Here is a 144,179-nt window from a genome sequence, read left to right as displayed (position 1 = left end):
ACAGTAGAATGACAATTTGAGATCCTAAATTTTAAGATCTTTTCTTTCACTTCCTCTTGATCCTACTGCGTGCAGCAGTTAGAGGTCCTGATTAAGGAGGGAAGACACCAATAGCTTAGGGGGCATTGAAATTCACTTTTATGTCCCAAAGAGATCTGGTTTGCCATTCTGAAGCAATACCAGATTGGTGTTCTCATTATGTTCTCGGTTACTGAATATCTCCGAAGCATTTGAACCCTGTTGCTGGTCACACTCACAATTGTTTCAGATTAAAAGGGAGCCACTTTTTTTTTTTTAAAGTTAATGAAATGGCATGGATCTACGCTATCCCTCTCTCCATGAGCTATGAGAATCAGTCATCAGTGCCTTTTACATCCTTATTTAAATTTATGAGGTGGCTTTATGGGGTGGTGGAGGTTGTTTATTCTGGGTCTTTTAGTGAAATAAAACAAATAAAAATTGGGAGTGTGTGTGTGTGTGTGTGAGAGAGAGAGAGAGAGAGAGAGAGTCACACTGTCTCAGCCTCAGAGGATGGCTATGGCAAATCCCTTCTGAAGAAATGTTGCCAAAATAGGGTGATAGGGTGGCTGAAGTGTCACCATAAGTCAGAAATGAAGGTGAACAATACACAGAGAGAGAGAGAGCAGTGGCAAAGCCCCCAACATAAAGTGGGGGTCAGTTTTGAATTCCTCCTGGCTGAAATGGAAGACATGTCCTGGAAAAGGAGCACTTCTGTTCACCCTGTTTCTGATTTGTGGAAATGGAGGACAGATTCTGGAAAAGGAGGACCTCACCTGGTCAGGGAAGTGGTGACAAGAAGCTGCCAGGAGGGAGCTAATAGGCAAAGGACCCCCCCCCCCCAAGCTTATGAAACCCCTCCCTTTTTGGGACGAATCATTTAGCGCTCCAAATTGATTTGATATCACATTCACATTGGTGGTGATGCCATCTTTTGGGAAAACCCAGAAAAAAACAACAACCCTGTTATTCAATATCCTGGGTTAAGTGGGTTTTTGGAAAGCCCCGCCTCAAATGCACCAAGTGCATTTGATGTCAGTGTGAATGTCAAGGAAATAACCCAGTTTCACACTGGCTTATTTTTGTAGTGTGACTGCCCCCTTAGTGTGCATCTACCGTGTATAAATAATGTACTTTTACACCACTGTAAGTGTTCTTGCTCCATCCTATGAAATCATGGGATATGTAATCTTACAATTTCTTTAGCCTTCTCTGCCAAAGAGTACCTCACAAAACTACAAATCCTAGGAGTCTGTAGGATGGGACCATGGCAGTTAAAGTGGTGTCAAACTGCATTATTTCTACAGTGTAGAGGTACCTTATAGGGACTCCATTCTAACGAGAGGAAAGTTACTCAGGATGCTAATCTAGCTGCATTCTAAGAAAGAGATAAGAGGACCCTGGGAAGAAGAAGAAGAGATGGAAACATCCCAAAGACTGTCATCCCATAGACGGAACAGGATAGGTAGAGAAGCTGGGAGGACATGTTAGATCACTCTTACTTTCTAACCCTATTGCTACTGTTTTCCCTGAGGCATTCTTGATTCTTCAGTGCTAAGTGTTGTTGCACTTCCGACAAGTCCTATCTCTGTTACAGGCATATGTGTTGAGGATATGGGAGAGTTTCACTTCCAACAAGTCCCACCTTCCAACAAGTCTCAACTTATACTCATGTTTGTTGAGGATATGGGAGAGGTCCCACCTCTGTAACAGGCATGTTTGTTAACAATATGGAAGAGGGACTTCTTGATGGCTGCTGTCCTGCTGTGGAACACTCTCCTATGGGAGGTTTGGTTGCCCCCATCTCAGCTCTCCTTCCTCCAGCAGGCAAAGACCTTTTCATATAGCCAGGCCTTTGGCTCTTAACTCATGTGACAGAGGGGTCACAGAAGGGTGTGCTGTGCTTTTAAAAAAGTAAAGATTCTCAGTCCAATTTAGTGCATCTTAAAAAGAAATACTAATGGAAAAAAAAAAGAAAACAAAAAATGCTAACGGAACCATTTAAGACCTATGCAACTGAGAGCCATCAATAATAAACCAAAATCTAACACTAGATTTTACTTCGTGTGCTCTGCATCACCATGTCAACAAAAAAGGGAATCCCATAAAATGAATTAAAGATCTAGTTTATTGGGTCAGTCAGCAGGTAAAATATGCTTGGCTCGGCTAAACCTCTCTCTGAGTTAATAAATGCGACTCCATTGAGAATCAGCTAGACAACAGCATAACATCTAAGGAACAGAGCAGACATCAGTTCTAAATAGCAACACAACAATAATTTTAGAAGTATTGATCCCTAGCCTAATGCAGAGCAGGGGGTGGGGGTGGAAAGAAAAGCACTGCACAACTCATTCTTGGTTCCAAGAAAAAGTTATGTCAAAATGAGAAGTTTAGAGCATCATGTTTTGTAATCTCAAACTGCATTTGGGTCAATCTCAAACTCACCTGCTATGGAATGTGTAGCTTGCCTACACTGGTCTCATCCTGCTTTCATATGAGTTTTCTAAGTTCTGATTTCCAGCTAGTTTTAAGGATGGCATGATCTCATTTTATCTTCACCACAAGTTTGCAACATAAGTTAGGCTGACAGCATAGATCTGATCCTGGGTTTCTGCATCCATACTCACCAAAATGCACCCCATACTAATCTAGCTCAGTTTATGACATGCAGTGCTTTCTCCCTTCTACCACTGTTTATGTTAGTATTTGGTGGGGGGGGGGGGTAGCTAGAACCTGCTCCTGGCTTTCTGACCTCCCACCAAGTGCAAGCTTTTAGCTCCATGATTCATCCACAGACAGCTGTTTGGACAGGAAGCCATTTTAGCTTCCAAGAAAAGCTGGACTGAACCTAGTACAATGCAATTGTACAGGATGAGGAATGGGCAGCTGTGCCATCACCTACACTGCCCTTCACTCTATCATTCTCAAAAGAGTATTCCACCCATGTTGATTCCCAGATATTTTAGAAAGATAACTGGCTCAGTTTCTAATTTCTCTATGGGTGATATTTGGTACTCATTTCAGAAAGATGGAGGACTTCTGTTATTAACTCATCTTTCACTCTTGAGCCAGGTCCAGTTCTTTCAGTAAGTCTTCTTTCAGTGACATGGAAAGTATTTTTCAGTAGAAAATCCCTTTTCTAATCACTCAGAGTGGTTCACTTCCAAACAGGTTCCTCTACAGCAGAAGTGGGAATTGTTCAGCCCTCCCGATGTTGGCTGAACTGTAGCTCCCATGGTCCCTTGACATTGCCTATACTGGCTAAGGTTTCTAAGAGTTGAATTTCGGCAACATCCTGAGGGCTGCACAATTCTCACTCCTGCTCTGCAGGAAATAGTCTGCTCTCTTCCTACTGCTTTTATCCATGTTGCTCTTGCACCTCTGCATCTCCCGAGTGAAGCATGATGAACGACCCATGCTTCAGTACACCATAGCTCCACTTTTCCAGAGTTCCCTTTCATTATGAAAATCTTGACCATTATACTTTGGCTACCTTACCTGTAACATCTGCTTCACATTCCAAGCTGGAAATAGTTACCTGACACCTTATTTGTGTGTCGTAAGACTTGAGTTTTCCATTCCAGTTCTCCCTGATGGTTTTCTGTTGTATTCATGTCTTCAAACAAGGAAACAGGGAAAATAATAGCCCTGATTATTTTGTAAAAAGTCCTGCCTAGAACTCTAAATGCCTTTTTTTAAGTAACAGCCGAGGTTCTGCAAGAATAAGATTTATGTCTCCAAATGCAAGGCAAGGGAGAACTTTTCCCATGTGTTCATGGCTGCTAACACAGATTTATGAATTGTTTCATGCTCTCGCTAAAGTTACATAAATGTGGCCTGTGGCTGACCCTCCTGTGACAGGAGATCAGTTCATTACAAAAGCATGCTGTGAACCAAACCATTTGGCCAATTCAGGACACTCATTCTCAATAATCTGGAAACACAGACTCTCTGAAGTTTACTTCTTGAGAATGTTGCGCCTTGAGATTTGCATTCTTTCATTGGCAGATGCATAGAAGAGCAGCACCTTCAACACATGTACACATTTACCATATGTACATTCTTTCCAACCAACATGAATTCCCAAGAGACCATAGGACTTTGTTTCCTTTGTTTCCTAGGATAAGCCCATGGCCTGTTTTTGAGGGCGACAAAACTTTTTTCAAAGTTTTTTTTAATGGCCAAGCATATTCTTCATGCATAGGGGAACAGTTTTGCCCTTTCCCATATTATTTTAAGCCTCAGAGAGGCCATTTATTTTTTAAAAATATGCTGTAAGGTCACCAAAACATGTCAAAATTGCCCATCAAGGCCATTAGGGGTGTGAGGGAGCATTTTCCATTTTCTTAACCAAAGTTTAAATACATTGGGGGAGGGCATGGTAGGGCATAGTAGTTGCCCATCCACTTTTAATCTCTGGGTTTGGTGGTTTCTAGGTTTATGTGGCCCTTTCATGGTAATGTGCATCATCTCATTTATTTCAAGATGTAGTAAGTAAAACCTGCTGCATTTGAAGGCCCAGCTCATTCTGCTGAGCAAAACCCCAGCCATCTGCTCCAAAGTCCTGCCCTGGTGGCACCATTCAAGTGTTAAGTGGAAAGTGTTATGAGAAAGTAGATGTTACCTGTAGAATAATGGACATATTTTTACCAACAACAGAGAACCTCACTTCAGTGGTGCCCCTCTCCACTTACCATTTTAAAGAGAAGTTAAGAGATGATGGCAGCTACTTCATGGCCACACAATTTGGCAGACATGTTGATTCTGCATTTGTGAACATTAGTACAAAAAGTAAAGTGAGAAGCAGTCCTTACAGATGGTAATGCTGTACCATATTACTGAGTGAGATCCTACTCACATACTTCTCACTTACAAACCAATGATTACTTGCATGGGTGGATGGATATAGTATGATCACAGACAACTTTGACATCTCTGCGCGTCACTTCAACATGCAGTGCCTTTAAATGCAGCCAGCTCATATATTCAGCTGCCCAGTTTTCAGTTACTAATTTGCAGAAAAATGCCCATCATTTAATTGCTAGATACTCGGTTATGCACTTCTGATAAATGTGTCAATTAACTCAACTGAAATGCAGTCTGCTTCAGATGATATGAAGTGATGTAAATAATTAAATACATTTTGTGACACAGTGATGGATGGAATGGTTGCTTTCTCTCACATTCAAATTATTTTGAATCTCCTTTCCATCAAATTTATGAAGAAATTTCAACATTTTGCAGTTCTTATATCAAACGGACTGAATGAAATTGCCACCTACATGCACTGATTAATTTTAGCACATACAGTTATTCCCAGTTTGGAAAACATTATTTCATCCCTGTTTGCCATGCAGTTAAGATAAGGAGAGTAAAAGAGGTAGTGATCTTAATTGAGCATAACAAATACAATTGAATAGCCAGGGATCCAAAGTCAATTTCAAAGCTCTCTGCTCAGGCAAATTTGCAAGTTTAACTTTCTCCCTTATTTAATTCGTTAAAGGGAGAGAGAAAAAAAAAGGGGGGGGGAGCTCTAGTTTTTTCCATCAACTTTAAGCAGAAGTTTGGAAACTTCTTATCAAAGAATGAACTAAGTTCACAACCAACCCAAGTGATATCTGTCATGGCTTATTTATATGTTGATGAAATCAGTCAATAAACATGTACTTGTGAATAAACTAATAAATTCATTGATAATGTGTACAGTAGGCCCTCTGTAGCCATGGATTATTTACCCACGGATTCAATCATTCATGGCTTGAAAATATTCTCACACACACACACACACACACACACACCCAAATCCAAAAAACAAACCTAGATTTTGCCGTTTTATATAAGGGGCACCATTTTATTATTCCACTGTATTTTGTAGGACATGAGCATCCACAGATTTTGGTATTCCTGTGGATACCAAAAGCCCGCAGTATTCTAGAGTTCTGAAAACTGTTTCAGCCAAATCCCAAACAAAATTGAGCCAGTTCAGACTGGTCCAGATTGGATCAATTTGGCAATCTGCACATCAAGCCACAGTAAAAGCCAAATAGTGTGTCTTCAGTGTGTTGCAAAACAGTACCCTAATGGCATAGGAAGAGGTTGAAGGAAACTTGATTTACTCATTCACAAATTTAGCTTCCAATCTGGAACAAGAATCTTATCAATACCTTTCAATCATGGGGTTATGGGAGGAGTGAAGTGTGTTAGCTTTCTCTTAACAGCAGCAACATTGTTGAAAGAGCCTTGTAAGCATTTGGTACCAGTTTTGTGTTTACAGTACTGTTACTGGTTTTTCCCCTTCCTCATCCCACCAGTTTTCAATCTACAATTCTTTCCCAAACCAGATCTTGTTTAATTTGAGGGAGTCTCTTGTTGGTTTCCCTGTTGTTTTATTAAGAGTGTTATTTGACAATGGCATTTCCCTTGTCCCCCTCCACATTCTCCACAATCAGGAGCCCTGGTGGCACTGAAGCCACTCACTCACACACCACAAGGTTGTGAGTTTGATACCAGCCAAGAGCTCAGGGTCAACTCAGCCTGGCATTCTTCCAAAGTCACTAAAATGAATACCCAGCTTGTTGGGGGCAATAAACTTACACATTGTAAACTGCTTAGGGGGTGCTGAAATGCACTGATAAGCAGTATAGAAATGTACTTGCTATTATTATTCTGGCTCTCAATTCAAGGAAGGCCAATAGCTTTCCTTAGGAAAGGTGCAGTACAGTAAATTAATTTTGGATCTTATTCTAGACTTTAAAGGAGCTATTCGAGGTGCTGAGTGCTCTTTTAAAGTCTGGAATAAAACCCACGGGTGAGTAACTGCATCCCTTTGTTTATCTGATTGTTATCTGACCTTTGATCAGGTTTCATTTTTATCAATTTTATTGTTTGTATGTACAGCGCTATGTAAATCTACAGCGCTATATAAATAAAGTATAATAATACAAATAATGAACAATCCCTGACATGGAATCCATCAGCTGCCACTGAGGCTAATTTTGTTGTTTAATGTGTTTGTTCTCTCTTTACCTCCCCCCTTCTGTCTATATGTAGTGTGTGTGTATCAGTTATAAACATTTTGCATGTTTTAATTCACAAACACTATACCTATGTCAGAGGTGTTATCACAGAACGGAAAATCTGCACTCCTATTCAAAAACATTAAACCTAGTAAAGCACAAAGAGCCCTTGACTGATCTGTCTTCAGTCGGAAAGGGAAACACGGCTCCTGTATGTCTAATAACTGTGTGGAATAGGTATATTCCCTCCTAAACAACACTTATGATGTCATAGACGATCTTCACTTTAATTTTCAGAGTTATATATTTGCACTTTAGGATCTTGTCCATTTTTTTCATAGCTGCCCTTCTCAACCCTAGCCTTCTTCTAACTTCTTGACTGCAGTCTTTGCTCTGATTAATAGTTGATCAAAGGTATGGGAACTCCTTGACTATTTCAGTTTTCTCGTTGTCTAGGATGAATTCATGTAGATCTTCTGTGGTCATTATTTTTGTTTTCTTAATGTTCAACATCAAGCCTACCTTGGCACTTTCCTCCTGGCCCCCATTACTTGAGGTAGACTTGAGGGCAGTTAATGTTAATAACAACAACAACTGTTCAAAGTAGAAGAGTCCTGTCTTGTATTTTGCTTGGCAACCCTAGTGAAAAACTAGAAAGGTTATGAATGCCAACTAGAGGCTTGAAATTGCAGATTTTCAAATTTCAGTTTGGATATATATTTGATGGGATCAGGTCTGAAATGGTTCAAAATGAGATAAGTCCCAGTGTATAGAATGGAATGGAACAGGATAGGGGCCTCTTGCACAGCACTAGTATATCCATCCAGTATAGAAGGATAATGGATAAAGAAGTGCACCAAATAATTTAAAAAGAAAGTTATCTTATGCTTCAGACTATAGCAGTTAACAACAACAGATCGAAGTTATAAGTGGTATGTAGTTGTGTGGCTGAACTGGATCTCAGTTGTACTCGGATTCCCAGATAATTATTTGTTTTGAAAATCAACTTTTTAAGATGTGAGTTTCACAGCAGTTTTCAAAAAATCTTTTATAATCCCTCTCCCCAAGAAGACTGGTTCCAATTTTGGTTAACAGAAAATAAATTAAGAACTGCTCCCTGACACGAGATCCACAGCAGCACCTCAGGGTGGGGTGACCTCATCCTGAGACACCAATGATTTCCAAGAAAAGAAAAGGCAATAATTTATCTTTTCCTTCTCTTTAAAAGAAACATTCCACCCAGCATATCCATTATTGTTTTCTTTCATGTTTCCAAAAGATTTAAATAAAGATTTCCATTTTAAAGAACACAAGAGTTCAAAAGATCACCTTCACAAGTAGATGTCTGAGGATCCTTGTGTGGCCTTCCAGACCACACACACTTTTCTTTATTGCACTCAAGAGACAGGTCTCCCAAGGCAACAGAAGGCTGAACATCAGTCAAAACATTAACAATACAATTGTAAAACTCTTGTCCATAGTATGCTATTTAAATGTCCACAACCTACCACACAAATATGCAACATTTCAAGGTTGCAAGGTGAAATAGACTCTGTGAAGTTGAAGGCTTTCATGGCCAGCATCCATAGTTTGTTGTGGGTCTCCATTCCAGGTCAAGATGCCAGCCACAGATGCTTGCGAAACGTCAGGAATAAATTCTTCTAGAACATGGCCCATAGCCCGAAAAACCCACAAAAAACTATAAAACAGACTCTTCTGGAGGCCAGAAGAGTTCTTCCCTGAGTGAAGAATATTTGGTTTCAGAATAGAAAATAAAATGTTTGGGTATCAGGTACACAACAACAACAAAACAGGTGGAAGATGGGAACTTGGTGTTAAGCTGTAGATTGTTAACAGATTTCATAATTCATCTATAAGGCCCGTTACACACGAGCATAAAGTACATGCTCTGCGCGTACTAGGGTTAGAAAGGGGTGTCACTTCCTGATGGTCCTAATCCTAATACGCGCGGAGCACACACAAAATGGCGGCGCCCGTTCCACACGGGGGGCGCCATCTTTATGTAGTGGACATGCTGCATCCTCACGTCACGTGGCACATATGATGCTGTGAGTGCGTTATTGGCGCCTCACAGCATCATATGCACGCCGCGGAAAGAAGTGCCATTTTGAGGCTTCTTTTTGCTCCGCGCGGGAGCCGCGTGGTTTGGCTGCTGCGGCTCCCTCGCGGAGCAACCAGCAACGGTGCAAGACGGCCCGTTTTGGGCAGTCTGTAACGCACCTTAGTCTCAGTACAAACTAGAAGTGTCTAATAGCAAAAGTCAATAATATGTACTCAGAGGCAATAAGTCCCATGCCACCTAAGTTGCCATTTTCACATGACACTGGGCCAGAATCGAATTACTATTTTCTTCTGCTTTGGTCAGACCTCAACTGGAATTCTGTGTCCAGTTCTGAGCACCACAGTTCAAGGAGGATATTGATAAACTTGAATGTGTGCAGAGACGGGCAACCAAGATGATAAAAGTCTGGAAACTAAGCCCAATGAAGAATGGTTTAGGAAGCTGGGTAGTTTTAGCTTGGAGAAGAGGAGACTGAAAAATGAAAATAATCATAGCCATATTTAAATTCCCAAAGACACTGTGTGTAGAACATGGAGTAAGATTGTTTTCTGCTGCTCTAGAGACTCTCCTTCACTTGAGACTCTCCTTCACTTTAAATAGAGGCTGAACAGAGATCTGTCAGGAACGTGTTGTTTTCAGTATACTTACATGATGGAGGGTTACACTAGATAGCCCCTGCACAATCTTTCTGCTCTAAAAGCCTTATCACATAACAAAAGGAAAGCCAAGAGGCAGTGGGAGAAGTGGCTTTCTTCTTGCCTCTCCACATGCCATCGAAGCACTTCTGTTCTCTTTCTGAGGTATAGAATTATACAGGTGTGTCTTTTGTCATGATGGAAATATCTGTTTGGCAAAAGGCACACTTTTATGATTGCCTCCCTCTGGAAGGAGCCTGGAAGTGCTACGATCGCATACAGAGAGGCAAGGAAAAAGCCGCTTCTCTCTCATTGCCTCTCGGCTTTCTTTTGTCATGAAATAAGGCTGTAAGATTTTATAGCATAGTTTTTTGTGGGTTTTTCAGGCTATGTTTTTCTAGAACATGGCCACATAGCCCGAAAAACCCATAAAAAACTATGGATGCCAGCCATGAAAGCCTTTGACTTCACACTCTATGACATGTTATACTGACCAGGCATTAGCTTATTCTTATGTCCTTCATTTGTGCTTTTTTAGCTATGTGTCTGTCTTTCTATTTAAAACATTACCCTGATTTATTAATTGTATTATTTTAGAATCAAAGTAAACATTACATCAAATGCATGGCATGCATTCTTTGTTTTATTTTACCATAAAGACTAATCCTCACCTCTCCTCTGAAAATTGCTCCTCCAAAGCAGTTCAAAGGTGGGCAAAAAAGAAAAGAAAAAGAAGGCCCCCATCATCAACTCTACTGGAGACTTTTAAACTAATAACAGCCATGTGGAGAAATCACAGCTGGAGGGGAGGATTTAGACCTATGCTGCAGTCTCAGTCCATTTGATCAGGGGTACTGAGTTTATAATTCCAAGTAAAATAAAACATGTACAGTATAGTTTGGCCCTGAGTTGTAGGATTCAAATATACTCACTTACAATATTTACATCTAAATGTGAATTAATCACATCCTTGTCAGCTGAACAGGTCATATAAGGTAGGACTCGGCAATCAAATTCCAAGGGAAAATTTTGTTCTCTTGATAAAGTTGTTCTCTGGAGAAATTGGTTTTGTTTGCTGCATTGTATGGTCTCTTTCAGATAAGAAGGGATTCAAGATGATGTGTAATCTGAAGCAGATCCTGAAAAATTAGGGTTGCGTTTTTTTTTTTAAAAAGAAATACGTATGGTAATTGTTCAAAGTCTCCCCCACTAGTTAGTTATCTTTATAGTTTCAGTTTCTTAAAGTAACATCCCAATATTTCTAAAGCAACTACATAATTAGAGTCAGCATGGTTTAGTAGTTTGAATGATATACTCAACAGTCGGGCTTCAAATATCTGCTCTTGGAAAGCCACTAACCAGTCTCAGAGGAAGACCATGGCAAATATACGGATCTTACATGGCCCGGGTCCAGAATACTTAAGGAAATGCCTTCTTCCGTACTATCTGTCCTGTATGGGGGGTTGGGAAGGGACTCATTTTTAACTTTATTGTATTTTCTATGTATTTTTATTGTTGTAACCTGCCCGGATTCCTTGAGATTGGGTGGGCTATAAATAAATCATTTATTTATTATAAATCCCCTCTGAACAAATCTTGCTGAGAAAACCCCTTAGAGTTGCCATGAGTTAGACATGACTTAGGGACATTATAAAAACAACAGCAACCACACTAAATGGTTCTTTTAAAATACAAGTCCCCTTCAGTATGTGAATGCTAAAGCTATTGGCATCCACCTGATCAACACCGACCACAAAGTATGAAGGAGCAGGACACACCATAGCATGAAACATAGCTTGAACCCTGTGCTATTTCTCTTCCACCAGTTAGAAATTACAGTTACAGTTACACTGCAAAATGAGTAATGCTATCCCTCATTAAATTACAGCTGCACTATATCTTTGTTATACTTTCCACCTTTGTTATGAATTAAATGCACATAGATGATCTTTAGTTACTTGCAACAAATTACTTACAAACTGATCTCTAATATGACAACAAAACAAAAAGAACCACCGTTAAATCATCAGAGCTGCCTCAGGCCACCTGTAGTGTCTTCAGGAGTTGGATTAAGAGTTCTTTGGCTGCATAAACTTGACTGTTTCTGCTTTTGCCTCAGGGCACAAGTATCTTAAGAAGGCCCAGGGAAGACAGAAGATATCCCAGTTTGCTCTTTCATGAAGCGCAGACCCAACAGGAGAGGGGAAACTGGTACAATTTAACAGGAGGAATGTATTACAAGACAAAACAATGGGTAAAACCATGGTGACTTGAAGATACATATGCATAACATTCTGGAAGGGGACCCAGGAGGACCCAACTAGATTCCTCTTCCTCCTCCTTGGCAGTGCTATCATTTGTTTTTGACATTCAGTGTAAAAAGTAGTACATTTCTAAGAAAATAATAATGATATTCAACATTATGTATTACAAAATCCTAGAATCATAGAGTTGGAAGAGACCACAAGAGCCATCCAGTCCAATCCCCTGCCATGCAGGAACTCTCAGTCAAAGCATCCCCGACAGATGGCCACCCAGCCTCTGCTTAAAGACCTCCAAGGAAGGAGACTCCACTACACTCCGAGGAAGGAGTGTGTTCCACTGTCGAGCAGCCCTTACTGTCAGGAAGTTCTTCCTAGCTTACATCCATTGTTCTGGGTCCTGTTCTCTAGAGCAGCAGAAAACAAGCTTGCTCCCTTCTCAATATGACCTCCTTTCAAGTATTTAAACAGAGCTATCATATCACCTCTTCACCTTCTCTTCTCCAGGCTAAACATCCCCAGCTCCCTAAGTCGCTCCTCACAGGGAATGGTTTCCAAACCTTTCACAATTTTAGTCGCCCTCCTTTGGACATTCTTCAGTTTCTCAACATCCTTTTTGAGTTGTGGTGCGCAGAACTGGACACAACATTCCAGGTGGGGTCTGACCAAAGCAGAATTTTCTGCTGGTCTGCCATGATTACAAGAGGCTGCTGCCACATTGCAGAACTAATACAGTTTGACACTGCTTTAACTGTCATGGCTCCTGGGAATCCTGGGATTTGTAGCTTGTTGTGGCACCAGAGCTCTCAGGGAAAGGCTAAATATCTCACAAAACTTCAAACTGCAGAATTCCATAGCATAAAGCCATGACAGTTAAAGCGACGTGAAACTGTATTAATTCTGCAGTGTAGAAGCAGCCAGAGAAAACAGGACTAGAGCCCAAGTGCGGAAATGAAAGCCACGGGTGACCAAAGGGACACAGAAATACCAAGACTGGGAAGAAGGGAATAAAACGTGAGAATGAGCAGCATTGGAAGAAGGTGCCAGTGAAATGGAAGCCCTACAAATGGCCAAGGGGCATCTCACAAGGGAGGGGTCATCTTTTGGGTACAGGTGGCTAAAGGGGGAAGGCTGTTGGCTGTTGAGGAGAGTGTCTGTGCCCCCCCCCCCAAAAAAAAAAAAGATGTGAGGGACCTTGAGGGAATAAGTGAATTTCCAAGGCCATAAAAAAGATCCTGTTGCCTGACCCACTCTTAACTGCCCTGTTTACAGCATGTTTGCCTTTGAGCTCTGGATTATTCTTTTCATTTGCATATTACAAACAAAATCCCAAGAGATGCTGAGGATGTAGGGAGTGGTGGCAAGGTGCCAGAGGTCAGAGCTAAAGATGCCACATGTCCACCTGGTGTCTCCAGATAGAATGGAAAGGGGGTACCATCTTGTTCTTCATTTCAAGAAATGAAGGCTCGGCCCTGTACTAGGCAAAACATTAAACTCTGAAAGCTGATTTCTGTGAAAGTGGAAAATATTTTCGCTAGTGCCACCAAGTGCCACATAAAATTGCTTCAGATTTAGTTGAGCAGCCACTCTTGGCAGAGTTGCAAATCCAGGAGTAAGAAAAATGTTTAAGGGGGCTAATTTTGAGACAATCTGATTTATTGGCACTCTGTTTTGAAGGAAAGTTGGTAGTGGCAGCTTGGCCTAGCACCCCCTCTCATAAAACTAGCTGCTGCTGCTGACCAGAATCAACAAACAGTACTATATCTTTTAATATCACCTTGTAACACTGATATGTTCTGCCACATTCTTGGCATTGCTAACTGATCATAAATATGCCCTCTAGACTTATTCTCAGAACCTGTCCGTGCAAAAGGCACAAATTTGGCATGGTTTCTGGAATATGTTTGTTGGCATTTTAAAATGAAAAAGCAGCATATATCTGGCTTAGTGCATACACTTAAACTGTAGAGTCCATGCATCCACAGCAGAGAGCCAGATTATTATTACAAGAGAGCCTTGATTTTGCTACTCAGAAATTATGCTGCAACAGACGCTGTGGAGAGTATCAATGTAAAATATTACTATGAAATGCAGCAGACACATTTCTTCATATCTGCTTAGACTAAATCCTTGGGTGATTTAAAATAACACACATTCTCAGGAAACCTTCCTCAAGTTTTATGTTCTTAGGAATTTTGTAAAAACAACAACAACCAAAACAGTGGATCGTAACAGCTTTGATCCACGTTTAGAAAACTAATCTTAAGTATAACACAATTGCATAAAATAGGAAAGCATAGGACAAAGAAATTAAATGTCTAATTAACAAACTGTAAGCCGCTCTGATAGCCTTGGCTGAAGAGCGGGGTATAAATAAATATTATTATTATTAACAATGAAATGTTCAAAGGAATTTTAACAATATCTGCGTTAAAAGCAATGAAAGAAAGGGCAACCCAAGCCATTTAAAATGATGGTAACACATGTAGAAGCTCCAGAAAAAGAGAAGCCATATTTGAAAATGTGGGTTGAACTACTCTCAGAATTCCTCAGCAAGCTGTGGTCATGGTGGTTTGTAATGCAAAAAACATAATGTTTCCAATCTCTCTCCCACCACAAAGTTATTAGAACTATTTACCCATCCTGTTTTAGGCCTGCTTAATGAATGCAGCCATTCTACAAGTGATTGCTTGAAACACAGTTCTATGAGGCAGTCAGTTGACTTTTCATTTGATTTGGTTAAATAATGTTATGTGGGACTATGCAGCCAAAGAAAACCCATGCTGAAAACAATGTGCTGTTAAATCATGTGGGCAAAACAGTGAAATAGAGAGCATACAGCATATTACCTAGCACTATGGTAATGACATGGTCCCATTTCTGTTGCCATTCTGAAGAATGTGTGAAGGCCTGTCCTAATAAATTATCATTTTAATCAACGTGAAAGATGTGCATGTGTGTATAAAACATCTGAAAGAACAAAGAAAGGATCCAGTGGTATTCATTCTTGAGTGCGGGATGTGTGCAGTCAACTAGTTTTATATCTAGACATTTGAGAAGCCATTTGTTGAAGGTCCTGCTGTACTTGGCCTTTCTATTTTGATCTCGACTGGCAGATTGTTTATTTCTTCAGAGGTCATGCTGGGTGAAAGATCAAAGAGCATCTTTGGAATCTGCACTTCTGCTACTGAGAAGGCACTCCATCAAATTAAGAGCCAGGCCAGGGGTGGCCCTTCTCCCTTGATGGCCATGATGGATCAACAACATTATCTCAGTCTTGAAGCATAGGACTGCCTTTGCAACTGGACCCACAAAAATTCCAAAGTCATTCACATTTATTGATGATGGTGCCTTATTTCTCTTAATACAGTTAAACAAGGAATGTGACTAGTCATTTTGATGTTCTTTGAGTAAAGATATTTTGCACGCAAGGAAGTGAGCAAATGTACCTACTAGCAGCTGTCCAAACTCTGATGAAAATCTTACAGCTCATACGACAGTACAAGGAAAAGCAGGTGCCAAGTGACATGCATAATGTGCCCAAAGAGCAAGACAGCTGTCTTGTGGTAAAGAAGATCTAATGCTAAGGGACCATCAGTGAAAACTGTAAAGAATGTGTAAGTAAGAAGGCAAAGAAAGAGAACGCAGTATAGCATTTCTTTCAGTCTACCTTCTAACAGAATGGGACAGTTTAGTCTCCCAGAGCCATATTTACAGAACTACTTATTTAGTTATAGAATCCACACAGAACTACACCTACAATGGAGACATTCTATGACATTGTCACCCATACAGTTGTAACCAGTGTTGCAAAACTGGAGCTTCCTCACATATACAATTTCTATTAAAAACAAAAAACAAAAATTGTGACAAATGTCTCAACAGATTTACCAGTTTTTATCATGGGAGTATTTTTCTGTCCCAGCCATTTGAATGAACTGGAATGAAAAGTGTCTTGTGTTTATTTTGTTAGTGAATCATGATAAAGCAAAACCAAAGCAGTGTGTTCTGGATGGGCCAAGGCAAATTTCTTCCATTGATGGGACATCAGAATTCTCATTGGAATCAGGAAATACAAGAAATATAGCTTATATTCTGAAGGGAACCTTAACCACAACTCTAATCATGAACTTAATCCTTTGGAATTCTCATTATGATTAATAATATTCCACAACCCACTTAATGCAATTTTTTTATCCTAGCGCATGAAGGTTAAAGAAGCAAACATTTTGACTTAAACAGATGTTGAGATGGAGCCCTACGGGGACCAAAGTTTGTATTTTCTGTAATAGCGCAGCATGTGGCGGAATACGGATTGTCACATAGCATTTTATACATTGCTAGACGTCTTAATCACATGTGTGTGCATGTGTGTAACCAATATTTTTGTATGTTTTTGATCTATGTTGGTTTTAATATTTTGTAAGCTGCATTGAGTCCCAAGTCTGACAAAAAGATATAAGATACTAATGAATAAAATAATAAGCAATTGTGGTCAAACAACATCTGAGTGGGGTCAAGATGACAACACCAATTATTAATGAGGAAGGACAGACAAGCTGGGAGACAATGCAAAAGTTTGCTTTTGCCTAAGTCTACTGAGAAGGGCAAAATTATGCTTTTACCCTCTTCTCACTCCTGCTGAGGTGAGTACAAACTACTTTTTCACTTGGAACTCAGTTTGCAGCAATTGAAGCAAGTTGAGGACAAAGGAGTTAAGTGGGAGAAGGTGAGAGAAATTGGGACATTTTAAAAGCAGCTGAAAATGTGGGATGACAGTGGCTTAATCGGAGTTGTCCCTGTCATATCAGGACAGTTAGAGGATATGAAACACACACCCCAGTAGGTGGTGCAGACTGCACTGGGTGACACCCCAGAAGGGGGGGTGATACCTGATTGGTCCCCAACCCTTCCCAGGTCCCAGGGGCTCCTCCCGAGCCTTTCTGGGGGACGTGGGACATTTCCTGCCCTCCCTGCATCCTGGAGGCTCCTCCCTGGCCTTTCCTAGGGACACACAAGGCATTTCTTGCCCTCTCTGGGTCTTGGGGGCCTTTCTTGGGGGGTGCATGGGGCATTTCCCACCCTACCTGGGTCCTGGGGATTCTTCCCCAGCCCTTCCCGGGGGATGCACAGCTGTCCCTGGGGGCATATGTGCATGCGCTCCTGTGTGTGCCAGAAGTACCACACCCATAAGTTCTGCCCCCCACCATGACTGACTGCATTGGGCGATACCAACCCTAGAAACACCACTGACACACAACAGTTTCACATCCAGGATCCATAGCACCAGGGTCCAGAACAGGGCCAGCTCCAAACATTTTGCTCCAAACAAGAACAAGGTAGGTCCACTAGTGCACTGAAGAAATGTATCAGAGTTAGAATGGTGGATGAATCTGTCTTCAAGCCTGATGGTGGGCCAATGTCTTTAAAAATCTCATAGGAAGTAGCTTTGTCAGGACCAAACAAAATGTCACAAATGTGCATAAGCGCATACATTGCCGAACTGTGAGCTCCCTTGTTTGGAGAGATCAGTAGAAGAGAGCAACCTATTTATTAGATCTCCCAGTCCCTCCACTCCAGCTGATCTCAGTTCCTCCTCCTTCTCACACTTTATTTTATTTTTTCCTCCAGTATATCACCCGAAAAGACTTGAATACTGTTTGATGAACTCAATTAATAGGGACTGAGGAGAGAAAACTCTCTGGATGAGATGCAGAAGGGAGAAAGTGTGGAAAAGGGAATGCATGTGGCCAGTAATTTGTGTCTTGGAAAGGCCCAAAGCAAGCAATGTGAGAGCTCGAAGAACTTTTGTATGCCATTCCATGTCCCATTTTATTCTGAGGATTGAATCCTAGGGAAAGAACTAGGGTAAAGGAAAGGTTTTAATTAAGCTTGAAACCTAAGCTCTTTATGAAAGACACCTAAAACAACACACATTGCTCCATTGTATATATAAAACCAAAAAATGAAAAAAGTAAAAAAAAGTAAAAAAAAGTGGGGGGACCTTGTTTGAGCAAAGAATGTATTTTTACTTTAAGAGCAGCTGTTGTGCATGAGAAGCATTACAGAAATATTCTTAAAATAATTGTTTTCAGAAGCCCAAGAAGCTGGCTACTAAAGGTTGAAAAGGAAGCCAATATTTTCATCCAGGTATGGTAAAAGATGCTATTTCATCACTCTGAAATCAGGATGGGGAACTGTTTCTTTAGAGAAAGAGCCCTTATCCTTTAACACCAGCAGTCTCCTGTGCTTCCAAGGGTTTCATGAAACCCAGATTTGCTCAGTTGAAGGCTTTGCTATAACTGCTTTTTCGTATCCTGGAATTGTTACAACAGTTGGCATTTCTGGCTTTCACAAAACTTTTAGAAGACTTGAAAGGCAGACTATAAAACATGGCATCCTTACACAAAACAAGGCGACCCTGGGTACAGATCAGTATTTTGAATGTCAAGGCTAACCTATCCCTTAATCTAGCCTGCATCTGTACTGCAGAAATAATCCAGTTTGACACCCCTTTAACTGCTATGGCCCCATGCTATGGAATTCTGGAAATTATAGTTTGTTGTAGCACCAGAGCTCTCTTACAGCGAAGGCGAAAAGTCTCACAAAACTACAGTTCCCAGATCTCCACAGCATTGAGCCATGGCAGGTAAAAGGGTGTCAAACTGGATTATTTCTACATTGTAGGTGCAGCCCTAGTCCTGTTTATTTTCATGAAGCATGAAATCTTTGTGCTGAAATAGGAATTTCAGCAGGTGAGGCTGTTCTGCAATAGTGTGAACATTTTGTACTTGTCATCCTCTTTTACAAAATACAGAGCCAATGTAAGGAAAGTAAGGTTAAAATAATTGAAGCTGCTGTTAAAAGACACTGGCGAAAAGGTGGGGGGAAAAGGTGGAAGTGTCACTGGGTAACAGTAAAAATGTTTTTACTGTCTTCTCTCAGTTCCCCCATTTTCCTTGGCACTTTGGTTGGGAACATGGGAGAGGACTTTTTTTAGTGATTATGCCAGGCTTTGAAACTCCGTCCCTAGGGAGACTAGGGCTGGGTCTGCAATGCAGAAATAATGCAGTGTGATACCACTTTAACTGTCATGGCTCAATGCTATGGAATTCCGGGAATGGCTCAATTGTAGAGCTACCTGAAAAAGAAGGGTAAACATCTCCCAAAACTTCCAATTCTCAGAATTCTGTAGCACTGAGCCATGGCAGTTAAAGTGGTTTATTTCTACGATGTGGATGCAGCCTTCAATGGCTCCCTCTGTTACTGGCTAGACAACGTTCAGTTGGCAACTCTTCAATCTGATTACATAACATCCAAAAGGGGCATATAACCTGGTAAAACATACAGACTGTAGGATACAGCACATAAGCTCAGTGACAGTGGCTGATTGTTTTCTGAATTAAAATTAAAAAGGGGGAAAAACATTTAGATTTCTAGTCTGGAGAGACTGCCAGATGCTCCCTTAAAATATGTAAATATAAATCACAGAGGCTGGCTGGAGGTAACCATGTGAGTTGGTGCATTAGATGACACCTGATGAACAGGTAATGTGGAAAATTCTAAAAGCGTGGTATGCACTAGACAAAGATTTCTAGTGTTAGGCCAAGCTTGGACCCCTAAAATCACCCCTCTTATATTTGATATCAACTTAATATTAAAAAGGGACACAGAAAGAATGACCTGTAGGTTACCTGGGAATGCCCCCCTAGCAGGACATCTGGCCTCAGACCAGTTGCCTCCAGCTTGAGTGCAGAGGAAGGCATCCACCACAAGAGATCACCCAGAGACATCGGCATAATCCCATCATTCAATGGAGGGAGATGATGAGATTCCAGCAAAGGAAGATGCTAAGTGTGAGTTTGTTCTTTGTCTTAGAAAGTAATACCTATTTCTTGCATCTACAGCAGTTCTTGGAAAATGGTTGGGCATGTAGGTGGAGTACAGACAGCAAAAAAGGGATGGTGTGCAGCCGCCCCTTTTCTTGCCGGGTTGGAGGCAGGGCAGCCTCACTGGCAGCTCCCGCGGCTCCAACCCAGCACTTTTCCAGGCCATGGGGAAGCGGCAAAACGCGTGCGTCCCTGTGGCCTGGAAAGGAGTGTCCATGGGGCTTCATGCCCCATGGACACTCCAACAGGCACAGCCAGAGGAGAAAGGGCCACTCAGCCCTAATCCCTGGCTTCGTTCCTGCAGCAATCTACTTGTCGTGGGAATGAGGCGCCCTACCAGAAGGAGCTCCGTTTCAGAGCTCCTTCTCACACCACAAATAGGGCACCCTAAGTGCCCTCCAGCGGCATGATGTGACATCAGGCCCGTGCCGGTCCACTTGGATGCAGTACGCACATGACGGTATCGTCACACGCTGCGTATGGACAGCACCATGCCAAGATGGCGCCCTCCATATGTAGTAGGGTTGGGGAGCGTGTGGTTGCTGTGCGCTCCCCAGCCTACTTTTGGACCCAGCACAGCACATTCGTGCCGTCTGTACTGGGTCACAGTTAACCCTTTCAAATCCCTGATGTCTGCCCTCAAGGCACATTTCACAGTATAAATATTGGATTTATTTCATTTCATTTATATGCTGCCTTTCTTTATGGAGAAACACAAGGCAGTTCACAGATAAAACATTCAAAATGTCAATAAAATTCAAAACAATTGAAACATATCCAATATAAGATCATATAAAATATACAAAAGTTAAAAACATAATCTAAAACAACCCTCCACGAAATAAAACCAGGCTTGTATGACTTCAAAAAGCCTGCCTACATTGGTGAATGTACTTTACCGGTGAAAAGCCAGCAGGGAGAGGGCCAGTTTAGCCTCCTGTGGAAGGAAGTTCCAAAAGATGGGAGCAGCCACCGAGAAGGCTCTCTCTCATGTCCTCACCAGGCAAGCCTGTGATCTTGATGGGACCAAGGGAAAGCCTTCTCTTGAAGATCTTAGGGCTCTCGCAGGTTAGTATGGGGAGATACGGTCTCTCAAACAGTCTGGACCCAAGCCATGTAGGCTTTATAGGTCATGAGCAGCACACTGAATTGTGCCCTCAAGCAGACCAGTAGCCAGTGAAGCTGTTTTAACAAGGGAGTTATATGCCCCCTGTAACTGGTCCCGGGCAGCATTCTGGCTGTGGCGTTTTGAATCTGCTGTTATTTCCAGACAGTTTCCAAAGGCAGCCCCACATAGAGTGCATTGCAGTAGTGCAAACGGGATCTAATCAAGGCATATGTCACTGTAGCCACATTTGACGTCTCAAGGAACAGGCGCAGCTGGTGCACAAGTTTAAGCTGTGCAAATGCAAATCTTGGCCACTAGATCCCAGTTCTTTGGTCTAGTTTGGTCATGCTGACAGTTTTCACCTAGATTCCTCAATAGCCATCAGAACCCCATGATTCTAGGTTGCTATTGAGTCCATTTCTGTTCCTTCAACTGGAAGCAAGCTTCATCGTTGGTAAGTATTGCCATTAGCAAAGCCCCAGTCTATTCACTTCTCCCACCTTTGTGTCTTAGCTCTTGTGTGTGAGTGCATGTGCTTTTGTATGTGCGTTGTTTATTCCCCTAAAATTACACCATTAACTTGGAATTGCTTCTGAAGTTCTATGTGATTGGGCACTGTGAAACATTGAATAAGAGGTTACGTGTTAAGATGAAATGTCCTGATGAACATCTTGATGGTTATAGAATACAGTGTTATAGAATGTAGTGAGGCTGAAGTGCCAGGACATTGCTATGTCTGTGTTTCTCCCTGAAGGGAATATGTATGTGTATACTTATCTCTATGAATATTTATAAGTAGACTAAAATAGTAGAAAAAGAATCTGTTCATCCTCATGTAAATATCCTAGAGCTCTAAGACATGAAAATGTTGAAGTGGAATGTTGATGTTAACCTGGCCTGTCTAGTTTAACCACTGTCATAAGTTGGGTGACCAGAAGTTGATAGAAGTGACCCCAGAAAAAACCTGGAATTGGCTGAAGCAAGGGCCCTCAATCCCTCAGTAAGAGACGGGGTGGGGAACCGTGCCTGTTTTACCTCCTTGATATCCTTCTGTTCACAAACCAAAACTTTTCTTTTCTGTCAGGCTTTTAAGAATTGACTGTTGGGGCTTTAAACTGGGTGCTGCTCTATTCTTTTTTATCAATTGCATTGTAATGGATTTATTTTAAATGGTTTTAACAATGTAGTTTAATTCTTTCATAACAATATTTTTTCACATATGCCCTTGTGTTTTTATTCATTTTAACACTGTAAGTTGCCTTGTTGAATCCCAGTTTGAGAGAGAAGGTAGGATGTAAGTGAATAAATATTAATAATTAAAAAATAGTACTTTAAAAAACACACTCTCTAAAACACCTTGCCCCATTCCAAGTTAAGGCATAGGGCAGTGGTTCTCAGACTGTGGGGTGTGAGTATTGCCCAAGGGGGCCAGAAACTTAAAGGCCTTAATCACTCCTCCTCCTCCTCTTCTTTATCCTTCCCCCCCCCCCCAAACCTTTTCTGTATTGGAGGGAAAGATTGGTTTCATCACAGGGCGGTATATAAATAAAATGTATTATTATTTATAATTTATTATTATTATAAAGAGAAAGGCAAGGAAGGTGCTTGAAGCATTTTCCCGAGGGAGGAGTGCCTTTCCTTATAAGATGTTAAAATATGGAATATTTATGAAAGTGTAAATGAAAATAAGCACACCAAACAAACAAAATAGTTTCATTCATATATTACATCAAGTGAGGGGGAGCACAACATCTGGATGTAGATGTAAAGAGGATCACAAGGGTTGAAAATTTGAGAACCACTGCATAGGGGTTTTAAACTCTCTCTCTCTCTCTCTCTCTCTCTCTCTCTCACACACACACAATTCCAAACATCCTGGATTTAATGTGGCAGAGTCCAGATCCTGAAATTTTAAACTTACCTGAAAGGAAAAATGTCAATAGATATAGTTCCCTTGATTACTACATCATAAGGAAAAAGGTACACTAGACAAACTATTTGGTTCCATGCTGCTCACAGGGTTTAGCTATGTAACACTGAGAGGCCTTCCCCAGCTGGATGTCCTCCATGTGTGTTGCACACTACTGCTTTCCTAATTTCACAGCCAGCATTTTGGGACGTGTGGTCTTAGACATCTGGAGGGCACCTGTTTGGGGAAGGCTGCTACTGAGAATGAGCTCCAGTTTGGGCTCTTTCAGACCAAGGGTTTGGCAGTCTGTGAGTAACTGTTCTAAAATCTCACCATGAGCCCATTTCTTTCTAGGAACTGTGCAAAAGATGGGGTTGTAGAGCAGAGGGTGATGCAATCTTTGGGGTGGAACAGACTGGCTGAAAAGGGCGGATTGGGGCCTGCAGCAACCACATGCCATGGCATCAATCTGCCCTGGGGCCAGCCCAAATAGGAGTGGAAAAGATCCGCTCCTATTCGGCCCAGTAAAAAGCCACCTTAAGTGGTCCAGCTGCAACCCCAGAGCAGCTTCTGGGTGCTTCGGTGGCATGCAGTATGTAAATGCCACATCCCTGGAGTGTGGTTGGCTGGACAGCTTCTGGGTGGCTTGGAAGTGTGCAGCATGTAAATGCCATGCTCCCAAGCTGCTTTCACATAGCAACAACACTGCTATGTGAAATACTTTGAATGTGTGAAACTTCTGAGCATAATTAACCTTCTGTTCTGTTCCGGCCCTTATTTATGTTCACTCAGAAGTGAAATCCACTTTGTTCAGCGGGGATCTGCTTTGAACTGAACACAATGAAGTTTATAACCCCAGCGATTAAGTTAAGAATCAGGAAATCCTTCATGCAAATTGTGCCTTTGCCACAAACTCACAAATAGGTGAAATATGGAGATCATAATGGCATGCTTACCTTAAAACAGAGGTGGAGAACTTGTGGCTCTCCAGACGGTGTTATGCTGTGCCTCCTATCATCTCTGTTCTGACTAGGGCTGATGGGAGCAGCAGTACTGTAACGCCTGGAAGGCCATAAATTGTCTGCTTCTGCAAGAAAGGATTATTGTAAGGATATCAACAACACTGCTATGTGAAATACTTTGAATGTGTGAAACTTCTGAGCATAATTACAATGAGAAGGGTGTCCCAGCGACACGCTATGTGAGGACCTCACAGAGGGCATTTTCTGTCATGGCCCCAAAATTCTGGAATAGTCTCCCAGACGAGCTCTGCTCCACCACATCTTTAGGTCTTTTTAAAAAGAACTTGAAGACATATTTCTTTTCCCAAGCCTTCCCACCATGAAAAATCATTCTTTCCCTTACCCCTTTTCATTGATGACCCTGGATTGTATATATTGACTTCCCCCTTTTCTGTTAGTGTTGTTGTATTGTTTTTAATACTGTTTTTAACTGATTTTATTGGAATGTTTTTATATGCTGTTGTTCGCCGCTTTGATCAGGTTTTGGAAAAGCGGGATACAAATAAACTATATTATATATTATTATTATATACAGATCATACTCATCTGGCAGCAGTGATCCCAACTATACAGTGGGAAAGAACCATTCTCCAAAGGATGTTGTTCCCTTGGCTTATGTTGTACTGCAGATTTGCTCAAAATGTACTAGCAAATATTTTTCTTTGAAGGCTTTCAGCCTCTGCTTCATAACCAGATGTTATCTTGATGGTACAGATTAGCCAAATGTCTGTTCCGTAGTTTAGGATCTAATCTTAAAACAGATGGAACTTACTTAGAATGCACATCAGCTTTCAGGAACTGCTTGCTCCCAAAATTATTATCTCCTTGCACAGTCCAGCGTTCACCCGAGCATATGCCCTGCAGCACTGAAAGCATTGCTTGATCAGTGTTAAATACAGTACAGTGCAATATAAATAACTGATCTTCAGCAGCAAAGGTCTGTTCTACTTTTAAGAAAACCCCAGGAGTTTCAGTAACAGTTACAAAACATTTTTCACGAAGTGTGATTTAATCAGTAATTGTGTATTTTGGCTTGCCACTTTTTATGTCAAGGTAAATTAGCTTCCTAGTGGCATTTTAAAAATAATACATTTGGCATGTTTTGGCTTATGAATAAAGCTTTAATTGCTGACCAAACAACTATGTGTCCTTTCTTTATTCCATTCTTTTTTTTAAAGGAAGTGTCCACAGTTTTAAAAAATGAAGTAATTCTGTTTTCTCCTGCCTTTATGAGGCACATTTTGAAGAAAAGCAGTCCCTTAGCTGATTTCCACAACTTGGTCAATGCTAACACATTTCAAAGTCTTCATTGTTTGTGCTCGTTAAAAGGAACAACCTGTTAAACTCATTGGGAAGTATTTGCACATGACTTCAAATTAAATCATAGTACACAATGCTTTAGTACACTATGAGTATATGTTTGTGTACCATGAGAACACTTTACTCCAGTGGGACCATTTCAAATCTTCCTCACATTTTTAATAGCAGCAAATAAAGATTTACTATAACAAGTGATAGTTGTTTCCAGCTGCCTAGCCTGAATAGCTATATGATATATGCAATGTTAAACATTTTGCGGTTATGTGTACTTACTTCAATTTTCCTACGTACATATTTTAAAATTTAGTCTGCTAAACAATGCAGTCTACTAAAACCCACGTGATGACAAATTTGCTAGCTTTTAAGGGGTCAAAAAAGATTGTACTTTGGAACCTCATTCACAAGCTACCATTTTTCTCTATCTGGAATTCTAAAATCTGAAATACTCCAAAAACCCAAACTTTTTTTTATGGGTCACTGAGATAGTGGCACCTTTGCTTTCCAATGGTTCATTGTACACAAACTTTGTTCACACACAGTTATTTAAACTGTTGTATACAAGTACTTTAAGGCTATGTGTATGAGTTGTATGTGAAACATAAATGAATTTTGTGTATAGACTTGGGTCTCATTTCCAAGATACCTGATTATGTACTTATGCAAATACAGGTATTCCAAAGTAATTTTTTTTAAAATTCCAAAATCCAAAACACTTTTAATCCCCAGCATTTTGGATAAGGGACACTCAATGTGTTGTTAATAATAATTTATTCACAACTAAAACACTTTTCTCTGCTACAAATACAGCACAGCTTCTCCTGCATAAGCATATTAGCTTCATCTGGAATAGTTTGGGCCACATAGGTTATGGAAGGGAATGTTCAAAGAAGTCCATACAAATCTACACAAAAGAGAATAAAAGGAAACAAGACTTTTGATTTTTACATTACTGTTTTGATTGTGGTATTTTTGTTTTGCTTTGTTTTTGTGCTGTTTTCAACTTTGGCATGCTATTCTTCTGCAGTATTTCTTACATTTAATTGGCTGGAATACTTTTTGCTTTCTTATTTCTTTAAAAAAGTTCTGAATATTTCAATTTGGGAAAGGAAAAGGCATATTGTAAAACTGAAAATATGAGAAATATTTTCTTTTCCCAGTACCCCCTGCCACTGAATAATTTGCTTTGGGTAAACTTGGATTTTCCTGTATTTGGTGGTATTGACTGGAGATACTGAAATGATGGAGAGGAGGCATGAAGTTATGAGGAGCCATAGGGACTGGTGAAGCACTCTGGAGTCAATGAGGGCCTTCTCATGTGAAACATAAGCTTTTTCTCTGCACTTAAAAGGATTATATGTCCTAACTGTAAACAAAACAAAAAAGTGCTATGTTTGATAAATGTACAGCAATAAATAAGGCTGCTGCTGCTGGATTTGTCTGCATGGGCTGAAAACCCATGTCCTCTCCCACCCCCATCATCAAGGATCAATCTGGATGATGCAGGGCCCATTCCTTGGTTCTCATGTGAACTGTCTGGATGATGTATGGCCAGTTCAGCAGTGAACACGTGGTACACCATTCTTACAATGGATTTTAAAAACTCACTTTTTGCTCCAGATCTTCTCAGAAGATCTGAAGCCCTCCAGAGCAATACCAGGCAGCTATTTACAGTGCATCCTGCTGTACCACCCGCCTCCAGTGTGTGTTGCTCCCTCTGAGGTCAGAATGAGATGCCCAGCCTTGTAGCTGATGTTGGGTGCCTTGTTTTCAGCTTCAGAGGACAAATCTGTGTCAGTTGTAGTATGTGGCACAGAGGGATGAAAGTGTGAACTGCTGATCCATGCAAATACCACCATTGTCTTGGGGGGGGGGATGAAATTGAACTAGTGTATGTAGTAGCAGAAGTGAGATCCTTTTTTTTCACTCAACAAGAGCAGAAAATTGCAGAATATATAGCCAAGGTAGAATCTGAGGCACCGTACAGACCGGTGCTTTGTGCCGGCCTGCATGCCTACTAGGGTTGCCTCGGGGTGTCCTTTCCAGACATCCTGCAACCCGAATACATTGTAATGGCGGTGCCCATTCTACATGGGCGCTGCCATTACGTCATGACTGCGCCGCCTCCAAATGGACTCTTGGCGCTGCTGAAGGAGCTCCGAAATGGAGCTCCTTCCTTTGTTTTGTGTCACTGGTGCAACCTTTACACAGCTGCGCCAGTGAAACAAAGGAGAAAGGTGCCGAATGGCCCCTTTCTCCCTTTCCCTGCCACTGTCAGGATGTCCTTAGGGCATGAATCCCCAAGGACACCCCTTTCCAGGCTGTGGCAGCTGAGGCCCTGATTTGTTGGGGAAAGGGGCGGGTGAATACCACCCCAAAGGGGCTGTCTGTACACCACCTGAAGAAGCTTTCTTTAAAAAAAGGGAAAGAAACCCAACAATAATAACATTTCCTTAATGTTGACTGGCACACATACACCAAAGATTAAGTATTCATTGAGAAAACTTTATTAGTGGCTTAGCATTTAGGGTATTAAAAAATCCTGACAGCCTGACTTGACTTTTATTACATGAGTAAAGCATAATGGGTTCATTGAGTTTAATATCAGTAAGGAACTCATGAAATACTCACTGTTATGTGAATTTTAGGTCAACTGGCAGGTGGACTCTGGAAACCTGTGGGATTAGCCACATTTCCCTCTTACTTTCAACTTAGCATTTCATATATCACTAAATTATCTATCTTTATACATACTCTTTACCTCTTTGTTTCTGCTATACGTTGGTCTTATAAATCTACATACTCTACCCACACAAAATCAGTATTGTCTCAGTTTCTGTTCTCTGTCATTCCAGAGTACTGGAATGATGAATCAATTCCAAGCAAGGATACTTTCCACAACAGGTAGATTCTAAGCACAGAAGAGGACTGCTGCAAAGATTTTGTGGAAGCAGCACACTCTACATTTATTACAACAGTCTCACTTTCTTTCTAAATAAACATCCTCAGCCATCAGTATACACACCTTTAAAAATATAAAGAGTTTACAGTTATGGAGAAAAATGCTTTATTCTAAAGCCACTTTTCTCAATACCAGATTGTTTTGCAGGAATGGAAGACTAGTATATTTCAACTGCAATGATTTATGTGGTTGCCTGTAAATAAACAAATGAAGAAAAATATTAAATCACAACAACCTAGAAATGTGTACTTTGAGGACACACTTGGATGTTAACAAAAAAAAATCAAGGCTGATATGGAAATGGCACTTCAAATCTGCCATTGCATTTTTAAGTAGAAAATTTTGGGATGCCATTCTGATTATTTCAAAGTGGGGCAAAATAGGTTTAGTGGGTTTCAGACAGGGCTTTTCTTTTCTATATTTTGTTGTTGTTTTTTAAGTTGTTGCCCATGAGGGTAAGGACAGAATCAAGGTTCCCCAAACTCCTCCTGAAACATTCGAAACTAAAGATACAGTGAATGGAGCAAGTATCCTGACAGAAATGGCCTTTTTTTCATAAACCTGTGGGGCAGAGAAAGAAAGTTTGTTGTTGTCATCTCCAAAGGTTGTGCCCTTTAAAAATACTCAAAAAAAAAAAAAAAAAAAGGGGGGGGGGGAGAACCTCACCTTTGCACATTTCAAATTGTAAACACATCTCTCCCCAACCATGTTCCAGTTTTTGGTGGAGTCTTGCACTCCTTCCCCAAACTGGGCCAAACCTTGACACTGGACATACATATGCTAGCTTACACTGAAATGAACAGATATGGGGGGGGGGGGGGGGAATCTCCCACATGGTGCAAGACAATTAAAAGAAACACACATTTCCCCCTCCAAACAAAAATCCTTTTAGTCAAAAGGCTCAACACTACAAATATGTTTTAAAACACAAAAGAATTTTCCCCTTAGCAAATTCAAAGGTGGTTCTTTAATATTTTTACATCCCAAATTAAAGGTTTGGCCACGAGAAAATTGGAACTTCCAGTTGGTATGACATAGTTTGCTCTGCTCTTTACTCAGAAATGTTAAACATCAACACTTTTAAGTCCCATTGATTTCCATGAGAGAATCAGGCCCGACTGCATATATGTACCATGCTTGTTCTTGAACACTAGTAATGGTGCTAGTAAAAAAAAAAGTTTTTCATTGTTATTGTCAGTGTAAATAAAAATGAAAGCTATAACAGGTTCTTTCCTTGCCCAGAAAATGTCCATCACAAAGCATGCTAATGGGGATAATTATTAAATGAAATTCATTACAAAACTTGACATTGAAGAACGATCCTCAATGTCTAAATGAAAAGGCAGTGAAGCAGTTATTAAGCTTAATTAATTAGAGATGATTTCAGTTATGACCATCACAAAGTATCAGCTGATGTAAGCTAGTAAAAGTAGCTTAAAATGGTTTCCCCAAAGGTTGGTCAGCTTCCTGGTATGAGCAGCTCATTTTCTACTCTTACAAAACAGATGACAAAAACCAAAACCCAAGAGTGAGGTGTTTTAGCCTGGATAGTTTCATGGACTTGATATGGTTGAATAAGTATCATCCATTAGTGATTAAGAAGTTTTCAGTTTGTTATTTTCTCTGCTTCAAAGACCTCCAACTATGTCAACAGTTTCATCGCAAGTTTTCCACCCAGCACTAAATTCACAAATTGTTTTCTTCTTAGAATTTTTCAGTTCCCTTTTCAAACTACAGAATGATCATTACTGTGTACTCCAGTCAAGATGGTATGATTGAGCGATGAGGCTGACCGGTCAGAACCTTCTGTTGGGCCATTGGCATTCTCGGTACGCTGGCAACAAAGAATTTGTTTGAAGGTAGCACTCATTTCCTTGTCCCGATAAGAGTAGATGATAGGATTCATGGCAGAATTGAATTCAGCAAGCAACAAGAAGAACTTTTCATATGCCAGGACATTGCACTGTGGGCAGCAAACATCAAGGAGCAGCAAGACTAATCCTGGAGTCCAGCAAATTATAAAAGCACCTGAAAAAGATAAAGGGGAAAATATTTTTAATATACTAATCACCTTTGTATCTTGCACTTCCTCTAAGGAACTCAGTGGAGCACATGAAGGTTTGCTCCCATTTTATTTTTGTAAAAACTATGTGAAACCATCTGAATTGTCAAACTATCTGAATTGTCAAAGAGTAAAATATCCAAATAGCAGCTGTGTCCAAAGCTGAGCTCAGATAATATTAGTAGAACAACTACTTAAGTCTGCATATTCAATGAGCAATAAAAAGTCCCCACACCTTACAGTTTCCAGTTCCACTTCTGTATTTTCTATCCATATAGCAACAAGATACAACTTGATTATCAGTATGAATGGTATGACAGAAAGTCTTACAATCGAAAGTGCAATTTACAGGTATACCTCAGTTAATCAAAGTAAATGTGTTCCTAGGCCTCCCTTATTTAACAGAAAATTTGGTACCCGAGACAGAAATATTGTGGGAAGAATAAGGATCGGTTCCTGCCCCGCAAAAAAAAGAAAAAAAAGAAGAGCAGTTCTACATGTTTCAGCAAACTTTTTATCCAAAATGAACAATATGTACATGTGAAATGAACCAACCTTGTAAGGCAAGCTTTGCATAAGTAAACAAAACATTTTTTACCATCTAGAGGCCACTTAAACGCTTCTTCCAAATTGCATCTATGGACAACTTTTCTTTCATCAGCCTCCAACTTTCGTATAATTTCTATGTTGGTGGTCAAATGTACAGATCACTATAAAAATATCTATAACTATATCTCTGTTGCCAAGAACAGACTATAGGAAGGGGAAATTGGAATGAAAAAAAAAAAAAGATCAGCACTGAGGAGGTGAGAAGTGAAAAGTGTTTAAATGATTTTTGGAAGATTACAATGAAATTAGAAAATGTAGGGCACAAATAATGTAATATGAGTCTAGGTTGTATACCATTAATATATTCATAATGTATTATGAATTTTGAGAAAAATATATGTGTGTGTCATACGTCATCTTTGCTTCTGTTGTTTTTAATAAAAATATAATTAAAATGTCTAGATCTCTGCTTTCTCAACTTGCTGGGGATAGCTAGTGAGGAGGGCTTATCTCCTCCCTCTTTTTCAGTCTGTTTTGCTGTTCACAAACAAATGTTCAGTGAGAAATTCTGAAGGCAACTGCTATTTATCTTGCCTGCTGCAGTCAGGTATGCATGGCTCTAACTGGATCAGCTACAGCAGAATCCTGTTCTTTCCCAGCTCAGGCTTACTGCAGACAAGCTCCTGCAAACTAACAGTAGAACTGCAACACTCCTTCACCGTGCTCCCAATGCCAATCCTACTAGGCTAAAGGTAGAATCATAGAATCATAGAGTTAAAAGAGACCTCAAACATTATCAACCTCCTGCCATGCAGGAACCCACAATCAAAGCACCCCCAAGAGATGACCATCCAGCTTCTGTTTAAGAATCTCCAAAGGAGGAGACTCCGCCACACTCTGAGAGAGTTCCACTGTAGTAAAAGCAGGCATAAAAAAGTCTTTGTAAAAAGGAGCATTGTTGTCAGATGGTTTTCAGTATTCCTGTACTCCTAAACTACTCATATTTATATTAAGCATTGCAAAACTTTGATTAAAGTAACAAATATTCTGCTATAAGGATATACCTTGGTCAGAAACAGAGTTATTTCCACTTTGAGAACAAGAAATGCAGATGTGAAGAAAACACATTATTTAATATAGGAGTGAAAGTCACACAGCCCTCTAAAAGTTGTTGGATTTCAGCTCCCAGCATTCTTCACCACTGTCTGCACCAGTTAGGGGCAGCTGAAACTTGCAGTCCAACAACATCTGGAGAGTGACATGATTCTTACTCATGATTTAATATGACAAGGATATAAGTAGCATTTAACAAGACCCCCTAGATATGAAAAAGTGTATTTTAACTGAAATGTTCATTATAACTTAAGGTCTTTTCCCAAATTCCATTAGAAATATGATTCACTCTGCTTATTACCTCATGAGAGGGGAACATGCCTTTCCCTTCCTCTCAGACTTATACAATTAAAAGTGGGAAAGAATAACCCTAGAGGAAAATAGTTTGGGATGTGCGAATCAATTTTAGATCTGTGTTTAACTGAAAAATACTTGGACACACATGGACTTTGCATTTTAAAATGCCATTTCAATAGCTTCATTTCCGTCTTCTCTGAACTTTATTCAGCAGTAAGCAATTGTGCTCTCAAAAGTAATACAGCAGAGACAAAAAAGTATCATTTTGATTTTCCAAGAAAATTCCTTTCTCTTCTTTCTGTACACTGAGTACTGCTCAAAATATAGCATGTAAAAGGTTTAATTAATTAATTAAATGCATACCCCCTTTCTTCCAGCATAGAAGTCAGGATAGTTTACATCAAATTGTTGCCAGGTATAGTTAAATGTTGATATGAAACTGTGTTTGTTCTACTAATAATAGATTATGAGTTTACACAAATAAAATAAAAGAACTTACATATAAATATAGGGTTGGATCCACACTTAACTCATTCTTATCAGTAGCACAAAGCTTTTGAAATCAATGGGATGTAAGTTAGGCATGACTTAAACTGAGTTCCATTGATTCCAGTGAGTTTATACTAAGTTATTTGGAACCAGTCCATAGTTGATGAACTAGAGCATGATTTTTCATAATGATAGAACTGATGGCAAATTTTAGATGCAGAACTAAGCTTTCTCCTCTTTTGTGTGGTTACAGCCATGTCCTTGATGGACAAACCCAAAATATAATGATACAATTTACTACTATAGATCCTCCGTGCTCCATACAGCATTCTGGGGCCCTTTCATACTACACAATTAAAGCACTAAAATCCCACGTTTAACTGGGATGGCTGCATCCTATGGAATCCTGGAGTTTGTAGTTTTGGGAAGCACTAGATCTTTCTGGTTGAGAACAATGAATACCGCTCTCTAAACTGCAAAACCCAGGATTCCACAAACTGAAACCACAGCAGTTAAAGTGGGATCATAATATTATATGTATTATTATTATTATTAACCTTTATTTGTGAAGCTCTGTAAATTTACACAGCACTGTACATACAATCTTTTTAATTAGACTTTTCCCTGCCCTTGGGCTTACAATCTAAAAAGACATGACACAGAAGGAGAAGGGAGTGGTGGAGGGAAAGGGTAAGAGGTCCAGCAGTTCCTCTCTACCTCCGAGGCCTGGACCAAGGCAGATGGACTGGAGGGAGGGCTTGGCTTATAACGGATGGTTAGTCTTTTTCCAGGGAAAATACATACTCTCAAGTAGGATAATACATATACAGTACATAACAATACAGGAAATGGTTTGATAAACAGTGTGAAAGGGCTGGGATAGGAGGATTGTATCTGACACAATGTGTTAATAGTTAGGCTTGCATGCATAGGAAATGTCCCAGATTGCTACATGTTATGTTTCCATCACACATCAAGTCTTGAAGCAGGAAAGAGGCTTCATCAGTCATTCAATGAAAGAATTCATATTTAATGAACTCTAGGAAAGGAAAGGAAAATATGCTCTGGTGGGATACAGACCGCCGCTTTGTGACGGTCTCCCGCCGGCGCCATTTGCTCCGCGCGGGAGCTGCAGCAGCCAAACCGTGCGGCTCCCGCGCGGAGCAAAAAAGAAGCTCCATTTCGGAGCTTCTTTCCGCGGCGCACTGATGACGTCGCGAAGCGCCAAGGGCGCATTCGTGACGTCATTAGCGCCGCGACACGTCTGGATGCTATGCGTCCAGTACGTAAAGATGGCGGCACCCATGTGGAAAGGGCGCCACCATCTTGTACGTATTCTATACGTACTAGGGTTAGGGGGTGCGGAAGCACCGCCCCTTCCTAACCCTAGTACGTATAGAATATGTACTATATGGCGGTTTGTATCCCGCCTCTGTCATGTTTCCTGGGAATTCTGAGAAAAACTACCAGAGTACATTTCTTCTTCCTCTCTAGTTTTAATCAGATTTTTTCTTTAGATGCTAGTGCAGATGTGGTCATATGAAATCAATAACTCCATCAAGGACAAAAACCGTTCCACAATTCCACTTTGGAAAAATGACTTCCCAACACATTGCTATGTTGTTGTTACTGTTGTGTGCCTTCAAGTTGTTTCTGACTTATGACAACCCTAAGGCAAACCTATCATCGGGTTTTCTTGGCAAGATTTGTTCAGAGGAGGTTTGTCATTGCCTTCCTCTGAGGCTGAGAGATTGTGACTTATTATCCAAGGTCACCCAGTGGGTTTCATGGCTGAGCTGGGAATCAAACCCTGGCCTCCAGAGACCTAGTCCAATGCTCAAACTTCTACTATACCACAATGGCTCCCAAGATCAAATTAATCTTCTGGATGATTTTTGATTGCTTATTTTAAATGTATGTTAAACATTGCTAACCATTCAGAAGATTAATTTGATCTTGGGAATTTCAGTCCCCTCCCTACCAAATAATTAAGTAGATTTTTACAACACAGCCTCTTCATATGCTGCAGGTTTTCTTACTAACCCATTAAGACACTTGCAATTAAGATGGATACTTAGACACATTTATTTATTTCTGTTATTTTTATATTTCTGTTCAACCCTATATCTGAGGACCTCAGTGGTGGGTACAGTCAATAAAGATAGTTTTCCTACTATTTTAACAAGTCAAATTGATTCAGCATAGTCAAAAGAACAAAGAAACAAGCAAACTAAAGGGAAACACTACAGTTCAATAGGCCAAAATCAAGCCATGATCATTGGGTCTTTCATGTTTGGTGAACAACCATGCCTTAACTTGGAGACAGAAGCAGGGCTAATACTGACATTGGTCAGGTCTTCAAAGGGAAGGCCTTTGACAAAAGGAGGGCATGGCAGTTGAAGAAAAAAACCCATGACTCTATATAGTATGGAGGTCAGCCACATGTAGCACTCACCTGTTTTTACAGCTACCCACCCCTTGCCCTTCCTGCCAAAGTGAACAGTGGAAGGATTTTAAATTGCTCTTTGCTGCTTAAAATGATAAAAAAAAATCATAAACCGTAAGACCAGTGTTGTCAGTTTCCAGGGAATTCCACGGAATCCATGGAATTTAATTAATTTCTTTCCGGGGATTTTGACTGAATAATAATAACAAATATTGGGGAATTCCAGGGATTTTGGATTTTGGTAAAACATTCCGGGGAATATCTTCGAGGCTTGTTGGCAACACTGCATAAGACAGGGAGGGATGAGGGAACTGTGGCAATTTAAAAAGCAATTTAAATGTAGTTTGACCACAAAATAATTGGTGGGGCACCGCAACAGCACTGAAAGAGGCTTCATGGCTGGTTCACAGTGCAAGGGCAAAGTGACCATTTGTTTTGCCAAAGTTGACCACCAGTGACAGCTTACCCCATGATTATTCTGCCAATGAAGAGGAATTGCCCTGTAACTTCAGTATTAACGGATTATCCTATTATTAAGAAATGGAGGTAAATGACATTGATGGGATAATCACAGGATAACCATGACCCTATCTGATAATCTTCATGAGAGGATGGGAGCATCGCCCTTCACTCCCATCCTTCTCCTGTCATTACCCCCACCCATCTAATAATCTCTATAATTTATAGCCCAATGGTGAGATAGAGAAGGAGCCCCCCCCCCCTTTGGCACATCTTAATGCTCAAGCAGGATAGGCTAAAGCAATCCAACAATTACTGGAAAACCACATTTTCCTCATCCCTGCTCTATACTATGGTTTATGTTTTCAATGGATGCCTTAAACCACTGATTTTCAGAGTGTAACTTGTCACAGCATCCTTCAGCAACTGCTGTGGCCCCAGTGTAGCACAGTTCACCAGGGACACCAACAATTGATCCTCATTAAAAAAAAGAAATGTCCTCCAGAATTTCAAGTACTGATGGGTGGCTGGGTCAGAGCATTGTGGGAAACTGAGACCAGACACCACTTTGAAATAAACTTGCACCACTTTGAAATAAACCTGCTGAAGTTAATTGATGGGTGAATGGGCCCAAAAGAGAGACCCTACTTTAGTTCCTAGAGTGAAACAGTTTCACAAAGAGAAATTCAGTAATGGCAAAGGGAGTTCCATGAAAGACAGTCATTCCAGATATTCCTCTGGATTGTGAAATCACATGGGGAATGTAGCAGACTTTCTAGAATGTACTAGCCAGAGCTTGGAAAGGCCACTGGGAGATTTGCAGTCAAAAAATGTCTCAATGGTCATGCTGGCTGGAAGATTCTGCATGCTGTAATCCAAAAAACCAAAATAAAACCCCATTCCAAGCTCTGCTTAGAACATACATGGAACAGGTGAACAGAGGTTTCTTTGCAGACAAACTGATGTAGAAAGGGTTCTTCAAGGATAAGAAATTCACACTCCAAATGCTCAAAACCTCTGTGAATAACTGTGCTGTTTTAACTCATCTGCACATGTATATGAGACACAGCGTCATTTCACACACACACACACACACACACACACACACACACACACACACACACGAAACTGTATTGGTAAAGTGAACCCCACTTCTTGGAAGATGAAATGAAGCACCTGGACCGGGCTCTACAGGGCAATGGTTATTCCAGCTCAGACATCAGAAGGGCTGCCAGGCCCAGGAAAACCCAGAGAAGTGAAGACAAACAGCCACCAAAAGGGAAGGTATTTTTACCATACATCAAAGGAATCACAGACAGGATAGGCAAAGTGGTGAGGAAGCACAACCTTCAAATGGTTTACAAGCCAACAAAGAAAATTTAGCAAATGCTTCGCTCAGCCAAGGACCAGAGGGACCCTCTCACAGCCGCAGGAGTTTACCGCATACCATGCAGCTGCGGACAAGTCTACATAGGGACCACCAAACGCAGTGTGCAAACAAGAATCAAGGAACACGAGAGACACTGCAGACTGGGTCAGCCAGAAAAATCAGCAGTAGCAGAACATGCCATAAACCATCCTGGGCATGAAATATTGTTTGAAAACACTGAAATTCTGGACCATGCCAACCACTACCATGTCAGGATGCACAGGGAAGCCATTGAAATCCACAAACATCTGGATAATTTCAACCGGAAAGAAGAAACCCTTAAAGTGAACAAAATTTGGCTACCAGTCCTGAGGAATAGCAAAATAAGGACTCAGCAAATGCAAACGGGAAACCACTCAGAGTCAGGGGCTTTCCCAGCAGATAATGATCACCAATTAGCAGACACTAATCCTCTTTTGCATTAGCCTCCCAGCCTGAGGCCTGCCATCAGCAACAGAACAATACACATGCAAATCACTCCTGCATTCCCAGGATCACACAGTATATATATCTACACAACTTTTTCCAGGCAAGCATTCTCTGAAGATGCCAGCCACAGATGCTGGTGAAACGTCAGGAAGAAATTCTTCTAGAACATAGCCCGAAAAACCCACAAAAAAACCTATGTATTGGTAAAGTTCTCCGACAAAGAAATGAAGCCTCTCCAAAGCATTACATGTCTAATTATGCTTATGGGATAAAAGATTGTCTGGTGACAAAGGAATGTGTCTACCTCTTCCAACTCACCCACCACTGGGAGTCTACTATTCTAAACTACTTTGTGTTCCAAAACATTTCTTCCCATTCTTTGGAACACGCAAAGAGGATCAGCACTTTTCATGACTTGAAAGAAAGAAAGAAAGAAAGAAAGAAAGAAAGCGACAGCGAGAGAGGGAGAGAGAATATTTGTTTCTCTTGGACAAGAAATCAGTAAGTCAAAGCTGAAAAGAAAGAATGGAGGGTGCCAAAACAACAACAACAATTTAAAGGTGAACACAACAAAAGGAAGGGAGGGGACTTCAATAAAAAGATGAAATACTCAAAAAGATCTAGTTCTTGTTGCATGTTCTATACCATCCAGTTTCGAAGCTGGTATTATTTTTATAAACCAGAGGAAAAGTTTCTTGCTCTCTCCATCAGTCCAGGTCCTTTGAACAAGGGGTAATAAGGGTCAGGATATGTGAATATTTTCATATCTCAGTTTATTACTGACATTTATACCTCACCTTTTCTCAAATGTGCTCTAGCTGCCATACATGGATCTTCTCCCAACTTTATCCTTGCAATAACTTTGTGATATAGGACAGGCTAATTGCAAACTGCTGGCCCAATGTCATCTGGCATGTTTCATGACTGAATGAGGACTTCAGTCATCTGCCATAGTGGGGGTAAAACTTAATTCACATCATATTTCAGGACTTATTTTCTCTATGACTCAAGAAAATTAAGTGTACTTTCTTTAGTGAACAAACTGAACTGCTTAGATAAACAAGAAGCTTTAAAGATGACAGGCCATCTTTAAATGAGACAGTCAGGATTTTCAATGGTATTTAAAACCAGAAAGATAAGTGAAACTAATGTTATGAATGAGTCCCAGCTGTTGTCAAGACAATTTGAAATATTTATCCCCTACAAAAGATATAAAACAGTCCCTATGGAATCTAAGCATTGCCAGAGGTTTGACACAAACAGGAAGTTTTTGTGCTTTTTATCATCTTGCACCAATTATATAATACCTCTGCGATGCTGGTTCAGTGCAAAGACTATTTAAAAATAAGACCTACAGTGCTGAATATTTGGACCTCATTGGTGCTTAAAACTAAGCTGGAACAACATATAGAGCATTTAATTTTATGCTTTAGGAGTTGCCTGCTGGGGTCAAAAGAGGCTTATTATATTATTGTTTTCTGCTTCTTTGGGGAATAGTTAATTGAAACTATTGGGATAAAAACCAGACCATGCTGATTTAAGAGCGGAATTAAGGTTACTCCCCAAAGCCAAGCCAATGGAAGTTAAAGCTAATATGGTTGGTGAATGTTTTTCAAAGTGAATTCAGTAGTGAATGTTGTACAGTATCACAAACCATGCTTGCTTACGCCTTACGTGGCTTGTATTCACACTGCTTCTTGGTCTTTCAGGCCCAAATCCAGATAGAAAGGATAGGTTTGATCTTCAAATGTGTGGATCCATCAAGGGTATTTCATAAGCAAACACAACTAAGAAAAATGTCCTAGCGTATCCTGTTCCTGTATGGTTTTAGGAAGAATTTGAGTCTTGTTGCATGGCTTGAGAAATCCTCCTGTGAGCTGACCCATCCATGTTTGTTGTTTACATCAGTACTTCTGCATGGAGATTCACAGCATCTTTTTCTACCTGTGTATTTTTGTATTAGCAGAAGCACAATTTTGTTACTCAATATCAAATCCCACTGACTTCCATAAGACTAGTGGGTCCTATGTCAGTGGTAGTGAAGAGAGTACCGAAAAGCACACTAAAAGAAGAAAATAAGAGACAAGCTTCATGTGCTCTGACATGGTCAACTGTTTATTTGTTTAAAAAGCCAAATACAATTTTTATACTCAATGGTCCTGTGCTTTCAAGAGTGTTCTCAAGTCCAGTGAATTCTGCTGAAGGTCCCATAAAGAAGGCCTTTTCTCATTGAGGCTGAAACATATCAAGCTTTTTAAAACAAATAAACAGTTTACCATCCCAGAGCACATGGAGCTTGCTTTTTTATCATTTTCTCCTATGTCAGTGGGGGCAAGAAGTCCATTCCAAGGTTTCATCCAGACTGTGAACAGACCATCCAAGGTGCTGGAACTATCTGGGGGTGGGGAAATAAGACTCAGCAGGTTAGATTGCTCCTTTACAGTTTGGAATAAAACCTAGAAACGCCTTTAAAGTTTGGATTAAAACCTAGGAGTTTATCAAACGGGACAGGAGGCTCTCAATTTCAAAAGAGAAAATAGCGAGGTCAATTCGAAAATTCATGCAATTACGCGATTACTTATCACACCTTAAATTCGCTGTAATTGTCCCCCTGAACGCGACCCAGATTCTGTGCAAAGTAAGCCATCACATTGGTGGGTTCTTAATTGAGAATTGGCACCCTTGCGCATGCTCAGTGAGACTTCAGATGACTGGAGCATAGCATATTTAGGCGAGTGAGAGAGAGGAACCAAGGAACCCCACAACTTACAGAAGAGGTTGAAGCGGGGGCGGGAAGAATGGTTGAAAGAACATGCTCTATTCACATTAAAATGAGTATATATTTACTCTTGTCACGTTAAAACGTGAATATAATGATTATCCAATAGCTCCTGGTCCATGCCTCTTAATTAGCAGGCAGCAGCCCCTAAATTTAGGGGATTATTATTTTGAGAGAATGCCACAAAGTAATCCTTTGGAAACTTTTCCCCACATGGAACATAAAACATACACAAGTCAATCTTTCATGATCTTAACCAAATACATTTTTTTTAAAAAACTATCATATTTACTGTAAAAGTGTGTGTGTGGGGGGAGATAGGCCCTAAGAATGAGTATCTGGAAATGCCTAGAGCTATTTTGAAAGTAGGACCACAATTGAAATAAATACGTTGCCATTTTTTCTTGCAAGGCATGAATGTGCAATGCAACCATGTTACTGCAATTTCTTTGTTGCACCACAAGAGGTCTCCTGAGGCATGAAATGAACAGCAGACCTGCAGAGAAAACTAGTAACAACAGTCCCATAAAAAAAGGCCTAAATACCCTAAAGGCACCGGATCCTGTCTGATCATGGAAGCAAAGCTGAGTTAGCTCTGGACAGCACTTGGATAGGTTCTGTATGCTATTTTTCAGAGGAAGGAACTGGCAAAACCATTTTGAGTACTCCTTGCCTAAAAAAAACACCCTATGAAGTCATGGGGTCAACAGGTGACCTGGAGGCAGATAAACACAATAGCACATTTACCACAATGCCTGATATTTAAGAAATCCAAGGGCTTTGTCATTTCTCTCATTTGATCTTCACAGGCAGAAAAAGCCTTAAAATGTTTGTTGCTAACTATTTAAAATGCAGCTTATGACTAGAAGTTCAATGATGCAGCTACCCCTGAATATGATACTCTTGTTTTTGTTAATTTTGACCAGAAATAGATGGTCCAAAAGAACTGCACATGCCCAGCCCCAATCCAGGTCTCTACTGTGGTTTTGAACTGGGCTGGCAAACACCTTTTTAGCTTGGTTCTTTGAGGAAGATTTGGGTCCAGTGCAGTTATCCTCTGCATTCAGAGTCCACATCATCTAAATGCTACGCCCCAAATGAGGCTGGAACTGGGTTTGAGAACTGGGCTATGACTCTGGGGCCCAGGATTTGATTCCCCGCTTGTCCATGAAACCTGGGTGACCTTGGGGAATTCACATGCTCTCAGCCTCAGGGGAGGCAATGGCAAACCTATTCTGAATAAATCTTGCCAAGAAAACCCTGTGATAGGTTCGCCATAAGTTGGAAATGACTTGAAGGCACACAATAACAACAACAAGCAACAATAAAACAGATGCAGGACTATTTTAGTACGTCTCTAATTCATGTCAAAAAAATTTAAACAAGTGAAATTGCATAAATTACAACATAATTTAAGGAAACAATTTTAATTTGGGTGTTTTCAGTACCAGCACCAGTACCAATAGTTTCTCTGCATTTCAGTTTGATCTCTGACTATATGTTAGTATTACTTTTTCTGCATAAGTGTACTGCCTTATCCTGGAACTCAATATTAATTATGCCCTCTCATTCATTCATACATATATACATATATATATATATATATATATGCGCTGGATTTCTAGATTTTTGCTTATTCCTTTGTAAGTGTTAGGTTTGTGTGAGGCCAAATCTAACTGGCTAGTCTCAGCAACAGTAAACACAACAAACAAGATTTACATAAACACTGACTTCCCACTCAGCAATTGATTTCATGGATCTTCTAGTTGGAACTAGCAATGAGATCCAGACCTGTGAGTATGGCACACATTTTCAGAAGGAATTATGAAGGTGAAGGAAAGTATCCCAAAAAAACAATCAGCACAGGAAGTGAATCAATTTATATTGTGATTATATGTTTTTTGTTGATAATGGGATGGTGAACTTGAGAAATAGAAAGGAAAAGGGAGAATATTGTGGGTATTTGTCTAGATAAATGCAACAAGGTTTGTTCTTTTGTAATGATGTGGGGACCCTCAATAGTGACAGAGCACAAGCTGAGGTGTCAACTGCACCAATTCTTTGCACCATTTTCAATGACAGGTGATATAAAAATAAGCTGGTGTGGACATCCAAATTTTGCAGGATTATTTTGTTGACCTTTCGGTTTTATTTTGTTTCAGGGCTTTACACCACATCTTATTTTAAAACTCTTTTTTAAAAAGAAAAATGGCAGTCAACTCTGCCCAGCCTTCATCACTACAGCAAGATACAGGTTGAGGATCCTTTATCTGAAATGCTAGAGACCAGAAGTGTTTTGCATTTTGGATTTTTTTCAGATCTTGGAATATTTGCATATGCATATCTTGCAAATGGGACAAAAAGCTAAACATGGTATTCATTTGTTTCACATACACCTTATACACATAGCCTGAAGATACTGTAATTTTATACACAATATTTTGTTTTGTGCACAGTGAACCATCCGAAAGCAAAGTTGTGACTATCTCAGCCACCCATGTGGACAATTCTGGATTTTGGAGTATTTTGGATTTCCATATAAAGAATACTCAGCTTGCCTTTCTGTGCTGAGATTAGCACTTAGTATTAACACTGTTTTTCAAAGCTGACAATGTATCAGATAATGTCAGATATCAGGTATCACATGTGCACTAGCTGTCAGTCAAACATGCACTGTAACACAATCTTTCTAGGATATCTGAAGTATGTATGTGTTTAAAAGAAAGAAACAGTTATTAGGACCAACTGTTCAGTGCGGAATAGAGGTAAGAGAGACCTCAACTTGTTTCAATTCAGAGAGAGACTTCCTCTGTTGGTGCCCCTTCAATAAGACAATACTTTTTAAAAATGTCAGGAGTTCAGGATTAGTTAATAAATGTTGAATGGATCGGCTGCAGCAGAGGAAGGTGAGAGAAATCCTGGGTGCATGGCTATTTGGGACAGTGATTATTCTGGGGCTTATTTAGAGTTAAACCTAATATGGGCAGGGCACAATAGGAAAGCATGTAACCATCAACTGAGAGGAGGGGAGAACCTGTAAATCTAAAAAAAAAAAAAATCACTTTTTTACTTGCAAAAACAAGCTGTTTTGGGAGTTCCAGTAATACATTCCAAGAAAGGCAACATCCCAAGTTATTTAACTGAAAATACACTGGGTGGTATCAGGTAGTGTCTCACCACTGATGCAACGCATCCATCTGCAAACCAGAGAGGATATCCTGGGAGCACCCCCCACCCACCCAGAACAGAATAAGGAAGAGAACTGCAGAGGGAGAATAGAAAGCTGAAAATCACCCTTCCTGGTGGATGATGATGATCACCAAATGGATAACACTCAAATGATAAGGATTACAACTAGGTTTGTACATATACCTGTACAAATGGAGGGTGGGATAAATCAAATATTTGCTAACAAATTTATTATTGGGAAGATTGGGATAAGAATCATGCAACTCTACTGCAACTGTTCCCATTCTTCATCTCTGGCTACGACTGCTGGGAGCTGATGTCCAACAATTTTGGGGGAACTGCAGGATTCCCCTCCAGTGTGGATATAATCAAATCCAGTCTGGATGGTTTACAAATTTGACATTACAGTAGGGATTACAGAGACTGCCAGTTCTTTTCTACATGCAAAGGTCTCCTGGAATAGTATCATAAAACCTACCTCAGCTTCAAAAGAAGTAGCATTTTAGTATGTTATGGCAAACACAGATGTAGCTCTTACAGCAGTACTGCTCTTAGATTAAAGGGGGAAACAATCATTTTTTCACCCAAGAAAGTCCATTCCCACGCTGTGTTCAAAGGAGTCTATAATTAAGGGTGGAAGTACACATTGTGTTCAGTCCTTGGTTCTTTTTAGATACCCCTTGTCACTGTATACAATGAAGCCATTGAGGCGACAGTTTGAAAAAGAATATTCATTCTCATATCATTTGCATAATATGGGCGGAGGCACTTGGGAAAGGGAATTTTAAGCAAGAACGCAGAATGAGAGAAAGTGTTAGGAAGACCTAATCCTCCATGTCAGTCTTCTACTTCATACTGAGGCCTCAGCAGCTGTATTGTATAAATGATGGAGTCTACAAAAATTAAATTAAATTAAAAAATCATGGAACCACATGCAGCTCTAGTTCTTCTATAAAAAGCAGAACATTTCTCTTAGTAACAAGGTGTCATATTCTTGTCTTTGTATGTTAAGTAAATTAAGATAAAAATGTTGTCTGCTCTCTATTTCAAAATGCACTGATCTGATTTTTTCTTTCTGGAGTAATGCACAGAACTGAAATGTTGTCAGTCTTTGGTTTCTGCACATCTTCTAGTTTGAGATACATTGTTCCAGATTGTAAATAAAATCCACATTTTAGCTCAAAATGCACACACAAAAATGTACTTTGGGATTAAATGTACAAAAATGTATGACAAATGTTTTTATATATACTCAGCTATATTAAAAATTAATTAACCACTTATATATTGCAAATAAAATATCAACTCTGATGATATCATCAGTTTTATGTCTACATCTACTTGCCTGTTCCTTGACAATAATATGCAACTTCTATTACCCCAAGAAGGTTCCTATGGCTATAACTTGGAGAAGCTGAGGTAGGGAGAGACACATGTTTCCTCACAGTGGATGGATGAGCTTGGTGCAAGAGGGAATGGCAACATTTTGGCAATTGCTGAGAAATTTTGTCAACAGGCTTTTAGAACTGAAAATTTTTAAAGAAAGCGCTTTAAAGGGTGCTGTATTGCTTTGATTTAATTGTTTTAAATTTTTGTTTTATCATTTTATCCTTTAAGTTGTTTTAATATTGTTCAGGTTTTGTACTTGTTTGATATCATACACTGCCTTGAGTCTCAATTTTGGGGAAATGGTATGGTAAAAATAAAGGTAATTATTATTATCATCTGCATTTCAATCTTTCATTGGTTCCAAAGTAGAAATTTTGAAAAGGAGGTGTGTCTCCCACCCTAGAGAATAATATTAATAACAATATAATAATAATATTTATTTTTAGCCCGCCTCTCCCTGCAGATTGAGGTGGGTTACAGTAACAGATAGTAAAATACATAGTATAGTATATCATAAAATATCATAATCCTCCCAACCCACCACCAACATAAAATATAACATTTAGTTACAATTCAAAAACAATAAAGTTACAAGTTCATTAAAATTAGTTAAAACAGTTAAAGGATAGGCAGACAACAAAAATAGGTATGGGCAGACAGGGTGGTCTTATTATTTTTGGAGGTCAGTCAGTCAGGGATGGCTTGCCAGAAGAGTATATTACTCATACATTCACGATGAGGATGATTGCAAAAACCATATTCGTGTTGAGTCCCAGAGGTATAAACTGGGGAGTAGAAAAAACTTACTGAATCTAAAAATCTGCATTAAACCACAACACCTCCAATATCCACAGACACCCATAAGTCTAACTTTTTAATACTAGGCAATTTAATATCCTAGGGAAGAACAAAGCATTGGTAAAATCTGTGAAATTTATTCTAGCATTCATCACTGTTTCTACATGGTCTGTACTACATCATACAAGAACTGTGTTTAAGAGCAGATTAGAGCAGTGTTGACCAACCACTTAGGCAAGTGTATCATAAATCAAGGCCAAAGTACCACAGCACTTGTCTGGTATGTATAACACAGCTCCCTGTGCCAATGCATAAATCTGCCTACAGCAACAATGGCACAAAAGGCAGAATGTTGAGGTATGTAAAGGCAAACTCTTCATAAACTTGAGGAAGCAAACAAACAACAATTCCAAAACTCACTGATCTTGAGAATTGGCTCAGTGTTTTTCCTAGGCTATCACAGTCATCTTCTTTTTCTTCTTACTTACGTTGCAACAGCAGCAACAGAAAAGTCTCTATGGTACAAAACAGATGGGGCTCAATGGAGTGGTGTGAGGTCGCGCCAGTGCCGTTTGCACCAGGACCACAGCAACCATATATGCCCAGTCCCAATCTGGGCCACTGCCATGGACATGAACTAAGCTACCGGAAGGAGCAGATTCTATCTGAAGCCACGTCATTTTGCCCGTGTGTTTCAGGCACAAGTGACCTTCATACTCAACCCTTAAACACTAAAATAAAATGCCTTGGAGACTGAAATGCTTATGTCTCTTCTGCCAGGAAACCTCTGAAGCTTATTTTATTTTATTTTAATACCACCTTTCTTCCAAAAAAGGGACCCAAGGCCGCTCACAATATAAAAGCACATCAAAACAATTTTTTAAAAAACAATTAAAATAACCTAATTAAAAACATCAAAGTTAAAATTTAAGACACACAAAAGTTAAAAACATAAAAATCTAAAACAATCCCACTCCTTAAATAAAACCAGGCTTGCATGAATTTAAAAAGTTAATGACTTAGTTCATGACTGTTTCTGTTACTATGGTTGCTCAGATGCCTGGAAACTACTTGTCCCAGACTTCAATGAGCTCACCCAGAATGCTATCATCAATAGTGGAACCCTGGAGAACTATATTTCCTACGTTCACTGGACCCTCAGAATTCTACTGTTCAAGGAATCAGGAAGCAAGGGAGGAACAGAGTCCTTATAGAGAGGCCTCTCCAATACCACAGATGCCTTACTCCATCAAAGCCCCCTAATCCTTATATTTTAACTTGCAGCATCAATTTAGAAGCCATATAGTCTAATGCTCATACTGGAATGTTTGCATGGAGATCACTAGAAGTGTGTCTGCAATTCTATACACACATACTTCATATATTCTAGGAATATATAATATTAAAAAATTAATCCTGAATATGCAATGACTCTGCATATTGTCACTCTGAAATGACAATGTTCTATGGCATGCGTTTTGTTTTGGACTGAGAAATACTCCCCAAAATAGACTACTTTCCTAAACAGACATTGAGCAAAGAATTTGGTACAATGAGAATTAATCCATGGTTATCATTCAATCCACAGTCAGCGTCTGAGGAAATAGACCAAGTATACAAAAGCTTATACAGTCTGCACTTCTTATACATGGGTTTTTTTATACACGGATTCAAGCATTCGCGGTTTGAAAATGTTCAAAAAAAGTATCAATTTCAAATATCAAACCTTAATTTTTCATTTTTTATAAGGGACACCATTTTTTGCTATGTCATTATATTTAATGGTACTTGAGCATACAGTACAATAAAGGTGGTCGTCCTAGAGGTGGCCTATCTATTCTGATTTCCACTAGAATCAAATATGCCTCTTTTCTGTTCCCCCTCTGACAGATTTGGCCAACTCTGTATTTGTTAAATTTAAAGATATCTGGCTATTAATTTAAAGATACTGTACATGGATTTTGTTATCCATGGGGGATCTTGGAACCAAACCCCAGCGTATAACAAGGGTCACTGTACTGCAACATCTTTCACTCAGTTAGTCTCAAAGGTGCTACAAGATCCCTTTGTATACTGATATTCTAGACTAATTAGTCCCTAAATTCTAGTGTCATTCAACCCATTATCCAACTCATTATCTAATATGTTGATCTTTCTCCCAGGGAAAGGCATAGTCTGAACTCAATTGGGTGCATACTTCTTTGCCTGCCAATACGGGTCACTGTGGGTTGATCCAATGTTGGGAGAGCCTGATTCCCCTCTAGTCCACAAATGGCACATGTACTTGCCTTGGCTGCAACATGGATTTTCTTTCTTCCTTTCCTTCCTCACCATTTATTCAGATGTTTTTCACTTAAAAACAACAACAACTATGTCCCTTGCAAATTTGTCTAATTAAATATTTATGTGACTTTTTAACTTAAAAATTAAACCTTGAAAAACCAATCTGGGAAAGAGTAGCAGCTTTATGATTCTCACAACAGGCCAGCCAATCAGGACTGCAACCTATCAGGACTTAAAATAAGTTAATCCATTACATATCAGTATATGTGCACATGAAATATGTATGTATGTATATATACACACACACAAAGCAAGAGTGAGATATATGATATGATACATTTTGCATTAGATGATGTGTGTATGCTTACTTCTGGTTATTGGAGTTATATCACCTCACCGCTAACAAAAAAAATAGCCTCAGAACTATTCGCTGTTTATTCCCACTCTATATTGAATAAAACTGCTATATAATTACTAATAATCATGATAAAATATGACCAATTTAAAGAGGATAATATCAGTGATAGCAGAAATGCTTACTTAAGTACTGACTGAAATCCCCAGTCTATGCATTTTAAAAATACACTCGCGGAAAAAAAGAAGACTTTCAAGGACTAAAATACTACTGCTCTTGTGTCAGGACAGAGCGTCTTTGATGGACAGGCACACATTGGTAAAGCCAACTCCTGAGTTTACAGTCTTGTTTTTCCTCACTGTTAGCAATGAATCAATATACAAGCATCATCACTGTTAGTCAGGGGTCAGATAGGGTTGGCAAAATAGGAAAAGCTTGCAAACGTAAATGCTACTTTAGCACTTTCCACTGACTGTTGCTGCAGTGCTAGTCCTTGAACTTCTTCACTCATTTAATCAGAGCAATTTGCAAAACAGGTTTCCATGACCTCAACTAGCTACCTTATTGCATGCATAAGTTTAAAAAATGCCAGCTGTCTACCCCTCGTGTCATCAATCCCTATGAAGCTATTGTGTCCATTCAAGTAACATCTGACTTATGGTGACCCTAAGGCGAATCTACCATGGCATGTTCTTGTTTGTTTAGAAGGGATCTGCTTTTGCCTTCCTCTGGGACTGATAGACTGTAACTTGCCCAAGGTTGCCCAGTGGGATTCCATGGCCAAAGAGGGATACGAACCCTGGTCTCCAGGATCTTCAAAAATAAAGTTTTGTTTTTACAGAGGAATCAGTTTGTGACTTTATGATCTATGCCAGTCACATTATAGTGTAGCTGTCAGGAAAAAAAAGGCCTTGGTGGTACAGGGATACTACCAAGATAATTATTAATACTAGAAATTATGATAACTAAGGGAAGAGAGAATACAAAACTGTGAGCAGGCCAGCATACAGATTTTGATCAGAAGCTTTGGGTATAATATGAAAAACCATTACACATGGGCAAAACTACCTCTTTTTCTCTCTCTGTTTCTGTCCAGTCCCCACCCCAACACACTGTAAAGTACTTGGATATAACCACTGTAGGAGGAATTTTAGCTACAGCTGTGCAAACAATGATCTGCTTTATCGGTAACTCAAAACCACTCAGAACCCATCTATCTTTCAAAATCTCTAGGTGCATTACAGCATACTGAGGAGTCAAATTCAGTAGAGTTCAAAGGAACTACACCTTCTCACCAGTGTCCTTAGTACTTAGTACTCTCTCCATGGACCGGACAATACCAAGTATATTTATTTATTATTTTATACCCAACAGTGCTCCACTGGATCTGTGTGGGTTAAAACTGAAGCAGTACTCAAATCTGTCCTCAAAAAGCTTAACATAATTAATTTATGTGAATGATGTGAAATCATTTCTAATTCTGTATAAGAAGAGATAAGTCTCGTTCAGCCATCTCTCATCTGGATAAGACAAGACATGACTTAAGTTTTCACTGTCCCACTCCATCTTATGCTCCTCCCTTTGCAACAGAAATAAACTTAGCAGCTCAATAAGAATTGAATATTGCTATTCAGTTATCTATGGTTTCCCATTTAATCTGAGCCAGGATATTTTGGTTAACAGCTTTTCAGAACAAGCCATGGCTTAATATCCTGGTTTGTTCTGAAGCTAGTAGTCACCATTTCCCATTTCGGGTGAAATGAGTAACGTAATGGAAGACTTCCTGGTTTGATCACTCACTTGTGCAAAAGGACTGTACAGAATCAAGCTATGCAGCCATAACATATGCAGCCTTTTAAATGCAGCCATTACTTTTGCCATAGCAATGCCACAGAAAATACCTTCTCCATGGCCTTCAATTCTTTCTCCCTCCTGCCTCATTACATTGCCATTTTCCTGTATCCTTAGTGGGTTCTTCTCAACCAATGGAGCATGTGGCAAAGCCATGTGTTAGCTGCTCCTAAGCAGCATAGATAATACACATCATTTTTTTTTTGGTCTGGGAATTTCCATACAAGAGACTAGCAACATCTGATTTTCAGTGTCTCAGCCCTGAACAAATTTACTTAGTGGGATTTTAGAGGGGCTTGGCTCCGGAAAACTATGCTTAGGATTTCAGTCTGCTTGAAGCACAAGTATGTGGCACCCACGTTCCAGCAAGTTCTCTTTTCTAAAGAGTATTTCAAGTATAAAACTTTCTTATTATAATTTGAATCACTGCCTGACCAAGGTCCATTTTCATGCCTATGTATGCTATATAAATCAATTCTATGCAAATGCCAGAGCAAAGAGGCACAGGGTGGAAAAAGAATTTTATGTTCTCTGTTACTTTAGAAATTTCAAAAGCAGCCTTGTTAAAAAGAGAAAAGGGCTCAAACTATGAAATCATTTCCTTCTGTTTAAAATATTGTACTCAAGGGAGGGGGGAAAGAGCATAATGGGGGAGGGGAAATCTCTTCTGTTTCAGTTTTGCCCTAAGATTCAACAATCTTGTGGGATGATGCACTGTGCCAGCTCCCAACTGTTCCAGCCAGAGGTTCAAGTCATCTTAGTCATGAATCAAAACAATGAAACCTCTTGTGAAAAGTGGCCAAATTCCACATCATCCATGCCACCAGGAGGAGATCTGTCCCCTGCCCCCTTTGGAGAAAGGAAAGCCATCCTATTCACACAATGAAAGACTGTAAGGAGATGGGAGACACAATGTCATTCATTTACTGCTGCAGATAAACAAGATTCATTTGTTTGGCCCTTGTACAAGTGCTGAGGGGAGGAAAATACATTCCGCTCATTCAAAAGACCCCGTCTCTCTCTCTCTCACACACACCAACTAAATTAGAAAGAGATGGAGAAAAAGAGAAGTTGCTTGAATTACGATGTGGGTTTAAATGGCTTCAGAGGTACTTGAAAAATGATGGCATTCGACCTGTTCTATATCTTTGGCCCGATGCAGAAGGGCAAAATGGGGCATGGTGGTGGCAATACCAGAGTTAGAGAGTGCGCACCATCCACATGCTCCCTAACCCTAGTTCATGGCGGCGGCAGCATCATGGTGGCCTCCTGTCCACATGGGAGCTGCCATGATGCTGGTGCCACTACCAAGCGCCCAAACGTGGCACACAGGAAGTGGCGTCATAACAGCCGCTTTTCAGGACCCCTTTTTAGGACCACGGAAAAGCAGCATTTTGTCATTATGGCACTGTGATGTGCGGACGCTAGGCGTCCGTCGCGTCAAAATGGCGGCGCCCATCTATACAGGTCACCACCATTTTGACGTATGGAAGATGTGCTTGGGTTGCAGGGTGTCTATAAGTGACGCCCTGAGGCAACCCTAGCACATCATCAAGACGTGCCACGAGGCCCATCTGTACCAGGCCATATTCATGTTTTAAAAGCCTGTCTGAATAAAAAGCCTGCTACCGGAAGGCCAACAAGGAGGGGGTCATTCTGGCCTCCCTGGCAAGGGAGTTCTGAGTCTAGTGGCAGCAACCGAGAAGGCTCTGTTGTGTCACCACCAACCATATGTGTCATGGTGTCAGAAATGAGAGATAATCTCTCCTGATGATCACAGAGCCCAAACTGGCTGAAACAGAAATATACAGTCTGACAAATAGCCTGGACCTGAGCTATCACTATCAATCAACTACCAACCAAGAGACACTTTTATTTTTCTACCATCCATCATTCAATTAGTTAGCAAATGAGGCATCTTCAGCATTAAACTCAGTACTCTTCTGTGTCACTGTATGACCTGTGCTACTAATATCTAATTCTCCATAGGGATGATTTAGAGCACTTCAAGCCTTGATGTTGACCTCACCATAGACTGCAAAAAGAATGCAAATATTTTCTTACTGCTTTCCATCCAGTTCAAAGTGAGAGACTTCATTGTCTTATGCACAAATGCAATAACCTGGTACTAGACCACTACAACAGTCTCTGTGCTTTTTTCCTCTACAGAGAATTGTATGCAAGGTTTACCGATGCATAAAGCCCCAAGTTGATTTGGAAAAATGCATGCAACATGTGGATAAACATTCAGTAATCTTTTCCACACGAATGTCTGCGAGCATATATTAGGCCTATTTAGCTTTTCCAAGACCAGGAAATACAGTTCTGGCAGAGACAGACTGCTAATGTTGCCATTTGTGCTATATAGAAAGAAATGCCAGCTGTGGGATACTGGATTTTCCATTCATTTGCTCTTTTAATCATGGCAACCCTCTGAGTATGAAGGATAATTGGCAGGTTAACCTACTGTTTGGAAAACCCTATTAAAAGTTTCATTTGGGAGGAACCCAAGTGACTGATAAACTATAGCAGAATAACACGTTTGGAGGTGTTAGTTTTAAGGAAGTGCAGCATGTCTTGCGTTCTTTTGCTAATCTAGTGATGAATTCCGTACCACCTTGCTCTGATACAAAAAGAAACAATTTGCCTGAGGTCATAAGTCAAGTATGTCCAAATAAAAGCTACAGTACAGACTTCAGAAAAACATGATATTGCTGTATTTGGGTATTCTTATTTAAAAGCAGTTAACACATGTGAAAAACCAGACTACCTTTTGCAAGATTGCAATTAGCATTCTAAACATATTTATTCAAAAGAATTTCCCATCAAGCTCAACAGGGCTGACCTCTAATAACTATCCAAAATAATTTTTGAAAAAAATTATATCCTGCCTTTTTATTCCATATTCAATGTTTCTTCTTCAGATTTGTCATCTCTCACAGTCAAATGTCAAATGGTGAAACTCTTAGCTATTTCCTCAGGTTTTACATTAGTCATTTTAATACAACTAGCAATAGTAGCTGCTTAAGCATTAATTGAATTCTGACTTCCAATAGTCCTTGCCATATTGTTTGCAGAAATATAAATCAAGGCCGCCTTTCCAAATTGTGTTGGACTACAATCAGCCCAACTATCAAGACATATATGGTGAGGGATGATAGTAAATGCAGTCCACAACACTGTGTGTTTGCAAGATTGGGAAAAGCCAGAATAATGAAACAAAAATACTCTTATTTCTTAGTATTTTTCTTTGTTTTACAAAGATGCTGTGAACAGCAATTATATATATTTCAGTGTCATAGCCAATAAACAGTAAAGCAGGGGCAGGCAATTGTGCAAGGGACAATTTCCCTCCAAAGTTCTTGTGGACCCCCACCAATATGCCCAAATGCCACCATTTTCCTCTGGAACCCTTCTCAAAATGATTACCAGGAGTTATGTTGGCTAACTTCTTGGCACCTTTTTCAGAGGGATTTCAGATGAAAACATGTATTTTTAGGTAGTGCAAGGTTGTGGGTGCTGTGTGGGTAGGGTGTTTTGGTGTTTATTTGTGTGTGTGTGTGTGTGTGTGTGTGTGCATGTTTTCATATGTTTTGGGTCTTTTCTGTCAACTCTGGCTGAAAATCATACTATTTTTTTAAATGGGTGTGCTTGGATGACTACTGGAGGGCTTCAAGAGCTACAGAAGTGGGTCCAAGGGATGCATGTGGTCTGACCATTCATGTAGTAAAGGATGGTGAACAATGATTGCATCCTCCCCCTTTTTAGGCCTGCCGAAACTACTGCAAAAAAGGGAGATCTCTTGCAACAGAAAGCCTGAAAAAGCACTTTCATCCCACAGAGACCTCTCCAGCCAGCAGGGAGGGAAAGGAGGATGAAGGGTGCTCAGTAGGCAATTCAGCCAATAAACATCACACTATAGATAAGTCACCAACCACAGATCTTTTATGCTCAGTATTGGCTCTGGAGATTTGGAGAGGCATGCCTTCTTTAAAGGTACAATGCTACAAAATATTACTGTTCTAGCATAAACAGTATGCCCTCCCATCCAGCAAAGAGAAAGAAGTATGCTCTTTAACTGAAGCTGGACAAACACACGTTTTTAAAAAACATTTTTGCTGAAATGTTTCTTGAAATTAAAAACAACAAGAAGAAATGAATGAAATGTTTCTGTTTGTCCTGGGAATTGTGTATAGATGTTCCATGAAAAGGGAAATGTCATGGGAATGGTTTTGGCTGGAAAATCAATGTAGGGTTTGTTTCTGAAGATATTTCTTCTCCCCTTCTCCCCATTCCCCTTGCAAACAAGTTTCTTCTGGAACATATGCTAAAGAAGGGACCTAAGGAAGTTTTCACATCCCTCTTGTGCCAAAGAAACTATTTCAACAGTTTTGGTGCATTTAAATTTGACAGGTTGCTATGTTGCTTGCAATGGGTGCTGCCGACAAAAGGCTCATTTAACTAAGTCAAGCGGAACAAGTCCAAAAATTGCATGCCAGTTTTCCACTTGAATATAAGAGAACTTAGAGACCATGTGTGTAAAGTAAGTGGCATCACTCATATCTAGGCAGCAGAAAATGCATCAAAATGCAGTGAATTTGATGACATAATAATGTATAATATTCTATAGAAATGATGTTTTAGGTTTATATTCTGTATGCAGCAGACTGCTGAATATTCTAATCAAATTATATTTTGGATAAAATATGTTAGCCAGGGTGCTCACCTGCTACTTCACATCCAACTTACCAAGCCAACTTGTCATAGGGAGCTTTATGTACTAGAGAACAAAATCAATTCCTTTTATTCTGCAGAAACCCAATAATGTTATTAAAAAGGGGGAATATTTTAATGTATTGAAATCGAAAGCAGTGTGCATAGGAATATTATAATATACATTTTAATTCATCAAGAAAAGACTGTGTAATGAGTCATGATGTTTAATTATTTAGGAAGTATTACCACATGCCAATTACAAGCTTAACAACTACTATCAAAACAAAGTAAAAGCTACCACTATTGACCAGTGAGGCTCACAATGGTATTAGATATGACTAACACTAAGCAACCAAGAATGTTTCATCCTATTTTGAGAAAAGCTCTGGAAAACAGTCAGGGTACAAACTGTGGCTGCTTTTTTAAAAAACCAAATCAACAGAATTATTATTATTATTATTATTATTATTATTATTATTATTATTGAATAACTGCCAACCTGCCAAGACACTCTTAGTTACACACGCCAGGCATTAAGTACCAAGCAAAATTTGTTTCTTCTGTCTTGTTGTACCCAAACAACAGAAGTCCTAATAAATATTTTCACATAAGATTTTTATATATTTATTAGGACTTTTGTTGTTTGGGTACAACAAGACAGAAGAAACAATATACACACACAGATCTTATGTCTAAAAGTATGACACCATCAGGAATGAAGTTTGTACATTGCACCCCCCTTTCCATACTCTCTAGCACTAACAGAAATTTGGGCTTATATGACTTAGGGGGTGTACAGACTGGCCATTAAGGCTGGCCTAGGGGTGGAGTCAGAGTGGGGCATCTGCACAATGCATGCCCCGACTCTGTCCCCAGGCCAGCATGAATCAGCGCGCTGCACCATGCAGCACATAGGGTCACGACACTCTTCTGGCACTGTGTATATGTGATGCAGCGCCAAAGGAGCACTGAAAAGCCACGGCACCAGCGGCTATGGCACTCTTTCCAGAGTGCAAAAAGGAGCCACTCCTTTTTGTGCCATGGAAAGGTGAGATTGGGGCCGTGGCATGTAGTTGCCGCAGCCCTGATCTGGTGCTAAAAGGGGTGGTCTGTACCCAGCCCACAGATGCATCACTACAACAGCTTCCTCCTCTATGGGATATTGCAGGAATAACCAAAAAGTGGTTCCAAAATAGCATCAATCTAGTGGTATAAGTATATAAAATAGGGTGTAACTGGTATGGCTGATAATATAGCAAGAGGAAAAAAAGAAGAGATATCTCTAAAGCATGCAAAAGTTAAATTTTGACTAAGTGGTAACATAAACAGGATGGGCAATGTCTTATAGTCCAGGTTTCTCTTGTTGGCCCAGAGATCTACTGTGCAACACCAGATCCCCTCACAAGAGGTTTAATGTTATTCTTTCTGTCATCACTATGGCAGTGGTGTGGTGCTGTCCCTAGTAGGTTGCAGTAAGAAGCATAGCCCACCCTCTACTCTGAATCTTGCTTGACACTGATATAAAAACAGCATATCAATTCAGTTATTCATCTCAAAGAACAGAGTATGATTTGAAATATTTCATACTAAGATGTGACAGATGAAATTACTACTGAAATGGGAAATATTTCTGTGGACAGGGCAATGTATACCTCTGGATGGATGTTTTATAGTATAAAATCCTTTCAGCATGTAGTATTTTCATAAAATACAATAGTGCATGAGTAAAGAGGTCTTAATGGTATTTCATTAGGACAGCTGTGTGAAACATTGTCATAGCTACTCACCAAGTACAATGACCACAGTCTTCAGAAGACTCATCATGGTGTCCCGATTCCTACGGGGTCCAGAACTATGCCGAGACATTCTCATAGTCCTCTGGCGCACGTATCCAAAGATATGAGCATACAAGACCACCATGACTACAAAGGTGACCAGGTTGAAAATAGCCCAGAAAACCAAGTAAGAGTCACTGTAGAGTGGTGCCATGTTGGAACAGTGAGTGAGGTCACAGATGCAATTCCAGCCAACACTCGGTATAGCACCCATAACAATAGCCATAGTCCAAATGACAACAATTACCACTACTACTCGGCGATTACTCATCCGTGTATGTAGCTGCATACGGAACACTGTGATATGCCTCTCAATGGCAATGGCCAACAGGTTGGCAACAGAGGCTGTCAGGCTGGTATCAATGAGACCCTGACGAAGGAGCCAGGTGCTTACAGTCAATCTTCTAGTGTTGGGTCCTGTGTTGAACATTAGATAAAAATATGCCAGCCCTGCAAAGAAGTCAGCAGCAGCTAAATTAGCCATTAGATAATAAATAGGAAAATGAAAACGCCGGTTGACGTAGATAGCCACCATAACTAAGAGGTTGGCTAGCATGATGAAGACACATACTGTAATCCCAAGGCCCATCACAAGCTTGCTCACAGTGTTCCATTCAGTGGCTAGGTATTTCCCGCTTTTGTTATAAAAAAAGGCAATGGTCTCATTGTAGTAACACTGGGGTTCACTCATGGCTGTGGACTGAAAAGAAGAAGAGAAAAAAATATTAATATTGAGAATGTGAATGTCCTGCAATAGCAGACAAAAAAAAAAAAAAAACAAAAAAAAAACAAAAAAAAAAAACAACCCTCTTTGGAAAAGCCAGCTCAAAGTAGAAAAACAGTAACTATATATATATATATATATATATATATATATATATATATATATATATATATAAATGAATTACAACATAAGAAAATGTAACATTCAGCTAATGGAGTGTCACATCAATACTGTCTCGCTTGCTAAATCACTTGAGTTGCCTGCTCAGATCACATTTATTCCAGTTTAAATGCTACCCTTTTCCAGAAAAAAATGCAGAGGGTTATTGTCTGATAACATTGCTAAGCATGATCCATTAATGATCCCTAGCCCCATTTTGGGGAATTACAGTTCTCTAGGGAGCAGGAACAACTGCTAAAGCAGTTTATGTTGTGTGTGTGTGTGGAATTGTTTAAAGTTTAAAGCTTGTGTTCTCTCCAATGGAAGAGGGGGATCATAATTCCAAGTGGGGGGAGGAAAGGATGGCGTATATCTAACTCAATACATTTGTAAATTTTACACATATAAATGTTTGAGAAGAGGAAGAGGAGGAGGGATCAATTCCTCCAAGTCTCACACCTGCCCTTGAGCAACTCTAGCCTGCCTCGCTCTGCTCCTGCCCCACCATTTGATACCCACAGCACAATACAGTGTTGGATAACTAACCATTAAAGCTGCAGATACCACTGACTGTATTTGGTATCCTTGCTTCCTGTGCAAAACCTGTGCTCTACCTCTGATCTTTGCTAACTACACTTCTTGACTGAGAGTGGAAAGACAGAAAGGATGCATTGATTCAGTTATGCATATGGTCAGATTCTTAGACATTTCAGACTGAGAATTTTTCACACTTGATCCACTGAGCAATCTTTGTAGCTCTCCCCATACTGGTATACTTGTAATGGATCAGTGCCCTCTAACTGAAATAAATGCATTAACCTTGCATTTGAAGACTGAAAGAAGTGAGGAGTGAGAAAAGAAAAGAGAGAAGCAGATAAGTGATCAAGTGACCAAGAGGTTGTAAGATAAACTATCCTTTGAAACAGCCTTTCCTACTCTGATTTCAAAGCAATAATGCTTTTAAGCCTTGCTGTTCATGTTGGGAAAAATTCAACACAACTTTAAAATGACAGAAAAGAGCCCTTTAAAAGGAGACAGTAACAGCTTCCCAGTGCTGGCCTCCATGCTGTTCTCTGTAAATCATATGGCTTAGCCCTACATTAATGCTTGATCAACAAGTTAATTCACGATAATGTAAAGAATCAGACTATTTCAACTATTAGTGTTTATGCTACTGAATTAATTTTCCAATTTGTAATTGTCATAATGGTTTCAAACTAATATTCCAAAGTTTGGATCTTTTTTTTTTTGGGGGGGGGGGGGGGGCTAATACAGCAACAACCGTTTGAAGTTGCCTATCCTGATGTAGACATTTTACTGAATTTCAGTCCATCATCCTATCCATGTTTTCTGTTTACAAAAAAATAAAAAATAAAAAATAGCAGACCAGAACTTTTTTGTTCCAACCAATGTAATATATTGGGGGAAATGTCCAGCAGTGTGTGTGTGTGTGTGTGAGAGAGAGAGAGAGAGAGAGAGAAACATGATGCAGTGCTATGCTTGGCATGTCAATAGGCTTGGGCACATTTGTGGGAGCCAACTGGAATTCTCAATGGAATCCAGAAACACAACAAGTGTACTCTAAGCCCTAACATTAACCCTTAACATAGTTCAGAGACTCACAGGGCACTAAATAAACATTTGAGTATTCTCTCCACCTTTTTTTTGTCCTTGTGCACAAAGGATATGTAGTTCTATATCCACATAATTTTAAAGTGTATTTAAATCAGGTTTTTCATGGGATATACAATACTTAGGGGATTCATTTATTTTTTTAGATTTGATGTATACCTCACCATTCTCCCAGGACAGGACTCAAAATGGCTATAATTACAAAATGTTATTCTTCTACCTGTTCTAGAAATACTCCGTAATTTCTACACCCAGAGAAACTAAAGTATCTTAATCAGTATAATGTATCTGCTTACTGCCCTTGGTGTTTAATATTTTACACACTGGAGAACCAACCTGAACATCAACTGCAAATATGTAGAATTATAGGCTTTTGTCGTTGTTGTTGCATTAAATAAATATTTCCCAACAACTAATGGTGAAGATGTGTTGTTGTTGTTGTTGTTGTTGTTGTTGTTGTTATTATTATTATTATTATTATTATTATTTATTAACCTTTATTTATAAAGCGCTGTAAATTTACACAGCGCTGTACATGCAATCTTTTTAATTGGCCGGTTCCCTGCCCTCAGGCTTACAATCTAGAAAGTGGCACTTAAGCTGCATCTGCACTGCAGAAATGCAGGTTGGCACCACTTTAACTGACATGGTTCATTGCTATAGAATTCTGGGAACAAGAGTCTGTTGTAGAACTAGAGCTCACTGAAAGAGAAGACTAAATATCTCACAAAACTACAGTTTCAAGAATTCCATAGCATTGAACCATGGCAGTTGAAATGGTATCAACCTGGATTATTTCTGCAGTGCAGATGCAGCCTAAATTTTCTATCCTTCCCATTCTCACCTTTTTTATCCAGTCCAAATCATACTCCCTGAGGTTGCTACTTCATGTGGTTCAAAGTACACATTTTGTCAGCTGAAACCTACAAAGGCAAAGTTGCTGAGTGGGACAGGTAAGTGGGACCGGAGAAATGTCAAGCAGAGAAAGATATGAAGCACCTTCATCACTTCTATACCTTTAAGCAATACTTCCTGTAACTACTTTTTAAACAAAACAAAAAAATTGTAAACTATACACACTAGAGCTTAACTTATGATCTGGGCCTGCAAATGGATATGAAAATCTAAAGACATTCATGTTGGAGGAGTATGATTGTTGAAGAATATATAGTGGATATAGTGTATTTTGCTTTGGGCAATTAAGGATACAACAACCTAGCTTCTACCATCCTTCAGTCAGAAGGACCAGCTAATTGGTATACACCCAGCTTGCCGTGAATTAGAAGCAAACAATTATTTCAGTTAAAATCCAATTTAAGGCATGGGCAAAGGGTTGAACTCTATGAAGAAAATAATTTTAGATATCATATTCCAAATGTTATGTTTGCTTGCTTATTAAAAAACCAAAGAAAACAAGTCTTCAAATAAAATTCTAGTTTGAATATCATCACCTTTAAACCTATGCAGAAACTTCTTACAAATTATTTTAATTTCAGCAAGTAAAACATTATTATTTACATCTTCAAGGAGTAAAATAAAGAGCCAAGAAAATCCTACCATTTTCTCCAATTTGCAGTTCAATGGGAGTCATGCACCAACTGTCCTCGAGAGAGGTAATGTGGGCTGAATAGTATGTATGGCAAGGGAAATTCTGAAAACCATGTGTTAAAAAGAAACTTTAGCAACTGAAAGGCTATGGAAAGAACTGTGTGTCAGGAAGGTCAGAGACTTAGTTGGAAGCTATGATTACAAACATTCAGAGCCCCTGTTGGAAGCTATGATTACAAACATTCAGAGCCCCTGTTGGAAGCTATGATTACAAGCCTCCACAAACTGCGGGTAGAAAACCAAAGAGGGTGTCAACCTTCCTTACTATTTATTCATTGTGAAATTACTACAAGGGCAAGCGGGGAGCCTTCAAGAAGGGGAAAAATAGAATATACACATGGCAGTCATACTATTCTTAACTTCTGATTTGTTTAAGAAAGAGTTAATAAATAGCCTGAACTCGAAGTGTCAGATTCTCAAAGGAATACCTCATGTTGTTTATTGCAGTTGCTTATATAATTTCCATAGCAAGCTCCTTCAGTGAAGATGACACTGTGCTAATATGAACGTGTTAATTAAGTTTGAGGACCAAATTATCATTTGATAAATGGATTTGTCATTTGTTGAACGAGTTGGCTCACTAAATCCAAAATCTCGAATAACCCCTGCATGAGAGTGACTATCAGTTGTTTTGAGGAGTTGTAAGGTATTTAATTTGTCTCACATACTCAACTCCTCTTGTTCTCCTAGCTAGCCATTATTAGTGGATTCCCCCCCCCCCCCCCAGTGTTGGCTGCTTTTTTCACACATATCCTGCACTTACCTGTGCATTAAATAGTTATGAAATGGGAGTAAGCAAAAATATTGATTCAAAATATTTGTCACCCTTTGGACAAAGAACAAGCAGTTTTCTTAGGAATGATCAGAAAATTCAGTTTTGACTGCAAAGAACAATAATAGTCATCTAGTCATCTCAGTGCCTTGTATTTACAAAGAACATCTAAAGCCTTCCTTACTTTCATGGATCTCACCGCGCTGGGGGCGGGGGGGGGGGGAGTAAGCAAATATACAAATAAGTAAACAGAATCTGATACCCTGAAAACAATGGGTTCTCTATCAATGAACCACTGAGTTCAGGTGAGGGAAAGCCAAAATTCAATTGCATTCTGTCCTCTAGTGTAAAGTTTACATCTTCTAAATGTTGTCATGGGCTGCATTTGCACTACAGAAATAATCCAGGTTGACACCACTTCAACTGCCATGGCTTAATGCTATGGAATCCTGGGAGCTGTAGTTTGTTGTGGCACCACCACTGTCTGACAGGGAAAGCTAAATGTCTTTCAAAACTACAGTTTCCGGAATGTCATAGCATTAAGCCATGGCAGTTGACATGGTGTCAACCTGGATTATTTCTGCAGTACAGATGCAGCCATTTGAAAGAAGAAACCTGTGGAACACTCCAAATTCTCCCTTCTTATGTTGATTTGGTTGCTTTAAAGGGGATTTTCTCACTGATTCTCAGTCACTTCCATTCATCTCCAAAAAATTAAGTAGGGTCTCAAAGAGATGGGCCTGATAAAATGGGCCAAAGCTGCTCTGGTGCCATTTGTACCCGGGCCATGGCAGTTTTGAAACAGGCTGGCAAAAAGAGCAGGTTTTTTCCGCTCCTTTTTGGTCCAGTTCTTTTGCCTTGGAGAAGCAGTGTCTAAATCCCAGGTCCCCAACAAGCCACGATGACGGACCTTTTGCCCCATCTGTTTGAGGCCTAGATTAATTATCATGGGTTTGGGATCCCCAGATGTATTTAGTGTGCTGACTTCTATAACAGAAAGACACAGAAAAAAAAATGTAAGACAAACTTCTTCTCTGAAATTGTGTGGATTGGTCTACACAGTGCTGTTTCTTCACATGGTGTGTAATCTGGTGAATATAAATTCATTTTGTGGAATAATTTATTCCATTGCCTTTCTCCGTGAAACAGCAAACTGCTACCAGGAATGTTTGAGAGGGCTATTTAGAGAAGCTAGAGGACAGTCCATGTGATCAAATGATACATGCAAAGTAACTCTCCAGGTAAATAGGCATCAAATGGAGGCAGTTTCAAAATGGGCATTATGTGGTGCCAAACTGTGGGAACTGATGGATACTGACTGATTATTAACCTGTTATATTTGACTTTAGAGTTATCTTTTCTTTGAATAAAACCTATCAACAAAAGCAATTTAAAAAGCTGTATCTTATCTAGGATCTCCCTGTTCACAAGCCCTAAAAGATTAGCTGAGAATCTTAATTGTTTCTGCAACATTTTTGTGGACAAAAAACATGATGACTTCTGTACTGCAAAATAAGATATGGCTAATATGCTATATCTCTAACTACCCATCACTTACAGTATGTTAGCTAGCATTTGTTTGTTTGTTTGTTTGTTTGTTTAAAAAATCCAGTTCTGATACACTCTTGAAACCAGTCCAGTGTAGATATGTAGAGGTCTAATTGGTGGTATATGAGTTAGAAAAAGCTTTAAAATTTCTTTCAGTTTCAGTTCCTTCTAGGCTGACACAATGACCATTTAGCACAGCTCACAATTCCTTAGAAATTTAAGCCTGACAACTGTGCTGACATATAGCATTTGCTTAAGCTCCACTGTTAAGTTTAGAAATGTTTCCATTACCTCAATTAGCTGTGGTTGTGTCATCATAGAAAACGGCACTTCAGCTGAAGGATCTGCCATGATTACACAACAGATGAGTGGTCTTTTGACCCTATCACGTGTCAAATGTTTGGATAAAGTCTTGAGATTCTTCGTCAGTTCTTAATCATGCTGACATCTGGACCTAGAAGACAGAAACATGCTTAAGTAATTTATAAAAACCTAAATCTAAATCTAAATCTTTACAATTTGTAAAGTGATAAAAGGCTATTCTCTGGTTTTCTACTACATATTTTTAACTTACTCAATTTTTGTGGATAATCACTTAACAGAAAGCAAAACCTAACAAATTGGAAGACAATATCACAAGTGCAATTAACAAATGCTTCATTAAAATTTGAGATGAAAATGTGCTGTTTCTCATAGATGTTTATCTTATATAGCAATTACAGACAAAAAAAATTGGGTCACAAGCTGAATGTTAAGACTACATTTCAGAAATACTTACATTTAAGCCACAATTGATTGTACCTTGAAGAATTGGATGGTAGTACCCAACCAGTGTTATGTGCTTTCAACTTGACTCGGACTTATGGAGAACATATCATTGGGTTTTCTTGGCAAGATTTATTATTCAGAGGATGTTTGTCAGTGACTTCCTCTAAGGCTGACTGAGTTTCCATGAATGGTTGGGGATTTTGACCCAAAAGGCTAGCCCAAAATCCAGACTACTACACCATGTTGTGTCTCACCCAACCAGTGTTGGGATTCAAATTATTCCTTAATATTAATGCTGTGCATACCTCTCCAATTGTTTTTCAGGTCATATGTGACACTTTCATATAGATGCTGCTGCTACTGCTGATTTTATATTGCTATATAGGAATAGGGGAATCTAGTGTGAACCATTTTTTAACCTCATGGCATGCATTCCCCATATTCTAATGCCCTCCCAGCTTAATTTTCCATGATGCTATGTACACTATGGGCAAAGTAGACCAATTCCTTCCTCCCACTCCCCCATTGAGACTCTTTAAGTGACACCTTCAATGTCTCAGAACTCAGCTTTTTTCAGTAATAGACATCTGTGCTAGACTCACTACATCTTCTGACTTTTAGACCTTTCAGACACATATTAGACAGACTCATTTCTAGGACTAAATCTTTAATGTTCACGTGATGCTGGTTCATTACCTTACATGCCCTTTCCTGGGGAAAAATTAAAAATTTCCATACTACCGATTCAGAAATTAAATAAATAACTGAACTTGGGAGATGTTGCTGATAGTGAGATTTACAAGTTCAAGAACCATCCATTCTTTCAGCATCTTTCTTCTACACAACCTATGGCTAATATTACTAACATCATGTCAAGTGAGTACATTTTTAGTCAGATTAAAACCCATACACACAATCTCAAACACTGCAATTCCATTGTGAAAGCTATTCCCTGTGTCCCACCTTCCTTTGCTTTTAAATACATTTCTTACAAACCTTTTCTTCTTTCACACTTCTCAGTACTCCTTCAATTGTGTATTACATATTATTTTCCATACACTACATTCAGAGTTTTATTTTCCCCATTATGAGAGGAAGAGTTTAAAAAATATATGCATATTCCACTAGCCCTTCCAAACATATTTTGAGAGGCAAAGTACCCAAAGGACCTAACAAACATCATAACAGAGATTCTGAAGTTTATGACCTTTCATTACAATTTGGCTATTCCATATCGTTTCTTTTTCTTTCTTCCCCCTACTATAGCCTCTCCCTAGCAAAATTGTAGAATTATATTAGGCCATTCCCAAATGTTTTCACCCACATCCCTTTTCATATAATTGCTCATCTTCATTGACTCATTTATCTTCACAACATATTTCTAAATATACACATTTATGCCAGCCTGTAATGACACAGTCCATATTCATACCACTTGTACCTATCGAATCAAACACAGTCCACCAGCTATTTTCACAGTCCAAAACGAGCTTCATAGATTTAGTATTTACTCTACTCAACTGCAAAATAAGGGAGTATGTCAAAGACTTGGCATGGCACCATCCTGACTGGGTGGGCTGTGTTCGAAACAGACCTGAAATACTCTGTGATCTAAAGAACTCATGGCATAATAAAAACTTGCTTCATTGGTGACATGGACCCTACTGAGTGACAGGGTTTTACTTTAGAAATCCATCTATAATGGTTTCAACTCTTCTAGAGCTTTTCTTCTCTATGTGTGTTTGTGTGTGCATGCATGTGCATGCACACATGTAATTGTAGGTCATCTCTCTAGAATTTCACTCACTGTGTTGTCAATAATTTCAGTTCTTTGTGTAGAGAACAGGAAAGTCCAATTCATAGTTGTTAAATTAAAATACAGATGACCAATACTCCACAATATGCTATTGTTTACTAGAAATAAAAGTCTTCAGTTACTGACAAAAACAGTGACATTCACATTCATAAGAAAGCTTTTTGTGAAAACAAATGTGAAATGCATTTCTGTGATACTGAAATGCCTGGGTTGGATCTAGATTTTTTTGGGGGGGGGGGTGTTAAAAGGGGATGGAAATACTTGTCCTGCTCCTCACAGTGGCCCCTTCTATCCTTTGAAAATGCTAGGCAGAGGATGGGGACCCTCATGAAGAAAAGCAGGGATCCCAAACTTTTGTAAGATCATTTTCAGGGATCCTCCCCTCTCACAGCCATCTATACAACTTAGCCCACAAAGTGCATTTAAATAAGAGAACATGTGTGTGTGGGTGACAATCATTTTAAGTAAGTTTTTCAACTTTCAACACACAGTGCAAAGTGAGTGAATGACTTGCTAAAGTCTGTGCTTTGAAATTACAGGTTGGGTCTCCTTTATCTGGAATTCTGAAATCCAAAATACCCCCAAAAAACCAGAAACTTCTTTCATGAGTGGCTGGGGATAGTGACACTTTTGTTTTATGATGGCTCAGTGTAGACAAAGTTTGTTTCATGCACCAAATTATTTAAAAAATATTGTATAAAATTACATTCAAGATACAGTGTATATAAAACATAAATTAATTTTGTATTTAAACTTGGGTCCCATCTCCAAGATATCTCATTATGTACACATGGGCAAATACAGGTATTCCAAAATCCCAAACACTTCTGGTTCCAAGCATTTGGGATTAAAAAAGACTCAATCTGTTCAAAACTAACAAGACTGATTTTTATTGCCGCCAATAATGACCCTGTTTCTCCCAAATCCTCTGTAGATGTTGGATGACTAATAGGAAGGACAACAGTTTGCTGAGGACATATGATGTTAAGGACAACAAAAATCTATTAAGCCTATATGATGCCTAATAGGAATGCTAGGTTAGGGTGCATGTGCATTTAGCAGAGTTAGCATTTCCCTCTTTATAGAAAACACACTAGAAAGATTTCACATTGCTTTGATAGAGATAATGTAACCAAGATGTGCATCTGGATAGACTGGCTATTAATAATTCGAAATTTTCCAAATGGTTTAGATTATATAAATTGGACCATCAGATGGCTGTTTACCTAGGGAATCTTACATTTCTAAAGCTTAGACAGGCTTTTACAGCTCTCCGCTTCCAAACAATGCCCTCAGCCATGATTGACGGTAGATATTCACATACACCTAAGGATTCCCGTTTATGTATTTGTGGAGCCTCAGAAATTGAGGATTTGCCTCATTATTTGTTTTCTTGCTCACTATATACTGGTCCAAGAACTAAATTTATGGGATCTATTCTGTCCAATTTACAGTCTAATACCATTTCCGAAAAAATTTATTATCTCTTGTCTGATATCGATTCTAAGGTAACTTATAAGGTTTCACTGTTTGCTTCAGCAGCAATCAAAATTCGGGCAAGGGTAATAGCAGACATTGCAGTTGATTGCCAGGGGGATGACCTTATCTAAACTTTGAAGCCTTTTTTTAAAAAATGTTTTTAATGATTGTTAGGTGGATGATTTTACCCAAACCTTGAAGTGGTTTTTTTTCTCTTCTTTTAACGTTGTCCTATTTAATTGACTGGAAGTATATTATGTATTAAATCTGGATGTTATTTGATGGAATATTTTATAATTCTGAATTGCTGTTATTGGTTTTATATTTTATCATGCGAATGGCCTTTGGCTTAAGCATTAATAAAGATTGATGATGATGATGATGATAGAGATAATGTTGTAGTTTACTGTAACCAAAGAGTCACTTTTTATGTCAAGGCACCAAAAGGCTTCTTGTTCCAAGTGTAACTCATTTTGAAATTTGTCAAGGATCCCAAATGCTATTCTGTGTATATCCAGGGGCAACACCTTCTATGCCATATCACAACTTGTTCAATATTGCTCGTTTGACACTTCTCTCTGTTTCAAAAATACTGTGTGTGCGTGTGCGTCTCTGTGTGTGTGTGTATGTACTGTTTGAGAAAACAAACCCACAGTTCCTTCAGATATACAGAATCAGGTGCCTTTAGATATAGATGGTCATGTTTACTTTAAAATGCCCAACTATCTTCCATTTTTCTCTGTGGTTATTTGTACAATAGCTACTCTGTATCCACAGATGCCTTATCCATGGATTCAACCATCCATGGTTTGAAAATGTTAAAATATATATATCTAAATCCCAAAAAGCAAACTTTGATTGCTGATGCTGATGCTGAATTTAATGAGACTTGAGCATTCACAGATTTTGGAATCCGCAGGGAATTCTTGTGCCACTTGATACCAAGGGCCCATTGGACAGTATACCCAATTGTGGTCATTTTGCTGAGTAAAGACATTCACTAGCAGGACCAGGAGAGAACAATTTTCAGAGATTCCCCTCCCTGACAACAACTGCACATTCCCTGGTCCTTTAACCCTCTGAAGCAAACTGGAGAACACAGGCGATTCCAGGGAGGAATTGCTCAAATATATAAATAGAAGATATCCTTCAGCTACATGGTTCATCTAACTCCTCTGCATAAAGAATTCTCACTAATAGTGAAAATCTTAAAAGTACAAAATCACATTTGGTCAGCACCAAGACCAAGATTCGGCTAGGTCTAATCTGTGTTGCACATACTGCAATTGAGTAACAAGAAACTAATTAATAGGCAGCTAGTACTGAATTTCCCAGGACCCATGGATGGATGCTATTTGTTATATTGCTGTCCAAGTGATAACAGGTGATTGACAACTTCATAAACCCCAAAATGTCTTTGTATAAACACTGACACAATAGATAAGACCTAGAAGTGATTTGCTCTTATTTTCATCTTTTACTAAATCTCAGTACTGAGCCAAAAGCTTGTATGGAAAAAAATGTGTAAGGCTTCTACTCTGACATCTAAGATCCTTTCTACATTAAGTAATGTTTGCTGTTGTTAATTACCCTCAAGTCAAATTTGACTATAGTGATCCTATGAAATAAGAGGACTCAATTCACCCTGTTATCAAGAGCCCTGCTCAGATCTTGCAAATTTGATTGAATCTAACCACTTGCAATGTGGTCTTCCCCCTTTCCTACTGCCTCCCACCTTACCAAGCATTACTGTCTTCTCATGATATGTACAAAGTACAATAGTCTCAATTTAGTCATGTTGACCTCTAGGTTGATTTGCTCTTAAACTCATTTATTGCTCTTTTTGACACTGCACGGTATCCACAGAACTCTTTCCCAGCACCGTGTTTTAAATTAGTTGTTTCTCTTCCCATCAGCTTTCTTCACAGTCCAGCTTTCAGAACCATATATAGAAATTGGAAATACAATGGCATGGATGATCCTGACCATGATATTCAAGTCATGGTGAGAGAGAGAGAGAGAGTGACTGGGGTTACCCAATGAGTTTAAGAGAACTTGAACCAGCATCTTCCAAGAATAGGCCCAAACTCTAGCCACGATACCATACTAGCACTCCAAATTAACACTACTGTTACCTATTATGAGAAGACAGGGCATTTTGCAACTAAAAGCTTTAAAATGGCACAGAAATACACGTAATCTGATAATTTTGCATTTAATATATTCTTATTTACTGCAATGCCAGACACTCTTAACATTCAAGAATACACCCAGCACCTTCTTGAATGCTGATAAGACATTCTCCTGACAAGAGATGTCAGTGAAATATAACTTAATCTTTGAGGAGTATATGTACACAGAAATAAGATCTTTGAACAGGCTACTTTATTGCCAATCCTCTTTCCAATACAGAGCTTGTTGGTAAGTATGGTATACTACCTCTGGCAGTAAAGAAGTAGATAACAACATGCTGTACAATTATATTGAAACCGAAACACTATGTCACCAAGCCCACCAATCACCTAGAGACATAAATCCTACTGCATTCAGGTTCAGGTAAATGTGCACAGGATTTCACTTAAGGCTGGAACTGTAAACACAGGATGTAATATCCAGTGAAATTTGAGATATCTGACTAGCTAAGTATCTATTTAATATCTCACCTTTCTGTAAATGCAGAACCAAAGATTAGAACATGAATTAAAATAAAAGAAAGCTAAAACCCAATTACTTATAATATTAAAAAGTAGAGCTAAATATTACTGTATTATCAGGCAAGCAAGCCAGCATGTCAAAGTGGTTTCAGTACTGGACTCTGGAGATCAGGGTTTGATTCCTGGCTGGGCCATGAAACCCCACTGGGGAACCTTGGGTAAATCATATGCTCTCAGCCTCAGAGGAAGGCAATGCCAAACCTCCTCTGAACAAACCTTGCCAAGAAAACCCATGATAAGGTTGCCATAAGTTGGTAATGACTTGAAGGCACACAGCAACAAACATGATATAATAATAATAATAATAATAATAATAATAATAATAATAATAATTTTAAAGTGTTTAAAATATACCAAAACATATTAAAACAGGTATAGCACCCATCATTAAAAGATCTTTCTGGGGGGGAAAAATTAATGGCAAAAAGCCCCTTTAAGGGTGGATCTACACTTGCCAGAATACTCAGGGATACCCTCAGATTAATAAGGCTGCAAATTCCACCTGAATTCCCTCCTTACTTGCTCTCTTTTGCTATGGATTTTCTGCCTTACCATGCGACCCCTGTTTGTCTCCTGGTGCTGCTACTGAGGTCAGAACAAGGTGTCCAGCCATGTTATCAACACTGGACTCCTTGTTCTGACCTAAGAGTGACTTTACCCATAGTGGCATCACTGGCAGCTCGCAGGGACTGTGAGAGAAGGCAGTTGCCATCGGCTCTGCAAAGAGTGCCAAAAAGGTGAGATATTTAAATGCAGGTTAAAGAGAGGAAGTCTCAATTTGGGTGCTGTCATTGTAAAGACAGTCCAGATCTGATTCAGGGTTTTGGCAAACAGGACGGAACAAGCCTGGAGGAATCCAGGGTAAATCACCCATGTAGATAAGCCCTAATTAAAACGTCTTCTTTTTTTGCTTGCTGGCAGAAGGAGAGCAGGGAGGGATTGCATTTTAAAAACACTAGTTGAAATGACATTTCTCAGAAACATTCCTATTTGCTTACAACTTTTTATATTACATATAAGACATATTGGATTTCAGTTACTTAGGATCTGTAGCATATATCTTTGCTAATATATGGGTAGTGGATTATACTGTCTGTGTGAAACATGTGTGTACATATGTAACAATCATATTCTGCATTATCAGAGTGATCCTATATCTCACTTTATATAGCACACTCCCCTATCTGAAGACTGGTTTAAAGTTAAAGAACCACAGGAAATGAATGCAGGGGCCCTAATATTGACCATTCGTTAGCACTTGGACAGGAAACTGAACAGACACACAGATCACCTGGGAACAGTCTTTACTACAGCAGCAACATATACTGTTTTTCTATTTGAACTAAGGGTGGATGTGGAAGGACAGGGGACAACATAAGACCCCTGGAAGACTTTGGAGGGCCACACACCCCTGCTGCATTCACACCTGCAAAATAAATAAACCTTTTGACCCCAAAGGCCCTCTAGGGGACAAGAAGGTCATTTTCATAAAGTTTTAGACCCAGTAAATGCCCTTTTAAAACAGTAAGCAAATTGATGTCATTTTATGTCTCCTTCTTGTTTTTTGTTTGTTTGTTTTTAGGCCTAAAATGGCTGAGGGTGGGCACAGAATTTGGTGGAAATGCTCTCCAAACCCCCAGAGGGCATTTTGGAGCAAAAAAGAGGTAAAACATTTATAATTGTTTTTGGTAGATTTTGTTTAACCTCAGGGGGACCAGGGAGCCTCTAAATGTGGTAGTCATGCCCTACACGCCCCTTAGAGGGCTCTGGGGAGCATTTTGGAGCAACTGTTTTGGAAACATGTAAGAATTTGCATTTTTGATCCCCTGGAGGGCCTGGGGGTTCAAAAAATGGCCCTGGGCCCCCCATGCAGTCCATTAGCCAGATTTTGCTTACTCCATATTTCAATTATAGTAATTTCTTATAAAGATACCCGGGATGGTATAGTGGTTTCAGTGTTGGACTCTGGAGACAAGAGTTTGAATCCTTCCTCAGCCACCTTGGACAAGTCATACCTTTGCAGTCTCAGAGGAAGGCATAGACAAACCCTCTCTGAACAAATCTTGCCAAGAAAACCCTGTGGTGGCCTAGGGTTGCCATAAGTTAGAAACAACTTGAAGACACACAACAACAGCAATTACTTGTAAATTTGCACATATATCTATAAGACTAAATACCAATTCTATATAAACATTTAGTTTTTTGACACAATTTCTGTTTTTCCCTACAATATATTATTCTTTTGGCAACATGTAAGTGCTCATCCTAATCATGACATGTGCTGTTTGAAGAAGACAGATGCTTAGGACATGCTCTTTCTCTTTACCCTAATGAAAGATATATATTCTGGGGGTATTGTGCGTATTGGTACAGACACAGTCATAATATACAGAACCATGAAGCTGAAAGAGACCCTCCCACATCTTCTTCTACAACCCTTATTGTACAAATTGCCTATGGATTGCTCTGACTATACACACGTCTGTCAGTGCAATCCAGATTGCAGTAAACAATCAAGTCAGCAACAGATGGTTTCTTAAACTATTTGGCAGTTTATTTGGGGTGGTGGGGAGGAACCATTTTTGTTCAACATCATATACTCATATGGCAAATTATCTGTATCATTTTCACAATACTGCATCCCTTAAACAAATATCCAATACAAACAGATGTCAACTTGAACTCTTGTGTTGTTACCAAAATGTTTTTTTAAAAAACTACTTTTCTTAAATGGAAGAGATATTAGTTATGCAGCACAGACCAGCCAATCAGAAACATTCAAAATAAAATAAAATAAACATGAGAATGAGAAAGCTTTTCTACTTCTTAGAAGCTGGTAAAAGAAAATGGTAGAAGGGAGACAAAACTGAGAAGAAGTTTTCTACACAACTACTAGAAAACTGATTTTCTGGCCTTCTGCTCTCAAATACACCTTACACAAAATAAAACAACAAAATCTGCATCTTGATTTCATTTTGATTTGAGAATTTCATCTGAAACTCCAAATATAAATGAAAATAAACATTGTACTAATAATCCCTTCATTTTAATCCCTCTTAAAAGATGAAGCAGGAGTTATGATAACACATCTACCAAAGAAAGAAAAGCAAACATAAGGATTTTGGACCTGCAGTACTCTTACCAAACTACAAGTTAAACAATATTTCTGAAAAAGAATTCTTCTGATTTACTTGCAGTGTTATTTCTTTGTATCGTAGCATTTTAACTTCCAGCCTCCACTTAATGGTGGGAAATGAGTGGGAGAAAGGGTGGGAATGTAGTTGGTGACAAAAAGAAACAATACTCATCCTTAGAAATGGAACAAAACCTTCTAAGTGGAAATTTAGTAAGAAATAAGCAGCAATCCTCCCTTTAGTTGAATAGCATCTACAATAGGCTACACATAACATTCAGGAAAAGCAATTAAAGGAATTGTACCTAGCACTAATGTCACTTGAAAATAACTTCTTCAAGCATCATCTTACTCACTTCCTTCCTTCTAAAATTGTGAAATATCAAAGCAATATCATTGCATTTAGGAGGGGGAAGCACACTTAAAGGAAGCAGAAGCTTTTTGTTCATTGTCCAGTAACTTTTGCAGAATAACTGCACTATTTCAGCATCAAAGCCAACCTTTTTAGCTCAAATTCTGAGAATTATTTCATGAAGAAAACAAGATTAGAGACCTACTGTGAGTACAAATTAAAAAAAAAACTAAACAAATATGGCAGCTCACCCAAAGTCCTTGAGGAAAGGCAATAGAGACACTAAATAAACAGTCCTTTCTTGTCTGTTTATACATATTCAAATATATTCCTAGAGATTTCCCAGATCTTCTAAATGGAATTCCTGTATTAACAAATGTATTGGAAGTAAAGGTTTCCTAAAGTGGCCATCCTAATGTCCTCGGAGTATATTCCCACTGACTATGGAGTCCAGGACTGCTGCTACAAAGCAGAATTAATACAGTTTGACACAGTTTTAATTGTCATGGTTCCATCCTATGGAATCCTGGGATTTGTACTTTGCAAATGTGGCACCAGAGTTCTCTGACAATGATGGCAACACCTGGCTCTTCCATCCTTCCTTTTGCTTCCCTTTTTCAGCAGCTGCATGAAGCCACAGACCCTTCTCAGCCAAGAAAGGCATTTCCATCCCCTTTCATCCTCAAGACAGGTGCGGACAGCCCAGTTGCATGAAGCCATGCACCTCTCAGCCAAGAAAGAAAATAATGACTCCTTTCTTGGCTGAGAGAGGCACGTGGCTCCGTGCAGCTGGGCTTCCCACCAGATTTGGCACCCAAAGAGGTGGGGTGCTTTCAAGAGCTCAGGGTGGCCAGCCTGGTCTTCCACTGCTTTCACCTTTGGCATGGTGACTTGGTGGCAGCCAGCAGCCTAGCTTATGGAGGAGGGCATGGAAGGTCCATGGCAGATGGCAGCAGCCATGGCCCTAAAGCCCCGTGCACTAGCTGTGTGGCTCTTCACCCTCCAGCTGGACCTGGTGCTTGAAGGAATCAAGCTTTATATTTTATATTTATATTTTAGCTGTACTCTTAGAACAGCCTTGCATTTAAACACTAGCTTAAATTGAAGGAAAGTCAGTGGATTGATGGAGGTGGGAAAACAGTTCTGCGTACCTCCTCAACATGGATGAAATTCTTGACTAACTTTGATCTTAAAAGAACAATGTGTAATTTTAGCAATTTTCTTTCTGCTCTAACATAGTCTTTCAAACTGAGAAGTTTTTAAAGACTATTCATAGTTTGCGACTTGTTCTGTGCAAAATTTGCACATGGTTTTCTGTGTCCATGTGCAGAAAACAATATTTTTTTTACACTGGAAACAGAAATAGTATTTTGTTTGCCCCCCCCCCCCCCCCCAGCAAATACCTTATAGAAACTGTTTGGCATATACAAGGCTGTCTTGTACATATGTATATAACATTTCTCTAGCACACTCTTAAATCACCTAACAAATCTGGAGGTTTCCTGGAACTTCTTTTTTTATCTATAAATACTCTTTGTTTATCTATAAAAGCATGCTGCTAATAATTCACAATTTTTTTTTACATGACTACAGTTTGTATTCATCGCGCATTATACTCTACATGACATCAGTCAAATCCTGAATAGATATTTTTGTGAAAGATCAGGGAAAAGGCATTGTTATGGACTATTAGTAAGCCAATTACTATCAAAATGCTTCTAAAGTACTGTTGATTGAAATGTATTAAAGCAATGGGCTACAAAAGAAATAGGGGGAAATGATGTTATGTGAATCCTATATATCTGCTGTCTAGATGCTGGTTGTACATCTAGGCACATCACCCACTCGTTATGTTCAGAAGTAAGAAATATTGTAACAACCCACTCACCACCAACCCTTTACTACACAGCGCAGTCTGGAAGTACCCCAAAAAATATTTTTAAAGGAAAAAAATAGAATTTATCTTAAATCATTCTTGATGGACTTAAGGACAAACCATAAACCAGGGAAACAGAAAGTGAATGCTAGACAGAGAGGCTGAGTGCAAGCCAATCATTATGGTTACACTTTCAGTTCTGCATCATACGTCTACATGCATGGTGGAAGTGGTTTGGACAATGCATTCTCCAGGTCAAAAACAAGGGCCTCAGAGAGCTCTGAATATCTGGTCATACTAAAATGTGAGAGAATTAACCATGCTAATTCCTATACTGGTATACTTTTGGGTATATATTATTTGGACAGAAACAGTGACATTATAGTCTCAATCTTAAGAACTAAATCAGCAGCATACTGTATTTGGAAATACTGTAAAATAAAACACTGAATTCTTCAATATTCCATTACCATCACAAGCAATGAAGACCACTCTCATATTATTATTTTCTGGAATTTAGAATTATAAAACCTAATCTTAAAAATGTTTTCCCTCATTCCAAAAGAGATACTGGGGCTGTACAGACAGCCCGGTAAGGGGCGGCTTTATGCCGCCCCTGGAAGCATTGGATTGGGGCCACAGTAACTACACATGCAGCCCTGTGGCCCCAATCCGGTGTTTTTCCAGACCAAAGAGAAGCAGCAAAATGCCGCTTCCCTTTGGCCAGGAAAAGAGGTGCCCTTGCGGCCTCATGTCGGCCAGCACCCTAACCCTACAGAGGAGAAAGGGGCAGCCCCTTTCTCCGCTGGATCACTGGCATGACCGTGTAATGGCTGCGCCAACAATCTGCTGCCAGGAAGAAGCTGCCTAAAGTAGCTTCCTCTTTGCAGTGTCATAAGGGCTGCGATGCAGCCCTATGACACCGCTTCCTGTACGCGACATGCAGATGCTGCATGTCGCGCACGTCATCATGGTGGCCCCTATGTGGACAAGAGGCCACCATGATGGTGGCGCTGGCACAGACTAGGGCTCAGGAGTGTGCAGTTGCTCTGTCTTCCTGAGCTCTAGTTTTGCTGCTGCCATGCCGCTTATGGCCCATCTGTAGTGGGCCATTGTTTCATTAAGTCTCTTTTCCACTTCCCAACTTTTTCAATTTTTCGACTGAAAAATGATTCTTGTGAAAAATTGTCCGAAAAATTTTTCTCTCAGTTTATCCAGGCCTTCACATCTCTAGAAGAGGCAAGGGACATGTTAGTCAGAAGGAGGTTCTAATGCCGGGTTCACTATCAAGAAGACACAACATATTTCAAAGGTGGCCACTTGAAATGACTGCTGACATTGATTGTAATGTGCAGGCTAGGACTGTATGACTAAAAATGATCTTGTCATTTAGAGCTTTAAAGCTGTTTGAAAACATTGGACGCTTACTGGCAACGACTGCAGTTGGTATAAAACAAGGTTATGTCTTCTGTTTGCCTAGTCCTTACCATCATCCAGACAGCTGCTATATTTTGTACCAAGAGAAACCTCTGATCCATCTTTAGAGGATGGCTAAGACTGTAATGGTATACACAACCAGTTTGAGAGAATGTCCTTCTGACTTACTTCTGATTAATCACCTTTAGAATGTATTATAACTGACCTAGGCCTGAGACAGATGAACCAAAAGTGACGTGGTAGCGGTGATACTAGGGTTCCGGACTGCTCAGCAACTGCACAGACCGGAACCCTATTGTGTAAAGGCGGCAGCCTAATGGTGGCATCCAGTCCACACAGGTGCCGCCATCTTGATGTCTTGATGTCACTGTGCATCGCTTACATCACAAGTGCACCAGTGGTGCACTCACGACATAACCGTGGCACTGCAAAAAGAACCTGGAAGAACCGGGTTCTTTTTACTCCAGAGGGATGTTATGCAGTTTGGTGGCTGCAGCATCCCTCTGGAGTTAAAACAGGCACCTGCAGACCACCATTTTCAGGCGGTCTTTCTCATGCCTTAATTCCATAGGATCGCAGCCACTAACAACATATTCAAGTGTAAACCCAACCCAACTGCCACTCAACATGAAGGAACACATTCTGAATATATTTATAGTATAGTCCGCCCGCGTCATACGCAGGTGTGCTATACGTGAATTTGAGCATACGCTCAAACCTGTGCAGAGCTGTGTGGGAGCACGTGGGGTGCAAGGGGTGGCGCGACCCATTCGAATCCCCTGCGTAAGCCAAGGGCGCACTTTACATAGAAAAACCTATTGACTTCAGCACAACTGCAAAGTAGATTGCAATGATATATGTGAGATGTGGCCTCCACAACCTTAATAATCAGTTGAAGCATCTTAGACAGTTAAATAATCAGGAATACAACTATTGACTCTCAATGAAATAGAGATCTAATGTTTTACTGATTGAACCTTAAGGTATTTCCTGCTGCAAGTTCTTTTCAATTTGTCATCCAAAATCTTTTATTACATAGTAATTAGGTGTAATAGTACCATGTAATGTAGGCAATAATATAGACATTAAGGCATTAAATACTTCAGGCTAAAAGCCAAATTGGCATACACATCCTCCATTGTAAAAAGGAAGAAGAAAGAGGGAGAAAAGAAGAAAAAGGAAATTTGACAGCCTCTTTAAGACTAACATTTTTATTTTCACTTTCACGGCTGGCATCCATAGATTTTGTAGTTTTTGGGGGGTTATGTGGCCATGTTCTGGAAGAGTTTATTCCTGACATTTCACTCTTTGAAGATGCCAGCCACAGATGCTGACGAAATGTCATGAATAAACTGTTCCAGTACACGGCCACATAGCCCAAAAAACCCACAAAAAACTACATATTTATACAGTTGTAGGAATGGGATAGAATGTAATAGGACCCAGATAGATGCAAATCATGACCCTTGTCCTGAATTTTCAAAGAGCTGTGTAAGATTTTCCTGGCTTTTAGATTTTTACATTGGTCAACTAGTGTTGATGTGTGAAAGCAATAAACCTGTTTACCAAAAGTCAGTTTCCCAGGATTCAAAACTCTCTCTAAGAATATTCCTTTTGTTATATTTGCAATAGCAATGCCTCTTGTATTAATATATGTAGTGTGTCATGAAACCACTGTCCTCGATCATACCTCCGCTAATGGATTGAAATTTGTGAATATAATTCAATTCAATCGTTTCGTTTTCCTTGCTTTGGAATCTGGGATAATCATGTAATTTTCAAAAACAGAGATGTTTCAGAGACCTTTTGTCTATCACACTACCTTGTTAACTGTTCACTCATACCTTCTCTTTCCCTTTTTATGGTTTAGAAAGACTGGTGATGGCTGCTACTGCTTTCCTCCTTTCCACTCATAAAACACTCTCTGATCTATGACACTGCTTTCATTTAAGCCATAGCACAGAATGGTGACCTTTTATAATCAGGCAAGAGTGTTGTAGTAGCTAAATAGGTTGTGCAGAATACCAAAGTAGCACATGCTGTGTAGGGAAATAAGTTAGAGTAGAAGCTCTAGATTCCAATACAGGTGGAGTTCGCCTTTGAGTGAGTGTTTTTTGATAAAATGAAAAGAGGGGGCATTTGTTCCACAAAAAAAGGAAAGAGACCTGATATATTTGAAGATTATCATATTTTAACCGTCTGGTTTTGCAGTGTGCACTGTTTTAACTAGTCATGAAACTGAAATACAGTCACCCCTCCACATTCGTGGGGGCAAGGGACCAAAGACCTCCGCAAAAGTAGAAATACCATGAATGATAAAAGAGTCCTCCCACCAAGAGAACCAACCCTAAGTCTGTTTGCAGCCTTGAAACACATAGCTTCACCCACATTTCCAAAGTGCTTCCATTTTCAATCTGATGTAGCAGCCATGACTGCAAAGGATCCATCTTCTCTCCTTCACTTCTTCCTCCTCCTCCTCTTCCCTTCTAGGCAGACTAAAGGAACACTATATCTTCCCCACTTTGACAAACTTTGCATTCTCCTCGTTTCCAAAGTCTTTTTACTCTGAACCCAATGTTTGCAGTCATCATCGCAAAGGAAAGGTACAGTGTTGCTTTCATCTGGCTGAGAGAGAGGGGAAGGAGGAGGAGGGGAGAGAAGGTGGATCCTCCCTTGGACGGCTGCAAACATCGGATTCAAAGGTAAGGAAATGAGAAGAATGCAAAGTTTGGCAAAGCAGGGGAATGTACGGTTTTGGTTTTGGCTGTATGGGAGGAAGGAGGAGGGGGGGTAAAGAGGTTGATCTTGTTAAGCAGCAGCTACAAAGTCACAAATAGTCAAAATCACAAATCTGAAACCCATGAATGATGAGGGCCGACTGTATGCTAAAATGTGATTTTAAAAAAAAGCTTATTTTGAAGGGAGGAAAATCTAATATATAGCCTCAATGTAGTATTTTCTCCCATGGTAAAAACAAAAAACAAAACCCATGATAAAATTTTTCTCCCATGGTAAAAACTAGGGCCCGTTACAGACCGCCCAAAAGGGGCGGTCTTGGGCCGCTGCCGGTTGCAGCATGGAGGAGCCGCAGCAGCCAAACCGCGTGACTCCTCCGCGCTGCAAAAAAGGAGCGCGGAAATCGCGCTCCTTCTGGCAACCCGGAAGAGACATCGCAAGTGCCAAAGCGCGCACTCGCAACGTCTCTTCCGGGTTGGGATGTGCGGACGCAGAGCGTCCGCTACGTCAAGATAGTGGCGCCCATCTGTATAGTGTGCCGCCATTTTGATGTATCGATTACGCGCGAGGGGCAAGGCGCATCTAGAACCGCCGCCCCTCATGCGTAATCGCGGCGCAATGACGGCGCCTCTTGCGCCCATCTGTAACGCGCCAATATAACATTCTTGAAACATGATTTAAACCTATCCATCCCACCTTGCAAGTGGCAAGAGTTGGGAGGATCTTAAAACAAAGTGACAACTGCCTGTGTAGCAATTTATATCCTATGTGAACATTTAAGTAAGAGATTCTGTGCCATATAGAATCAGAGCTGATAGAACACTGCCTAAACATCCAAGTTAAGTGACTGGGAGAAATCAGTGAGTTTACACGCTGAGTCACGTGGGTATTTTCCCCTCCCTTCCTGTTTTAGAGCAAATTATCACCAGAGTACATGTACACCAATGACACTCAGTTAGAAACTGCAGTATACAATTACAGTTTTAACTATATAGTTAAATTCAGGCTATATAGTTAATTTCAGAAACGAAAAGGTAGAAAATTCTAGAGAAAGGAAGTAATAAAAACACTGAAGTCATGGCCAGTCTTCTAACTATGGTTAGGAGAATGGGCAGCATTGTGTCTGTGCCAGGCTATATGGCATCATTCAGAACAGTAAAACCCTGATAAAGAAAACCTTTGTAATGTTTCACAATAGCAATCATAATGACATGTATGTTGCAGTCACATGACAGAAATATACAAATAAGACTAGCAACAGCAGTAATAGTAGTAGCGGCATTTTCCTAAGAGCTCAAAGCACTCCACATACCAGCCATTCTTATAATAGCCATGTAAACTATGGCACTATTATTATCTGCATATTACAGAGGAGGTCTAAGGTTTAGAGACAGTAGGCTGCCTAAAGTCATCTAGTGAATTTGTGGCAAAAGTAAAACTTTAACCAGGGCCTTCTTTGGCTCATTGCCCAGAGCTACACTTAGGAAATAAATGCCACTGGACTCAGCAGTACTTATAGTACAGGAATGGGCTATTAATCACTATACTAACTCTGCTTTTATTTTTATGCTCTGGTTCAAAGGAAGAATAACTGCAAGTTTAAAACACTGCATAGCAATCACAGTAATCCAGAATTCTTCAACCAAACAAGGGTCAAGTATTTGTCTTTAAAGGCTATCTTCGATAAAGCAATTTATTTCATTTAAGATGAGGATATAAGGAAAGAGAAATGACTAACGTAAGAGTAGATGGTTTTCATATTCTATTGGGAGTGTGAGGTAAAAGGCTATGACCTATTTTCAGCGCTAACATTTATTTGTTATGAAATAATGATGAAATTGTGTGGATGACCTAACAACCCTCCTACTTCTTTTAACACAGCTTTATCATGGAGATAAACAAAGAAAATCTAAATGCTTAGAAATGTAAACAGAAAGAACAGCCATTCTTTTTCAAGGAGCCCTGTTTTCTTTACAATCACAGTCAACTCTTAACTTGATCTAAGATGCAGAAAATGGTTCAATTTATCACAGGACTTGAAGAAACTTTAAAGGCCTATCCTAAGGGAAGACTCTTACCATATCATCTCCATACCACATAGCATAAAAACATAACCAAATAATAAAAATGGTAATATCAAATTGCACAAAACTACAAGTATCCAAAGGCAAATATTTCTGGCTCGCTCAGTACAGTGGCCTAAGTTACACATTACACTACAAAGTGGTGACAACACACCATTTCCCATGTTCCCTGGCATATTTGACCTGAGAATTCTATCCCACTCAGAAAAATGTCTACAAATTGGAAGCTAAAAAGGAAATGATAATGCCCTATGCACAAAAAATGTCTACAAATTGGGAGTTAAATATGAGGTTATTACGGAAATTACCGCACTGCCAATTTGCCCATGGGACAGATGTGGGATTTAACAGTCAAAGACGAATTTTATCTCACTCCCCCATAGCAGGGCAGTATGCATCCCGTATACAATCTGCACTTCTCTGGGATTCTCGCACAGTTTTTTAAGAATGGGATGTGTGATAACGTCTGTCTTTGACTTTTAAATCCCATGTTCCACAGGTGAATTAATAATAATAATAATAATAATAATAATAAAATTTATTTATATCCCACCCCTACATGCAACACAACTAGGGCAGTTTACAATTGCAGTGCAATAATCTCCTACTTCTCAGTCATATAAAGAAACTAGAAGCCAAGCAAGGATCCATAAGCCAAGGTTCAAAACTCTCTGATGCTCCAAGTGCTGTTAGATTGCAACTCCCAGCTGCCAATGGAAATGAATGCTGAGACTTGTAATTGCCTGGCTCGGTAGAATGAGTGGGGAAAGGAGTCCAGGAGTCAGTGTCCCAGGCTGGTCCCTCTGGGTGGGAGGCTTGCTGCAATATTTGGAGATGTACAATTCTCAAAGAATACTGGAGATTCCACAGAAATATACTGTGATTAATATGCTACTTGGATTTCACAATGAAGGTAGGGTCTTAGAAGGTAAATGAAGCATGTACCACCCAGTTTTAATGGGCAAGTTCCTTGTGGATATGAGGTCAAGCACTTGTGTGTTAGGCCCATGTCCATCTTTGTTGATTAAAACTGCCAGAGGAAGGCTGCCCAATTGGGTGGTGGAAACTACAGTATGTATGTGTGTATATATCTGTTCCAGGTGGCAGCACAATTCCTAGATGTCTTAGTGAAATGGATTACCTGGATCCATTTCCATCTGGGTTCAGGTCTGGTTACAGGACAAGAAACCTTATCAAGTGGTGGCAAGACAATTCCAAGAAATGGATTACCTGGACCCATGTTAATCTGGCCTCGAGCCTGGTTACAGGACAGAAGCCTTGGCCATGTTGGTGGATGACCTGCACTAGGATTTCTTGGTCCTGCTGGATATCTCAGTGGCACTTGATACTATCAGTGATGGTATCCTTCTGGCCTCTTTGGCTGATATGGCACTTTGGGGAACTGCTCTGCAGCGATTCCAGTCTTTTTTAGCTGCACATTCCCAGAAGTTGGTGCTGTGGGACTGGTATCCAAATTTTTGGCCAGTTCCACAGGAGTTCCACAGGGTTCAGTACTGTGGCTTATGCTTTTAAAAACCTAGATAAAGCTGATGTGGGAGGTCATCTGGAATTTTGTGGATGAGTGTCATCAATTTACTGAAGACACCCAGCTCTCTTATCTACAACTGATGTGGAAGGAGACTGTGGAAATCCTGAATCATTGTCTGGAAGCAATACAGGACTGGATGCGGGTGAACAAACTGAAGCCAGACAAGATGGATGCACTGTTTGGCCAGAAGGAAAACTAACCTGGGATTGAGACTGCAGCCTGTTTTGAATGGGGCTATCATAACTTACTTTCTGGAGTTGGAAAGTTCAGACTCAGGGGAATCAGATGTCCGGGAATTTACAGCTCCTGATGACTTTGGCCTCTCTGAGTCAGAGGTCTGGAGAAGCCATGCTCTCCAGCGGGAGGTGAAAGACACTGAAAACACACTTTTCAGGTCATCAAAAGGAGAGAGATTACAACAATCATGGTGGCTGTTAAATATGTGACAATGATTAATTATGCACCTGGTGTCTTGAGACAGCTACCTATAAATCTCCCAGCAGCTCTTCATGTATTTGTTGCTTGCAACTATCTGATTTAGGTGACTGGCAACACTCTTCAGTGTATGTGTATTCTTAATCTTAGACTGACTACAATTGATGACTCTGTATACTGCTTGCTGGCTTCGTGTATCAGAAGTACTAATTTGCTGTAATGACTTCTGTACCAGCTGAAAACCACCTTCTTGCTTCTCTATCTTGTTTGGATAATCTGTGAATAACCTGGACGAGATTACTTACCTAACAACTCTTGTACTCCAGCCACCTGGTTCCTGGGCCACTTGATAACTGGAGCACAGGATGTAGGGGAGCTCTCAGATCCAAAGCTGCTCCTGGAATTTCAAGTGGCTGTGGTGGCCAGCAGTGCCTATGCTCAGCTTTGACGGGCGTGCCAACTGTACCCTTTCCCATGTCAATTAGATCTGGCCAGAGTAGTTCATGCTTTAGTTACCTCCTGATTAGATTACTACAATGCACTCTACACAAGGCTGTCCTTGAAATGTGTTTGGAAGCTGCAGGCAGCAGCAAGAGTGGTTTTCAATATGCATGTTAAGAGACTCTGTAACACCCACCTTCAAGAACTGCACTGTCTTCCAATTTGCTCCCTAGCAAATTCAATGCAAGGTACTGGTTTTGACCTACAAAGCCCTACATAGCTTGGGGACAGCATGTCTGAAAGGCCAGCTCTTCTCATATCACCTGCTTGAAACCCACAGTAAGGCCCTGGTGTGCATCACAACTTCCTGTCTGGCCAAGCTGGTGGGAACACACAGCAGGGCTTTTTCTGTAGCAGCAGCTTGACTGTGGAATTCTCTTTTAAGTGAGGTCAGGCTGACTCCATCAGCGCTTGTCTCATGCGGATGTGGTGCCAGAGGGGCACTGTGACACCACACACTTTGTGGTGCAGCACGAGGCATCACAGCTCCCTGAGAGGCGGAGCTGGGGCGTGCATTGTGTAGACTCTGCACCCAGAGTGGCCCAAAGTGCTGGTCTGCACAGGGCCTTAGATGGTGAAGGAGCACTGAAGAGACTTAGTGCTGGATTGCAGCAGCATATAAGCAGTAAACAATGGAACCAACAAAGCTTGAGCTGGGAAAGAATGGCATTCCACTTTAGTCAATCCTACTATAGCTCTGTGCACCTGCCTACAACAGGTGAACTAAACAGCAGCTCTCTCCAAAATCCCTTAGTGAGTATGGTTAAACAGTGAAACAGAAAGAAAAGAAATAGAAGATAAGGCTGTCTCACCATCTACTTCTCCCCTGATGTTAAAAAGCATAGATCTATAACTGTTACCACGAAAATGGAAATCATAAGAAAAATGGAGGCTCGTGAAAGACAAACTGGATGTATTCAGGAATTCAGTGGTCACTAGAAGATTCAAAATGTTTTTCATATGATAACAAGGGTGTATAAAATCTTACTGGATATTGCATTCGAAGGTGAATTGGTGAAAGCTACAATGGTCAAATGGATGCAGGACATTAAAGAACCGATTCCATTAAATAACTGGGAAAGCGTATGGAAAAAAGATATGAAATTTACCAAAAGTGCCAACCTAATTGAAAACTACTATAAACTGCTATATAGATGGCACATGTCTCCATCAAAATTGGCTAAAATCAAAAATTTAAAGGAAAGTAATTGCTGGAAATGTGGAGAAAACGAGGCATCATTGTTCCACATGTGGTGGGATTGCAAAGTTGCAAAAAGTTTTTGGGAAAGAGTACACAGAAAAATTCAGAATACTTTTCAATGTAAATTAGGATTGAAACCCCAACTGTATTTACTAAATATCACAGTTGATCTTAAAGAGAAAATATGGTGAGATGAATTAGATGTTATATTGTATTTAGTAATCGCCTAGTATTCGCTAAATATTGGAAAGGGGGGAATAATAACCTATTGGAAGAATGGCTGATTACAGTAATCGAACTGAAGGAGATGGACAAAATAATCATGATGATTAATGAGAAAACAGATCAGAACTTTAAAAAAAATGGGAAAAAGTGAATAAACTTTGGGAATAAAAAAAAATCCCTTATCCACCCGACTGCTTGAAGTAAAGCAACAAGAGACTCAATAGAAAAATGACTTCGCCACGCACAAAGAACTAAATAACGGATGATGACAGAAAGTATTGTCAAATATCAATTAAAAGAGGTTATCATGCCCTCACATTAGATGTACTCAGCTTACAAATATTTTTCCATTTCTTTATGTATAAATCTGCATGGCTTTATATATTTGTATGTTATGCAAAGTTAAAATAAAAAAAAAGATTCAAAATGTTTTTGTTTACCTATATAAAGCTTACTTTACTTGGTTGTTTCATATCATATGAATATATTAATAGTTTTGGATAAAAATATGCTGAAACATTTCTAATTGCTTTTGTTTGGTTTATTTAGTGTAGGAATGTATACCTATTCTTCATGTTTTTTCCGCCTCTGGTACCAAATTTTCTGTTAAAAAGTGATGCCCAGAATACATCTACTTTGTTAACTCAGGTACACCTGCAGTTATTTTTTAATTTTGAAAATTAATAAGCTGCAACTGAAAAGTGCTTGGAAACTTGAGGCTGCAATCCTATATACACTTACCTAAGACTAAACATTACTGAACACATGGGGGTTTAATACACACAGCTTGAAAAACCCACAAAAAACTACACGCATGATTGCACCATAAATACATTGAGACCTTAGCTGAGCAAATACAGTGCCAATGTACAGCCTGTGGACACGCTTGCAGGGCTTTTTTTGTACAAAAATGTAAGATGAGCCAAAAATTACACCTCCACAGTTATATAAATAGTAACTATAACAGCCAAAGCTCAAAATGCTTTTAAAAAGTTATACGTATTTATTTCCTGTATGATAGTAAGGCAAGAATTTGGGATTGTGACAATAACAATAGGCTACAGAGCGGGCAATTTTCACTGCCAAAGTGAAATTAGAATCCCCAGTCTGGAAAAATGAGTCATTTCATAGAAAAGGCACAGTGTAACAAAAATATCTTGGCAACAATGAATGCTCCCCGCCCCTCAATTTGTATTTCCCAATAAAAGACCCCAAGTCAGGAGCACCCAGAATGCAACTAGATGAAAAACACTGCTAAACTATATCCCTCTTCTCTCCAACTTTATTTTACTGGTGTCTAGAGCGCATGTACACTTATGGGGGGGAAAGGGCCTCACTCTGCAGTGACCCTGATAGCACCACACACTCAAAGACACAGCAAGGTGATACTGGCATTAACTGGCCATACATTTTCCCCTGATGCTCTCCCTATTTTTCCTTTCCAACATGCACCAACCTATCAGCCAATAGCCTTTACTGTTTGATCAATTTTATCCATTCTGATTTGATGCTAACCAGTTCTCTTGCTCCCTCCCCAGGCAACCCCAGTGAGCGAACGAGGGAATTTTAAATGTACACACTTTACAGAGAAATAAATTAAAAAGTATGGCTTTTGTGGGTTTTTCAGGCTATGTGGCCATGTTCTAGAAGAGTTTATTCCTGATGTTTCGCCAGCATCTGTGGCTGACATCTTCAGAGAAAGGAGATCTCTGAAGATGCCAGCCACAGATGCTGGCGAAACGTCAGGAATAAACTCTTCTAGAACATGGCCACATAGCCTGAAAAACCCACAAAAAACTATGGATGCCGACCATGAAAGCCTCTGACTTCACAAAAAAAGTATGTATTTTTCAATTATGAAAATGTTCAGCCATGAGATGAGTGCCTGAGAGTCATGTTTGTTTTTGCTGTTTTTACTCTCCCCCAACCCCCCCCCCTTTTCTAATCAGCATTGTGTTGTCTTTTGTTGTCACTTCAATGAATGGAGTGCACATATTCTCTTTTCTTCCTCCCCCCCTTCAATCATGCACTTGCTCACTTATGTGGAGATCTCATGAGCTCCCTCCCATGGATACCCCCCATACATACATTTCAGATCTCTGCACCTGTGAGCAAGTGAATGATCCAAGTGACAGGATGAGATTTCTGCACAAGTGAATGACATGGGGGAGGCATGGAATGGGGAGAAGAAGAAATGTGTGTGCTAAATTCACTGAAGTAAAACCAGAAACAACACAGTGCTGATCAGGCAAGAAGACTGGGGGAAAAGTAAAAACAGCAAGAACAAACATGACATTTGGGTGGGAGGAACAAGAAGAGGGAGGGAGTTGCCCAATCTAACATGCCAGTTTCTTGGCTGAACATACACTGAAGCCCTGAAGTGCTGGAAATGCCTGGATTCAGCCCTTATCATAGAATCATAGAGTTGGAAGAGACCACAAGGGCCATCCAGTCCAGCCCTCTATCATACAGGAATATCCAATCAACTTGTCTTGTATGTTACTGTAAAAAGGTGAGATTGTTTTATTTGATCCATGTAGATAAGCCCTAGAACCACTGGTTAGACCATTTTTCCAATATATATTAATATATTACAGTATATTATAGGTTACTATACAATATATATTATTTATGAAAGTTATGGATTTATTTAAGTTATTATTTAATAATGGAATGGAGAGACAAGGAAAAGTTTATCTGTCTCATTCTATTACCATCTTCACTCAAATGCATAGTGAGCATAACAAAAACAGCATTACACCAACTTACTTGGGAATTTCAAATGCTCCAGATTCCAGGACCAGAATGTTAACCAAGAATGGTACTGGGAATGTCTAACTCCTTGCAACAGCTTGGCTAGCTGCTGATTTGTTTCTAAAAACAATGTAAAATGATGCCCATGACCTATAAAGCTGTGAACTGTTTTGCGTCTGGTTGTTTGAGGATTGTCTTCAAATTGGACATGCCAAGGTTTTAAGATCTTTGGAGGAGATACTCCTCTTGTCCTATATACAGTTAATGTATTTTTGACATAATCTTGAGAAAGGTTCTATTTAGTTGCTTCACATAGTGGAACTTACTTCCCTGTGTGCGAGGAGGAGGCAGTCTAGCATCCTTAAGCCTGAAACAGACAGGGGAGGTGTCCAGCTGCTCTGGGGGCATAGCATTTACACAACACAGAGTGCCTGGAAGCTGTGCTGGGGCTGCCTAAGGCACCCCAAAACTGGCCCTAAAAGGAGTGGCTTTTTTCTGCTCCTTGCCGTGGTCCGTGTGGGACCGCAGTAGGAGTTGCCTTCTGGGATGTGGTGTGTGTTCGATGCAGCCCTGGGGCGATCAAGCTGGGAGCAGTTCTGGCCACTCCTTCCTGCCCATCTGTTTCACCCCTACGTTAGTAATTCCAATGGCAAAAGACAACCAAAATTTCATTAATGCATAATAAACATGAAAACACAGTTATAGGCCATCAAGTTAAAATCTCATAATAACCTATCAAAGAAATTACTACAAATAATAAAAGGGGTATTAGTATATGTAGATGTAATATACTTCACATCATCCTAGATGTACTCACCAAAACTCAGTTCTTTCCTAAAATTTCAAATTGTTTCTTTAAGTCTTTTGCAGTTTCTGTTCCACTTCCTTTTGACTTTTTCATCTTCTAGCAAGACAGAACAATAACTTTTGTGTTCACTGTATGTTGGCTGTGTCATTTGAGAGGTGTAAATGTTGATTGGGGCCAAGTCAAAGCACATACAAGGTACTGGATTCTACTCTGACTATCTCCATCAAACTAGAACAAACATCACCAGGTGGATGCAGCAGTTTGCAAGCAAGGAATCCCAACCCCATATGCTCCTCTCAGGAAAATGACTGTGCCCATAGGGCAGAGAAGTGTATCTTGGATTTGAGTCTTCTAGTATACACAGGAATTACACAGTACAAGTATCCACCACATTGGGGGGGGGGTTTAGGTGTGTGTGCACACACGCATACATATAGACACAAAAGTGGAAAAAACACAAATATAAATAAATAAAAATAAAAATTGTGAATGCTATTTTTCTTACCCAAGAGAACACTTTTCTAGGAATCTCTAGGTCCTCCAGCATGAATCCATGGTCAGCTTCCCCAGAAAGATGACTATACAGTCATGTTGGGGGACATAGAGATTCCTAGAGAGAACATATTAATCAAATCCATGAATGTAGTTTCCTGACTGTAACACCACTGACTGTATACATGCTGTCACTCTGCAGCCTGTTTTTCATACAAATCTTCATACTGCAAAATTATGTAAAGTAAAATTCTGCCTAAGATCCAGTCACTCAATCTCTCTGAAGTTAGGTCTTCCATCCTGCCTGTCTCTGGGGGTGGTTGTGTGGATCCACTATGTACACATTCTTTTACTCACCAACCCAAAGAATGGCCCTTTCCAGACAGGCCCTTTGCGGCGCATCCACGATGTGCTAGGATTGCCTCAGGGTGGCGTGTGCACATGCCCTGCAACCCTAGCATGTCATATATGCACCGTCTTTGGCGCTTTGTGGTGCAGCAAAAAGGAGCCGCTTTTTTGAACTCCTTTTCTGCTGTGCGGATGCGCCACACAATTTGTATGCTGCGGCGCAGCTGTGCAGCAGAAGGAGGCGCCTCTTCTGGGCAGTCTGTACCCCACCAATATTTCATTTGAGTTTTGTTTTTGCTTTATTTCAAATTCCACCAACGATGGGAAAATTTGTCTAGGGGAGAATGCATTGTCCTGATTCCCTACTCCCACAGCTTTTCCCCAGGTCTTCGCATCAGTTGTTTTGTTAACTGCCTCCGAGTCAGTTCGAAGTCATGGTGACCCCGTGGATGAGACATCTCCAAGAATCCCTATTCTTCATTGCCCTGCCCAGATCCTGCAAGCCCCTGCCCATAACCCCCCTGATTGAATCTATCCATCTGGTTTGGGTCTACCTCTCTTTCTTTTAACCTCTACCTTTCCTAGCACTATTGTTTTTTGCTAGTGATCTGTGCCTTCTCATTATGTGGCCAACGTATGATAGTCTCAACTTGATCATCTTTGGTTCCAAGGAGAGCCCTGGTCTGATTTGTTCAAGAACCCATTTGTTTGTCTTCTTGGCTGTCCATGGTATCCTAAGTACTCTTCTTCAGCACCACATTTCAAATGAATTGATTTTCTTTCTGTCTGCTTCCTTCACTATCCAGCTCTCACATCTGTACATGGCAATTAGGAATACAATGGCATGAACAATTCTGACTAGTTTTATATCTTTGCTCTTCAGTATCTTTTCCAATTCTTTCATAGCTGCCCTTCCCATTCATCAGGGCTCAAAAGACTGCCCCTAAGGGGTGCCTTCCAGCCGCTCCTTTCCTAGCCAGATCGGGGCTGTGGCAACCTCACACTGCGGCCCCAATCCAGCCTTTCAAGGGTACAAAACGGAGCCACAAAAAGCAGTTCCTTTTTGCACCATCGAAAGGGCAGCATAGCTGTGGTGGCGCGGCTATATGGTGCTCCTTCAGTGCTGTGTCATCAAGATGCAGCATCGGAAACGTGTGATGATGCTACCTGCAGTGGGGAGTGGCATGCGGTGTCAGGGCATCCTGGGGGGGGGGGTGGAGTTGGGCATGCGTCATGAGGATGCTATGCCCTAACTCTGTACCATGCTGGGCTTTCAGGCCGGTCTGTAAATGGCCCTAGCCTTCTTATTTCTTTACTGCAGTCTCCATTCTGGTCAGTGTTTAATCCTATATATTGGGCATTCTTTAATTATTTCAGTTTTCTCATTGTCTAGATTGAATTTGTGTATTTCTTCTGTAGTCATTATTTTGTTTATGTTCAGCATCAGACCTGCTTTTGCACTTTCATTTTTGACCTTCCTTATTGACTGTTCCAATTCTTTAATGTTTTCTGCTAATAATATGGTGTCATCTGCATATCTTAGGTTGTTAATGATGCTTCCTCCTATCTTCTCCCTTTTCTGATACAAGAAAGGTGATAGGATGCAGCTTTGCCTGAGCCCCCTGCCTATTGGGAACCACTCTGTTTCCCCAAATTCTGTTCTGACAGTGGCCTCTTGTCCTTGGTACAGATTCCACATCAGGACTATCAAATGTAGTCACATGTCCATGTCTTTGAGTGCATTCCACAGCTTTTCATGATCTATACAATCAAATGCTTTCCTGTAGTCTATAAAACACATGCTTATTCTTTTTTTTGTAATTCTTTGGTGCGCTCTATTAGCCATAGCATGTTTGCAATGTGGTCCCTAGTGCCCCTTCCTTTTCTGAATCCTGCTTGTACTTCTCGAATTTCTCTCTCCATGTATGGCTGGAGTCTGCGTTTATTTCAAATGCCACTGCAGACACTGGCACTGCAGGATCCAGGTTGGAGATGAAAAGATATAGATCTGGGTATCACTACAAAGTCTAAAACACTATGAAGATTCTAGAATTGCATGCAATCACACCATGCAGCCTCAAACACATGCTCAAATGCAGTGTGAACAAGATCAAAATCTCTAGCAAAGCAATATTCAAAAGGATCTTGTAGCACCTTTCATGGACTTTGCCTACTTCCTCAGTTGCTTGTAAAAGCTTATGCTACAACTGCTTTTGCTCAGTTAGTCTCAAAAGTACCACAAGATCCCTTTACAAAGTCATATTCCAGACTAACACCACTATGTTTCTGAATTCTAGAAAAGCTGTTTGTAACTTTCGTTGTTCCCAAACTCTGGTCCTCCAGATATCTTAGACTTTAGCTCCCATAATTCCTGACTTCTGGACAAGCTGGCTTCTGGGAGTTGAAGTCCAAAACAACTGGAAGACAAAAGTTTGGGAATCACTAGATTAAGTCTTGGTTATGAGCTATAAGGTCCTGGAGCAATTCCAGAAACAGGGCTCCCTTTGCACAGATGGGAAAGTTCTACTGTTAGTGTGCCAGATTCATGCTGTGGCAGATCAGGCTTGCTAGACAAGCTCTCCTTGGGATAATGGATATTTACAGCTGCTGGCCACCCAGTACCATTTCTTTCTTACCACATTCACAGTATAAGAAGCATATATTATTTTGAGTGTATATGGTGGCAGCACATAACAAGTGAAGTTTTGAAGCATTTGCTCCAACTGTACAACAAACAACACATCCTTTCCTCATATGGCTTGCACTTCAACTCTCAGAAGTCCAAGCTATGATCAACGGCAATGTAAGAGTTGAACACTAAAACATCTGGAAAGCCAAAGATTGAAAATTAATGCTCTGTGCAAGGGTGAACCAAGAAGATCTAGCTACCCTAGTCGGTGCTGAGGAATGCTTGGAGCTGCAGTCCAACCGCAACTGGAGAGCTGCACTTTGGGCAACCATGCTCTAGAACTACAAAGGAATTTCAGAGATAAGGAAATGGACATCTGGCCTTGCTTTCTGTCTTTTCTTGATCAAAATGAGAAGAAACACTATGCAGAGTGGAACAGCTCCTGCAAGATCCATTTGCAGTCGACACTAATGAAGGATTCAGAAAAAGTTGCTGGCTACAATCCTGTTCTCTAAAAGTTCTACAGGCGTGACTGGATATTTTTTCCTGATGTGGAATGTCTGCTTTCAGTTCAAAATTGCAGAAGCAGAATTGTTCATGTATTATTAAACATGCAGATGGGCACATGCATATACATTTGGTTGCATATTTGATAGCCCATTCAAATGTTTGCAATTCAACACAAGGTTTGCATAGCACAACCAATGCTGAACTATACATGCAGAGGTTTATGTTATCCACCTCCAGGGAAGGAGCTTGAACAATACAATCAATACAAGGCAGCATACCTTTCAAAACACAAAGCAGCCAACACAGATTATATATCTTCCTAATAAGTGAAGACAGTATTATAAACAGTAGGAGTGAAGTACGTTATGATAATTCAGAGAAATCTTAAGATACACACAAACAAAATAGTAGGATTGAAAGTTGTCCCTATGATATTTGAGGAAATCTTTAAAAACCAAAAAGCTATGATTTAATGGGGAGAAATGCATGGAGAAAGATCCTGTGGCTTATGATAGGATGCAATAACATAGCAAGATGATACTTTTAGAACATCCAAAGACTACAGTCTCATGAAGAAGTGTTATTTGAAGTAGTGTTCCCAGTCTGAAACACTGTAATTAGGAGAGAAAAGTATAAATGGACATAGCAAGTTTTTATTTTCTCCATTCTTTTCATATCCTTTCTTTTCCCTCTGTAGCTGTTTAAAATTGCTTTATCTCCTGAAGTAAGTGATCTTAAGTACAGGACTTCAGACTTAACTTAGTATAGGACTACAGCTTTAGATCATTAATATTTTTGCAGTTCTGTGTACATCTTATCTCACTGAGCTCCTCTGCTATGACCACTGCATTTTTGAAGTTTCTCTAAGTGATGTTGACATAAGAGGGTTTTCTGTATTGAGCAAGCACATGTATAAGTGATAACATGAGAGGGAGGAATGGAAGAAAGAATGTAAGAAAGGCCTTATGACGTTGTCCATACTAATTAAACAAATATGCTTCATTCTGTCCCAATAGACTTCATTACAAGATACAGATACATAAACAATTTACAGCAGCATGTGGATTTTTAAAGTTTCAAACACACTTGATCCTCTATCTGCCCACACATTCCTGAATTTAGAAGACTAAATGTATTCATGTGTGTGTGGGGGGGGGGGGGGGTGTATAAATAAAATGATGTTAGGGCTTTTTAAACTTTGACTGTTTGTTAATCTAAAGCCATAATTCTATGTTCCACAGCTGGGCAATACCTTTATTAGAACCAAAACAAAGCCATGCAAGTTTCTGAGTTTTGTAGCATTTCGAATGGTACTGCTGAACTGTGGATACTGACCTTCTTCCCCAACAACAAGAAGAAAAATGAATTGGATTTTTTTAATTGTATGTTCCCATACTTGAGGGTATATTTAACTGAATTCAATATGTATAGAATTTTGTCTTGCTTAAAGGAGAAAATAATGAGATATTTTCTAAATCTCAGCTACATAGTGTTCAGGATGAGATAGATTATCTGGCGCCTGGATTTCCGTCGGAGGGAAGCCTCAGCCGCCAAACCACGAGGCTTCCCACCAGCAGAAAAAGAACCCACAAAAAGTGGGTTCTTTTTGTGTCACGCTTGTGATGCCCAAGTGCGCAAATGGTGCACTCATGACATTACAAGCACGGTGCGTGTAGACAGGCACTGCCATTTTGCCACTGCCAGTATGTACTAGGGTTTGCATGGTACACGCTCCCTAACCCTACTGACGATGACACCACACCACATTTTGTCCATCTGTACCGGGCCTCAGTCCAGTTGGTTCTTTATAGTCCAGTTCAGGCCTGGTTTCTTTATAGTCCAGTTTCTTTACCTTGGTGAACAATCTCTGTTGTAACTGGACAGTGAAAGTATGCCTTTGCTGGGTCCATTGGACCTTTTGGAAGTCAGCATTATCAATCATGGTATTTCTCTGAGTCATTTTGCATAGGACTGAAGTTGGAGGCACAGTTTTATAGTGACTCTGGTCCCTAGAGGGGCAATTCCATTTGTATTTGATATCATTATTACTGGCCCATGATTTTTTCCAGGACTGTGTTTGGTCCTCCATCCTATTTAACAGAGACCTGAAACCATTGGAGAAGTCTATCTGGAGTACTGGAAGTCTATCTGGAGTCTATATGGAGTACAGGAAGCAAGTGCAATTATTATAGACAATAACCCATGACAGAAATGGCAAAGTAAAATGGTGTCTGTTATATAAAATGGCAAAATCAAGGTGTGCTTTGGAGAATACACACACACACACACGCACACCCCTACAGTCATACGTGGGCATGCTATATGCGGCTTTCAGCATATGCTGAAAGCCACACAGGAGCATGCGGGGCGCAAGGGGCAGTGCGTCCCATTCAGGACTTGAATGGGGCTTGAGCATGCACGGTATTTGGCTTACGCGGGGGGGGGGTCTGGAACAGATCCCCCACGTAAGCCAAGGGCGGACTGTAGATAGATAGATAGATAGATAGATAGATAGATAGATAGATAGATAGATAGAGATATTTTCAAGCTATGAATGGTTGAATCCATGGATAAGGAAGACCAACTATACACACACAAACTGGTGTCAGTAATGGACCAGATGAAGATGAAATTGAAGCTTAAACTCAGATAAGGCAGAGGTACTTCCAGTTAGCTAATAAAACAGATCAGGCAAGAAGGACTGAACCTGTGCTTCATCAGGATTGCACAACCCTTAAAGACTCTGGTATGAAGTTTGGATGCATGCTTGAATTTTGTTTTAAATACAGGTTGCCAAATGTTAGTACAAAACAGGATTGCATTTTCATAGCCAAGGCTAATGTACAATTAGCCTGTTCCTGGAGATAGTTGATCTGGAACATATTTACACATACACATATTTTAATACATACTGTTGAGACAACTGTAATGCACTCTCCATGGGGCTGCCTTTGAAAAACATTTATAAAACAGCTGGTCCCAAAAGCTGCAGGCAGACTATTGACAGGGGATGGTTATGTGGAATATATGACTTCTCTGTTACAACAACATCACTGACTAGTCATCTATAGACAGCCTTTCATATCAACGAATTCTTTATGCATGGATTCAACTATCCACAGCTTGAAAATGCATTCGCTGTGGCTTTGATTATTCACAGAGTTTCTTAATATGTTCTCTCTAGGAATATCTAGGTTCTCCAGTGCAACTCTATGGTTAATTTTAACCAAAGTCATACTGAAGAATCTGGAGATTCCTAGAACAGAACACCCCACTAGGCATTTGTAGCTCCTACAGTGCAATTCTGTGGTCAATATCTGGCAGATGTTGATCACAGAATTGCACTGGAGGACCTAAAGATTCCTAGAGAGGTGTTCTCTTAGGTGAAACATAGTGTTTTTGTTATTTGTGGTTTTTCCACATTCATGGGGGTCCTGTGCCTCTAACCCCAATAAAGGTGGAGGGCCAAGTGTATTCCAAAAATATGTAAATCCCAAAAATCAAATCTTGATTTTGCTATTTTATATAAGGGACACTATTTTACTATACCACTGTATATAATGGGACTTGATCATCTGTGGATTTTGGTATCCCCGGGAGGTCATGGCACCAAACTCCAACCAATTGTAGTGACCTATAAAGCTCTGCACAAGTTGAACCAGGTATCTGAAAGAGCACTTTCTCGTTTAAGAGCTTGCCCAAACTGAAACATTTTGTATGGAAAGGCCCTTCTCTCATATCTGCTACCAGCAGAGAAAGATCTGAAGACACAAGAGAGAACCTTCTCAGGGGACACCCCTAGACTGTGGAACTCCCTACCAAAGGAAGCTAGATTGGTTCCTTCTCTTGTCCTTCTGTTCTGTTGACTTTTCATTAACAGGCAAATTTCATCCCGGCCATACTTTGCATGTAAACTAGTACAGGTTGAGTATCCCTTATCCAGAATACCAAAATATTCCAAAATCCAAAATTGTCCACATGGGCGACTGAGGGAGTAATACCTTTGCTCTGGAATGTTTTAGTCTACACAGACATTGTTTCGTGCAGAAAATTATTAAAAATGTTATGCTTAAAATGACCTCCAGCCAATGTGTATAATGTGTATACAAAACATAAATGAATTCCATGTTTGGACTTGGGTCCCATCTCCAAGATATCTGATTATGTACATGCAAATATTCAATCCAAAATAATAATAATAATTCAAAATCAAAATCACTTGTGCTCCTCAGCATTTCAGATAAAGGAGACTCAACCTGTACACAGTGTCATGGGATCTAGCTGCTTGGATGCTAGCCCTTTGCTTTAATGATGTATATTTTTAAATGACTGGCTTTTAAGCTGGGTCCGAATCAAGATTTTGTTTTAATTCCATATTTTAGTATTGATGGCTGACTTGAGGACCTTCTTTTTTGGCAGAAAGATGTGGTATAAATTTAATATATGCGTGGGTGTGATCATGATTAGTCTTGGAGACTGACTAGAACCAGAAAAAAACCCTCTATATCTTTGCTAATGCAGTGGTGTGCAATACAGTTGCTAATACATACCAGACCCAACCTACAGGAATGCATTACTGGGAGCAGGGAGAGGTTCAACCATTCTGCACATTTTCAACCACCCTGATTGCAAGTATAAATACTTTGGATGTTGCCTAAATATGCTTTCTATCTTGAAACGGGTTTATATCCCTGAAAGCTCATGCTAAAATAAAAGAAAAAAAAACAGGTACTCTCAAAGATGCTGTGACATTCCTCCCCTGCTTCTTTTTTATGCTGCAAGAAAGGTGGCCAGATGTCATAACCGCAAAGGAGGACAGAGCACCAGAAAATGTAGGACATTCAAGAAAATGGTCGGCCGTGACAAAGTAAAAGCTTTAAAAACCCACTAATCTAAATTCATGCTTTTTAAGCATGCTCAAAATGGAGGACATTTTGCAATTCTTCCTGGACAAAAGGTTGGAATGTAGGACATGTCCTGAATGCAAGGGAGTAACTTCTTTTAAAACTACTATGGATGCAATGTATTTTGAATCTGTACTGAATAACAGAAGTAAACAGAAGTAAAAAATTCCTTCCAAAGGAGAATATGCAATTAACAAAAGGGTTAAACCTTGAGGGCTGGAGTCTTTCAAGTAGCCAAAAAAACCCAAGCAATAAACCCAGGATTCTTTCACTCTTCAAACTTCAAAATGCCAAATGGCTTCAACTAAGCTGGAAAATACAAAAGCATTTTGAAGTGACAACAAAAAGCAGCAACAGTTTCTAAAGGGACTATCCTTCCACATCAACTGCTACAATGATGCGAAGGAGAAATCTTGCTTACTATGCAGCAAGCCAATTTTATTTTAACATTTAAGCAAGGCCATCTCCCTCCCAAAACAAACAAACAAACAAACAACCCACATTAAACTACAAACTGGCAGAGAAAGCTAAGGCCACCACTGAATTTAAGTTTAATTTCCATGAACATCTCCAGAAAAGGGAGAAGAAAAAGAGGGAGCAAATGCCACAAGTGTCCCAAATGTAAAAGCCAGAGAGGAGTCTGCAAAGAGGAAAGAAAAGCCAAGGAGTGAGGGAGGGAAAGGGGGAAAAGTTTTCTTTCTGCAGTCTTTTCATCCTTCAGGAGGAATGCCTGGGCAGCAAATCAAAGGGAGAGAGGAAAAACAGAAATGTCTTGGAAGTGAAGGAAAAGAGGGAAGAAAAAAATGTCTTGGAAAAGAAGGGAAGAAAATGTCTTGGAAATGAAAAGAAAGGAAGGAAAATGTCTTGGGAGTGAAGGAAAAGAGAGGGAGAAAAATGTACTGGAATTGAAGGAAGAGAGGAAGGGAAATGAAATGAAAAGAGAAGAAAAAATGTCTTGGGAGTGAAGGAAAGAAGGGGAAGAAAAAGATGTCTAGGAAAAGAAAGGAAGAAAATGTATTGGTAATGAAAAGAGAGGAAGGAAAAATGTCTTGGGAGTGAAGGAAAAGGAATGAAGAACAAGGTAGTGGAAGTGAAAGGAGGTTAAGAAAAAGTGTCCTGGGAATGAAGGGAAAGAGAGGAAGAAGAATAGTGGAAATGAAAAGAGGAGGGAAAATGTCTTGGAAATGAAAAGAGAGGGAGAGAGAAATGTCTTGGAAAGGAAAAGAGAAAGAAAACAACTGTTTTGGAAATGAAGGGAAAGTGGGGCGGGGAGAGAAACACCAACACGAAGGAATAGAAAAAGAAATATACCAGGCTTTTTTAGTCTTTTAGAGTAAAGGGGGAGAGAGAGAAAGAAGAAAGTTGGGATTTTTTAGTTGGATTTGATTCCTTTCTTTCTTGCAAACTTGGCGAGGGCAGGGGGAGGGGGTGGAATCAAAGACACCCAAGAAAGAAAGAAAGAAAGAAAGAAAGAAAGAAAGAAAGAAAGAAAGAAAGGACAGCTAGTCTCCCTGCTGCAGGGGCCCGGGGCTTACCTTGCCCAGGAGGCGGAGAAGTCTCCCCAGCTTCCCCACTTGGCTGCCTGGGCTCCAGCAGGAGCTCACTTGGCTGCCAGGCGCCCAGGAGCAGCAGGAGGCAGAGGGAGCCACACCATCCTCCTCTGCCCCCTCCAAAGAGAGGGGTGTGGAAGCTGCTCTTCTGGGGGGACCTGGGAAGGTGAGGCTGGTCCTCCTGCTGCTGCTGCCTTCCTGAGCCAAAGGAAAGAGCCTTGCCAGCAGCAGGGAAAGTTGGGAGGCGCAGGCACTGCTGCTGTGGCTGGAGAGATGGCTGGCTGGCTGGCTGGCTCCCTCCTCCGCCCCACCTGGCCTCTGGCCACCGCCAAGGAGGAGAAGGCTCTCCCTACTTCCCTCCCTCCCTTCCTTCCTTCAGGCAGCCCTGAGAAGAAGAAGCCCCAGTCCTCCTCCTCCACCACCACTTTCCTCTTCCCTCTCCTTTGGCGCCTTCTCACCTGTCCCCCTCACACAAGGCAGCCCCAAGAAGATAAAATAGGAATAATATTACTTCTTCTTTTTCCTTTTTCCTTTTTCTTGAGTCCCCATATTGGGAGAAAGGCAGGCAATAATAATAATAATAATAATAATAATAATAATAATAATAATAATAATTCTTTTTCTTGAGTCTCTATATTGGGAGAAAGGCAGCCAATAATAATAATAATAATGATACAGTAATTCCTTTTCTTCTTCTTGAGTCCCTATATTGGGAGAAAGGCAGGCTATAAGAAAATATAATAATAATAATAATTCTTGAGTCTCTATATTGGGAGAAAGGCAGGACATAAGATAATAAATAAATAAATAAATAAATAATTCTTCCTCAACTCACTTATTCTCCTCAAAGAACCACCACCTCCAATATGTATTTAGTTGTTTCATTTGTTTGTCACCTTTCTCTGAGGAGGGACCCAAGGCGGATCACAGGACAAAACATTTTTTTTAATTACAATAAAATTTAAAACATCATCTATGAACAGCACACAGTGGCTTAGTGATCAAGATGCCAGTATTGACGATCGGAAGGGTGGTACTTCGAGGCCCAAGTGCCGTGTGACGGAGTGAGCTCTCGTCACCAGTCCCAGCTTCTGCCAACCTAGCAGTTCAAAAGCGTGCAAATGCAAGAATCATAGAATCATAGAATCATAGAGTTGGAAGAGACCGCAAGGGCCATCCAGTCCAACCCCCTGCCATGCAGGAAATCCAAGTCAAAGCATGCCCAGCAGATGGCCATCCAGCCTCTGTTTAAAGACCTCCAAGGAAGGAGACTCCACTACACTCCGAGGAAGGAGTGTGTTCCACTGTCGAACAGCCCTTACTGTCAGGAAGTTCTTCCTAATGTTGAGGTGGAATCTCTTTTCCTGGAGCTTGCATCCATTGTTCCAGGTCCTGTTCTCTGGAGCAGCAGAAAACAAGCTTGCTCCCTCCTCAATATGACATCCTTTCACATATTTAAACAGGGCTATCATATCACCTCTTAACCTTCTCTTCTCCAGGCTAAACATCCCCAGCTCTCTGAGTCGTTCCTCATAGGGCATGGTTTCCAGACCTTTCACCATTTTAGTCGCCCTCCTTTGGACACGCTCCAGTTTCTCAATGTCCTTTTTGAATTGTGGCACCCAGAACTGGACACAATATTCCAGGTGGGGCCTGGAAGATAGATAGGTACCACTTAAGTGATAAGGTAACAGCATTCGGTGCAGTCCTTGGACAACGCTGGTTCTTTGGCTTAGGAGTTTATCACACTGGGGCTGATTTCAGCATTAAAAAGAGATTAAAGCACATTTAAAGCATCCTGAAAATGAAGCGGAAATGGCAAGTAATTGCAGGAATGATTATCACACGCAATTGTGCAAATAAAGTGATATTGAAAATGCATTTCCACTGAAATCCTGAAAGTAAAAAGATGTGCATTAATGCTTCTTTGTGACCACATTAGTAGCGGGTTTTGTGTGATGTCATGTGAAATTGTTTTGCGTAATTACACAATTATTCTGGGATAGTCACAGGATAAACTCCCACTCTCCTTTGTGTGATAAACCCCTTAGTAATGGAGATGAGCACCACCCCCTACAGTTGGTTACAACTAGACATTCATGTTAAGGGACTACCTTTACCTTTACTAACCTAGAAACAGCATACAATCACATAAAAATATACCAGTGTTAAAAGGCATGACTAAAACACACCTACTCCTTAAATACCACCCTTATATAATTATACAGTGGTCCCTCCACATTCACTGGGTTTAGAGGTGAAGGACCCCCATGAATGTGGAAAAACCACAAATAAAAAAACACTATTCTTTTTACCTAAGACAACACCTCTCTAAGACTCTCCTAGGGAGTCCCCTGGTGCAACTCGATGGTCAACATCTGCCAGAAATTGATCATTGAATCATGCTGGGTTCAATGCCTAGAGAAGTGTTTTCTTTAGGAACTTCTAGGTTCTCCAGCAAAACTGTATGGTCAACTTCTGCCGGAGTTGTGCTGGAGGACCTAGAGATTTCTAGAGAGAACGTATTAATCAAAACTGCAAATAAGCAAAGCCGCAAAAATCAAAGCCATAAATGTGGAGAGCCAACTGTATATCAAATGCCTGCTTAAATAAAACCCTGTGGAAGGGCATACCATAGGGTGGGAGCAGTCACTAAGAAGTCTCTGTCTCGTGTCCTCACCAAGTGAGCCTGGGATGATGGTGAGACTCAGGGAAAGCCTTCCCCCAAAGAGCTTAGTGTTCTGGCAGTTTCATATGGAGAGATATGGTCCCCATATGAACCTGCCACCAGACAGGAATACCTTTATGGGGACAACCCAAATGGACAATATACCTGCCTCAAGCTTTTGGAGTTCCCACTGGTTTCTTCATGGGGGAAAAGGTGTTATAAATCTTACAGGAGGAGGGAAGAAAGAAAATTATGAGGATGTTAGTCCCAAGTCTACATTTAGTCAAAATGTGGCTGTTCAGGTGGTATTGGGAGCAGGGTGAACAGAGGTCCTAACCACAAAGGAGGACAAGGCACCAGAAAAAAAATGGAGGGCATGCAAGGAGAAATGGAGGGCATGGCAACATTAAAGCTAAAAACAATCTTATAAATGTAAATCTATGCTTCATGCTCCAAATGGAAGACATTTTGGAATTCCTCCTGGACAGAAGGATGACAAGTAGGTCATGGCCTGGAAGAAGTCTCCTCAAGTCATTTATTCTCCATCAAAGAAACGTCCCTCCAAATGTTGGGTTCTCCTCCCCCTCCCCCCCTCACAACAACACAGAAATCCTGTTATTCTCTGCTAACCTTTTCTCCAGCTACTTCAGCAGCTCATACATCTATAGAACCAGATAAAAATGAAGGACTGTATGTGTGTGTTGTGTGCCTTCAAGTCATTTTTGACCCTATCATAGAATTTTCTTGACAAGATGTGTTCAGAGGAGGTTTGCCAGTGCTTTCCTCTGAGGCAGAAAGAGTGTGACTTGGCCAATGTCACCCAGTAGGTTTCATGGCTGAATTGGGAATTGAACTCTGGTCTCCAAAGTCCTAATGCAACATTCAAACCACTACGCCAAACACAAAATCACCTTTTCAGGAACAATGATTCCACCAACAGTATACAAGATATATATCTGGGGCAGCCATGTTGGCCATATAAAGTACAATAACATCCAAAATCCACAAAACAGGGAACATTTTTAGCAATCCACTTGCTGGTCTAACTTCTTCCAGAAACAGCAAACGCTTTAGCAATGGGCTTGAGGTGGGGATTGAGGTTTACTCAGCAGCCTGTCCTCACTGCACATCAGTGGAGGCATTTAAAGCTTTTTGAAGAAACAACCTCAAACCTATTGCTGAACTTGTTGGCTGTCCCCTCCAAGATTTTTGTTTAACCTAACTTTGTTCAGGTCTTCTTGATTTTCTAGTTATTGAATCTCCATCCCTTCCACACACTACTATCATCTCTTTTTTCCCTATTAAAGTTGGCTCTCACACTTGAGACTCAGTTTGAGACTTGCAGGCAAGGACCTGAATAAATCACTGGCTCATATGCATTGTGAATGAAAACTGAGTGGATGAAAGATGCAGCCAGCAGGAGGTATGTGGAAGAACTGCTTGGTTCTTCCTTAAAGTCATCCCTATGCATGAGAAAAATCGATTGCAGGGGTGCTTCAGTACAAATTTTTTACCATGACACTGGAGACCAGGGTTTGAATCCCTGCTCAGCCATGGGAACCTACTGGGTGGCCTTGGGAAGGTCTCAGCCTCTCAGCCTCAGAGGATGGCAATGGCAAACCCCCTCTAAGTAAACTTGTCAAGAAAACCCTGTGATAGGGTTTCCATAAGTCAGAAATGATTTGATGGCAAACATCACCACCAACAACCCATTTTCAAAGCAGCTACATGAAATGGCCATGATATGCACTGGTTGTTGTTGTTCATAACTTTGGGCACTTTCACACTGCCCCACATAGTGTTATGCCATGGTTCCATCCTACGAATTCCTGTGATTTGCAGTATATGAAGGGACATTTTGAATTTTCTGTCAGAGCCTAGTTCCTTACCAAACTATGAACCTCATAATTCCATAGGATTCAGCCAAGACAGTTAGATTGGAATCATAGTGCTATAATTCTGTAGCACGTAGCATCTTAGTTCCCCAAATTGAATTATTGTTGCCAGGGCACCTACTAGTTTATCATATTACCTTACTTGAAACCAGGGGGAACAGGGTAAAGTTGATATTCCTCAGAGTGATGTGTCCTGGGTCTACAAATTGTGATCCCTGATCTGCTGTTATTGAAGTGAAATGCAAATTGTTCAAGGAGAAATGACTCCCTGATGCTGTAATATACTAATTTTTTAAACTCACTGGCTCCTGCATTTGTTTTTGTTCATTGTCAGAAAGATACTCAAAGGTCTGTGACTGTGCTTGCCCTATAAACTTCCTTCTGCTTTCTAGGGATGTCCTATGCATTATTGTTGTCCTAAAATAACCACATGCTCTCATTCTGTGGCATGTATAGCCAGTTACGTTAATGATTCATTACATCCCCTTTCATTGTTAGTGGAGTCCCATTTCTTTGTCAGGCACAACAATAAATAAAGACCAATATATATGGTCTTTAAAAATGAGTCTGGTGCGGGGAGGAGAACTGTGATTTATCATATCTAGAACATTAGTCTCAAAGCATGTTCTTTGTGAATGCTTTTGCAAAATAAATCTTGGATTAAACAACCAGATAGATCAGTTGGTGTTTGTAATTATGTTTATTTTGACTAATTGACAATACAAATTATGTAAATGTAGTAATGAATCATATTTATTTGTTTACACACAGGTTTTATTATTGTTGTTATAGTTGTCTCTGTATAGATGTTTTAATTGCATTTTTCCCTATTAAGATCTCTTCACTTTCTATTTTACACATAAGGTTAATAAGAGGTTTAATAACATGCCTCTTCCTTCCATCCCTGTTGCCTTCTAATTCTTGTGCCTTGATATAAGAAGCCTTGGTGAAATTTCAATAGCTGATACAGTGGTCCCTTCCTATATGCAGGGTGGCGCATTCCCATGCCAGTATATTTGTGTCTTTCATCCTCACCTCACAATTAACACGCATTGAAAAAGAACAGTTTGGATGTGATTTTTGTGACTGGTAGTGTCAGTATTGTTTTTGCATGGTGTTTTATTTATGAACAGTGTAGATACATTGTGGGCCTGAACAGACAGACCAAAATAAAGCTGCTTTGGGTCACTTTGGAAGTATGCTGTTTAAATGCTGCATGCATCCTAAGAGGCCAGAATTCATGCCAAAGCCATGCTCCAGTCCTAGGGACTGGAACACAGCTTTGGCGCAGCTTCTGACCTCTTAAGATGTGTGTGTCATTTAAATAGCATACCTCCAAAGTGACCTGAAGCAGCTTTATTTTGGTCTGTCTGATCAGGCCCTGTGTCAGCTAAAAACCCTGAAAGCTGCAACAAACTGAGCATGCTCCACATTGGAATTGATACTAGAAATTTCCTTAATTAAGTCAGAATTCAACAGGCTTGTAATGCATGGGAGACTCATGGAAGAGTAGTGTGGATAAAAGTGAAGCTGCTCATCCCAATCTATAATGATGAAAAACAAGAAGAAACAAAATGCAACATTTACACAGACTCAGGCACACACACTGCTTGTTATAATAGGCTATTAAATGCTAAGAGGTGGTCTTAGAATGGTCCTATATAAAAAATGTGCTAGTTTTTGTCCTAGAAAGATATATCGTTTTCAGTGCAAAGATTTAATACATAGTTCATTTTACCTAGGATAAAGCTGCTCACTATGGGCATCTGCCCCAAGTTGCAGCAATCATTCGACTTTCAGCCTGGGAATGATCTTGCATACATCATTATACTTACATTCCCAAGATATATTAGTGGCCTAAGGTGCTTTTGTGTACTAATTCTGCATGGTGAGAAAGGGTTTTTTTTTACAAAAATTATTTTCCTCACAGTGGCAAATTCACTTTCCCTGGAGATTGTTCAGATGCTAAACTTGACAGCTAGGTCTGGGAGAGCAATCAACTGCCTCTACATATTGCCAACTGGTTTGTCACATATTCCATGGAACTAAATATGCTGTCATGCAGGTGGATGCTTGCAGTTTCTTCTCCTGTATTATTGTGTTACTTGAGTAATTGCTTGACAATATTTGATTATTTATTCATGGGTGGTTTTTTTTGTCAAATGTTCTACATTATATGCTCCACTTAGAAGCGGTGTGGGCAACTCTCATGGATTACAGGGCCATATTGCCTCCAGGTGACAGTGAAGAGCTGCATCCCCTTCCCCACAGTGAATTTATCCTCAAATAGAGATGTGGGGGCAATTTCCCCACACTTTGGGTCCTTTCTGGGCCAGTTAGACACAGGAGAGCCCCCTTTTTTCCCTAGGAGGAAGTTACCTAGGTTTGCAAAAAGGCCTCTTCTGAGCCTAAAACTGCCTCCCCTCGCATCCCCAGGTGACACTTGAGAGGCATTTTCAGCCACAAAAACACTTCTTTATCCAGAAGGACAATGTTGGTATGTTGGTAAGTAACCCTGTCACCAGCTATCCAATAAATGTTTACATACCTACCACCCTATTTCTGGTTCTTGTAGGAGCATGCCACAGGAGTCTAAATTAACAGAAGTCCATACACCAACTGATGGTAGACCATTCACATGCATTTTGAATGAACAAGTCACAGACAAATCATGTACATTGTATGTCAGAGTCAGACGTAGTAGTGTATTATCAAATAAATACCTTCTAGGTCCTGCACTCTCCTGTGCTACTTAAAGTAATGATGATCCCTTAATGGGTGCTGGTTTATAAGCCATTGACAACCAGTCTATGGAGACTTTCCAGGTAAATGAGTTGTAGTCTGTGGGCACAAATATGGTACCAGTCCTTGGCACATTAGAAAACAAAATGCCAGTATTCCACTTGAGATAGCCTGAGAATCACAGTATTCATCTATTTAATCTTTTGCTTTGCATCTCAAACCTTGACAACTGCAACGGTCCTCTTTGAATCATCTGATCATCTACTTTTATTTCATTGATGGCCTTTATACATCAAGCTGTTGTGACTCCGTTTGCCTTTCAAGGTCAAGGAAGGTCTGGGTAAGTAAGTAGAAATCTAGAGAAATGTGAGGGGCTAATCATTTCATACAACATTATCACACTGGAGGAATGTCTCCCAATTTTGAAAGAAAAGAAAGTGGGGCCAATTTGGAAATGAACACAAATACGTGGATGGTTATCACACCACAGAGGAACACAGCGCCCATTCCAAAGCCAAAGCAGTGCAAATGCAAAAGAAATTATCATATGAGTGCGTACCCATCATAGTCTAGAATTTGAATTAGCATCCCTGCACATGCGCAGTGAGGGCAGAATCAGATCGTGACCTTTTTATACTTCCAGCAGGGCTTGCTTCCAGTTTTGCCTTGTTTCACATTATTTGCTCATTCACTACCCCTTATTTCATGTTATTTAGGCAGTTCACCAATTGAAAACCAGTCGAAAGCAACCTTGTGCTCGGTTTGGGCATTGGACTATGGCTCTAGGAGGCAGGGATAGAATCCCACTGGGTCACCTGGTGCAAGTCACACTCTCTCAGCCTCCTCAGAAAATGGCACTGGCAAACTCCATCTAAATAAACCGGCCAAGAAAACTCTGTGATAGGGTCGCCCTACCTAGGGTTGCCTTAAGTTGGAAATGACTTGAAGACAAACAACAACATTGGACAAGTCACACTCTCTCAGCCTTGGAGGGTGGCCATGGCAAACCTCCTCTGAATAAACCTTCCCAGAGAACCAGGAGGGATGGAGAGAGAAGAAGGGCACCAGGAAGGAATCATGCGAAACTCAGCTCCCGAGGTACCCCCGAGACCCAAATCCGACCAGGCTTCTCCTCGCAACTCAAAGGCTCAGCAACCCAAAACCTGGGGGGGTGAGATCTCTGGCTCTGCCCCGCTGGAGTTCCTGTGATGCAATTAGCCATATATAGTCTTTGGTATCCCTAGCAATGATGTCAGAGGGAACCCCTTTCTCACAGCCCCCCCCTCCTTTCAAGCCTCTGGACAGAATGGAGGAGGGGGTAGGAGGCATGCTCAGCATTCTGTGCTACAAAAAGAGCCCCCCCCCCCCCCCGAGCAGCACAGGAGTACTTATCTCCTGTGTACTTCACTTTTATGGCCTCTTTGCTCACAGAGAGAGCAACCAGAGAGCAAGGAGAGAAAATTGCAGTCAGCAAAGGAGCTTGGGAATTGTAGTCTGATTCGAAGGTAATCCAAGAGTGACTGAGACATGCATTCCATACCTGGCAAATTCGAATTGAATGCAACTTTGGAGTGGAACAAGATGTGTAAATTCTCTGTTTCTCCAAATTTACCTATCTCTTGGTTGACCCTGGATTGGATTTGAATTCACTTAGCATTGCCTTCGATTACATGTTGTTACCAAGTATGGTTTTATATAAATTTTGGGTGCCATGCGATCTAAATCTATGACCCGTAACTGACCCCATCGCTAGCCGCCATTACCCTAAAAGTGAGCTGACCACATAGCCAGCTGTCTTGCTAGGCTTGGTCCCAGAAAAAGGTAGAATTTCAGCCTTTCAGCAAGCAGTTTTGGGAGTTGCCATACCAGTATCGCAAGCTACCCAAAGAAGAGAGGACAATAGAGGCAGCCTCCTCCTCAGTGAGCGAGTAACTTAACAGCTCTGCTATCAAGATATTTGTCTCCCCCTGAAAAGTGCCAGACCTCCTCCTTGTGTATCCATTGTGTAAGTTTCAGCTTAAACAAAGATAAAGTCATCAAGCCTTTGTTCGCCAGGCTGCCATAGCCTGAGGTTATGTTTAGGGGTATAAAAGGACCCCAATTCCAACCCTCCAGTGGGCTTGTTGAGCTTTGAGTTCCAAACCTGATACCTTGCTTATCGACCAGCCTGCTCCAAGCTTGCGATCTTGAGCCTTTGGGCTCCGCTGAAATCACTCGAGCTAAGCCAAAGCTCACTGTCTCTCAGGCCTCTAGTTAGCCTTGCCTGCTGGAACTCAGCTCCTAGCCACTGCGGTCGCCGCTTGCTTTCCCCATTCCCGCGGCTATGTCTCACCATTCACCATCCCTCACATCCGTTGCTTTGGAGAAGACTCCTAAGGTAATTATCCCAATGGTGCCTCTATCCTTTCTCCTTTACTCCCGATCTCTCCCCTCTCTTGCTTTAGCATTGAATGTGTGTGTGTGTGTGTGTGTGTGTGTGTGTGTGTGTGTGATCCCTTTTGTTGTGTGGCTTTAGTAAATGTTCATATTTTTATTGCAACTCATTGGCATTCAAGTCTCTGTTTCTTGGGGTTGGACTAGATGACCTCTGGTATACACATAGGGACCCGATCCCACTGCATGCGTTGTTAGGACATGCCTCTCATAAATTCCCCTAATTCGATCCTTCCTAACAATGTGATAACTTCTTGTGACAAAACGTAAACCCCTATGTTTGCACCCCGGATCACGCTGCATTAACCTTCCAATTTGCTCTGTGTGATAAACATCCATAGAATCATAGAATCATATTTCAGTTCCATTATGTTTGATCAACATGTGTTTTACTGAACCATATACCTATTGTCTTCATGCACAACAACTTCTTAGTACAGTGGTACCCCGGGATACGAATGCACCGCGTTACGAAATTTCCGGGGTACGAAAAACTTAGATTTAAAAAAACTGTTCCGGGTTACGAAGGATTTTTCGGCTTACGAAGATTTTTTCGGCGCGTTTCGGCGCGAAATTCAAAAGCCGCCGCTAGCCGCTAGCGGCTTTCCAGCGGCTTTTCGGGTTGCGAAATGTATCGGGTTACGAACGGCGCCGCGGAACGAATTAAATTCGTAACCCGAGGGAGCACTGTATAAATTACTTGAATAGTTTTGCAGTCTTGGGATGAAAGGAAAGAGACAATCATTCATGCTTATACAGTATATGAGACATCAATCAGCATTTCACATACAATAAAAAAAAGAGGAAAGCATATGGTTTAAAAGGACTTTATTGTTGTTGTTGTGGGCCTTCAAGACACTTCCTACTTATGGAGATCCTAAGGCAAACATGGGTTTTCTTGGCAAGATTTGTTCAGAGGAGGTTTGCCATCGCCCTTCCTTGCGGCTGAGAGAGTGTAACTTGCCCAAGGTCAACCAGTGGGTCAAGCTGGGATTCAAACCGTGGCCTCCAGAGTCATAGTCCATCTTACTGAATGTAATTTCTTTCACATCAGATACATACAGCTCTAGTGGCCTAAACACCCTAAAGGTATCAGATCCTTTCTGATTTTGGAAAACAAGTAGGGTCAACCCTGGTTAGTATTTGGATGCGAGACTACCAATGAATATCAGAAGAAGAAACTGGCAAAAGCACCTCTGAGTATTCCTTGCCTAAGAAAAGCCTATGAAAATTTTGAGGTTGACAGGTAAATTGAAGGCTCATACACACACACACAATTCTAAGAAATGAAACATATTTATGTAATTGTACACAGATGCACATTGCGTGATTAATTACGGAGCTACTTCTGGCATCTCGATCTTAAAATCTGAGGAAAGGATAAGATTCCAAATGAATATTTTTTCACTGACTTAGATTAAAATTTTATTCTGTACAAATAGATTTACTCAAAGAAAAACATGTTTCTTAAAAATCCAGAAGCTTGTTAATTTCATACCTTTCTTACTGAGCTTTGTTACTTAATTCTGTTCTGCATTAAGGTTTTTTTAAAAATATCTTGAGTGTCTGATTTATGCTCAGAAAAGGCAGGAAGTTCTAAATTAAGATGAAAAGTCTGTTTCTGCCCATTCAGTCAATGTCTGTATAATATTACAAGGTTCTTTTAACTGATTTCTAGTTGTGATTTGAGACTAATACCTTTAGGCACATGAAATTTAATTAAGGATAAGGTCTGAGCTTTTAACTAGATGCAATCTGTTTTATGTATGGTCAGAAAACCAAAATCCAGATCCTTCAAATGTATCTGACCAAAGTATAGCAGCCTTCTGGTGTACATTAGAAGTAGACATTGTTTACCAAAAATATATAAATGATTCTGAGAAAGAAGCTACAGTCTGAGCATATTTTAATGAATTCTGTTTACTATTCTTGCCACATATTTTATGTTTAGCAAATATGATTAATTCACACAGCATTTTTGTACATTTCTGTACATGTTTTTTTAACTGAAGTTTGATCTATTCTGTTTACTGCCAGATCTTTGAGGATCGGTGGGAAATGGACATCCATTTTCATGTCTTTAATGGCTTTGGGAGGCAGAGCAATCCAAATCAGGGAAATGGCACCAATGGTGGGAACTCACCTCTTTTGGTACCACAACTCACAATTCAACTTGGGCAGCCTGATACATTATGAAAAGTCTAAGATTTCATCTGCACTTCAGAATTAATGTAATTTGACACCACTTTAACTGCCATGGCTCAATGCTATGGAATTGTGGGATGTGTAGATTTATAAGATATTTAGCCTTCTCTGTTTCTGTGCCACAACAAACCACAAATCCTAGGATTTCATAAGATGGAGCCATGACAGTTAAAGCACTGTGAAAATGCATTGATTCTGCAGTGTCACAGTACCTTGTGTTTCAGATATCCCTTGCAGTTTATAATATGGCTGTTGCCTATCATTGCCTCCTTGGAGGCATTTAAGAGGGCACTTAAGATGGATCTCTTCTGGCGAGCCTACTCACCTGTCCTTGTATAAGAGATATCCCCCATCCTCTGATTGTTGTATAACTCTATTGTATTGCCACTTGATGATGAGCTAGTTTTATATTAATTGTTATTCTATTTTATCTATGTGTTTTATGTGAATTTTAGTGAACTGTAATCCTGCCTTGATCCATCTGGGAGAATAATAATAAACTATATTATTATTATTATCATCATCATCATCATCATCATCATCATCATCATCATTATCATCATGTTCTGGTTCCTCACCTATTCTTTTTTTATTCTAGGCTGTGATTAATTAATAGGTACTATGGTAGATGTTTGCCTGGAAATCAATGGCAGACACTGCCATGGAAGTTATTCTTCTCATAAATGGGTACTCCTATCCAAACCTACCCACAGGTGCCATTAAACCCATTGATCTTTCTAATGGATATGTACAGAACTCCAGTGAACTCAGAAAGTAGAAGAAGTAGCCAAATCCTACACATAGCAACAAAACTATCTTCAGAAATTCATGTATCAGTTCCCATAACCGGCTTTTCAGATGCTACTGGAAAGTGTGCACCTAAATTTGTTTACACCTGGCTACCTTATCTTCCCAACTGATTGTTACACTAGAAAGAAACCTTAATGAAATAATTCTTTTGCTTTATGCATCATCTCAGAATGGCAGGGCCAGTACACTGGAAATGGTCTTAGGGTCTTCAGTAGCACATGATGGGATGGATGGGCTGTTGGTCTCTGAAGCAAGAAAGCCAGGTTTAAATCCCCATTTAGCCATTATATTCAATGGGTAGCCTTGGGCAAGCTGAAATCTGTCAGAACTATTTTATACTGTGCCAAATACAGAATGGTGCTTGCATGCATTTTTTTTTGTTCTCAAGATATATGCAATTGTTGTCATCCCACACAGAAAACCTCTGTTTACACATAGGGGCAATTATAATTATTTATTTATATAACTGTTGAAAGATTTTCCCCACCACCGTTCAATCTACCAGGGACACAGTGTTGATGTGCAATAGGTAAAAACATTTAAAACATAATTAAAAACATATGAAAAACAGAGTAAAAATTCCCCCTAGAAACTAATTTGGAAATAACAGACAATTAAAAACATCAAGAGCAGCCAACCCAAATTTTCAGAATCAAAGGGCAATCAAAGTAGCACAGGTTTGGCTGCCTCCTGGAAATTCAGAAGGCATAGAGCCAGACTAATTCTCTTGGGAGGCATTTTCATAGTCATGGTGTTGCTACAGAAGAAGTAGTGGCCTCACAGGTCGGTGGAACCTGTAATACTCCCTCTGCTAAGGATCTTTTTTTCCCCAGGCAGGTTAATATGCTAAGAAAAACCTATGATAGGGTCGCCTTAGGGTCATCATGAGTCAGAAATGACTTGAAGGAACACAACAACAACATGTCACCCCCAAAAGCTATTTAGGACTTTGAAGGACAAGACTAGAATCTTGACTCGAACAAGAAGCAGCTTGGAAACCAGTGTTGTTCTTGTAAAACCAGTGTTTTATGGTCTCTAAAATGCACACCTGGCAACTGTCTGATCACCACCTTTTCAATAGCTGTAGTTCCTAAGCACTTTTCAACAGCAGCCCTGCACACAGCACAATACAGTAATTAAAACATGAACCACTCTGGTCAGACCAGTCCTCCCTAGGAAAAGATACAGCTGGCACAGAAGCTAAAGCTAGATCACGGTGGTCCTGGTTACAACAGCTACCTAGCTTTTCAGGAGGAGTGCTGGGTCCAAGAGCACTCCAAAGTTAGAATGTGATCTTTCAAAGGGATTGCAGCCCTATTGGCTACACTGCCAAAACCAGGTTAGCTTTCCTATTGGCCAACAGAACTTCCATTTTGTCTGGATGAGCCACCTGTCTGGATGAATCCCAGCAAAGATTCAGGACTTCAAAGTCTCCTTGGCATCAGTTGTAAAAGTGAGTTGGGTATTATCCGCATACTGGGTATGGGGTGGGTTATACAGTACTGCTATTACTTTTACTCAAGTTCCAGATCTGTCCTGGCAAAAATCGTCCTGCTAACCTTCATCTAAAGGATGTGCGAGAATCTGCTTCCCACCCATACTGGAAAAAACAAGTAAAAAGGGTCTTGCGCTGCATGACAGTTGAACAATGGAGGGGACCCAGTTGGCAAAAGATGTGCTGATTCATTGTAAACCTTTTGCATCTTCCACTGGCGAGGGAACATAACATGAACTTCAATATGCACCTTCTTGTACAGATTTTGGCATATATACGGAAGGGCTGTTTTGTCATTTCTTTGTTAGTCAGCTCAATAAGAAGTTTTAAAAAACCTGCCTTTACAGTATCACTGGCATCTATTTTATGAGGCTGTAATTGTTTCCTCACTTTTTCATATCTTGATTCAGCTGACTAGAGTAAATTAGTTTGTGGTGCTGTAATGGAGGTTACAGGCCACTGGACCCAGTCCAGGGTGCCTTTGAGTGCATCTACACCGTGAACATAATGCAGTTTGATCCCACTTTAAGTGTTGTAGCTCCATCTTATGGAATCCTGGGATTTGTAGTTTTACGGAATCTTTAGCTTTCTCAGGCAATGCATGCTGGTAACTCACAAAACGACAGATCCCAGGATTCTGTAGGCTGGAGCCATGGCAGTTCAAGAGGTGTCAAAACGCATGATTTCTACAGTGTAGATTAGCCCTTAGGATGATCCCCCATCACTCTTATGGGGATGCAAGTCTAGGATGTGAGCTCACAACAGGCCTCTGTCCACACATTCCTGATCAGACTTGGAACACAATGTAGTTCTAAGAAGGCAGTCTTTATTACTGTGAATCTGCTGCATAGCTCTTAACAAAAGTAGTGGTACACTGTAGCCTTAAGTAAACTAGATCTATAATAAACAAATCAGCAGATACTACCATCATGCGTAATAGAAATACGGTAAAGCATACAAAATTACATGCTTGTGAATCATAGTTCTCAATTTTCTAGTTGTATTTGAGCACTGAAGGGGAACTTGGGATGGGAAAATATCTACAAGATCTGTTCTCGTGAAACTAAAATATGTCTTCATTATACAGGTATACCTCAGTTAATGAAATAGATGCATCCCTGGACTTTATCTCTAATAATAATAAAAAATAGTACCAGTATCCTATCTTATCATATAAAAACATGCTGAATCTTCTGGAGACCACCTGAAGGCTTCTTTCAAAATGCAATACAGAGATTGTTTTTCTTTTTCTTTCACTAGACTCCACACTTCTTATGATTATCATTTTGCTGACTGAATTTATAGATCTGTGTTTTGTAAACATGCTGGGAGGAGCTGTTGAGACAGCTGTTCTCTGCTTTCCTTTCCCACTTTGCTTTGCTGTTCATACATGCGCACTTAAGGGTTTCTGGAAGCTAAGCAGAATCAGCCCCAGTTAGTACTTGGATGGGAGACAGTCAACAAATACCAGGTGCTGTAGGCTGTATTTCAGAGGAAGGAACTGGTAAAACCACCTCTGAGTATTCTTTGCCTAAGAAATTCCTATGAAATTCATGGGGTTGCCATGACACCAGGCAACTTGAACATATACACACGCTGTATTATTTATACTTAAGGTCAAAATGTGGCTGGCATCTTTCATAAAATAAATTATTAGTTTCTAGTACTAGTTTCACACCTGTGAACCCTGACTCTTTCCTCTTCTGTATTTGTTTATAGTGTTGCACATGTTACTGGACAGTGTTTTCTGAACAATTAATTTAAAATTAATTTCCAGAGTAATTGTTAAAATCTGTGACTTTTAAAAGATTTTTCTGCTAGGACGAGTTTTAGAATTGTTTAATTGTGAACAATTGTTTAAAATAATGCATTATAATTGGATTTATTGTGCTAAATCAAATTGCTGGCTGTTGATGTCTGGATCCCCAATAAAATTCTGTGGATGAGGTGGGATGGCTGCAAGAAAAGCCACTTCTGAAAGTATGATCTTTTTCTGGCCTTGAATGAATAAACTGCCATCTTGTTCTCTGTTTTCTTAGAGCCTGGCTCTGAAACTTCAAACTATTTTTTGCTAAGGTTCTTAATGACCTCCTTCATTTACAGATGCATTGGAAATGCATAAATGTTGATGGGCTAGGAAATCTCAAAACTATATAGATAAAAATAGTGAAACGAGTTAGGGTGTGTGTCGCTGTAATACTAGCCAGCTACAAAGTGTTTTGATATATTTAGTTAATGAAAACCCACGTTTTGAGGTATGAGTGGGTCATTTATGTCTGCACAATAACAACCCCGACAAGGAACATATGAATGCCAGATGGCTGGAACTTTTCCATTAACAAACTGATATTTTCATTGTTTTGAATTTGATTCTGCAGCTCTTCCCTCTTCCTCCCAACATACACATAATGTTTCTGCTGCAGCTTTTAAAACCGTTGATAATGTCTCCTATAAATCACAGCCCATTATGTATCCTATATTTCTCTTAAAGTGTATGAAACTTCAAGCGGACCAACATTTTTAACTTTAGGACAGTTAAATAAATGTAATTCCAAATTTCTTATCTTTTTACACAGAGGATTAAAGTTAATTGAGTTTTATTCACTATTTCATCACTCATCCATTGTATGATCTTATGGAGATCATTTGATATTTGATATTTTTATTTTCTCCATACTATTTTTGTGTGTGGAACATCCTTGTCATTCTGCTTTTCCAATAGAAGTATGCAGAGTGGGATATAATTTTAACATTTCATAATATAATCAATAAAATGAACAAAATACAGAAATAAGTTTCTAAAAAACCATACTGTACCACCAACACTTGAAGACAAAAAACTAATGGTACACAGGATTTAAAAATGTATTAAAGCTGGCTTTTGATATCAAAGTTTCTTTAAAAAAAAAACAAAGTACAATCAAGCACTCATTTTCTTCTTCAGTTTGGATCGCTAAAATACACAAACAACTTGTATGATAAATTCTGCACCGGACACTAATGTTTTTTCATACTGCTTTTCAAACTAACCATGATAAACTGCAGCCCATTGAAATAAATGGATCTTCCATTTTGTATACAAGAGACACAAGAGGGAAGTTTCACCTGGGAGACCATTGCAGGTTAGTGGCAATACCACGGAAAAGGCCCAGTCTGTCACCAAAACTCCAAAAATGGCACTGAGAGCCAGGCTTATGCCATTGACCTCATTTTCTAGGTAAGCCTATGAGGGAGTAGATTGATTAGAATTTTGAAAGGTATAAAGTTTTTGGATCAAGCCCTGGCTTTGTGGCTCTTCTGCAAAGGGAAGACTTTCGAATGAGTTGTCACTGAAAAAGGCCTGTTCAGAAAACATTTCTGATGTGGGAGGCATTGTAGGGATTGATTGAATTCACTGACGCAAGGTAAAATGGCAGCTATTTACTAACTTTCAAAATGGTTAGATCAACTGAGGATAGTTCTATAAGGTTGCAGTTCTATGAACATTTAACCTCTGGGTCAATAGGCATAGAATTAGGCTTTCAGTGCTAGAACTGTATAGACTCATGTATAAGTCTAGAAATTTTAGTCAAAAAATTGACCCAAAAAAACCTGAGTTGGCTTGCCCATGTGTCAATGTAGGTACTTTGCTTTAACTCTTATTTTTAAAAAGGAACCATTCCCTGGCAAAAGGCAAGAGTGCCATCTGTCCTAGAAGCACAGTCCCCATTCTATTCTCTCATCCAGGCATCCTTTAGTCTGACCACAGTTATGCCTGCTGGAATTTTCTAAGTTCTTTGGCATTGTTCTCCTTTCCGTCATCCTTTAGATCCTTTGTTCTTAAGTTTTACCCGTGACTTATCCATGGGTCACACCAAAACCCATCATTTCGGCCCCCAAATCTGCCACCCACTTATAGTCGAGTATATATGGTAAATGGGACAAATATTCTCTTCTGAATGCCAGAGGCTGGATTCAAGCAACAAGGAAAGCCCACCAGGACCTTCATATCCTTCTTGTGCGACTGATGAGAGATCTTGATCCAGGTTTATATGGCCAAATCTTATCATGCCACTCCCACCACATCTATTTTATAAATGATGAGTGAACAAACAGTTGACCATCTCAGAGCGCGTGGAGCTTGTCTCCTCACTGTTTTCTCCAAATCTTATCATGCCATAAACCTTGCATTACACTGTGTAAAGAGCTTTGCTCTTTTGTTATCCTGACATCATATGACAATGACATATATTTTCAGCAGATAGTTGGGGGGTCATGTCCCCCATACACAGCTGAGAAATGGAGGAGGATGAAGCAATGCCATCTCTTTGGACAGAGGAAGTGGAAGGTATATTATAACTAGTACAGACAGACATAAACAGAGGAACATGGCTGCCTCAACCAGCAAGAAGTTGAGAAAGAGAGCAGTTGCATGTTGTTGGGGGACATTGCCGTTTGTGCCACACAGTGTGTCTTGAGTCCTTAAGTTAGCCTGCTGCCTTCAGGTACAGTGGAGGACACCCTCCTACCAGTAGTATAGAAGTGCCACTGCCAATGAGGTTGGCTTCTGTCTGTGGAATAGAAATATTGAACTTTATTGCACCGGCCCTGGAACAGGCCCATTGCGTCCTAAAAAGGGGGCATTCTGGGGATGGAATGAGGCTAAGAACGGAGTTTCCTGCACACTGGAACACCACCGCTGCCACCGGACGTTCCAATCGTGTCCTACATCCGTTTCAGGGGGTGCGAGAACTGTTCCAAAGTGTGTCAGCTTGTTCTTGGCCTCGGGCAGCTTTGCCGTGCTTCTTCTTATAGCTGGGAAGAAGGCAGCAGCCATCAGAAGCTGTTGGATATTCCTGTCTGATGCTGCTGTCCCTGATCAAGCTGACAGTGTTGGAAACAGTCCTGGAATCCTCAAGTAGATGAACTTTGGACTGATCTAGTATAGTGATTCTTGTGTCCTTGCTTCCTGAAATCATTATATTACTTTACTGGAGTGGGGGCGGGAATGCAGTTTGGTTCTCCCTTACTTGTAAACCCAGTAGCAAGAAATATACTACAAACATTAGCAGCCTCCTGTATTGAACTTGTAGGTTAGAGAGCTGGCCTTAGGGTCTGGGTGGGGATGTGATCTGGAGTATACTTAGGAGTGCAGTGTAGGGTATGAGGAAAAGAGCTAGGGAACAGAAGACAGCAGTCAGGCTAGCTTATCTACAAAGGCATGCCTGGCCGGCCAATACAGAATTTTATTTGTGTGTGTGTGTGTGTGTGTGTGTGTGTGTGTATGTGTGTGTGTAAGCTTGTTTTTCATTGTGCTGCAGTGATTTTATATTTGTATACCTTGTTTTACAATAGTATTGCACAGGTTTTATATCTGTATTACCACTTCCTTCTCATATTCATTTTTTTCCTTTTAAAATTAGTGTATATACCTTCAGTGGAGATGCCTGTCTCTTTTATTGTTTTACTCTGTGAAGTGCCACAAACACTGGTGGTACTAGATGATGATGATGATGATGATGATGATGATGATGATGATGATGATGCACAACAAAATCTTGGCGAGAAGACAGATTTAGGCTGCAGCCCCTTTAACTGCCGTGGCTCCAGTCTATGGAATTCTGGGATCTGTAGTTTGGTGAGATATTTAGCCTTCTCAGTCAGAACTCTCATGCCACTGCAAATTACAAATTACAAGATTCCATAACGTTGAGCCATGGCTGTTAAAGGGGTGTGAAACAGGATTATTTCTGGCATGTGGCTGCAGCCTTTGAATTTGAAATAGTTTTTCACTTTCACTTTAGCGTTCTGTGAAAACTTTCTTCAGATTTTTTTGGGGGAATGATCCTGTCTCCCAGCTTGAACCATTTCAACCTACTTCTCATTTTGTTTACAACTACATGGGGCTGAATGAAGCCAACCCCATTTTGTAATGGTATACTGAGCTCAGCACCTCATGGGGTAAGCTGCCTTGCCTTTCATAATATTTATTCAGTGACACTCTGTGGTCAATGTACCTCTTGCATTAGCATACAAATTATATTCTGTTTCTTGTAGATCCAATGTTAGTGCTACCTAGAGTACACTTGCTGAAATGAATCACACTGATTAAACACAACAAATCCAAGCTCTAATAATTCCAATGGGTTTTCTCTAGGTAGGTCTAATGGGTTTAGTTCAGGATTTGGAATTGCAGCGATGGTCAGGCTGACAGAGAGTGTTGGCCCATGGGCATCCACTGAGCCTCATGGCTGAATGGAAACCGGAATTGGATTTCCCCAGTTCTAGTCTCATGTACTCTGTCCTACTGGCTCTTCCTGCCTTCATCACATGACTGCCTACAACATAGGTATTTCAGGTGGCTATCCCTTTCATTGTGTTGAACTTTGTGGTAATTGTACCTATGAGTCATTACTTACATGGAATCAACATCAGACACTCAGCAGAAGTAGTAGTCCATAGGTGTTCGTTGATAGTATTGAAACAAGCTGTGTCTATGTGTGTGTGTTTCAATAAAAATCTGAATGGGCAATTTTTGACCTGTAAATCAAGCACTACAAGTACTTTTCAAAATCCAGATTGGTATGTTTACTCAATGCAAATAGACACACCTATTCACACTATGCAGACTCAGTTCTTTGTAACCCAAGTACATATTATTGTTATTATTTGGCATAGGGTTTTTCATGAACAAAACTTGCAGTGGCTTCAGAGAAAAGTATTTAAGTGCTTCAGGAGAACCCATTTGCTTTTATAAACAGTGCTATATTGTGCTGAACTCTTGAGACCTGACTCTGCACATGAATTTCTATATCACAGAAAATCCTTGTTAACACCTCGCACACGATATACAGTGGGCCCCTGGTATCCACTGCGGTTTTGTTCCAGGACCCCCAGATCCAAAATCCGTGGATGTTCAAATCCCATTAAATACAATGGCGTAGTACAATGGCATCCCTTATGTAAAATGGCAAAATCAAGGTTTGTTGTTTGGAATTTATATATTTTGGGAATATGACATTTGGACCCTTGATCACATGGGATTGTAAATGGCTCTGGGAGTCAGCACACATGGTAGGTCTAATAAATCTGTCCCTATTTATCATGCAGAGGATAGGCGGAATAGGGCAGCCTTCCCTAGTCTAGGGTCCTCCAAATGAATTTGAATTTGGTGATGGAAGAAGTCATTTCCAAAAGTAATTTATTCTTAATATTCATTATAAGGCTGAAAAAGTAGCTCACTGCTTTTATTAGTTGCAGACAGTGGTTTAAAGCAAGGGTGAGTAAAGTGGAGCACATGGATCATATGTTGCCCCAGGCTCTTTTCTGCAGCTCCTCCCCAGTACGTTTATTTTTAAAGAATTTAACAGTACAGGTTGCCATTGAAATTCTGTGGCATGTCACTAAGTGCATCATTGACAAAGAAAAAAGTAACCAAGTGTATTGTATTGTCAGTGGACTAATCCATATTTTAGCTAAGATCGTCAGTGTCACAGTTAGTGAAAGGACAGAGTGGCAAATAGAGTATTTTCAAGGAAAGGTTTTATTCTAAGCAAGACATCTACATCAGCAAAAAGACATCTCTTTTTATGGTATTATTTATGAACCTTCCCTTTAGGCACTCTTAGAGAAAGTTACACATTATAGTTTAGTCTAAATCATTTCAGCAAACGTTACCAAAATAACCATTATTGGTGCAAATAATGGCTGAACAATTCCCTAGCTACTCACAGCAAGATGGGATCTGGATGCTTGGATGTTCATGAAGGTAGCTTAGAGTCTGTGGCTCCCCCCAAAGCGGGACAGAGCCCCCAGTCCCAAAGCATCAATTTTGTTCAGCTCTCCGAGAGACTCTTGCCTCATGGTCACCTGAGGCTTTAAAAACTTTCTTTGTGATGTTGACCCGCCATTAATGTAAATGTAAACTCACCACATTATTAACTCTTCATGTCCCTGGATAATTGTGTGCCCATTATGGCAACTATCATAGCTAATGACATATTAATTAAAGTCCCTTTAAATACATTTAAGGCTCATTTACATAGCAATAGAAATGTAGCCATAATTAATCAAGTATGAATGGAGGATTTTGCTCATCAATCATAAATTTAATAATATTTTATAATAATAACTTTATTACAGCCATTTGGCCAGCACAAATACAAAATTCCAATTTAAAACATAACTTAGTTTTATACCTTAATAATATTTTATGAATTAATTTTTTAAAATGTGTAAGCTGTTTTCAGTCCCAATTTTTGGGGGAAAAGGGGATATAAATAAATAGAAGTAGAAGAAGAAGAAGAAGAAGAAGAAGAAGAAGAAGAAGAAGAAGAAGAAGAAGAAGGCGACAACTCTATAAGGGACAAGTTTCCAAAATGAATTGAAACCATCTCTGAAATAAAGATATAATCTGCCATACATAGGTCTTTTTAAAATTACCATTAAAACCTACAGAGCAAGGAGCCTTGTTAAGTTTTGTCTTCTAATATTTCTTCCTAGCTGTTAGGTTATAATAAGAACTTCTGCAATCATTTGTAAATTTCATTCAGTTTGCTTTAGTTAACAAATTTTAAAATATCTAAATCATTCAGATATTTAGAAGAGTAATACTTTAAAGCAGGTGGGAAGAAGTCATTGATGAATAAATAATTGTCCTATAGGGCCTCCATAACTGATCTAAAGATGGCAACAAATTAGTTGGAGTTAGTCTTTCTCCTACTTTATTTATCTTGATTCAAGCAGAAAATAGTCTAAAGAATTTCAAAACATTTAGAGAAGAGGAATTAGAGTCCTTTTTAAACTCACAATCTTTAAATGGGAAACACACAACATTCCAGAATGAATCTGGGGATATTAGTGCTGAACAAGACTTCCAAACAACTAAAGATCGATGAACTGCTTTTTGGCACAGAAACTGTAGCTCTCAAATGTATTATTTACAATCCCCACTGCAAAGATTTATTCAGTACTGGATCTAGAAAATCCTTTAATAGTGCAGTCTGTAATTTCTGATAATGGGTTGAATGTTCACCATGTAGATTTGTCCTTGGAGGATAGTGAGTTTGTTTTGGAGAATTTTCCTGTTGATACTGAGCAAAATCCTCATCATTACCAAGACAACTTTCCTGACTTTGTTGCCAAACAATGTTTGCTAATGGCGCCTACAGTGATTTAAATTTTTGATAAATTGGGAATAATTGTAAAACAGATCACTTAGGCTGAAAAGTGTTCCTCCCCAGCCAAGCAACAGTTGACAACCCCTAGTTTAATGAGAGTAATTCATTGCATTGCTTATTACTTTTCTGTTACTTTTTGTTACTCCTTTGGAGTAGATTTAGGGTTAATACATTAATGCTATAAAATGAAAAAATCCTGCCAAAATGGCTTTAATCTGCCTTTTAAATGTAACATTGGAAGGAAAATTTACTAGAATTTGTGATGCACTTCTGATTATTATTCCCACTTGAAGGGAGAGTGAATAACTTAATCATTTTTTCCATACACTGAAGACATCTTCAAAAAAATGTTCAATCTCTGTGCAAGAAAGTGCCCTGCACTTTCCATCCCCCCACATTCATTCTGGGGCCAAGGGAAGGGGGCAGAGCGGCTGAGAATCATTGTCTCTCTGTGTTGTGATAGCCTGGACAGAATGATAATGTCATCCTCCAGGATCACCTGCAGACTCTTGGGAGGACCTGGAAGATGCCTGCACCATTGTACGATGACTATTGGAATACAGATGGATAATGATCCTCAGCTGCCCCCTGCCCTCTTGACAGTATAGCTTTACTTTTGAAAGGCTGAGGAACAAGGAAGAGAGCTAAAATTCACCCAGAATAACTTTGGCATTGAGGCTCACATGGCAAGAGTAACTCCTCATATTAAATTCTGAAAATTTGGTTTGGACTAATCCAGATTTGCTGAACCACCTTATACATAGGCTTCTCTACATCAGCGGGAAACCCCGCACTCACCCAATAGTAGTTATCACCCTGTCACAAGGCATTGCTCAGGATTCGCAGGCAATGCAGGGCTTTTCTCTGAAAATGCAGAGAAAAAATAACTCCCTTTTACCCCTCATTCACCTGAAAAATTCATGTTGGCAACAAGGACACAGCCATGTGGTCAAAAATACTCTGCACTATTGGACACATGCACATCACTGGACACATGCTCACCTTTTTCTTCTGACTTACTTTGATCTTGCCATAGTGAGTGTGGCATTATCAGAGTCACCGTGGTTTGGGAAAATATGCTGCTGCTACAGGGTGAATATGGGGTTTCCTGCTGGTGTAGACAAGCTCCTACAGTGTAGGAATTCAATGGCAATTGTCATACGAATAGTTCTAAACAATTTCAGTTGCACACAAGGTGCAGTGTATTAAAAAAGGAAGCAAAGAAGAAAATAGCAAAAAGGAAAAAAAAGCCAAACAAATTTATTTCTTTTTGCTATTGGGTTGCTTCTTCTTCTTCTTTGTCCCAGCCAATGTAGTGTTTTGGGATATATGTGTGTGTGTGTGTGTGTGTGTATGTGTGTGTGTATAAAAGTATTCCAGCTCTTTTTAAATGAACCATTTATGCAGCAAAGCTGGATCTGATAATAAGTAGGTTGGATCCATTCAGGGGAAATAGACATTCCTTCCATTGGGTACACCTTGTAGTTTTCATTTGCTGTTTGCATTTTCTCTAGCGGGCTGTGCATGTTCAGCTCACACTGTAGAGACAGACATGAATGTTTCCATCTTAGAATGCTCGGTGAACTGTTCCATAGTTAGTTGGGATGGGGTGATATTTCTTCCATTTTGCTGAAAAAGTGACAGCCCCCTCTAGAACAGTGGTACCCAAATTTTGGTGCTGCAGATGGTTTGGACCTCAGTGTCCAGAATTCCTGACTGTTGGGTAAGCTGACTGGGGCTTCTGGGAGTTGAAGTCCAAAACACCTGGAGAACAAATTCTTGGGAATCACTGCTCTATAACATGGGGGAAAGTGTATTTAAAGACTGGGAAAGATCAGCTAATCAGTTTTGTCTTGAGGGATGTACCTGATGTAGTCCATCCCAGGAAACTGATCTGTTGGAGGCAGCATCTTAGGTGGACTTGGAGACTTGAGACTTGAGACTTGAGACTTGACAGCAGCTATGATAAAGAACTGCTTTCGGATGTGACCTAACTTTGCCTTTGCCTTGGGTTTAATTTCTATAACCCATTTAATATATTTATATAATTAGTAAACCACTTTTTGGGTGCACCTGTGGCAATATTTCATTTTGACAGGTCCTTGCCCCTGAATTGGCCTCGAAACTGAGTGGACCATAATAATTGTAGTTGGAATAATTGTAGTGACACCTCCTGGAAAACAGCCAGCTAAGGATGAAGGCTAGAGAAAGGTGTGTTGGGGAGGTAATGGATGGCAATCCAAAATTGTCCTTAATGTAGAAACGTAAACTGGGAACAATCGCAACAAGCACAGGAGGAAAACTCAAGCATTAAAAGTACCATTAAAATCCCAGTACCATACTGATGGTGTAAACCAGGCATTCTCAATCAGGAGTGTTTGCACTCCCAGAGGGTGCAAGATGGAATTTCAGGAGGTGCAATAAAGAGTGGCTTGTGTCCTTGAGTGCTGAGTCATGAATGATCACACATTTCCCCCCCCCCCCCCCCAGAATAAATTAGAATCTAATTGCTCAGTTTAAATCTGCATTTTATGCATGGAGGGTGTGAACATTATTCAAACATTTCCTAGGGAGTGTGGTGCATAGAAAAGAAAAGAATCACTGATGTAAACCCTTCTTCTTCAATGGAACAAAGTGCTAGTGTGAGAAGGCTTCTATGCAAGCTGTTTTAAAAAACCAAACTAACTAACTAATGTATGGTGGTTAATATTTATAATTTAACCAGAAAAGCTGTTTGACTCTTTAACTAGACAAAGAGTTATGGAACGCAGTGGCTCTAGGTGGGGCCAGAGCCAAAAGTGGACAGGGTCAACTGCCCCCTTTCTTACCTCTTTCAGCCACCCCTTTTCCTGCTTATCCCAAGCAGACTGCCAGGGAAGAAACTGGTATCACTGACAGAAGGCTTCTGACATTAGGTTAAGAAGTGCATCAAAATGAATTGCCCATCACTTAATTACAAGATGGCAATGAATCAGTTTCTTAATCATCAGAATAACTGAAATAATTGATTGTCCTGGCTACTTTTTCCTCTTCACCCTTTTTGGCATATGGTTTTATTTGACACATCATATTATAAAAAGTCAGCATGGTGTAGTGGTTTGAGTACTTGGACTAGGAAATAGGGTACCAGTCCCGACACAACTATGGAAGCCCACTGGATAACCTCAGGAAAGTCACATTTCCTCAGCCACAAAGGAAGGTAAAGGAAACCCCCTCTGAACAAAGAAAGCCCCATGATAGGTTTGCCTTAAATCAAATTACTTAAACAGAAATTTCTTGAAGACAAACAACAAAAATTATAGAAAGCTGTTGGTTTTATTTGAGGTCAGCATCAAAGCTAAGACTTTGACATATTGCATTCAGAAGAGCTTTGAAGCAGCTACTTTCGGGCACAGACAATTTACACCACTATTCCCCCAAACATTATTTCATGCTGATGTCTGTAATTAATGGAAAATGAAGAGCATGCAGAATGCTTACATAAGAAAGAAGGAACGTGATACTCAGAGATGTCACATTTGGCAGGACTGGAATAAATGAGTATATGGGAAAGTCCCTGGAAAATGATGAATGAGAATGCAGTACTTGGAAATTTATTGTTGGATTTGCCTTTTATTACACATATTATTACAACTTTGTCCATGTTTTAATAATCAAGAGAAATAGAAGATTTCAGAAAAGGGGAATTTCAGAAGGAAAAATGGTACATGAGCCATCCTGCCATATCACAAACCAGGTTTGCATCAAATCCCTGAGTGACTATTTGTAAAAGACCTCAACAACAACATGGGGAGTTGCAACCACAGAATTCCCCACACGACATTTGTTTTGCACACCTTCTACATCTAGAAATCATTACTGATAAATAGATAGTAACACCACAGGTAGCTATTATTATTATTATTATTATTATTATTAATTGGGACTCAAAGTGGCTTACAGTGATTAAAAAAAATTGTTAAAAATCCACAAAATACAACAGTTAAATAATAATTTAAAAATAACTAATCTAGAAAAGATCTTGAAGAGTACAGACATACAACTGAGCACTAAAGTTAGAATTGTCCATGCCATTGTATTCTCAATCAACATGTACGGCTGTGAGAGCTGGATAGTGACGGAAACAGACAGAAAGAAAATCAACTCATTTGAAATGTGGGGCTGGAGAAGAGGGCTTAGATTACTGTAGACAGCCAAAAAGACAAACAAATGGACACTTGAACAGATCAGACTAGAGCTCTCCTTGAAAGCCAGGATGGATCATGTTGAGGCTATCACACTTTGACCACATAATGAGAAGACATGCATCACTAGCAAAACAATAGTGCTAGGAAAGGTAGAAGGTAAAAAAAGGAGGGGAAGACCTCAGAGCAGATGGATGGACTCAATTAAGGGTGTTACAGGACCTGAGCAGAGCAGTGAAAGGTAGGGATACTTGGAGATGTTTCATCCACAGGGTTACCATGAGTTGAAATTGACTCGAGAGTAGCTAACAACAACAGCAAACATACTTTTTTGTGCAAGAAAATGTGCATTTTGTGTAAAAGAAGATGCCATAAAGTGTGAACAAACTTGCATCTGCTGTTATTCTACATGACAGTGTTTCTTGAGCATCAATGGATCCAATCTCGGCAGGAAAACAAATCTCTCCCCCTAACCCAAATATTCTCTCTATTCCAACTTGTGTGTGTGCCTTCAAGTCTCCTGTCAACTTATGGTGATACCATGAATTTCATAGGGTTTTCTTAGGCAAGGAGTACAAGATTTTGCCAGTTTCTTCCTTTGAAAAGTAGCCTAAAGCACCTGATATTCATTGGCAGTCTGTCATCGAAGTACTAAACAGGGTTGACACTGCTTAGCTTCCAAGAATAAACATGATCTGATGCTTCAAGAGCAGAGAGGGGGCCCATCCTTACTTACAGGTAAGCTACCTAGCCAGACAATTCTCCTTACAAAATGAGATGCTCCTTAGCAGATAAGAAAAGCAACAAGTGGGACAGTAGCACAATAAGATCTATCTTGGATCGATGTAGCCAATGCCCGTTTTCCCTGTCATTCATTAGCTTACACATTTGTGCAAACCCGAGTAGAAGGAAAGCTTTACTAAGAAAGCATCGAAAAGTTTCTTTCTTGTTTCCTTCTCAAACAAAGCCACTACTTTTCTTTATCTAGCAAGTGGCCTTCATATGTTCTGCACTGTTATCTGTTTCACTGTCCTGGGCTGGGAAAGTGTAAGTCACAGTGCTGATGGCTAATGACCTGTTTGAATAAGCTTTATGAGAGCCATTTCCCGATGGAAAACCCATTGCTCTTGCTTTAAAGTCCTTCAGTGTCCAGAGGAGCATGAACACTGGAGCATCCATTGGACAATAGCCAGCAGATGCAGTGTTTGTGTAGGAAAGTTGGTGACAGCTGGTAAATGCTTGTTTAATGTAGCAAAGCAATATAAATCCACAGTTACAGAGCTCTCTATCTCCAAGTCCTGCATGGACATTTCCCCCTGCCTTCTCTGGAGAAGAAGCCAATTTTGTCCTCAGAACAGAACCTGAGTCCCAAGAATGCTGCAAAGAATTGGCATGTTTCTGGAGATACTTGGTTTGCTTTGCGATGTTCTACAAAGGTCTACTTTGAGTATTAATGAAATTGAGCATGCTGTAGTTCAACTAATCTTATAAAAAAGAATAAATGCCTACAGCTCCTAGAGTAGCAGGATGAATACACTTCTTTTCATGTGCTTTCTTTGTGGGTTTCTTGTACGTTGCATTCCATTCTTGAATTTTGGTTCAGCCAGGAACATTTCTAACATTAATTCTGGGCTGGAAGCACCAACAATTTACCATAGCTTTCTGCTCACTTCTCTGTTTTCCCATCTTAATGCCATTGTGTCTGTGCACACTGAAAACTGCATATAATAAATAATGCTGTTATATCAATGTATTTGTTTTATTCCCTTTTGTTCACAAGAAGGCACAAATACTGAAGGGCAATGGCATGCAACAAACAGAGCTAAGCATACAAGATAAGAATACATTTCCCATGCAATGCCATTGATCAACTTTGCCCCATCATCTTGTTGTTACAAGGAAACAAGGAGCATGCCATCCGGGTGAGCAGTCCATTACCAAGAGAATACATAAATCCCCATTCCTGCAAACACTTCCTGTCCGTCAGGAAGGATGAGTGCTTTTTAACAGGAACTCTAGAAAAGAGTGTCACGGGTACAGATAACACAAAGGAAATAGCAGTTTTAGCCTGTTTGTCTCAGTTCCACACTCCCATTGTTCAGCTACAGTTGTTCAGTTGAAGGACATAACCCTGTCCAGAGAATATTTTGCTCTTGGGAAAGATCTCCAGTGGGCTTCAAACTTTGGGGTATTCCTTCACTTTCCTCATTATGGGAGATGTGTGAATGAATGGGAGGGATTTGCCACAATTCAACAGGGATCTTAACTGTCATGATTGGTTCTCCCTGTGTCCATGAGCCCAATATATCAAGGTATACCTCTGGACGAAAGGATCACCTGGATTTGTGCCCATGTATTCTGTGTTAATATTCATGTTGTTGTTAATTGTCATTAGGTTGGCTTCAATTTACAGTGATGCTGTATGAGACTATTGTATGATGAGACCTCCAAGATAATATGCTATTAATACCTCAGTTGAGATCTTGCAGACTCAAGGCCAAGGCTTTCTTGATTGAGTCTGGTGTCTAAATTTGTCTAGAAAGTAAAACATTAGTAAATATTTTCTTCTTCTTGAATAGCTGAAATAAGGTACAGTTCCATTTCTGTAACCAGAACTTACCAACTTTAACTAAAGGAAGCTTATCATTATTGTTGTGAGTCTTCAAGTCATTTCTAAATAATAAATAAAATAAATAAAACTTTTATTTATATCTCGCTATTCTACCATAGGGCAATCAGAGTGGCTTACAGTATAAAAACATCTGATACAAAACACAATATATTGTAACCCCCCTTAAAAATAATTAAACATATTACTATAAAAATCATTCTATTAAAATAAACTGTTAAAACCAATAACTAACAGGTGAGTGGTGGCATAATATAAAATATGCAACATATCTGGGGGGTTCTTTCATGCTGGGTGAAAACTATTCTGGGAAGGCCTGCCGGAAGGGATCCATCTTGATAGCATTTTTGAAGCTATCCAGGTCAGCGATTTGACGGATCTCTTCCGGCAAGTTGTTCCACAATCTGGAAGGTTGCAGGCAGCCTGGTCTTTTTTGGCTACAATAAGTACATTTCTGACTTATGGTGGCCATAAGGTGAACCTATCATGGGGTTTTCTTGGGAAAGTTTGTTTCTTTGCCTCCCTCTGAGGCTGGGAAAGGGTGACTTGCCCAGGATCACCCAGTGGGCTTCCATGGCTGAGTGGAGATTGGAATGCTAGCCTCCATAGTCCAATGCTCAAAAAACTACACCAATTGGCCCTCTAGCATGATAAAACTGCACTGATGCCCAATCTATTTCAGGGTATCATTTGTTTGGTGAACTTATCCAGATAACTATACTTCATGTGCTTCAAATCAAGTTCTGTTTACTCTAGAAGTGGCTCCCAAATGCACAAATCTTATTTTGCCCATCTGTGGTCACTATTCAGGATGAGCCACTTTTTAGATATATGCAAAAATTGTTTAATATGACTTGTGCTGAAACTCACATTGATTGCTGTGAAACTAAGCAATCTCCATTCACATAAACGGTCTCAGAATGTTAAAAAAAAGCATTTTTGTATGTCTAAAATAGGACCAAATTACGATAGGTCTACGACAGGACTCAACTACTTTGCAAGCAGCTGCTGGAAAGGTCTTTAATGTTAAGCTCTTACTCTCAAGGAATTGTCTTCTGATTGCTCAGAACTCCAACCAACCTACCAAGCAGAATTTAATCAGGGCAATTATATTCTTTATGTGGGACTAATAATTCTATCATTTGTTCCTAGCAAATATTTTGTGTGTCTTGCTGAATAATATTTGTAATGAGGTGACCAGGCCTCACATCCAAAACAGAAGTCATACCAAAGTCCTCTTGAAATGAATGGGACAATACTTTCATCAGTGTAGCCTTCCCCAATATGATGTCCTCCCAGTTATGCTAGAATACAGTTCATATCGCCCCAGACCAGACAGACTACACCTCTGTTGGAGAAGGCTGTGTTCATGAGTTTCTTTCAACAGATCTTGATGACAACATATTGTTATCATAAGCTATCATATATACTTGACTATAAGTCAACTTAATGTATAAACTGAGGGCAGGTTTGGGGGCCAGAATTATGGATAAATTGAGGGTAAGTCTTAGGGGCATATAACAAAAGAGGCAGAGGATGAAGCAAAGTGAAATGATGCCAAAGGACTTACAAAATTCCAGCAGGTATAACTATTTGTGCTCACTCTATGGGCTGGATGGATGAGGAGGGAACTATGGTAAATTGTGGCTGCATGATATAGGTGGCCAGGCACTGGCAGGGTGAAGAAAATGCATTACATGGATAAAATGCACACAAAAAGATGACAAGACAAAGCAAAGCAAATGACAATTATGTGCAGTGATTATAGCTTTTAACTTTAATGTGATAACTTTGCCTGGTTTTAATTCAGAAAAACTGACCAACATACACAAATGTCTTATCCGGATTCTTCAAAGCCAGATTCCTCCCAGTGTTCCTTTGAGGTGAAGTTTCAAAGAGCTGCCATTTTTGCATCCGGGCATTCATAAAGGTCGGAGGTGGTGCCACAGCAGAATGAGTAGAGGGAGTTGGTGCTTCTTTTTGGTGGTGTCCGACTAAGCATTTACCTTTCACCACTCTACTCAGAGAAGAGTATGGTTACTTTTTTTGATAACTTAAAGTTGACCTGTGGATACGTCAACCTAGGCTTTTTGGATCAATTTTGGACTAAAACTTCTAGACTTATACATGAGTATATACAGTAGTTAGTCCCCAATACAAATGTCCTTGCTTTGTTACATTTTAGGAAACATTTTATATATAGCTCCATAATATCTAGGCCAAAATCCTGTATACTTTTACAATAGCATAAACAAACACTTTTGCCAGCATAATTACACTGGATCCTGCCATGGTGCTAAAATTGCTCAGTGGGTACCACAGTCTTGTGCTCATCCATGTCAGTTTGCTCCCCACCCACAAAGTCAAAGGTGTGAGAGAGTCATAAAGTCATGATGACTTGATATGTGTTTTGGGAGATCACAATGACCTATATGTCAGTGGTTGGCTGTTCTAGAAACCACAACCTCAGGAAAGTGAAAGGCTTTGTGCAAAGGTGTTTACCATGTTTGGTCTCTGACCATATTTCCTATATGTGGGTTTTCTGTGATAGGGCCTTGTGACTAACAGTAAAAATAATGTAAACATATCCAGGGGTAGCTGTTTTGGCCATATAGCTAAGTACAGTATCATCCAAAATCAACAAAACAGTGATATCTTTATTGGATCGACTAAAATACACATTATACACATTGCAAGCTTTCAAAGCTTCAAAAGCTTGCAATATGTATAAAGGTATTTGTTGAGTTTAGCAAAAAATGGTGGTAAGTATTGGTAAATGATATGTATAGATTTCAACAGGGCTAGCCATGAGCATACCTTCTTTCTTCAACGAAGTCCAGCTCTGTTCTCCCATCTTTGTCCCCCATCTATTTGCATTTCCTCCTGTTCGTATTTCTCATCTACTGTCTTTGTCTGAATCCCAGCCCCCTTTCCTGTGGTTCCAGCATTGCCATGCATATGAAGCACATGAAGCACATAACTTGGTGTGCTTAAATGCTGGCTCATTGCAAATGTACCCAGTGGAGGAATCAACCTTGGATAAACAATATCCATAAGCAAATGGAAAAAGTTTGGAGCACAAACGGACAGCATCAGATCTGAATCTGTTTTTTGACAACGAGTCTGCTGAGCTTTGAAACCTTTGTGTCTCAGTTTAGAAATCCCACCCCTCCCCTGTATGAAGGCAGAGTGGATTTTCAGAAACTGCACACTGCAAAAACTGTAAAAGGCCAGGAAACCATAAAATAAGCACAGCTGTAATCCATAAAGTCTCCCTTCAGTGCTGAGGCTGCTGTTAAACCAGTCTAAAGGTGAATGCTTTAGAATTTCTTTCAAGGTAAAATATAATTTGCAGGGGGACTAATTTCTATAGAAAAGGGGGGGGGGAAGAGGGAAATAGGGTTTTTTGCTGCTTTCCTCTAATATAAGGGCATGTAGCCAATCATTTACAGGCAGTCATTAAAGCTAATGCCAGTGTAAGTGCTTAATATTTACCGAAGAAAATTGCAGCTGAGTGACATATATTTAATTTCTAATGTACAATGGCCCCAAGGCTCAGAGCAGTTAAAATACAAGTTGGTGAGAGCCATGCACTTTATTTGTGCTTAGAGAATGAAAGTGTATATTATAAGTGCAATATTAATTGCTAATCCTATGTTTGTCTCATAATGCTTAATTAGAGGCGGGGAATTGCAGGGGAAATTTGGTGGGGATAAGAGAGCTCTTAATCGCTGTTTTCCCGCTTTAAATGTCTTCCCCCCTCCCATTCTTTATACATTGTCCAAATGTTGCTTGTATTAATGATGTGAGAATGGAAATAATCCATAAAACCGGCAGGAGGCACAGCAGAGGGATACAGCAATGGAGGGGTCTCCAGTTTCTTGGACCTTTTGGATAATATCTTGTATATTATAGATTATAGAATCATATCTATTTGTATTTATTCTACATAGGGAGATATACATAGGATCATTCCACTGAGTGTAGGGCCTGTACAGATTAGGAGACCACCTCTTTCTCCTCTGGATCATTGCCACGGCAACCGCATGGCCGCGACAACGATCTGCTGGAAAAAGGAGCTCCAAAATGGAGCTCCTTCCCGTGACGCCGCCAAGGCACCATTTGCACCTTCAGGAGTCGCGGTGACGTGTCTTGTGCGCCACGCCATTTGGACGCATCACACAAGACATGCCATAGACACGCGTGCTGTGTCGACGTACTAGGATTTGGGAGCATGTGGTTGCTGTGCGCTCCCAAACCCTAGTATCGGTGCTGCCACGTCGCTTTTGGCCCGTCTGTACCGGGCCTAGTTTTCTTTTAACTGCTTTTAACTTTAACTTCAACCCTTTAACTACCTTGCAATTTCATTAAGTTGATAAAATTAAATTTTGGCTGTAAACCTTAGCATATCCTATTAGCCCTCCAGCTGAATATGGGGTTTTCATATTTAATATCTAGTGTGGAGCAGGACTGGAAGTTACGAATGCCTGATATGTGTTTTGGGGGATCACAAAGACCCAAGGAAGCCAAAAGACACCACTGTTGAGATTAATGGACCTAGGACATACCAAGCTTAAATAAGAACAAAAGACAAGTGCCATGACACATTCCCCCTACCTACCTATTTTGCATTCCCATGAAAACAAAGGAAGACATTTGTCAAAATAAAAACAGAGACCATACCTTGTTCTCCTTTTTTGAAGACCTTGCATTTCCCCCGCCTCTCTGATCATCAGAGGTTTCTGTCAGATAACATTAATGCATTAACATCTTGGTGCTAAAATTCCTTATGTTTTCCAGACCAGTTGTCTATTCCTTGGAAAAATCAAATATTTTGGTTACACAGCTCATGCCCTGAGGGCAGGAAAATCATATAAAACCCCCTCAATTCTCTCTTTTTTTTTTGTTATTCAGTTTCCTGGTACACCCTTGGATGCTGTCTGAGTCTTCAGTGCTCACCCTCTGATGCTGTCTGAGTCTTCAGCTGATCTCTCTCTCCTAGACTGGTAAATATACTCCCTTTTTTGTTTTTGTTTTTATCCAACCTTGAGTCGATTTCGACTCATGGTGATCCTGTAGATGAGACATCTCCAAGACTCCCTATCCTCCACTGCTCTGCTCAGGTCCTGAAAATTCATACCTGTGTCCTCTTCAATAGAATCCATCCATCTAGCATGCGGCTTTCCTCTCTTTCTGTTTCCCTCCACCTTTCCTAATATTATTTTTTTTCCAGTGAGTCATGCCTTCTTATCATGTGGCCAAGTACACAGTCTTGTCATCTTGGCTTCCAGAGAGATTTCTGGTTTGATCAGCTCTAGGGCCCATTTGTTCGACTTCTTGGCTGTTCATGGTAACCTCAGCACTCTTCTCCAGCACCACATCTCAAATGAATTAATTTTCTTCCCATCTGCTTTCTTAACTGTCCAGTTGTCACATCCATACATGGTAATAGGGAATACAATGGCTTGAATGATTCTAACTTGTGCTCAGTTAGGATATTTTCTAGTTCTCTCGTAGCTGCCTTCCCCATTCTTATACTTGATTTCTTGACTGCAGTTCCCGCTCAGATCAATATTTGATCCCAGGTTTGAAAATTCTTTTACTACATTGTCTAGGTTGAATCTGTGTAAATTGTCTGTGGTCATTATTTTTATTTTCTTTATGTTCAACAATAAGCCTGCCTTTGCAGTTTCTTCCTTGATCTTCCATACTTGTTGTTGCAAGTCTGTGATGTTTTCAGCTAATAGTATGGTGTCGTCTGTGTATCTTAGATTGTTGATATTTGTTCCTCCTATTTTCACTCCTTCTCCTTCTGTGTCCAATCCTGCTTTTCATATAATATGTTCTGCATACAAGTTGAACAGATAGGGTGAGAGGATGCAGCCTTGTCTGACCCCTTTGCCAATTGGGAACCATTCTGTTTCTCCATGTTCTGTTCTGACAGTAGCCTCTTGTCCTGAGTAAAGATTCCCCATTAGGATTATCAGATGTGTTGGCACTCCCAAGTCTTTAAGGGTGTTCCATAGTCTTTCGTAATCTATGCAGTTAAAGGCCTTGCTATAGTCTATAAAGCACTTTATGACTTTTTTTAATTCCTCGGTGCATTCCATTAGCAGTCTATATTTTACAATGTGATCCCTAGTGCCTCTTCCTTTCCTGAATCCTGCTTGTACCCCTGAGATTTTCCTCTCCATAAATGGTTAAGTCTATGTTGCAGAATTTTGAGCATGATTTTGCTTGCATGAGAAAGTAGAGCTATGGTCCTATAGTTGCTGCAGTCTTTTATATCTCCCTTTTTGTGGATGGGGATATATATTGATCATTTCCAATCTGTTGGCCATCATTTTGTTTTCATATCTGTTGATTCTGTTTGTGTGGATTGAATATCCCCTTATTAACCCTTAATTTTCCGCTATCCAACTTTTCAACCTTCCTTTATGTAGCCTTGTATGAATTTTATTGCTGAATCAGTTCTTATATGTTTGAGTGCTCCCTTGCACGTTTCTAAATAAAAACTCATTATTTACTCAACCGGACTTCTCGTTAGTACTAGTATAAACAGGTGTAAAAAGATCCCTGAAGTTACCCACCTCTTGTAAGCCTCCTTTTGAGCTAGTTAATTCCCCAGCATTCAATGGAGATGTTGACACTACTGGTAGAGGCTCTATTCCCTCTCCTTTTGGGCAACACAGTTTCAGTAATAAAGTATTGAGTAAACAAACCTTACACGGCCATATATGCTTGTACAGTTGTACTCTTTTTAACTGCTTTCTATTGTATTTTATTAATTTTCATATTTATGCATGCTTACAGGTGGTACCTTATGGAGTCTGATGGCAGGAGAAAGGTGGGTATTAAATAAATAAATAAATAAATAAAGTTTTCGATTGTTTTTGATAATTTAATTATTTTTATCATAATCTTTTATGTGGTCTCTAGTAATATTGAATTTGTTTTAAACTGTAAGTTGCCTTGAATGCCAGTTCTGAAGAATAAATAATATATAAATAAAATCAGTGAATGAATAAAATGAATACATAATGTTGTACAGTGGAGCCAGGACTGATCAAAGTGCTGGGACTTTGTCAGAGCCATGCAAACATCCCTTAGTGATTTTAATAAATGAGACAGACTTCTCCTCTTCCTCTCTCTTAGAAAACAAGATGGAACTCATTACAAAATGTTTGGAAACAGAAATTATTTTTTAAAAAACAAAACAGATTACTGGTATGATCAAAATATGATCATTGCTTTTTTAGGAAGAAATTGTAAAATGGGGTTATAATTTGTACATTCCTCTACAACATACACATGTTTTCACCCTTGTGTGTGCATTAGAGAACCAAGGAGTGATCCAGATTCCATTCTGTTGGTTAAGGGGGAAAACAAAAGGAGGATTAACTCATAAATATGTTTCTACTGCCTTGTCTAGTTTTCAGCACTATACATCTCTTTACCTATAACATTAATTAAAATACCCCTCCTCTCTTCACCTTGTTCAATGTGCATGCCTCACACTTCGGCAACATAAAGCAGCACAGACATAAAAGAGTAAAACAATACAAAAATCAAACACTCATATACAAACATATCCATTACAAACACCATTATGCTACTAATAAGCCCATTACATACACATGCAAAACCACATAGGTCATAAAGCACATGACAGATGATTAAAGTGCTAATCCTAAAGTGGTGAATCATGAATGGAAAACCAAATGAATGGAAAATCTATAAAGTGCCAGGGCATGAAACCTACACAATAAAGAAACAGGCTACAGATCTCATTTTATTTTGAAACAGAGAAACATGAATAAAATCTGCTTGCAAGCACACAACACCCCCCCCCCCAGATAGTTCCTGCATAACAATATCCAATCCAATCACTTCTGTTCTTTCCTTGAGTTCCCTGTCTCTCACACTAGGAAATAATCCACATTCTTCCATACGTAGAAGGCTGTGAGGGGAAGATTCAAAGTTGCTTCCCCTTTTGCTGTCACCCCCACTGGGGATAAACCACCCATGGCAACCTGCTGTCCATGATCAGCTTTGCTCTTATTTTTGCCATCCTGCCATTATAGAAATCATAGGAAGCAGCACTCGAAGCTGCCCCCGGTTATTTTTGTTGGGTTTTTTTGTTTTGCTTTTCTCCAGATAGTTCAGGACCATTATAATTCTTAGGAGCAAGAGTCCTGATGTCTCAAATTTAGCTTTCCTTGTTCTTGATGATTCTGTTGCAAATTGAACCTTTTGCGGTAACCACAGTTCAACTTTTATCTCTTTTCCTGATACAACGTAGAATAGGAATGTAATTTGTCACTAACTACATTCTTGAAGGAAGCAATGAGTAATTTTAATAATTTACTTAGAAAGTCCCCCCAAAACAGTACAGGTTGTGAACAATGTTTACAGTTTGGGAGTCATGTTTTTGCAAGGAAAAAAATGTTTTTTTGCAAAGAAAAAATATTACTTGATTGCACAAAATAATATTTCTGTGCAAAAATATTTTCTGAGTAGAAAATGCTGTTTCTTCTACAGAAATTCCTATTTCCTGCACAAAAACTGTGTGTGGCATTTGTTCAGAATAAACCCTAAACTGCAAAGACACTTATCAATGATCAGGGTTTCTCCTTGTCAAGGTTCCTTGACACTTGACAAAAACATGCATCTGAGGAAGTAGGTTCAAGCCAATAATAATAATAATAATAATAATAATAATAATAATAATAATAATTTATTTATAGCCCGCCCAATCACAAGGAATCCAGGCGGGTTACAACAGTAAAAATAAAGATAATAAAATAAAATACAATAAATAAATAAAATACAATAAAATTACAGAGAGCGAAGTGAGTACATTCACAGTTAGGCCTGATGGAAGGTGGGCCTCTCTTTTTCACTCCCTCCCAGGTCTGATGATGATGTCATGGAGGGAGGGCTCTTCTTCTTGAGGCAAGGATTTTATTTTAATTAATTTTAATTTAATTCTTCTCATTAAATTTAAGAGAAGAATTGGTGGACAGAGTGACATAAGTCACAGTAAATGGGGAGTAGAACTAGGTAGGGAAGGCCTGCTGGAAGAGATCCGTCTTAAGAGCCTTCTTAAAGGCTGTAAGAGTAGAAATGTCACGGATCTCCTTCGGCAGGTCATTCCATAGCTTCGGAGCTGCGATGGAAAAGGCCCTCTGGGTGACTGAAGTTAGCCTAGATTTTATTGGCTGAAGTAGATTCTTCCCCGAGGACCTTAGAGTGCGGGACGGACAGTATGGAAGGAGGCGATCTCTTAAGTATTCTGGACCCAAGCCATCTAGGGCTTTGAAGGTAATCACCAACACCTTGTACCTTGCCTGGAAACTAATTGGCAGCCAGTGAAGGGATTTCAAAACCGGTGTTATGTGATCGGTACGACGAGTACCTGTAATTAACCTGGCTGCCATATTTTGTACAAGTTGAAGTTTCTGAACTTGGCACAAGTTCATGCTACCAACCTCTTTCTTTCTAATAGTCTCAAAGGTGTTACAAGATCCCTTTGCATACTGTTTTTAATCGGACTAACATGGTGATGTCTTTGAATTCTGTCCTTTCAGAAAAATGTTTTTGTACTATTTAAAAAATATTTTTTCAACATTCTTTCCATCCCCGTTGTATAAAGCCTCACTAGCACAAGTGCAAATGGCTGAAAAAAATTCCTATGATAAACCTTTCAGCCAAGCCCTGGTTTGTATCTGCTCTGCAGAATTAATCCAATTTGATACTGCCATAACTGCCATGGCTCAGTGATACAGAATTCTGGAATTTGTATTTTTGTGAGATATTTAGTCTTTCCTGTCGGAGAGCTCTGGTGCCCCAACAAATGGCAAATCCCAGGATTCCAGAGGATGGAGCCATGATAGCCTAATTGTCATCAAACCACATTAATTTTGCAGTGTGGCACCAGCCCTAGTTTCAGTTACAGGCCTCCACACTTTAAAGGGTTTAGGTAGTTATGTATGGGCTGGGAAAGTCTTCTGTCTGGTAGTATGGGGCTTCCAATCAGAGGAGACAATACTGAGCGAGATTAAGAAATAATTTAATTTTATTCTTTTCCCTCCAATGGCTTGTGATACTGACAGCCTGTCAATGAGGGCTTGCCCTCACATGAAATTGATTTCTTGCAGTACACAGATGGTTGCCTTGTGTCACACAGCTTAGGAATTACTGGGATAAGGTAACTGCTTAGACACAGAAAGGGGCAAACAGCACACCTACCCACTTAGCTCACTATTTCATCTGTCCTGCTTCTCAAACAAACATAATAATCACTGATCCGATGATCTCCCCATAACTCCCCCATCCCTGATTGTCTATGCTTAAATCTTCGCAGAGTGCATCTCCAGCGAGAATGTCTGTGCCGAGCCAGACCTGACAAACATCTCCTTCATATAAAACTTTGTCTAGAGATGGGGGGTTTCTTTTGATTTTCCTATAAAAGAGGGCACCCCTCCTCCTAGCTCTGAAAGGTGAGCAGAAGATCAAAGCAACCAGTCTTGGAGTTGCCAGACGGAGTACAGATGACGTCACTACATGCAGACGGAAAATCCATTATTCCCCCAAAAACAAATAAACAAAAATGAACAAGCCAAAGCCTTGTTTAATGGCCTTTTGGGCTGGGGTTAGACGAAACATCAGGAGCTATTTACACATCTCAGCCATGTTGTTTGTTCTGCAGAATACTGTCCTTGCATCCTGCCAGCTCTAGGCATCGAGCTGGCTTTGGCCTCATGTGGTTCCCAGCTGCTTTAATGCAGCTGTACTAATAGTGAACATCACATGCTGCTGCTGACATTTCACGGCCTCTCTGCACCCCTTTTTTCAAGCTGAGCAACATGGAGATGACTTTTATGGCTAGAAGAGCAGAGATCATATATTAAAACTATGGTTAGAACCAGACCATTCAGATTTTATCCTTAATAACTACTCTTTCTTTCATATTGGTAGAATTGCTGGACTTGAGTTAATGCCAGAACGTAAAGAAGATCCTTGTTGAACTAAAAGTCTGTCCAATTCAGCTTTCATGTTTTATTTAGGCTGCTGCCACACTGCTACTTAATTCAGGCCCGGCACATACCTTGGATTCTGTGCGGGCTAGCAGTGGCCTTTTTTCCTCCGGAGGGAAGCTGCAGCAGTCAAACTGCATGGCTTCCTGCCGGGGGAAAAAGAATCTGCAAAAAGCAGGTTCTTCTAAAGTTGCGGTGGTGGCATAACAAGTGCGCCATTTGTGCACTCGTTATGTAAGTTCCTCACAGTGCCATGTGGATGCTGTGAGGTGCTTACATAACAATTGTGGTGCCCATGTTTACAGGACACCCTCATTGCGATGCCCTCGTCACATGCTAGGGTTGCAGGGCGTGTGGGTGCTCCGCCCCAGGCAACCGTAGCACATGACGAGGGCGTCACAAAGGGACCGTGTGTACCAGGCCTCAGTTTGACACTGCTTTAACTATCATGGCTCCATCCTATGGAATCCTGGCATTTGTAGTTTCTTGTGGCATCAGAACTCTTTGGCAAAGAAAGCTAAATACCATATAAAGCTACAAATCCTGGAATTCCACAGCATGTAGTCATGCTTGTTAAAGCAATGGCAAACTGCATTAATTCTGCAGTGTATGTACAGCCAGAGACCACCAGATGCTTCTGTATAGCTTGTAAGCAAGACAAGAAGTCAGTAACTCTCCTCTTCTATTGTCCCTCAACGAAGTGGTATTAATTGCACAGTGCCTCCAAACATGCAAGTTCTATTTAGCTGTCACACACACTGCTATGGACAAATCTATCTACCATTAATTAGTCTACGGTAATTCTGTTGTTGTTGTTGTTATGGAAGTGGTGGTGGTGTACCTTCAGGTCATCTCCAACTTATGGTGACCTTATGGTGACCCTGTCTTTGGTGATATTTGTTTAGGGGGGTTGGCTTTGTCTCTCTCTGATGCTGAGAGAGTGTGACTTGACTAAGATCCCCCAGTGGGTTTCTAAGGGTGAGAGGAGTTTCAAATACTGGTCACCAGAATTGTAGTCCAACAAACTACAAATCTTGCCAAGAAAAGCCTATGATAGGTTCACCTTAGGGTTGCCCTAAGTCTTAAACATCTTGAAGACACACAAGAGGTTGTCCAGTCCATATTCGGATGGGGGGAGGGAAGTCTTTCTTTCTTTCTTTCTTTCTTTCTTTCGGGGGGTATTAGAAGAGATGTTGTTTTTGTTGCTAGCTGTCCTCAGATCAACCTCAACTTATGGTGATCCTGTGGATGAGACATCTCTCACACTCCCTTTCCTCTATCTCTCTATTCAGGTCCTGCAAGCTCAGGCCCATGTACTCCATGATTGAGTCTAGCCATCTGGCTTGCTGTCTTCCTCTGTTTCTGCTTCCCTCCACTTTTCCTAGTGCCATTGCCTTTTCTAATGAGTCTTTAGGGCTGTGCAGACCGGCCTTAAGTGTGGCCTGCATTGCCCCTTTTACAGCCAGATCGGGGCCACGGCAACCACATGCTATACACCATATATGGTATCGTCAGCACTCATCTTCAGAGCCACATCTCAAATGAGTTGATTTTCTTATGATCTGTTTTCTTTTCTGTCCAGCTTCAATACAATACAAATTTGAACAATCCTACCTTTAGTATTCAGTGTTGTATCTGAACTTTAGGATGTTGTCCAGTTCTTTCATAGCTGTCCTTTCTAGTCCTTATCTTCTTCTGATTTCTTGACTATAGTTTCCACTTTGATCAGTGTTGATCCAATGTACCTATATTGTCGAGGTACTAGATGCAAAATGACTAAACTAATGTTGTTATATTTTGGACATATCATGAGTTGACATGACTAATTCAAAAATAAAATTATGCTCAGTGAAATGGAAGACAGTAGGAAAAGAGAAAAATATTACAGGTGGATTGATTTAATCAAGGATAAATTTTCAAGACCTGAGCAGAACCACTGATGACCAGGGCTCTTTGAGGTCCCTCATTCCTAGATTTCCATTAAGTGAAACTGCAGTAACAGCACATAACAACAAGAAGAAGCCAGCATAGGATGAGTTTGGTATACAGGACTGTAGGGTCATACTGCTGAAAATACAATTTCTAGACTTATACATGAGTATATACAGTAATCACAGGAAATGGAAGATGTGTACTTGATGGGAATAACATGCTTCTGTGATACAATGTATTCCATCAACGGAGGGAGTATTCTTTATAAATATGAGCTAAATATCTTGTCTGTTTTAGCCCCAATATTCTGAGGTTGGAAAGAATTCTTTTAAAATTACTTAATTGTCCTTCATTCGTTAACATTTTCAAGAACATCCTTTAGCTTGTGAAAACCACCTACTTACCCAAGCATTTTCACTTTATGTCTGGAAATTGAAGTCTGTCTGCCTACTCTTTTATTAATGCAATAATCTTAATCTTAAAAACACTTATCTGTGAGTATATTTCACTGAAATAAGAAGCAATTACTTTTGCAGTGAGTAAAGTACTGATTATGCAGTGTAGAGAGCACTTGCAACTTAGTGAAAGTATACTAAGACTGTGCTCCCTACACCCTCAACTTTCAGAGATATTAGATCCCTCTAAGAACAGACACCACACTTCTCTTTCTAATATTTCAGTTCTTTTGAGTACGTTTTAGAGACGAAAGTCTTGCACACCATCAGTTTGCTTAAATCTCATCAAAGCCAAATGAGGTGGACCAGCAAAGCCAAAAACAGAGCAAAAACAAGACGATTCCTCCCAACCACTTGTTTAATTGGCAAACAGAATCTAGGACTAAAGTGTTCAAATAAAGTCATCCAAACAAGTGAAGTGGGCCACTGCATCACTGATGCTATGGAGATGCTACTGTATCAATATTTGCTTAGGGTAAAAATGGGTTTTCATGCAAGCCTACTGCACTCAAGAAAGTAAATGATTGCACATTTATGTGATATGAGGCATATTTGGTAGTAATCCAGCATCCATCTTTGAAACATGAGTGCAGGCATAAAGCAGATTTCCATCAGCAGCACCTTTTCACTACAAACCATAGGACCAGCCCTACTGTTTGGGAGAGTGAGCTTGCCAACACAAGCAGCAGATATGGATGGTAATGGAAGCAAACTTTTAGCTATTTAAATTGTGTTTTATCACTGGAGATGGGAGAAAAGTGGTTGTAGAAATTTCTGCCCTTGGATATCAAAATTATTTAGTTGGCTTTGGATAGCCCTGGTAGCGCAGTGGTTAAATGCCTGTACTGCAGCCATTCACTCGAAACCACAAGGTTGCGAGTTCAAGACCAGCAAAAGGGCCCAAGCTCGACTCAGGCTTGCATCCTTCCGAGGTCGCTAAAATGAGTACCCAGACTGTTGGAGGCAAATTAGCTTACTTGCTGTTCACCGCTATGATCTTTGGAATAGCGGTATATAAATAAAACAAATTATTAATTATTATTATTACTATGCAGCCTGATAAGTACCTAGTACCTACAGACAATAAAGTTTATGATAGGTG

At 40.0% G+C, this 144,179-nt stretch overlaps 1 protein-coding gene across 2 annotated transcripts; it reads right to left on the bottom strand.

The window, feature by feature from the left end:
• Positions 1-29,121: 29,121 nt before the first annotated feature.
• LPAR1 (lysophosphatidic acid receptor 1) lies at positions 29,122-99,649 on the bottom strand. Of its 2 annotated transcripts, XM_089488243.1 has the most exons (4): positions 99,418-99,649; positions 63,423-63,585; positions 56,641-57,388; positions 29,122-30,248 (listed from the first exon to the last, which is right to left on the bottom strand). In XM_089488243.1, the coding sequence occupies exons 2-4, from the start codon at positions 63,480-63,482 to the stop codon at positions 29,947-29,949; spliced, it is 1,110 nt and encodes a 369-aa protein (XP_089344369.1). In that variant the 5' UTR covers positions 63,483-63,585; positions 99,418-99,649; the 3' UTR covers positions 29,122-29,946. The 2 variants fall into 2 exon arrangements, with proteins under 2 accessions (XP_089344369.1, XP_089344374.1); XM_089488248.1 differs by lacking the exons at positions 63,423-63,585; positions 99,418-99,649 and adding an exon at positions 60,761-60,807.
• Between the last annotated feature and the right edge of the window lie 44,530 nt (positions 99,650-144,179).

Source organism: Sceloporus occidentalis, unplaced genomic scaffold (assembly GCF_023333645.1).
Source record: "Sceloporus occidentalis isolate IW3139 unplaced genomic scaffold, rSceOcc1.0.p SCAF_1, whole genome shotgun sequence".
NCBI classification, from domain to species: Eukaryota; Metazoa; Chordata; class Lepidosauria; order Squamata; family Phrynosomatidae; genus Sceloporus; species Sceloporus occidentalis.
This window is presented reverse-complemented; position numbering and strand designations above follow the sequence as displayed.

What these genes read in the sequence shown, in the direction of transcription:
- LPAR1 (XM_089488243.1), bottom strand. Translation starts at nt 63,482, where the DNA reads ATGGCAGATCCTTCAGCTGAAGTGCCGTTTTCTATGATGACACAACCA. An exon ending in CACAACCACAGCTAATTGAG is followed by an intron (nt 57,389 to 63,422) that starts GTAATGGAAACA and finishes TCTTCTTTTCAG; the next exon opens with TCCACAGCCATGAGTGAACC. An exon ending in GACTGTGGTCATTGTACTTG is followed by an intron (nt 30,249 to 56,640) that starts GTGAGTAGCTAT and finishes TATCTTTTTCAG; the next exon opens with GTGCTTTTATAATTTGCTGG.